The 112,272-nt window shown below is 42.7% G+C and overlaps 1 protein-coding gene across 1 annotated transcript; it reads right to left on the reverse strand.

Moving 5' to 3' along the window:
- Positions 1-12,469: 12,469 nt before the first annotated feature.
- Positions 12,470-85,587, reverse strand: REC8 (REC8 meiotic recombination protein). Its single transcript, XM_089677135.1, has 19 exons — positions 85,460-85,587; positions 85,161-85,229; positions 79,454-79,596; positions 71,783-71,858; positions 63,916-64,033; positions 63,619-63,706; positions 60,912-60,985; positions 54,717-55,431; positions 47,769-47,826; positions 46,503-46,585; positions 34,382-34,440; positions 28,988-29,128; positions 28,804-28,870; positions 24,335-24,441; positions 24,139-24,187; positions 21,479-21,545; positions 14,691-14,798; positions 14,392-14,498; positions 12,470-12,681 (listed from the first exon to the last, which is right to left on the reverse strand). The coding sequence occupies exons 1-19, from the start codon at positions 85,585-85,587 to the stop codon at positions 12,590-12,592; spliced, it is 2,349 nt and encodes a 782-aa protein (XP_089533261.1). The 3' UTR covers positions 12,470-12,589.
- Between the last annotated feature and the right edge of the window lie 26,685 nt (positions 85,588-112,272).

Genomic DNA, 112,272 nt, shown 5'->3' on the forward strand with positions numbered 1-112,272 from the left:
CTGTCTGTCCCTGAGTAACAATTCTCTGGCACTCAGTAACAATTCTGTCTGTCCCTGAGTAAAAATTCTGTGGCCCTAAGTAAAGTTTCTGTGGCCCTGAGTAACAATTCTCTGGCACTCAGTAACAATTCTGTCTGTCCCTGAGTAAAAATTCTGTGGCCCTAAGTAAAGTTTCTGTGGCCCTGAGTAACAATTCTCTGGCACTCCGTAACAATTCTGTCTGTCCCTGAGTAACAATTCTCTGGCACTCAGTAACAATTCTGTCTGTCCCTGAGTAACAATTCTCTGGCACTCAGTAACAATTCTGTCTGTCCCTGAGTAAAAATTCTGTGGCCCTAAGTAAAGTTTCTGTGGCCCTGAGTAACAATTCTCTGGCACTCAGTAACAATTCTGTCTGTCCCTGAGTAACAATTCTCTGGCACTCAGTAACAATTCTGTCTGTCCCTGAGTAAAAATTCTGTGGCCCTAAGTAAAGTTTCTGTGGCCCTGAGTAACAATTCTCTGGCACTCAGTAACAATTCTGTCTGTCCCTGAGTAAAAATTCTGTGGCCCTAAGTAAAGTTTCTGTGGCCCTGAGTAACAATTCTGTCTGTCCCTGAGTAACAATTCTGTCTGTCCCTGAGTAACAATTCTCTGGCACTCAGTAACAATTCTGTCTGTCCCTGAGTAACAATTCTCTGGCACTCAGTAACAATTCTGTCTGTCCCTGAGTAAAAATTCTGTGGCCCTAAGTAAAGTTTCTGTGGCCCTGAGTAACAATTCTCTGGCACTCAGTAACAATTCTGTCTGTCCCTGAGTAACAATTCTCTGGCACTCAGTAACAATTCTGTCTGTCCCTGAGTAAAAATTCTGTGGCCCTAATTAAAGTTTCTGTGGCCCTGAGTAACAATTCTCTGGCACTCCGTAACAATTCTGTCTGTCCCTGAGTAAAAATTCTGTGGCCCTAAGTAAAGTTTCTGTGGCCCTGAGTAACAATTCTCTGGCACTCAGTAACAATTCTGTCTGTCCCTGAGTAACAATTCTCTGGCACTCAGTAACAATTCTGTCTGTCCCTGAGTAAAAATTCTGTGGCCCTAAGTAAAGTTTCTGGGGCCCTGAGTAACAATTCTCTGGCACTCCGTAACAATTCTGTCTGTCCCTGAGTAACAATTCTCTGGCACTCAGTAACAATTCTGTCTGTTCCTGAGTAAAAATTCTGTGGCCCTAAGTAAAGTTTCTGTGGCCCTGAGTAACAATTCTCTGGCACTCCGTAACAATTCTGTCTGTCCCTGAGTATGAATTCTGTGGCCCTAACTAGCGTTTCTTTGTCCCTAAGTAACAGTTCTGTGGCCCTGAGTAACAATTCTGTGTCTGTGCGAGTAACAATTCTGTGGCCCTAAGTAACAGTTCTGTGGCCCTCAGTAACAGTTCTGTGTCTGTGCGAGTAACAATTCTGTGTCTGTGCGAGTAACAATTCTGTGGCCCTAAGTAACAGTTCTGTGGCCTTCAGTAACAATTCTGTGTCTGTGCGAGTAACAATTCTGTGTCTGTGCGAGTAACAATTCTGTGGCCCTAAGTAAAGTTTCTGTGGCCCTAAGTAACAATTCTCTGGCACTCAGTAACAATTCTGTCTGTCCCTGAGTAACAATTCTCTGGCACTCAGTAACAATTCTGTCTGTCCCTGAGTAAAAATTCTGTGGCCCTAAGTAAAGTTTCTGTGGCCCTGAGTAACAATTCTCTGGCACTCCGTAACAATTCTGTCTGTCCCTGAGTAACAATTCTCTGGCACTCAGTAACAATTCTGTCTGTCCCTGAGTAAAAATTCTGTGGCCCTAATTAAAGTTTCTGTGGCCCTAATTAAAGTTTCTGTGGCACTCAGTAACAATTCTGTCTGTCCCTGAGTAACAATTCTCTGGCACTCCGTAACAATTCTGTCTGTCCCTGAGTAACAATTCTCTGGCACTCAGTAACAATTCTGTCTGTCCCTGAGTAACAATTCTCTGGCACTCAGTAACAATTCTGTCTGTCCCTGAGTAAAAATTCTGTGGCCCTAAGTAAAGTTTCTGTGGCCCTGAGTAACAATTCTCTGGCACTCAGTAACAATTCTGTCTGTCCCTGAGTAACAATTCTCTGGCACTCAGTAACAATTCTGTCTGTCCCTGAGTAAAAATTCTGTGGCCCTAAGTAAAGTTTCTGTGGCCCTGAGTAACAATTCTCTGGCACTCCGTAACAATTCTGTCTGTCCCTGAGTATGAATTCTGTGGCCCTAACTAGCGTTTCTTTGTCCCTAAGTAACAGTTCTGTGGCCCTGAGTAACAATTCTGTGTCTGTGCGAGTAACAATTCTGTGGCCCTAAGTAACAGTTCTGTGGCCCTCAGTAACAGTTCTGTGTCTGTGCGAGTAACAATTCTGTGTCTGTGCGAGTAACAATTCTGTGGCCCTAAGTAACAGTTCTGTGGCCTTCAGTAACAATTCTGTGTCTGTGCGAGTAACAATTCTGTGTCTGTGCGAGTAACAATTCTGTGGCCCTAAGTAAAGTTTCTGTGGCCCTAAGTAACAATTCTCTGGCACTCAGTAACAATTCTGTCTGTCCCTGAGTAACAATTCTCTGGCACTCAGTAACAATTCTGTCTGTCCCTGAGTAAAAATTCTGGGGCCCTGAGTAACAATTCTCTGGCACTCAGTAACAATTCTGTCTGTCCCTGAGTAACAATTCTCTGGCACTCAGTAACAATTCTGTCTGTCCCTGAGTAAAAATTCTGTGGCCCTAAGTAAAGTTTCTGTGGCCCTAAGTAACAATTCTCTGGCACTCAGTAACAATTCTGTCTGTCCCTGAGTAAAAATTCTGTGGCCCTAATTAAAGTTTCTGTGGCCCTAAGTAACAATTCTCTGGCACTCAGTAACAATTCTGTCTGTCCCTGAGTAACAATTCTCTGGCACTCAGTAACAATTCTGTCTGTCCCTGAGTAACAATTCTCTGGCACTCAGTAACAATTCTGTCTGTCCCTGAGTAAAAATTCTGTGGCCCTAATAACGTTTCTGTGGCCCTAAGTAACAATTCTCTGGCACTGAGTAACAATTCTGTCTGTCCCTGAGTATGAATTCTGTGGCCCTAACTAGCGTTTCTTTGTCCCTAAATAACGATTCTGTGGCCCTCATTAACAAGTCTGTGTCCCTGAGTAATGGTTCTCTGTCCCTAAGTAACTTTTCTCTGTCCCCAATTATCGTTTCTGTGGCCCTAACTCTGTCCCTGTCCCTAGTACAGAGCGGTCTGCCTCTGTTCAATGACTGCAGGCAAATGAAGAATTCCAAAATGGCCGCTATTTATAGCTCGACCATTACACAGTGCTGGCTGGCTGGCTGCTGATTGGCTGATGCGATCACATGTAGTTGAGGAATGCATTATGGGTCAGCGCGCCTTGTCTGCGCGCCTTCCCAGACATCCCCGCTCCGTCGCCGCACATGTCAGCCGCCATTTTCTGAAAAATTTCGATTCGCGCGTCCGAATTAGGCTATTTTTCGGATTCGGCACGAATCGAAATTTTTCCGATATTCGACTCGAATTCCACTTCGGATACTTCGATTCGCTCATCTCTAATTATCATCCTGAAAAATGATGTCATGATGTCAGGGACCACGGCTCCAGGGTCCGCGATCGCGGCTCCGTCCCTCGCGCATGCGCAGTGGCGGCGGCTCGCGCCGGGACACGGGCACTTGGTCCCGGCGAGCCGCGGATGACAGGACGCCGCGCATGCCCAGTAGGAGCCGCGGGCGCGCCTCAGGCGTCCAATGACAGCCGGGGGCGCGTCCTAGCCGGCCAATGACAGTGCAGGGCGCACTATTTAAAGATGCCCTGCACTGTCACAGATTGCCGCAAGGTCTTCTGTGATCCTGAGTTCCTGCACCTATCCTGTGACCCTGATTGACCCTGACTATTCTGCCTGCTCCTGCGTTTGACCCGGATTGTCCTGACTACTCTGCCTGCTCCTGCGTTTTGACCCGGATTGTCCTGACTATTCTGCCTGCTCCTGCGTTTGACCCGGATTGCCCTGACCATTCTACGGATTGACTTCCCTGCTGACCCTGCGTGTGACCCGACTACTCTCGCCTACCGATTCTATACCCCGCTTACCCCCACGGGCCCACAATCCGTTACTACCCTGCTGGGGCCGCCATCCTCTTCATATCTGGCTCTCCCGGTACCTGTCCCCAAGGGTCTCCTCAGCCACTGGCGGGCCTGCTCGGAGGTCGTGACCTGGCCCGGGACTGTTTCAAGTCCATCCCCACCATCAGGGGCTCTGGTGAAAGCACAGCCCGGGCTTAGACCCCACGCTCTGAGTAGGTCTGTCAGTTGGCAGCCTGAGGCACCACCTGGCGGATCATAACAGTACCTTGCGGCCATGACAGAGCCAGGAAGTGGACCGGCGTCCCTAGAGGATATTTGTCAGCACCTGGCCACCTTGACCCAGGCTTTTCAGAACTTCCACAGTCGCTGCGCCCGACTGGAGGACCGCATGGAGTCAATAGCCCCCCTGACTCCCCCTGCTCAGAGTCCTCCACCTGCAGGACCTCCCGCTAACCCGGTATCCGGAGCGGTTGCCACATCCCCAGCTCCTGAACCCCGCGTTCCTCTGCCGGAACGGTTCCGTGGTGATCGGAGCCGCTTCCGGGCCTTCCGGAACGCCTGCACCCTATACTTTGACTTACAACCCCGCACGTTCACCACTGAGACCGTCAAGGTGGGGTTTATAGTCTCCCTCCTTCAGGATGAGCCCCAGGATTGGGCTCACCGTCTGATGGAGAAGCACGACCCCCATCTTGAATCCGTGACCGAGTTCTTTCGGGCCATGGCCGTCTTGTATGACGACCCTCAGCGAGCTGCTTCCGCTGAAGCGACTCTATACTCCCTGCGGCAGGGCCGCAGGACAGCCGCAGAATACGCGTCCGATTTTAGGCGCTGCATGGGCGACACCAGATGGAACGATGCGGCCTTATGCCACCAGTTCCGCATCGGGCTGTCTGAGCCTCTCAAGGACGAACTAGCGCGAGTAGGCCTACCTGACTCCCTGGAAAAACTGATTGAGTTGGCCATTCAAATCGACCGTAGACTAAGGGAACGTCGGCTGGAAAGGAGCGGTCAGGGTCAAAGGGTGGCATGGATTCCTTCCAGGGATACAGCTCCAACCCCAGGGAACCATCCGCGAAGCACGGAAACAGGGGACAACCCGGAACCCATGCAGCTGGGATTGGCCCGTTCTCACTTATCGGTCGAGGAACGTCAAAGGAGACTATCACAGAACCTATGTCTGTACTGCGGGGAAGCTGGTCATCAGGTGCGCTCCTGTCCTGCTAAAATGAGTAAGTCCACGCCCGTTTCTTTTTCTCTACCCGCAGGAAGGGATGATCTGTCGAGTTACCTGGCCATTCCTGTGTCTTTACAGCTCCCCGGAGGAACATTGTCGGTGACCGCAATCGTTGACTCAGGAGCCTGTAGTTGCTTCATCGATCTGACTTTTGCCCACCGGCAAAAAATCCCTCTCCAGACCAAAGAAAGGGGGTTCAATATCTTCTTGGCAGATGGGTCTCGTATAAAATCAGGGGTGGTGGACCAGGAGACACCACCCATTCTCACCACGATGGCAGACCATCACCAGGAGTTCCTCCGTTTGGATGCCATCGCATCCCCCCTTTTTCCAGTCATTCTGGGCCTCCCTTGGCTGAGGGCCCATAACCCCCAGATTGACTGGGAAAAGGGAACAGTTCAATTTTGCTCACCCTACTGTTTAAGTCACTGCCACGTCACAGGATCCGTAGTCCCCCGGTTCCTCCTGTGCTTGGATGGTGACACCGATCTTTCCCAGGTTATTCCCCCGGCCTACCATGACTTCTTAGACGTCTTTAGTAAGCGAGGAGCTGACGTTCTCCCTCCGCACCGTTCCTACGACTGCCCCATAGACCTCCTACCCGGATCTGAAATCTCTTTCGGCCGTATCTTTCCCTTGTCCGAAGCAGAATCAGGAGTACTGAGGGAATACATTGATGAGAACCTTCGGAAGGGATTTATTCGTCCATCCACATCCCCAGCCGGGGCCGGGTTATTCTTCGTAGAGAAGAAGGACAAGTCATTACGGCCCTGCATAGACTACCGTGACCTGAACAAAATAACGGTAAAGAATCGTTATCCTTTCCCCTAGTCCCCGAGCTCCTCCAGAGATTGAGATCGGCAACGATTTTCACTAAGTTAGACCTGCGGGGGGCCTATAACCTTGTCCGTATCAGGGAGGGGGATGAGTGGAAGACGGCGTTCCGTACGAGATTCGGTCACTACGAGTACTTGGTGATGCCGTTCGGGCTCTGTAATGCACCGGCGACCTTTCAGCACTTTATCAATGATGTTTTTCGTGACCTTCTTGATATTTTTGTGGTGGTTTATTTGGATGACATCTTAATTTTTTCCCCTTCACTGGAGGTTCATCGGGGTCATGTGATACGGGTATTAGAACGGTTGCGTCAACACGGGCTATACGCAAAGGCAGAAAAGTGCTGTTTCGAACAGCACGAAACCACATTCTTGGGCCTGGTTCTCTCTTCCGCGGGGGTCGCGATGGATCCCCAGAAAGTCACGGCGATCTTAGATTGGCCAATACCCGCCGACAAAAAGGGGGTACAGCGTTTCATCGGTTTTTCCAATTTTTACAGGAAGTTTATTAGGAACTTCTCCGGTCTGGTCTCCCCGATCACGCAACTGACGAAACAAGGGGTCCGCTTTAAGTGGACTCCCGAAGCGCAGACAGCCTTCGAAAAGCTCAAAGAATTGTTCACCTCTGCTCCCATTCTCTGCCATCCAGATGCTTCTCTCCCATATGTGTTGGAAGTGGACGCCTCCGAAAATGCTGTAGGGGCGGTTTTGTCCCAAAGGAATGGTACCAAGGAACTTCTGCACCCTGTGGCGTTCTTCTCCAGGAAGTTGACTCCAGCGGAACGCAACTACGACATTGGAGATCGGGAGCTCCTGGCCATTAAAACTGCTCTAGAAGAATGGAGGTATTTACTGGAAGGAGCCACACACCCAATCCTAATATTCACAGATCACAAAAACCTCGAATATTTGAGAACGGCAAAACGACTGAGACCTCGCCAAGCGAGATGGGCGCTTTTCTTCTCTCGATTCTCATTCCATATAACGTACCGACCCGGTACTAAGAACACTAAGCCAGACGCTCTGTCCCGCATGTTTGAGGACCCCGACGACGCTGTGCTACCTGACACCATCTTACCTTCTGGGAGTTTCCTCGCTCTACAAACGGAACTTCGCTCTCGACTTCTTGATGCTTCTGTAGGACTACCAGTTCCGTCAGAATCACCCCTCCAGAGCCACGGTGGGCTAATTTGGAAGGAAGACCGGATCATGGTCCCAGAAGAAGTGCGAACCCTGGTCCTAGGGCACTGCCACGACCATCCTATGGCGGGCCACTTCGGGGTAACGAAGACGCTGGATCTGCTACGGCGCTCGTTCTGGTGGCCAGACATGATCAAGGACTGTGAGCAGTACGTCCGAACGTGTTCCACCTGTCAAAGGAACAAGCCCTCCAGGAGCAGGGCATGGGGATTGTTACGTCCTTTACCCATACCCAAGCGGGCTTGGCAAATGATAGCCATGGATTTCGTGGTCGAACTTCCACCATCCCAGGGCTACACTGCAATAATGGTGATCGTTGACCGCTTCTCAAAGATGGCACATTTCGTGCCCCTGGAGAAGACCCCATCAGCACCGGAAACGGCACGGATCTTCATCAAGGAAGTGGTTAGGCTTCATGGTGTTCCCGAAGATATAGTATCAGATCGGGGGGTCCAATTCACCTCCAGGTTCTGGAACGCCTTGTGTAAATCGCTGGGAATCAAGCTGTCGCTTTCATCCGCCTACCATCCACAGACCAACGGCCAAACTGAAAGAACAAACCAGACGCTGGAACAGTACTTACGGTGCTACACATCCTACCTTCAGGACGACTGGCTGTCATTGCTGCCTTCCGCGGAATTCGCGTACAACAACTCGAGTCACTCAGCCACGGGTCAATCCCCGTTCTTTTCCAATTATGGGTATCATCCCACATTCCTCCCTGATCTGATGCCTGAGAATCCGGTACCAGCTTCTCAAGACATCTTGAACTTCTTTTCTGTCAATAACAAGACAATTCAGGAAGCCATCGCTAAAGCCCAAGAGGACAGTAAGAGGGCATTCGACAGAAAGAGAAGAGGAGAATTACTGCTCCAACCAGGGGATCAGGTTTGGCTGGCAACGACCAACTTGAAGATGCTATGTCCTTCAAGGAAGCTGGGACCCAAGTTCATCGGCCCCTTTCCGGTAAAACGAGTGGTTAACGAGGTGGCCTACGAGCTCGAGCTTCCGCAGACCTTCAAAATACATCCTGTCTTCCATGTATCTCTCCTGAAGCCATCCAGACCGGATCCCTTCCCGGACCGTGAATCCAGACCTCCCGAGGCAGTCACTATAGGTGACCAGGAGGAATTTGAAGTGGAGACTATCCTCAGTTGCCGAAGGAGGGGGGGCCAGACACAGTTCCTGATAAAATGGAAGGGGTATGGCCCTGAGGAGAACTCATGGGAACCCGCCCAGAACGTCCACGCGCCCAGGCTCATCCGGGAGTTTTTTCGTGCTCACCCGCGGTGGAGAGATCAGTGGGGCTCCCGGAGGGTGCCCATTGGGGGGGGGCAATGTCAGGGACCACGGCTCCAGGGTCCGCGATCGCGGCTCCGTCCCTCGCGCATGCGCAGTGGCGGCGGCTCGCGCCGGGACACGGGCACTTGGTCCCGGCGAGCCGCGGATGACAGGACGCCGCGCATGCGCAGTAGGAGCCGCGGGCGCGCCTCAGGCGTCCAATGACAGCCGGGGGCGCGTCCTAGCCGGCCAATGACAGTGCAGGGCGCACTATTTAAAGATGCCCTGCACTGTCACAGATTGCCGCAAGGTCTTCTGTGATCCTGAGTTCCTGCACCTATCCTGTGACCCTGATTGACCCTGACTATTCTGCCTGCTCCTGCGTTTGACCCGGATTGTCCTGACTACTCTGCCTGCTCCTGCGTTTTGACCCGGATTGTCCTGACTATTCTGCCTGCTCCTGCGTTTGACCCGGATTGCCCTGACCATTCTACGGATTGACTTCCCTGCTGACCCTGCGTGTGACCCGACTACTCTCGCCTACCGATTCTGTACCCCGCTTACCCCCACGGGCCCACAATCCGTTACTACCCTGCTGGGGCCGCCATCCTCTTCATATCTGGCTCTCCCGGTACCTGTCCCCAAGGGTCTCCTCAGCCACTGGCGGGCCTGCTCGGAGGTCGTGACCTGGCCCGGGACTGTTTCAAGTCCATCCCCACCATCAGGGGCTCTGGTGAAAGCACAGCCCGGGCTTAGACCCCACGCTCTGAGTAGGTCTGTCAGTTGGCAGCCTGAGGCACCACCTGGCGGATCATAACACATGATCACCAAACATCCTTTCAATTGATGGAATAAGAAAAGTGTCTAAAATCGCAATATACACTTGTACATTTATTGAAGATTTAGTGACTGTCATCTCACCTTTACCTGACATGCAACCCCATATCATCAATGATTGTGGAAATGTGCATTTTCTTCAGGCAGGCAGTCGTCTTTATACATGTCATTGGAACGGCACCAAAGAAAAGTTCCAGCATCATCATCCTACCCAATGCAGATTCCTGATTCATCACTGAATATCACTTTCATCCAGTCATCCACAGTCAATGATTGCTTTTCTTTAGCCCATTGTAACCTTGTTTTTTTCTGTTTAGGTGTTAATGATGGTTTTTGTTTGGCTTTTCTGTATGTAAATCCCTTTTGCTTTAGGCGATGTCTTACAGTTCGGTCACAGACATTGACTCCAGTTTCTGCCCATTTGTTCCTCATTTGGTTTGTTGTGCATTTTCTGTTTTCAAGGCATATTGCTTTAAGTTTTCTATCTTGACACTTTGATGTCTTCCTTGGTCTACCAGCTACCTTCCCATTTGATTTTTACTTGGTCCAGATTTTAGGCACAGCTTACTGGGAACAACCAACATCTTTTGCAACATTCTGTGATGTCTTACCTTCTTGAAGAAGTTTTATAATACTCTCCTTTGTTTCAACTGATCTCTTGTGTTGGAGCCATGATCCATGTCAATCAGCTTGGTGCAACAGCTCAACAAGGTGTTCAAGCACTCTCTCTTTACTGCAGACTAATTAGCAGATGGAATCTGATGCAGATGTTTGTTTTAGAACTGCAAAGTACATGGTGATGTCAGAATTGAGTGATTCCATATTTTTTTCCTCTGATCTGCAAACACCATTACAACTGACTACAGTTTTCTTTCTTTTTTAATTTTTTAAGTGTTTCTTAAAGTGTTACTAAATCCAGGACCCTGCATTCACTATATCTGGTCTCCCACAGTACAGAGAACATGGAAATGCAATTATTTTAGTAAATATAAACTGCTAAAAATCTTTTCTCATCAGAAGTCACAAGTTTGCTCTAAATTCTATCAGTGTCCAGCCCAGCTCTAGCTAAAGCTCCTAGAAGGAGTTTTTTCTGCTCTAGGAGGATGGAAATCCCCTGCCTTCTGTCTGGGCTCCGCTGATTGGCCCTGTGCTGATCACATGCACTCTCCCAAGAGAAATATACACCAAACTGAGCATGTGCATGCCTACAGTTCAGTCTGGAGATAAGTGGTGGTCGCTTGAAAAAGGGGAGGAACAGAGATGAAAGGATCAAACAGCCTCTTTACACAATGCAGAGGATTAACCCCTTAGGTTCCACAGTGAGTATAACAAGCATGCTTTACTTCATATACAGACTGATTTTACAGTTGTGGGTTTAGTAACACTTTAAAGCCAGAAGGTTGGAATATTACATGAAAATAGTTTTGAGGCATGTCTGTGATTTTTTTTTTTTTACACAATTAAATGAACATTTTCTAAGAGTGGTGTTTCCATACTTTTTGCCAGGGGTTGTATATTCTCCCAGTTGCACAGCAAACTTTAAACGAGCATCAACATGCATACAGGCCATGGCAGTTGAGTGCATTACTTATTGTTTTCTTTGAAACAATTGTACCTGCCAATTCCAGGTCTTTCTGAAGTTCTCCACAAGTGGTCCTTGGCTCTTAGATAACTCTTCTGATAATTCTTTTCACTCCTCTCAGAAATCTTGCGAGGAGCACCTGGTCGTGGCCAGTTTATGGTGAAATGATGTTCCTTCCACTTCCGGATTACGGAAGTGCTCACTGGAACATTCAGAGGTTTAGAAATGTTTCTGTAACCATTGCCATCAGTATGATTTGCAACAATAAGGTTGTAAAGGTTTTGAGATAGCTCTTTGCTTTTACCCCTTATGCGATGTTTCTAGTGTGACATCTTGGGAATGAGACACCTTTTTCTAGGCCATCAGTGGAGACTGAACCAGCTGATATTAATTTGCACTGACAAGGGGCAGGATTGCTTTCTAATTACTGATAGATTTCAGCTGGTGTCCTAGCTTTCCATGCCTTTTTGCACCTCCCTTTTTTCATGTGTTAGATACTTTATCCCTGTATCATTCCATTTTATTACACATAACTTAATTTCTGAACTTATTTGTTACTGACGTGATGAAAATTTCATGTCGATATCACCTTTAGAAATATATTTACTGAGAAAAATTGTGACGTGTTCAATACTTATTTTACCCGCTGTAATTCATAAAGCAGAAGAAAGTGGTATTTCCTGAGGAACTCTGATTGTATTACAACATATCTCTATACAGTTGCCTTTTTTGGTCTCTGCTCCATTTTCTTAAAATCATTCTTGTCGGGAAGAAATGTTTTCAGGTTGCCTAAAAAGAAATGTGTGTGGTTTGAAGGTTCAGAACATCTTTATTTTTGCACCATTTTGAATAGAGACCATAAGTGAACAGATTTGTACTGAGTTATACAATAACAAGGGCCTGCGTATGTTTGTTTCAAATACGGTATATTCTAATACAGGTCTATAGCAAAGCAAATCTCACCTGAAGAAGGTAAAATGCACCTGTTAAAGATTTCTGAATGATCTCAGAGGTGTCTCAAGCTGATGACCAAAGTGACTAACACAGGCCCTAATACTGTCATGGTTCCTGATAAGGTACCTCTGCTGCTTTACTCATACGTACAACATAATCCCTTTTTACTGCATTACGCATGGTAGTACAAAATCCAGAAGAGATCAGAGGATCTAGAGATTATGAGTCTCTCAAGAAATCCCTACAAAGCTGGACGCTTTAGACTTCTTGTGACCAGGAAATACTGGGAACCCAATTTTCATACTTTTTTTCCAAAATTCTTTGTTGCATTTTAGGCTATGTTGTAAGGCCACCCCAAAGAATAAGCAGTGTTTACTTTAGTTTTTTTGGTCGATTTTAAGTTTGAATTTTAACTTCTTATTTTATAAGAGACAGCATTTTATTGACAAGAAGCAAAAACAATTTATTCTGTAGAAACAATAAGAACAGATACAGTTACAAAAGTAGTAACATGTTCTAACTAAACTGAATAGAACAGTGTATATAGGGAAGAGTCCTCAATCTTGCTCATACTGTCTTCCACGAGTGATGCGTATATCTCCGTACGGCTCTTTCTGCTCCATACGGATAACCTTCTGTGTGCAGAGCACTGTGAAATCCAATAAAATGTGATAGCAGAGTCTCAAGAAAGCAAAACACTTAAGAAAAAAGTAATTTTATTTCTCCAGATTTAAATATGATTTTCAATGTTAAAATAACATTTCAGTATGCAGGAAATCCCTGATAGCTCCTGCCCATCCTCCATCAAAAAAAATGGGGAATTGCTATGATTTTTTCCAGCTACATCATCTGCAGCTGAAACATATTTTTACATAAAAATTTGAACTTATTGGGCGTGTAAACAGTACACCTTTGCTGTAGTTCTGTAGCATTAAAGCTGAGCTCCACCCAAAAGGGGAAGTTCTGCTTTGAAGTCGGGGGGGGGGGGGGGGGGAGTACCCAAAATTGACAGGTATCCACTTCTGCTGTGATCACCTAGACGATCGGAAGTGAAAGTTGTCCTCCCCGCCCTCCCTCCCCGTAGTCTTCTGGGACACGTGACAGGTCCCAGAAGACTACGGGAATATTCTGGAAGTGCAGCCCTTCTCGCACATGTGCATTGGGCACCCGGCTGTGAAGCTGCAAGCTGTCACAGCTGGATGCCCACAATGAATATGCCGGCTCCAGGGACACAGAACGGCCGGTGAAACGGGTTTGGGGAGGGCACCACGGGATTGAGGAACAGGTGAGTGTCTGTTTTTTAAAAGTCAGCAGCTACAGTTTTTGTAGCTGCTGACTTTTATTTTTTTTGCAGTGTGACTGGAACTCCACTTTAGGGCCTCTTGCACATGGGAGTAAAAAAAGAGTTTTTTACTGATCTGAAATGAGATGTATTGTTGTCTATGGGATATCGCACACAGCTGAGTAACAATCAGTAATCCAGCGTTGAGTAAAGAGCAGTAAGACAAAAATAAAAAAAAATTCATGTGCGGGCAGGAATTTACTTGTATAAGTGAGTATATTACAATACTGGCAATGAAGAATTTTACTCGCCTAAACTCAACATTACTCAGGCCCTGGGTAAACATCAGTAAACTATGATGCCTGTGTGCAAGGAGTCTAACATAAATTTTGTTTTCTGAGTTACCTTTTGATTCTGCCAGTAAATCTGTTGGTTTTCCATTTTGTGTAAAATGCAAAGCTGTGCAGCAAAAATGACAGTTGGAGGGGCTGGGAAAAGCCTTATAAGACTGGTGTGGGTGCTTACAATAGGTAGCTTTTTTCCGTGAGAGATAAAATGATTCTAAAGGTATTGTTTTTAAATAACAAACATGTTATACTTACCTGCTCTCTGGAATGGTTGTACACAGAGCAGCCCCAATCCACTTTTTTTTAGTATGCAAGGTGGAGTATTAGGACAAAAGCAGCTGTTGTGTACAAGATGTAGTATGGATCAAGTAGCAGCTGTTATGTACAAGGTGTTACACAGTAAGGTCATCGGCATGGGTTCATTTTACTACTTAAATATTCCTTCTATCGTGTACATAGAAATGACATAATTTATCTTCAGTGATTAGTGATGTATTAGTATAATGCAGGGGTGGACTGACAACTCATGGGGCCCCCGGGCAATAGGGGATCATGTGGCCCCTGTGTCCTCACCCACACTCAAACCACACCCAAAAAAGCCTATGAAAGGTACTAGGGGCATCTCATGGGGCCTCCTACTGACCCTGGGCCCTCGGGCAATGCCCGAATGCACGAATGGTTAGTCCGCCCCTGGTATAATGGCATTAAAAGTGGATTTTTAGATACTCACCAAGACAGTTGTAAAAGAACCTGGAGACCAGCATGCGAGAAAAAGCATGGGGTGTAAGGCCAAGAAACTCAGAATGCCCATCGCTGTCAATCTGAGAGTATAACTTCCTGTAGGATTAGAGAGCCAAACCGGCACAAGACAAAAGAAAAGAATCATAGGGTTTAGCTACATTTGACATATTTAATGGCCTGAAAGAATAATGTATAATTCCCTTAATTGATGTTGATCTCAAGGTGTCTAACAAGGTGATCTCACGTGACTTGAGCAGTAATAAAAAGAACTTGGTGCACACTATATACCTTTGTACATCTTCCAGTAAAACTCCCTCAGTTTCAGGCATCTCCACAATAAGTTCTGGCATCTCTGAGACTATTGGTAGTAATTTATCTTCCTGAATAGATGGTGTCCTATAATAATAATAATCATATGAATAAAGTCTATGTAGTAGATGGTATTAAAATAAATTGAATTACGTTTTTGACAAGTACAGGATCAGAAATGGGAGAGCTGCACACTGAAGGTTTTTTTACCTTCATGCATATGAAGATAAAAAAAAAACCTTCAGCCTATACAACCACTTTAAGCCACATACAAGGATCAATAATCACAATACAGACTTATGAAAAAGTAAAAAAAAACAAAAAACAATCATCAGGCCTGAAGCTGTTATACTGAATGGTAATATTTCCAGAAAAGAAAAGTTGCTGCACATAATGACAACTAACATTCTCTAAGTCTAAATGATTAACCACAACAGTTTTATATTGCTCAAGATTGATGGGCTGAACACCCCCGTGTTCAGTTCACAACTGAACATTTGAACCTAACGAATGTTTGACCGTGAATGTCGAACTTAATGCAAGTCTATGGGACTCGAATTTGTAAATTCAAAAGTACTTATTTTGAAGGCTTATATGCAAGTTATTGGCCAGAAAAGGGGTGTGGGGACTCAGGTACCGCCCTGAGGGACATGAATCAGTGAAAAAAAAAAAAAAAAAAATCAAAGTACTGTTTTTAACCACTTGCCGTCCGGCCGTTTATATACAGCGGCCAGACGGCAAATGGTTAAAAACAGTACTTTCTGATTTTTTCACTGGTAGCAGTTCAGGGGCGGGTTGCTGTTCATAAACGGCGCCCGCCATTTTGGACTGTGCGTGCTCCCTGGGGGCACACAGCACCGCGATCCGGTGCCTGCTGTGTCCTCTGGACACAGTGGAACACCGATCGTTGTATGGGACCTCTGTGTGAGGTCCCGATCATGTGATCACTGATTGGCCAATCAGTGATCGCATGCAGAGTAGCAAGCAAGATGTCACTTCTGACATCATTGCTTACTACGTGTGAAATCTGTGAATGATCAGAGGTCACATGGTACAAGGCTATTCACAACAGCCTTGTACCATGTGACAAGCTGTGACCAATCACAGCTCACACAGTAGTTCTCAATGGCTGCAAGAATGCAGCTAGAGAGAAAGACAAATGATTGCTTTTACAGCCTTTTTGGGTGTAAAAGCAATCAGTGTAAAAAAAAAAAATCATTACCCCCCCCCACAAGTAGTACAGTGTCACCATGGTGACACTGTACTGCTAGGGTAACAGTATGTAAAAAAAAAAAACAATATAAAAATGTAAATGTTTTTAAAAAAATATAACTTTTGGTTATAAACTAATTTTGGTTATTTTTTTTTTTTACTAAAAAGATAACTGAATAAATTTTGGCCAAGATTTATGATGAAATATTATTTATTTGCAAAATTTTATAAGAAAAACTTTTTTTCAAAACGTTTGGAATTTTTTTATTTATATAGCAAAAAAATAAAAATCCCAGTGGTGAATAAATACCACCAAAATAAAGCTTTATCTGTCTCAAAAAAATGCTAAAAAATTCATATGGGTACAGTGTTGCATGACTGCGCAATTGTCATTCAAAGTGTGATAGCACTAAAAGCTGAAACTTGGCCTGGCAGGAAGGGGGTGAAAGTGTCCGGACTGGAAGTGGTTAAAGGGGCAGTCATTTTTCATTGCCTAAAGTAAAGAAAAAAAAAAAAAGAAATTCCTTTAAACATCATGCCTGGTTGGTCCTCTTAAACTACCTGAAAACTTGCACATTTGTATAATGTATAGAACCTGCTGCAGCAGGATTGACTTTTTGTTTTGTTTATTTTAAATGACATTTTTATTTAGAAAAAAACAAAAAAAAACACATAGGTCTGGTAGGAAGGTTAGGAGGGACCCCACAGTAGATTTTTTTTTTTTTTTGTTTCCCCCTAAAAGCCATACCAGGCCCTTTAGGCCTGGTTGGACTTTTAAAGGGAACCCCACCCCCAAAACATTGGGGGAAGCGTGGGGTCCCACCTAAATTCTTACCAGATCCTTGATCCAAGCACAGGCCTGGCAGTGCAGGAAAGGGGGGGATGACCGAGTGTCCCCTTCCCCAAACCGTACCAGGCCACATGCCCTCCACATAGGGGGAGCGCTTTGTTGATGGGGGCAAGGGCCTCTTACCCACAACCCTGGGCTGTGGTTGTGGGGGTCTGCAAAGGGGCCCCCAGATCCTGGCCTTCCCCGTTGTGAATGAGTATGTGGTACATGGTACCCCTACCCATTCACCAAAAAAGGTGTAAAATGTGAATAAAAACACAACAGTTTTTGACAAGTTCTCTTTATTAAAATGAGCCAAAAAAAATGGTTCCATTGTAATCCATCGACAATTATGATGACACCAACTCGCCCAAAAAAAAACAACAAAAACCACTGACCCATCTGCACCATCCGAGCATTTGCTGCTATCTGACATTTGCCTGTAAAATGTACACAACTGGGTGGAGCTAGCGATGTTGTCACTGCTAGCTCCTCCCATTGTGTCGTGACTGGCCAAAACATTGCATCTGATCTGTGGTCAGGTGCATTGCTTTGGCCGATCACAATCCACTGTCAGAGCGCAGTGCATGGTGGGGCGCGGTGGGCAAACAGCCCACAGAATGCCCTTATCTTCAGATCGAATATCAAGGCCATCACTATTGCTCAAGAGTTAACCCATAAACTACTGTCCTGCCCAAATGTATCCTATTACAGATATAGCCATAGGTCTTCAGGTTGTGCAGCTATAAAAAAATCAATATTATTTGCTCAGGGCTTTATGAAATAGATTTTCCTTTATAGATGCATACTATATGGTTGTGTACAGTCCTGTATGTTATTAAAAATCGAGTTGTCACTCCCAATATACACTGCTCAAAAAAATTAACGGAACACTTTTTAATCAGAGTATAACATCAAGTCAATGAAACTCCTGGGATATCGATCTGGTCAGTTAAGCAGCAGAGGGGGTTGTTAATCAGTTTCAGCTGCTTTGGTGTTAATGAAATTAACTAGATGGGCAACAATGAGACAACCCTCAAAACAGGAATGGTTTTACAGGTGGAGGCCACTAACATTGTTTTCCCTACTCATCCTTTCTGACTGTTTTTCACTAGTTTTGCATTTGGCTAGGATCAGTGTCGCTATTGGTAGCATGAGGTGATACCTGGACCCTACAGAGGTTGCACAGGCAGTCCAACTCCTCCAGGATGGCACATCAATATGTGCCATTGCCAGAAGGTTTGCTGTGTCTCCCAGCACAGTCTCAAGAGCATGGAGGAGATTCCAGGAGATAGGCAGTTACTCTAGGAGAGCTGGACAGGGCCGTAGAAGATCCTTAACCCATCAGCAGGACCGGTATCTGCTCCTTTGTGCAAGGAGGAACAGGATGAGCACTGCCAGAGCCCTACAAAATGACCTCCAGCAGGCCACTGGTGTGAATGTCTCTGACCAAACAATCAGAAACAGACTTCATGAAGGTGGCCTGAGGGCCCGATGTCCTCTAGTGGGCCCTGTGCTCACTGCCCAGCACCATAGAGCTCGATTGACATTTGCCATTGAACACCAGAATTGGCAGGTCCACCACTGGCAGCCCTGTGCTTTTCACAGATGAGAGCAGGTTCACCCTGAGCACATGTGACAGACGTGAAAGGGTCTGGAGAAGCCGTGGAGAATGTTCTGCTGCCTGTAACATTGTTCAGCATGACTGTTTTGGTGGTGAGTCAGTGATGGTCTGGAGCAGGGGCGGACTGACCATTTGGAAACTTGAGCACTGCCCGAGGGCCCGGGGTCAGTAGGGGGCCCCATGAGATGCCCCTGGTACCCTTCTCATAGGCTTTTTTGAGTTTGGGCAAGGACACAGGGACCCCATGATCCCCTATTGCCTGGGGGCCCCATGAGTTGTCAGTCTGCCCCTGGTCTGGAGAGGCATATCCATGGAGGGACACACAGACCTCTACAGGCTAGACAATGGCACCCTGACTGCCATTAGGTATCGGGATGAAATCCTTGGACCCATTGTCAGACCCTACACTGGTACAGTGAGTCCTAGGTTACTCCTGGTGCAAGACAATGCCTGTCCTCATATGGTGAGAGTATGCAGGCATTTCCTGGAGGATGAAGGAATTGATACCTTTGAATGGCCCCCATGCTCATGTGAATCCAATAGAACACCTCTGGGATATCATGTTTCGGTCCATCCGACACCGCCAGGTTGCACCTCAGACTGTCCAGGAGCTCAGCGATGCCCTGGTCCAGTTCTGGGAGGTAATACCCCAGGACACCATCCGTAGTCTCATTAGGAGCATGCCCCGATGTTGTCAGACATGCATACAAGCACATGGGGGCATAGAAACTACTGAGGACCAGTCTTAGTTGCTGCAATGAAATTTCAGCACAACGGACTAGCCTGCTGCATCATTTTTTCACTTTGATTTTTGGGGTGTCTTTGAATTCAGTCCTCTGTATGTTGACAGGTTTCATTTCCATCAAGCGATGGGCCATCCTTACGTTCCTAACACATTACCCTGTCCATATCAGTATAGATATCTAGCATGATATTTTTCCCATTGAGATCTGATGTGTTTTCAAAGTGTTCCTATAATTTTTTTGAGCAGTGTATAAAAAAACTCTACAGTGTATACAGAACAAGCTTAAAGTGTTTCTATAAGCTGAAGGTTTTTTACCTTAATGCATTCTTTGATAAAAAAAAAACTTTTATGCACAGCTCCCCCCCAGGCCCCCTAAATATTTACCTGAGCCTAATCTTGATCCAGCAGTGTGCCCAAGAGCAGAGGTGCTGCTCTCTCTCTCTGCACTCAGTAGACATGGAGGATATGCAGCATCAGGACGCAATGTCTGTCAATCAAATCCTGTGAGCAGAGAGTTGGGGGCAGGGCCAAGCCACGGTGTGTCAATAGATGCTCAGGATTAAGCCTGTACATCTGCCCCTTTAGCAAGCGGATAGCTGTGGGGGCAGACAAAGATGAGGAGGAGCCAAGAATGTTGGTGAGGGACCCCAGAAGAGGAGCATCGGAGCATTGGGGGCCACTCTGTACAATGCCATTCCACACAGCAGGTAAGTATAACATGTTTATTATTTTAATTTAAAAAAGTAACCTTTAATGATATTTAAATTAGCTGTTCTCTTTAGTTTAATGGTTCTTTCCCTCATATGGTAGGACTACCCAATGCAGTGACATTTTTTACTAATATGTCCAGTGCAGCAACAATAGTTAGACAAGTTGTGCCATGGTTTAAGACGTCAAAGAGCCATGGCAACAGAGAATGCATTGAAAAAATGGACTGCAAGAAGATTTAATATATTTACTAAAGTATATTGTATTTATTATCCATTTTGAATACTTTCAAAAAAAGGTCAAGCTTTCATTTGAGATCCCGGCATTGCCTTATTCCACAATCACCGCTCAGTGATGCCCTGGTCCAGTTCTGGGGGGTAATACCCCACGACACCATCCGTCGTCTCATTAAGAGCATGTGTTGACATATGTTAGTAAAACCGTACATATCATCACAACTACTTTGTACATCCAGGTGAATTATACCGCGTTTTTTTCAAATTGGGCTTTGATTTGGTGATAAATGGTAATGGATATCTCCTGATTTGTTTTTATTATCAAAGGAAAAGTGGTCCAAAATAGTAAAAAAAAAATTTTTTTTTTTATTTAGCTGTGTGTTTCTGGTTACTACCATAACCTACCACCAAAAAACAACCCAAAATAAATTCTCCAGCTCTTGACAATCGCAGCGATATCATATATGTGTACCTTATTTGTTGTTTGTACTCATAGTACAGCCCAGAAACAATAGTGTACATGGTGTTTTTGTTTTTTTTTACCTGAAACACAGATATTGACACTAAATGACACCAATTTTTTTTTTTTATCCTGACCTTTGACCCTGACTTTGACCCAAACACTAACCCTGGCACTGAACTAGATCAAACCTTGATCTATGTATTTTTTCTTTTCTTTTCTTTTTAATATTTATTTTTATTTTTTTTACAAACATTTTTTTCCTCTCTATGCCAAGAGTTGGAGAGATACAATGTATCTCTCTCCTCCATTCATAGAGAAAGAAAAAAACAAGGGGGCCGGGCTGTACAGTGACTGATCACTGTGATGGCCAATCAGAGGCTATCACAGCGATCATGTGACCCTGAATCGGGAGTCCCGGGACCCGATCGTTAGAACGGGACCCAGTGCTCTCAGTGACACCGCGGTCGTTGGGCTGGGAGCGTACCATCCTGCGCGCTCCTAGCACAACAATAGGTTAGCAAATATGCAGCCCCACGGAAAAAAGCCCAGTTCTGTGAGGCCACATATTTGTGTTACGTTGGCATCAAGAGGTTAAAACAAAGCCCTACGGCAGCGCTGTCACCACTAACAGGGCTTCCATCTTCACCCGGTCTTCCTTACGGGTTTGCGAGCTCCGGACGTCTGACTGGCTGAGCCATGATGACATCACTCCCGCGCATACGCGCAGGAATCCTGCACCACGGCACAGTGCTCTGAAGGAACAAAAAGAGCTAATATCTCCTAAATGGTGCACATTTAGGAGATAATCATTTTACCTACAGCTAAGCTTTATTGTAATAGTTTACTACCGCCTTTAGAACCTGTCTGTCTGCCCCTGGGCCCTGTGGTCCTGAAACCTTTGTGAGCCTTTATTGACATTTATCAGCTAAATCTTGTTGTATGCCTCTTACCTTCCTTCTTCAGGAGTAAGTATTATTGGTCTGGAGCGGTCCTCTTCAGACACCTCAAGGGACACTTCTGTGGGATAAAATAGAGATCGAACAATTTGAAATTCCAGCCATGATCATCATTAAACATACCAAATTTAGGTTAAGTTCTTATTCAGCATTAAATTGCCCTGCCTCCTCATACTGAAGGGCTGCACCCCATTCATTTGTATTCTTAAAAGGTTTTCCCAAAAAATAGTAGAATTATGATTACATTTTGTTTTGTCTGCAGATCTCAGTAGGAAGAGTATTGGGTGGGTAGGATGGAACCAGAGCATACAGTGTTGTTCAAAATAATAGCAGTCAGACATCACTAACCGGATCAATCACTGTTTTTGGTAAAAATGATATTTCTACATGGCAAATAATTTACTAGCAGGTGTAGTAGAGTAATAGAAATCCAACAGACCCAACAGTCATGACATGCATGCTGCTGATTCTGTGTAATTGAATCACTAATTGAAAGGGGCATGTTCAAAATAATAGCAGTGTGGAGTTCTATTAGTGAGGTCATTCATTCTTTGAAAAACAGGTGGCAATTATTGCCCTTATTTAAGGAAGGAAGGCAGCAAATGTTGTACATGCTGGTTACAGTGCATTTCTCTCTGAAATTCTGAGGAAAATGGGTCGTTCCAGACATTGTTCAGAAGAACAGCGTACTTTGATTAAAAAGTTGATTGGAGAGGGGAAAATATATAAAGAAGTGCAGACAATGATAGGCTGCTCAGCTAAAATGATCGCAAATGCTTTAAAATGGCAACCAAAACCTGAAAGACGTGGAAGAAAGCGAAAAACTACCATTCGAATGGATAGAAGAATAGCCAAAATGGCAAGGACTCAGCCAACAATCAGCTTCAGGAAGATCAAAGAAGGTCTAAAGTTGCCTGTGAGTCCTGTTACAATTAGAAGACGCCTATGTGAAGCCAAGCTATCTGCAAGAAGCCCCCGCAAAGTCCCACTGTTGAAAAAAAGACGGGCTGAAGAGGTTACAATTTGCCAAAGAGCACAGTGACTGGCCTAAAGAGAAATGGCACAACATTTTGTGGACTGATGAAAGTAAGATTGTTCTTTTTGGGTCTAGTGGCCGGAGACAGTTCGTCAGACGACCCCAAACACTGAATTCAAGCCACAGTACACTGTGAAGACAGTGAAGCATGGTTGCGCAAGCATCATGATATGGGGATGTTTCTCATACTACGGTGTTGGGCCTATTTATCACATACCAGGGATCATGGATCAGTTTGAATACATCAGAATACTTGAAGAGGTCATGCTGCCTTATGCTGTAGAGGAAATGCCCTTGAAATGGGTGTTCCAACAAGACAACGACCCCAAACACACCAGTAAACGTGCAACATCTTGGTTCCAGACCAACAAGATTGACGTTATGGAGTGGCCAGCCCAATCCCCGGATCTTAATCCAATAGAAAACTTGTGGGGTAACATCAAAAATGCAGTTTCTGAGGCAAAACCAAGTAATAAAGTAGAACTGTGGAATGTAGTCCAATCATCCTGGGCTGGAATACCTGTTCACAGGTGCCAGAAGTTGGTTGACTCCATGCAACACAGATGTACAGCAGTTCTCAGAAACAGTGCTTATACAACTAAATATTAATTAAGTGATTCAAAGGAAAGCAAAATCTTCAAACATTTTTCAGTTTATATAGTGAATGTTTAAGTTTGTGAAGCAGAATACAAACACTGCTATTTTTTTGAACAGTCTAATATTCACTTTTCTTCAATTTTTTTAGAGGAACAACACAGATTTAATATATTTTTCTTCAGGTTTTGATTTGGAATAGAATGTGTAGTGTTCCCAATGCATTTGTGTGTATGGAAATAAAAGCTATTAGAAGGATTTTGAGCTTTATTCACTTTTTTCAACACACTGCTATTATTTTGAACACAACTGTATGTCATCATCGTGCACCGACACATGGCGTCCATCTTATTGGTTTGTAACCATCTTTGATGGTTATGGAGACATGCTGTTTTTTATGAGTTGGTGATGTATGTGTATTACTATTTATCCATTAAATGACCGCTATGAGAATTATTTCTTTGTTTTAGAATATCCTATATGAAGTCATGAGGAATTTAGTTGCTGTTCGGTAGAAGTACCATTCTTAAGGACGGAAGTTCAAGACATACTATTAATCCAGTTATTCTTTCTGTGAAACATACAGAGCCTATTGACCTTCCTTTGGGGTTCAAAAGTATCCGATAAGGGGCAGTGTGTTTAGTGTTGGTGGAGGACCCTTTCCTATTTCCCCTTTTGATGTTTCCTTTGGACATACATTGCATTTATGTTGTTGCTCCAACACTGATCTTTTTACATTTTAAATGCTGAACTTTTTGTACTTCAGTTATTCTTGTTATGCTTAGCGCTGCATTTTCCAATTTTGTTTTTTAGTAGATAGAGTATTGCCTCAATCATGGACCTATGTATTCCTAAATACATTCTGCAAGCATTTCAACACCTGCTTACAGTTCTCAGTTGTGGAATGCATGTGACATAAACAATTCCACAAAATACTTTCCAATGTAGTTGGTACAGCTTACAGCACATGTTAAAACAGCTTGGCTTCCATACTCATAAAGATGGATTTAGAGGAATGACTCACCTGAGGACTGCATGATGCTGACTCCAGAGTCGGTGACTGCACGTACCACCTGAGGAAAGAGACGTACAATCTTACATGACCTTGTTCCTTTCCACTTGTAGGAGTGATTGACATCAGAGATATTAGTAAAGATCATTTTTCGCCCTTTTTATTGAAGTGTCATCTGTCAGAGTATTGTTAGGTGTCGAGAACCTACCTCCAGCTCACTAAAGGTTTCTTCCTCCCTCTCCCGGATATACAGCAGTGGCTCTAACACAGCACATCTACTCCACAGTGCGGTCAGCTCTGGTGCCATGAATTGATCTAGTGCAAAGGTAACATAAGCAGCAGTGAGTAAAATAAGGACTTTATACTGAACCTGTCAGTCATTCTAAACATTTCAAAGTAAAATGAATGACAGTTCTGTAGTGCTTCCTCCTCTTTAATCCTCCACCAAGAGAGTAGTGCTGCAGAACTGTGATTAGACTTTGGGGTTGATTTACAGGAGAGTGCAAAATCTGATGCAGCTGTGCATGGTAGGTTATCATGGGGGCACCCGCCAAAGAGGAGGAGCCTGGAGCGCCGACAAGGGACGCCAGAAGAGGAGGATCTGCTGCTCTGTGCAAGTATGACATGCAGGGCTGTGGATAAGGGGGTACCACCAGTCCTCCTGTAGGGGGCCCAAGCCAGCAGGGGGGGCCCAGGCAGCTGGGTGAATCAGATGTGGGCAGGGAGGGTGATTGGCAAGGGGAGGTGGCAAATACTGGAACCGATTCCCTGTATGGCTTTCTCTGCAGCAGCTGACAGCCAGCTTCTTCTCTTCTCCCTCCATTGGCTTTCAACTGATGCAGAGAGAGCCATATGGGAGATTGATCCCGATAATTGCCTCCCGCTGCATCCCTGTGCACCATATGTTTCCCCCTGCTGCCCAGGCCCCCCCTGTGTGCCCCCCCAGTGCTGGCAGAGTCCCTCCACTCCTTTCAAGCGGCAGCTGCAAGCCCGCAATAGCATCCTTCCAAGATGGAGAGGTGGCAGAAGGGTCCAGTAGATATGTCCCATTTACCAGGTACTTCCTTTCCTGAATGAACACAATGAATGATCGATCACTCATTGTGTTCATTCATTAACTGTGTGGTGTTGTTTTTTGGGGGGGGGCCCTGTTAGGTTGGCTGTATGGGTCCCCGTGGTTTCAAACAGCAGCTCTGATGACATGTTTGTTATTTTAGTAAAAAAAAAATGAACGTTTAGTCTGGGTTCACACTAATGCGGTGCAGGACACTACATGTAATTCACACAGGAATCACACCGCATTCCTGTGCGAATTACATGCAATGTCTGCGTGGTGAGATATGAGCCATACATTTTGTATGGCTGAAATAGCCTCACATCCACACTTGATTCGCATCGCATAGGTGTTCTCACCCATGTAATGTGATTTCTGGCAATCGCATCGAGTTTTGTGATCTGTTTCAGGGTGTCATTAATTTAACATTGACGCACGCACCAGATTTCATGAATGTTTCAAAAGGGGTCAAATATGCATACATCATACATACTGGGGGGGGTACAACTGGAGGAATCAATGGTGAAGGATCTGGGAGTTCTGGTAGATCACAAGCTTAATAATGGCATGCAATGCCAAGCTGCGGTTTCTAAAGCGAGCAAAATCCTCTCTTGTAATGAGCAAAATCCTCTCTTGTATTAAAAGAGGTATAGACTCCAGAGAGAGAGATATCATTCTACCCCTGTACAAATCATTAGTAATATGCTGTTCAGTTTTGGGCACCAATTCACAAAAAGAACATTGGGGAACTGGAGAAAGTACAGAGAAGGGCAACCAAACTGATAAGAGGCATGGAGGAGCTCAGCTATGAGGAAAGATTAGAGGAACTGAATTTATTCTCTCTTGAGAAGAGGAGATTAAGGGGGGGATATGATCAACATGTATAAATACTTCAGTGGTTCATATAGTGAACTCGGTGTAGAGATGTATTCACCCTGAGGTCATCACAGAGGACAAGGGGGCACTCTTTATATCTGGAGGAAGAAAGAAATTTAATCACCAAACACAGAAAGGTTTCTTCACGGTGAGAGCTGTGAAAATGTGGAATAGACTTCCTCAAGAGTTGGTTCTCGCCAGCTCAGTGGATTGCTTTAAAAAAGGCCTGGATTCTTTCCTAGATACACAGAATATAACTGGATACTAACATTTATAGGTAAAGTTGATCCAGGGAATATCCGATTGCCTCTCGGGGGATCAGGAAGGAATTTTTTTCCCTGCAGGAGCAAATTGGATCATGCTTTATTGCGGTTGTTTTTGCCTTCCTCTGGATCATCTGTGGGTATAGGATTATAACTTTTTTTTTTTTGTTTTTTAGTGGTTGAACTGGATGGACTTTTGTTTTTTTTTTAGCCAGACTAACTATGTAACTATGATGCGATTGTAATGCGGTGTGGGAAATGCACAGGATTTGCAACGTTGCACGCACTGCATTAGTGTGAACCCAGGCTCCATGTCGTGTCAAGGTTTGACAAAAAGAAAAACTTGACAGCTGATTGGTTTCTAGGCAGAGCGGCATTGAGGAAGCACATGACTTCATCTGTGTGAAGATTATTATACACTATACATTGTGACTGCACTATCTGCTTTAGATCTACCATCATCTATATCAGGGGTCCTCAAACTGTGGCCCGCCGAGGACATTTATCCAGCCCGCCGGGCAGGGGCGTATCTGCCGCGAGGCAAGGGACTAGGGTTTATTTTAGCAGGTCGGGAGAGCTCGGCAGGGCTCGGGCGGGAGGCAGGAGGGCGGGATCAGCAATTCTAGAACAGGGGAAGGTGGGCTCGGCTTATGAACCCGCACCACTCACCTGGCCTCTCTGCAGCCAGCCGGCCATCTATTCTGATCAGTGCATGCAACCGTCACAGCCGGAGGGCGGAGCCTAGAGCTGACCATGAAGAGGGGGAGTAAGAGAGTAGACTCTATCGCTGCATGTCGGGTATCACGGCCACGGACCCTAGATAAGTGCAATAGATGATCAATCTCCTCCCTCTCTCTTTCCCCCCTCTCTCCTCTCTCCTTCTCCCTCCCCCCTCCTCTCTCTCACCCTCCTCTTTCTCTTTCCCCGTTCCCCCCTTCCCTCTCCTCTCCCCCCCCCTCTCTCTCCCCTCCTTATCTCCCCCCCCCTCTCTCTCTTTACATTGTACACAGATCTGACCCAACAAGGTGTCCTGCATTTACTGTATATTTCGCTCCATAAGACACACTTGGGGGGAAATGTCTGTGTGTCTTATGGAGTGACCGGCCCAGTATTCCCGCCGCCGTTGTATGTTCGCAGTCTCTGGTCATCTCCTGTACTGTGTCCGCAGTCTCTGGTCATCTCCTGTACTGTGTCTGCAGTCTCTGGTCATCTCCTGTACTATGTTCGCAGTCTCTGGTCATCTCCTGTACTATGTTCGCAGTCTCTGGTCATCTCCTGTACTGTGTCCGCAGTCTATGGTCATCTCCTGTACTGTGTCTGCAGTCTCTGGTCATCTCCTGTACTGTGTCTGCAGTCTCTGGTCATCTCCTGTACTGTGTCTGCAGTCTCTGGTCATCTCCTGTACTATGTCCGCAGTCTCTGGTCATCTCCTGTACTATGTCCGCAGTCTCTGGTCATCTCCTGTACTATGTCCGCAGTCTCTGGTCATCTCCTGTACTATGTCCGCAGTCTCTGGTCATCTCCTGTACTGTCCGCATTTGTTCATAGTTTTTTTTTTTTTAAACTATAGTCCGGCCCTCCAACGGTCTGAGGGACAGTGAACTGGCCCCGTTTAAAAAGTTTGAGGACCCCTGATCTATATAGTGCACGGTCTGCCCAATTTGATACAAACTAAAGGTGTTGTTTAGATGTGTCCTCTATAGTTTTAATAAATCTAAAGAAGAATGTACAATCAGATTGCTTAATGTATAGCCAGCTTTAGGATCACCATGTTACAATATGATCATAGAATTTTTGTAAAATCAACTTTAGATTTACAAAAAAATATGCATTATAAGCACCTACCCAATCTACTTAATTGATTTGTATCCAATTAGGCAGGCAATTTCACTAGATAGTTGGTAGATCTAAAGGAGATTATTATGTACAGTATGTAGTGAGATTTGCTATGATTTCAGAGTAAAACTTCTGCCTAGAATTAAATGCCACAAGACACCTGCTGGTACATGTATTATCCATTAAACCAGCTTCTCTGTTTCTTTCTAAAACTAGTTTCACTGGGGTTTATTTACTAAAGCTTAATGCACGGTATTTACTAAAGCTGGTTCACTCAGAATCTTGTGCACTTCTCCATAGAAACCAATCAGATTCCGAGTTTTATTGCTACAGCTTAATTGAACAAGCTGAGGTTAGAAGCTGATTGGCTACCATGCACAGGTGTACAAGATTCTGAGTGAACCAGTTTTAGTAAATAAACCCCACCGTGTAGCTAGGGGCCTGACTTCGGGACTAAGCCTTTTCAGCTTTTGTTCCACTATCCAATGAGAGTGCCCTTATTGGCCACTGAGGCCACTAAGACCCTATAAACAAATCTGACAAGTTCCTTTTAATGCAGTGTTGTGTTAATCTGGTGTATGACAGTTTACTGAGAAGGGCCAATAGAGATCAGAGAATAATAATGTGGAGATCAGTGCCTGCACTCACCATAGGTTGGGGATTCGATAAGAGAAGCTGCTGTTCTAGGCTTCATATGAGGAAGTATTACAGGGCCCTGAAATAACAATACAATTTACTAGTCATCCTTTTTATTACTGAAAGAAAAAAATCTAAATGGCTATACTGACAGCTGAGGATTGTTCTTTTGTCCTTGGCATTTGTTGTAACATACCACTGGCTGTGTGAATACATGCGGATCACTTGTTTGCTTTTGCATGATCTTGCTTTCAATCTGCGTATTTTTGTCAATTATTAGTCTGCTTCTTTTCTGAGTTCGCCAGATAGGTCGGGCAGCCAGCTCAGGCACTACCAGCTATATCAATGAAAGAAAAAGATGTAATGACAAACAGCAACACAATAAGTACAATATAAATTAGCTTGTTTATATGCAAGTCATAGCTCATATAGTTTACTTAGTATTGAAAATAGTTATTGACAAATCATACATTAATTGCCAGTTTACACCACAAAAACGCACTTTGGATGTGTTCCGGATGTGTTTTTGCTTACAGTTCACACTGCACTCCATTCTGGTGCGTTTTTTATAAATTTTGCTGTGTACAGTTCTATGAAGATAAAATGCAGAATATTATACTTTTTTTTCTGCACTGAAGCTTACTGGAACTGACTGCACCGGTGTGAACTAGTGCCATTGGAATACATGGAAAACTTTAAGGAATTTTTTGACCAGCAGGAGCGAATTGGATCATGCTTTACTGGGTTTTTTGCCTTCCTCTGGATCAACTGTGGGTATAGGATTATAACTTTTTTTTTTTTCTGTGGTTGAACTAGATGGACTTTTGTCTTTTTCAACCAGACTATGTAACTATGTGCATTCTTTTTTTTTTTTTTAATGCAGAAAAAAATGCACTGGACTGCATCTGGTGTGAACCAACCCTTAAAACAGACCAAGGGTGAAAAAAGATTCTGTACTCTTTGCAAACTAACAGCAGCCATTTTTTTTGTATAAAATGCAGGAAAAAGTTCACGTCAAAAGAATCATGTCAACAGAAACAGCAAGAAGATGTAACTAGAGAGAAGTAGAGAATTCAGGTGACTAGATCAGAGAAGCAAAGGCTAATGTGATGCAAACAAAAATTGTTCATATTCTAGTACTGGTAAAATGACCAATGTAAAGCCTAGTACACGCTGAGACTGATCATCTGATTTTCCACTTCAGTGCATATCATGATGTAGTCGGAATGGTATTGACTTGTAAGGTATTTCTCAGCCAACAAAGGCAAATGTAGGCAAAAATAGCTATGTACTAGCGTAGTAGAAGTGTAGGATCGTTTTATGCTTCTGATCATGCAGGTTTTTTTATATTTTATTATTTCCATATGATAACCTTACACTTTAAACAAAAATTGGATGTTGTGTTGTCATATGATAAAAATTTTCTAGTTTGCACCATCTATTTTTGTTATCCAAAAAGTGGGAACTGGCTGTCAAAAACACTATACTAACTATCAGATAATCGACCGATCGTTCCTTGTATGGAGATTTTCCTATGTGTACAGGCCAAAAGTTTATATATATGCAAGTCATACACAAAGAGCTATGTACATTTGCTTCCGTGTGGGGGATTTCACAAGTTCACTCTAGTCTTAGATACCCTCCGTTCAACTAACAAATTATTATTATTATTATACAGGATTTATATAGTGCCAACAGTTTGCGCAGCGCGTAACAAATGAGATAGCGAGTCATACTGGAAAATTATATTTTTCATTTAACTTTGCATCCAATCAATTTCAGGCACTATTCAGGTATTCTAACAGCCGTGACTGTCAGCTGTCAAATTACAGTAGCTGGCATTGGCGATTCATCCATTCATGCTATTTAGCATAGATGGGGAATCAAGTGATTTCTCTTGTTCAACCCCAAAATTTTCAAGTGCAGGACTAGTTTAAGATGAATTATTATCATCTTAAAGACTGTTATAATATCCTTTTTTTTCTTTTGCTAAAAGATAAATATATGTTATAACAAACTGCAATTTCTCCTGGTAGGGCTGTGGTTTGTAATTTTACATGGTATGCAGCTGGAGCCTGCTAGAGCTACCTTCCAATTTTTCTATGTACTTTATATGCAGCTTAAAGGGTTGTTCACCTTTACCAAAAAAACTGCCTATGCTGATAAGGGACATCTCTAGAAATAAACAAACTGTGCAGCTTTGACCAAAGTTCAATAATACCCTTGCTATAGCCATAGGCCAGCTATGGTACACTATATTGCCAAATGTAATGAGACACCCCTCCAAATCATTGCATTCAGGTGATCCAATCACCTCCATGGCCACAGGTGTATAAAATCAAGCACCTAGGCATGCAGACTGCTTCTACTAACATTTGCAAAAAAATGGGTCGCTCTCAGGAGCTCAGTGAATTCAAGCGTGGCACCATGATAGATTGTTACCTGTGCAATAAGTCCATCCGTGAAATTTCCTTTGTTTACTTTGCACTCCTGTGACCCAGAATCACAGAAGAAAGATGTCACAGAGTCGCTCCAGTCTCTGGATGTATCCCAACAATAATGTTGAAGTCCACCCAGATGCCCGGACCAGTAGCTGTCTCAGCCTCTCAGCACTCCACTGAGAGTCTCAGCCAGCCGCTCCTGCCTTTTCCACAGCCCTGCGCTCATGTCAGCACTGATGGGGCATAGCACAGAGCATTGACTGACAGTCATCGCTTTATGCTGAGTGGAGACTGAGAACTGAGCGATCAGCAGTCATGTGATCGCTCAGTTTTCAGACTTCAATCTAGTCAAAGACAGCTGCAGGGGGAGTGTGTGTGTGCTTTTCTTTTATTCCTGCTCTTCTCCTTTAACCCCTTCGCACCGAGTGTACGCAAATTTACAGCCCCACTGGACTGGGCTTTTTTCTGTGGGCCCACTAATTTGCGTACCTAAGTGCTGGGAGCATGCCACACAGCGCACTACCAGCACAGAGATCGGGGTCTCACTGCAAGCCCTGGGTCCCGTTCTAACGATCAGGACCCGGAACTCCTGATTCCGGGTCACCTGATCGTTGTGATAGCCTCTGATTGGCTATCACAGTGATCAGTCACTGTGAAGCCCGCCCCAATGTTTTTTCTCTCTCTGAATGGAGGAGAGAGATACATTGTATCCTTCTCTGTTCTTTCAGAGAGAAAAAAAAAAAGTGTGTGTAAAATAAAAATAAATAAATATATTGATGATAAAGAAATAAATTGTTTTTAAAAATACCTAGATCAAGGTTTGATCTAGGTCAGTGCCAGGGTTAGTGTTTGGGTCAAGGTAAGGGTCAGGGACAGTATCTTTTTTTTTTTTTGGTCGGGATTTTTTTTTTAACTTTTTAAATTATTATCAGTGTCTGTTAGTGGCAGGATAAAAAAAAAAAAAAAAAAAGCAAAATGCACAGTGTTGTTTCTGGGCCGTACTATAGGTACAAACAACTAAAATACACATACGTGGTATCGCTGCGATTCACGGGAGCAGAAAAATTATTTAGGGTTGTTCTTTGGTGTTAGGTTATGGTAGTAGCAAGAAATATACAGGTACATGTAAAAACTTTTTTTTTGTAATACTATTTTGGGACAGTTTTCCTTTGATAATAATAATAATAATAATAAAAAAAAAAGAATCAGGAGATATCCATTACCATTTACCACCAAATGAAAGCCCAATTTGTCCTGAAAACAAACGTGATATAATCCACCTGGATGCACAAAGTAGTTGTGATGATATATACAGTTTTGCTAACACATGTCAAAGTTGCAAAATATATATATAGGTGGAAAGTAATTTAATTCTTACTATGATGCAAGTGGAATGCCACTCTTAAGTACACTAAGGACTACAAGCTAAACAAATGTTACTGGGCCATAACTTACACCCATGCTTTTTATGGGACATGTCACCTGCACACCTCGTACATGTACTTAAAGTGGTTGAAAATCACATTTCAGCACATTTATCTGTAGTGTTTACTTGTCTCTCCAAAGACACAGCAGGGCCGGATCTGGCCTCTCTGATCTGCAGTAAAAAAAAAGTTAGAGGGCATGATGCCAACACTGTGTGTGAGTCACTGACAGTCTGTCACACAATATCACCACCTGGGAAACACTATTATGTATCAGGCTGTCATTGGTTTAGGGTGATTAAACAGCTGTACCCCCTTATATCAGATGTACCTATCAGAGTCCCCATTTACATCAGCTGTCCTCATCAGAGTGCCCCCATCAGAGTACCCCCTTATATCAAGGTCCCCATCAGTGTGCTCCCATATATCAGGTGCCCATTAGAGTATCCCCTTACATCAGATGTCTCGATCAGAGTGCCCCCTTACATCAGGTCTCAAAATCAGAGTGCTTTCTCACATCGGTGACCCCATCAGAACACCCCCTTACATCAGTGTCCCCATCAGAACACCCCCTTACATCAGTGTCCCCATCAGAGTGCCCCCTTACATTTGATAAGTTATTCCCATCAGTGTGCCCCTTACATCAGTGTCCCCATCACAGTCCCCCCTTACATGGATTGTCCCTATCAGAGTGCCCCCTTTAACAACTGTCTGCATCAGACTGACTCATGGATCTGTGAATGCACTCTGAGACCTGGGGGGGCATGACTAAAATTTGGGGGGCACGGCCCACCCTAGCATCCCCCTAGATCCAGCCCTTGCTCTGAGTGTCATTTCTCTCTGGTGTTTAGTTCCTCTGTCATCAGCATGTGTCACTTTTGACAACTTGTTGCAACACCAGAGATAAAATGGTGATGGGGAGGAGAGCTCAGGACACAGCTTGTCTATTCACAATACCGATCTGCATCACTCCTTAGTTCCTTTGCTGTGTGTGAAGGGGGTGTGTTCCTTTCCTCCAATCAGCTCACAAACTGTACAAAGGCTCTAACTGCAGCTCCCCACCCCCTCCTCTGTACTACTGACAGATGCAGATGCATTTGATCTAAATCCAGCACTTTTGAAGGGATGTAGAAAAGAGAAGACTGTAGATAAACAAGTAAAACTTATGTAGGAAGATATGTTTCATTTCTCTGTATCACTTGATGCTATTCACTTCACTGGGTATATGAGAGGGTTTACAACCACTTTAAACTGTACAGCGGAAACACATAAGAACAAACCTATCTTTACTACAGTCTGATATAATACAGTCTTTTTATACAACACCTCCAAATAATGGATTCTGAAATATGAGCAGAGAAAGAACACCAGAGTGTGCTGACATGGCATAGCATGTGGCTTGAGAAGATTACACATCCTGCAAAAGAATGTGTTGTGATGTCATGGTCTATTTACTGTGTACATTAGAGAGAAGTCCAGGAGGCCATTAATAAACGTTTATTGATTTTGACAGGACACACCTGAAAGCTATACTAACCATAAAAATAACAGCAGAAGTGTACCTTAGATTGTACGCCCCTATAGGGTTAAGGACTGATGTGAATGTATAATATATATGTAAAGTGCTGCGGAAGTTGACGGCGCTATATAAGTACTTAAAATAAATAAATAAATAGGTGTAGAGAAAAGAACAGAGCAGGCAGATGTGAGATTATGACGTAATACCTGTGGAGAACGCAGCAGTGGAGATACTTGTTGGGGTGATGGCATTTCTGGTGCCCCTTCTAAAAAGACAGAAAGTCAGCTTGATTTCAGTACTTCTAACTATAAACAGGAGAATTTAGTGGCTTCTTTACAATATGGGAAATCTTCTTGTCCCCCTCTCACTACAAAGTCAGCAATCAATATCCATAGCTTTTCCTTGATTGGCTGGTGTCCTTAATACTTATTACAAATTTACCTTACTATAGGAATTAAATAATTGTACAACATTACATTGCTGGTAGTAGAAAGTAACACATTGTTAAGGAGATGTGAAAGAGGTTCTTCTCATTGGCGACAAAGCGGAGAATTGTATCATTACCAAACATAGGGCAGGATAAAAGATTGGGTCTTGCTTAGTATGACCAATTGGTGTAGGGATTATAATTAAAATGTTTGTCACAGTTGTACACTGTAATGTGCACACAATGACCTAATCAGCCTTCCTTGTCATTATAATTCTCACCAGTCAATGCAAGACCTTGTCAAGCTTCCAAGAGCATTGTGCTGTTATCATCTATGTTACATAAACATACATTTGATGGCAAGCGCCTCCATGTTTGGTTAGATTGTACAAAAATAAGATGTAATTAAATGTGTCAATTCAATCAATCAACATATATGATTTGGGGGGCAAGCATCTGAAAGGATTAATGGGGGGTTCTGTTAACTTAAAACCAGAGGGATGCATTTGCTCCCAATTCAAATTTTTCAAATTTGTTTTCATGGCTGCTAAGCAAAGTTTAGCAAAAGCATCAAATCTGGCTATTCCAACAGAACAGTTAAATGAAAATGTCTTGGAACCTCGGTTCTGGACAAAAGTCCTTAAACTTCTACAATCATTATTAACCTGTCCCATCCCATGTCCTGTTGGCATATCCCGTGGAATGTCCTGCTACATCTGAAATCACTGGTCCTCATTAAAAAACAATTTAAACTGGCTACGTATGTACTACTGGCGGCAAAACAAACCATAGCAAAAGCTTGGAAACAACAGTTCATACCCTTTACAGAAGTCATCCGCATCTTGGATTTCTTTTTCATTAATGAAAAGCTCTCCAGCATCCTTTTAGATACACATGAGAAATGTCTTAAAATATGGATCAAAGATGCCTATCCTACTATGGCAACAGCCAGTTACACAATGCTATTAACATCGAGGGCCCAGGGCCCAGGCTCACGTACGTTTGATGTCCCCTCCAACTTCTCTCTCTCTCTCCCATCTTTTCTTTTTATTTTCTAGACTCTTCCGTAGGGATCATTTGTGATTTGTTCTTATGCATTTTTCATTCTGTTTCTTGAATAGTGCATTTTATGCATTGATGTCTACTTTACCAACGCCTGATTCCTCAATCAGAGCATATGGCTCCTTTGTTGTTACTTATGCTGTTCTTCCTTTGATGTAACATGATCAACGAACTGTTTTGATACACCATAAGCCTTGTTTTTGTTACAGTTTATATATATGTACAATCGCCTTGGTTTGTATGCTATTGATCTCATGTATCTGTTTGTAAACATGACAGCGGTTATCATGTATACCTAAAACATTGTTTCACTAAAAATTTATTGAAAGAAAAATGTATGATACCTGATCAATGAGGAACTTTCTGTGATATTATATGACTCTGTGCCTGCATTTCAAAAGGCCTGTACACCATGGATAACTCACTATGGGGTGGATTTTCTATAGGAAAATAGATTGCACTCTGCAAGTGCTGTTGCTCCAGAGCTTAGTAAATGAGGGGAAGCTCTGTTGACTTCCATCATCCAATCGTGTACAAGCAAAAATGCATTTTTTTTTAAATTCTCTTTGCATGTGATTGGATATTTTTTGTCAAGTGAAGTTTTCCCTCATTTACTATGCTCTGGACCAACTACATTTGCAAAGTACAGTCTATTTGCCTTTAGTAAATGAACCACTATATGTCTCCAAATTTTGACAATACATTACTCACTATCTGATACGCTAAGGAGCTTGTAATTAGCAAGTCTGCACCACCCCCGGTCTCCTACTTTGTTTCCCACTCCTTTCTTTTTCTTGTTACTCCATCTATCTTTCATTTCTTCACACTTCTGTACTCTGATTCTTTCCTACCCTCTCCCCACCATTGTTCTCTTGTTCTACCTAGGCACTTTTGTTGCTTTTAAGTAGACCAATGAATGCAGGTTCATAAGCCCAGGTACACCGGCTGTTACCAAATTTCAGTGTGCATTATTTCTTGGTTTAGTATGATATTTTCAAATGCAATATGTTTGTATACTATATATTCTTTTGTAAAAGGCTGTTATGCTGATTTTGGAAGGACCTGTAACCTTTGGACAGAAGTGCTTCTTTTAATTTTGAAAAACTCAGTAAAAAGTCTATTGTTACAAAAAGTATGTCTGTCTGCCTGAAGTTAGAAAACCACACCTTGTATTATGCCATAGCAGTTATGCCCTTGTGTAACATGTTTTATTTCCCCTTTTTTATCAGTAAACTGCAGCAACCATTTCAGTCTTGTGGTTTATGTGTCTTAAGACTCTTTAGAAAATTATACAATAGAGTAATAGAGTTCATAGAAATAATGCATTAGTATATATGAAAAAGTAGTAAGGTTACCATATTGATTGTGACTATATAAACCCATGGACTGTCACAAATTCACAAAATCATCAAGCTGCAACAGCACTTTAAAGCTTGCCATATACAGTGAAGGAAATATATATTTGATCCCCTGCTGATTTTGAATGTTTAAAGATTTTGAACTTACAAAGAAATTATCAGTCTAAAAATCGAATTGTAACACTGAGAGACAGAATAGCAACAAATGCATGTCTAACAAATTATGCACTGATTTGCATGTTTATGAGGGAAATAAGTATTTGATTCCCTATCATTCAGCAGGATTTCTGGCTACCAGGTGTTTTTCATACAGGTAACAAGCTGAGATTAGAATCAGTCTCTTAAAGGGAGTGCTGCTAATCTCATTTTGTTACCTGTATAAAAGACACCTGTCCACAGGAGCAATCAAACAATCAGATTCCAAACTCTCCACCATGGCAAAGACCAAAGAGCTGTCCAAGGATGTCAGGGACAAGATTGTAGACCTACACAAGGCTGGACTGGACTACCAAACTATCACCAAGCAGCTTGGTAAGAAGGTGACAACAGTTGGTGCAATCATTCACAAATGGAAGAAACACAAAACAACTGCCAGTCTCCCTAGGTGTGGTGCACCATTCAAGATCTCATCTCGTGGAGTGTCAATGATCATGAGAACAGTGAGGAATCATCCCAGAACTACACGTGAGGATCTTGTCAATGATCTCCAGGCAGCTGGGACCACAGTCACCAAGAAAACAATTGGTAACACACTACGCTGACAAGGATTGAAATCCTGCAGTGCCCGCAAGGTCCCTCTGCTTAAGAAAGCACATGTCCAGGCTCATCTGAAGTTTGCCTCTGAACATCTGAATGATGCAGAGGAGGACTGGTTGAAAGTGTTGTGGTCAAATGAGACCAAAATCGAGCTCTTTGGCATCAACTCAACTCGCCGTGTTTGGAGGGGAGGAGGAATGCTGCCTATGACCCCAAGAACACCATCCCAACTGTCAAACATGGTGGTGGAAACATACTGCTTTGGGGGTGTTTTTCTGCTAAGGGGACAGGACAACTGCACCGCATCAAAGGGACGATGGACGGGGCAATGTACTGTCAAATCTTGGGTGAGACCCTTCTTCCCTCAGCCAGGGAATTGAAAATGGGTCATGGATGGGTGTTCCAGCATGACACTGACCCAAAACACACGGCCAAGGCAACAAAGGAGTGGATCAAGAAGAAGCACATTAAGGTCCTGGAATGACCTAGCCAGTCTCCAGACCTTAATCCGATTGAAAATCTGTGGAGGAAGCTGAAAGTTAGAGTTGCCAAATGTCAGCCACCAAACCTTAAAGACTTGGAGAGGATCTGCCAAGAGGAGTGGGCCAAAATCCCTCCTGAGGGGTAAAAACATGCCAATCGCACGTTCCTATTATTTTCTATGGGAGCTCCAAAACATTTTTGAGCTTCTGGCGTTCTGCTTTAAGCAACTTGGCATAGAGATGTGAACCATCTCCATAGAGTAATATTGATTTCCCCCCCCGAGCTTTTTGGAGCTTTGTGCTTCACGCTACAAAATGCTTAGATACAGATTGGTTTATTATAAAGCCTAAGTTTACCTAAAAAAAAAAATACAAAATAGGACCCCCACTTTGTCTCAGCAGTTGACAGCAGAAAGGAGGACAGAACTCCTCCTGCACAAGGGGAGGGACCTGAACGTGGCGCTGTGAGTGGTTTATGCTCCAGGCACCCACCACCTATGTAACATGCCAACAAAGACAGCCAGCACCCATTTTCCTAGAGCTTACCTGGGGGGGGGGAGAGTCCTGTGGCCATGGAACTGGGGCGGCCTCAGTGTCTCGGCGGTCGGATGGTCCCGGTGATGGCAGGCTGAGTCGGAGGCCCCCGATGGAGTTGGGCAGTGGACGGCCAGTGGTTGTTGGCGGCCGTAAAGTGCCCAGGAGTTCCGAGTCTCCAGCGGGCCGGCAGCAGGAGGCGGCGGCTGGGAGTACCCAGGTGACTGAACACTCCTCCCCCTTGTGTCATGTGACAGGTGTCAAGCCTTAAAGGTCTAGGAGTGATGGGAGAGGCTCCACGGATGAAGAGGAGACAGGGCACTGGAGGGATCCCCCCAGGTGCTGAGCTATAAAATCCAGGAGACCTGGAGACCCCCCCATATCACAGTGAATAAACAGAGTCCCCTCACAGGTGTTCAAACAAGTTTGGCTGAGCGACCACAGCTGGAACTGAAGAGCTAACAGGGTCTGAATGACCTGGAATGGTCAGTTCGGAGGGAGATGGTGAGTTGCTGTGAGCAATGACAGGACATTTAAATCCTTGTTGTATCTGATGCTTGTGTATTAAATCTAATACATACCTGAGTTTTGTGGGTGACTGACTGGGTATTCTGGCCCCAAAAGTAATTGAATAGGGGTGGTAAAAATTACTAGAGAAAAGGAAAAAGGGACTTTTCTTTCTGAGGACGATATTATTGCATTCTAATAGATAACCTGTTGAAGGGATGTACAGGTGACCATCTATGTGACAGCCCTTGGAAGTCTGTGATAATAGTAACAAGAGAGCCGAGCAGAGATGAAAAGTAAACCAGCTAAAGGAGGGGAAGTAAAAAACCCCCAACTGAATGCAAATGCCAGTATAATAAAAAAATACATGCCTCCTCAGGAGAAAAGTCCGGCAAATCGAATCCAGGAAAAATATCAAGAAGGTACTAGAAAATTGGATGGAGATCAATCGAGACTGTCAATCGAGTCCCAGAAAGGGAACCAGACCAGCGAATCAATAAGCATGGACAGTGTCATGGAGCAAAGTGTCACGGAACAACAAGGAGCCATGTCATAAATTCCTACAAAAACCGAAATGGCGGTAATGTTTGTAAAACTAGAGATGTCCATGAAAAATGAGATGGGGACATTACGCAATGATTTGGGTAGGATACTAACGAAAGTAGAAGAAGTAGACGGGAGAATGGAGGCACATGCTCCAATTATTAAGAAATTAGAAGTGCAGGTTGAGGAGATGCGTAGAGAACAGAGAAAGTTCTCCTTTAAATTAGAAGACCAGGAGAACCGGGATAGAAGAAATAATCAAAGGATCCGGGATCTACCAGAAGAACACAGAGAGGATCTAAGGGAGAAAATAAGGAGAGTGTGTAATCCAATAATGGGAAGACCAGTGACTGAAAATCGAGAGGGTACATAGGATTAGACGGCCACAAGGAGTTCTGCGAAAAGCCCCAGAGATGTGATAGTTCGATTTCATCTCCTAGATTGTAAGTTCCAAGGATCAGGCCCTCCTAACCCTCTTGTATTGAACTGTATTGTTGCTGTATTGTCTCCCTTTATATTGTAAAGCGCTGAGCAAACTGTTGGCGCTATATAAATTCTGTATAATAATAAAAATAATCACTATGAAGACAGAGAAAGAATATGGCAAAGTTTGTGGGACACTACCGATATAAAGTACAAGGAAACAAAGTTGCTTATTTTTGCTGACATTGCTCCAGAGACACTGGCTAGAAGAAGATCCTTGAAACCGCTGCTGGAGCATATGAGAGAGAAAAAAGTTCAATAGAACTGGGGATTTCCAGCTTGCCTGATCAGATGGAAAGACGGAAAATTGGCAAGGCTGAAGTTCCCAGAAGATCTCAGTGATTTTTGTGAGAAGTTAGACTTACAGAAGATAGACCTTGAAGGGTGGTCAGAGAGGTTTAAGGAGGGCAGGGGTTGAGAAATTGGCAGCGGGCAGCTAGGAAGAAGAGGTAGGGGGGAGTGGTGAGGAAAGGGTGGGTTGGAGAGAGAGGGAGTAAGGGGATGGGAGAGGAGGAGTATCCTTAGGTGTACTCTGGTATGTTACCCCCCTCTTCTTCTTTTTTTTTTCTCTCTCTCTCTCTCTTTGGCCCATCCCCCACTGCTCTCCCCCCGGCTGCATCACGGGTCGCTTTGCCCTTGGTCCCTTTCTTCCCAGCTGAGATTGCCGGGTGGGAGGGACGGAGCGATAGGGGGGGTTATGGGTTGGCGGATAGCCTGGAGGTCAGACATGCTGTCAAACTCCAATCAGATCAATGATACAAGCTAGGGATTGGAGTGGGCGTGCATGTTTTGAGTCTCACTCCAAATTAGGAATCACTAGTGGATATAACTCACGAAAGATTCCAGGGCAATATGTGGGCCATGAAGGTTTTGGGGGTAGGATGGGTCGGAAGTAGGGTGGTGGGGGGAGAGGAATGGTGGGAGGGAGGGGGGGGGAATGTCCACACCTTAAGTTGTCTGTGTTTGGAAAAGTGGATAGGGTGGTGTAATAACATCAATAATGAGCTTGATTAAGTATATGACTTACAATGTGAAAGGATTAAACTCACCAACAAAAAGGCATAAGATACTTAGGGAAATACACCAACACTCCATCGATGTAGTGTTTCTACAGGAGACACGTATAACCCATCATATATATATATATATATATATATATATACAAAGTACTATCCTATGTGGTTCTATGCTGATTCCTCAGTTAAAAGGGCTAAAGGAGTAGCAATCGGGTTTTCAAAAAATGTTAGTTTTTACCCCAGAGGGGAGACTGGAGGACCCTTCTCTCAAGGGAAAATTACAAGGATTTAAATATACTCTACCTAACATCTATTGTCCGAATAAAAATCCAGTAACATTCTTGGAGGGCATGTTAAGAAAACCGTCTGAATTTAAAAAGGGTAGTCTGGTTGTGGCAGATTTTAATTTGTGTCTGGATCCACAGTTGGATATGTCATCGGGTACACAGAGAGAGGGTGGCAGGAAATTAAAATTTCTGAAGAGGCAATTATATCAATATCAATTGATGGATACTTGGAGAGTGAAACATCCAAGAGAAACAGATTACACCTTCTTCTCTTTAGTACATGGAATGTATTCAAGACTGGATTATATTATGATTGAGCACAGACAATTGGAGTCATTGGTGAGCTCCAACATAGAGGTTATGTCCATTGCTTATCATCCTCCTCTCACAGTGAGGCTGCGGGTAGGAGGGGATCAGGATAGGACAAATACCTGGGGTTAAATGAGACGCTTATACAAGATCCTAAAATAGAGAAACGGTTAAGGAAGGATATTGAGCAATTCTTTGAGCTCAATGAGACTGAGGACGTTTCTGCGGCTATAATTTGGGAGAAACATAAAGCATGTATTAGGGGAATATTGACTGTGATATGAGCTAAAAAAAAAAGAAAGAACGGGGGGAAAAAATAAAGAGGGTGATGGATGAGCTTTATAAGTTAGAACAGTCACATAAAAAGAAATTAGGTTCAGATTTATACCAAAAAATAATTATTAAAAGAGAAGAATTAAAAGACTTTATGGAACAGGAGTCGAGAAGGATACTCAATAGGGTATCAAAAGAAAGATATCAGTGGGGGAATAAACCTGCAAAATATTTAATGAGGAGGTTAAAGGAAAAAAAAATCTAAAAATTTTATAAATAAAATTCAAGATGGTAAAGGAGAACTAGTGTACGCCACTACTGATATCGCTAGCAGGTTCCATAGTTATTATAGTAAGTTATATGATGTGAGCTTCAGAAACCAAAAAGAATTGGAGGATGAAAAAAAGAGAAGTAGACAGAATTATCTAAAGGAGGTCGAGTTGCCAAGAATAGAAGATCAAAAATAGAGGCCATAGAGAGATCTACTACCTATGAGGAAATTATTTTTGCAATTTATCAAACTTGAACATAAACCCCGCAAAGTCAGAAATCTTAAACATCAATATCCCAAATTCAGAGAAGCTGAGTCTACAAAAAGAATTCACAGGTTATCTGGGAATAAAATTGACCCCTTCAATAAAGGGCCTATATTGGGCAAATTATATCCCTTTAATAAATTAAATAAAAGATGAGTTGGGGAGACTTTCCAAGGGAGTAGCTTCCTGAATAGGTCCTATAAACCTGATAAAGATGGTGATTGTACCAAAAATGTTATATAACTTTCACATGCTTCCAGCAAATCTACCAAGGCCTTATAATAAAGGATAATAAAGAAGATGATGCTCAGATTTATATGGGCAAATAAGAGACCGAGAATTCGGTATGAGGTATAGTGTAGGGCTAAAGGGAATGGGGGATTGGGTTGCCTAACTTTAGGAAGATTAGTAGATTGGACAATAAATTCACAAGGGAAAGTTTGGGTAAATATGGAAGGGATTTTGAGTAAGGCACAGTTAGGGAAGATTTTTTAGATACCACATACATTTCGTATATTAAAAACACTAGTTCACTGACAAAGAAAGTTTTAAGTGTTTGGGATATAACATATAAGCAAGGGATGGAAATATAATTGAGTATTGACTCCCCTGGTGGGTACGGAGTATTTCCCCTCAGGGATGGAAAATATTTCCGATAAATGGATTAATGATAAAAATGCACGTTTGAAGGATATTTTGAATAAAGGGAAATTGCACACTTTTCAGGACTTAAAGGAAAAAAAGTTATTTCTAACATTAGATGAGTGGCGGTACTGCCAATTAGGACATTTTGTTGCAATGCTCCCAAAACCATTGAGAACACCGGAGGATATGTATCCATTTGAAAAAATTATTGAATGTAAATGTGGCGCCAAAAAAAATGCACCTTGAGGATATATAAGATCCTTATGGATCTGGAAGGAACTGATCCACCCCCGTTCTTGGGAAAATGGGAAAAGGAGCTTGGAACAGAAGTGAATGAGCAAAAAAGAATAAAACATTCACATTTAAATGAAGGGATAAATATGAGCACAGTGGAAATAAATTACAAATATTTGGTGAGATGGTATGTTACACCAAGTGTGGCACATAAGCAACAAGGGGATGTTTCACCTTTATGTTGGAGAAGTTGTGGGAAAAAGAGAACAATGGCACATACAGTTGTGTTCAAAATAATAGCAGTCAGACATCACTACCCTGATTAATCACTGTTTTTGGTAGAAATGATATTTCTACATGGCAAATAATTTACTTGCAGGTGTAGTAGAGTAATAAAAATCCAACAGACCCAACAGTCATGACATGCATGCTGCTGATTCTGTGTAATTGAATCACTGATTGAAGAGGCATGTTCAAAATAATAGCAGTGTGGAGTTCTATTAGTGAGGTCATTCATTCTTTGAAAAACAGGTGGCAATTATTGCCCTTATTTAAGGAAGGAAGGCAGCAAATGTTGTACATGCTGGTTACAGTGCATTTCTCTCTGAAATTCTGAGGAAAATGGGTCGTTCCAGACATTGTTCAGAAGAACAGCGTAATTTGATTAAAAAGTTGACTGGAGAGGGGAAAACATATAAAGAAGTGCAGAAAACGATAGGCTGCTCAGCTAAAATAATCGCAAATGCTTTAAAATGGCAACCAAAACCTGAAAGACGTGGAAGAAAGCAAAAAACTACCATTCGAATGGATAGAAGATTAGCCAAAATGGCAAGGACTTAGCCAACAATCAGCTCCAGGAAGATCAAAGAAGGTCTAAAGTTACCTGTGAGTACTGTTACAATTAGAAGACGCCTATGTGAAGCCAAGCTATCTGCAAGAAGCCCCCGCAAAGTCCCATTGTTGAAAAAAAGACGTGCTGAAGAGGTTACAATTTGCCAAAGAGCACATTGACTGGCCTAAAGAGAAATGGCGCAACATTTTGTGGACTGATAAAAGTAAGATTGTTTTTTTTGGGTCTAGTGGCCGGAGACAGTTTGTCAGACAACCCCCAAACACTGAATTCAAGCCACAGTACACTGTGAAGACAGTGAAGCATGATTGCACAAGCATCATGATATGGGGATGTTTCTCATACTACGGTGTTGGGCCTATTTATCGCATACCAGGGATCATGGATCAGTTTGAATACATCAGAATACTTGAAAAGGTCATGCTGCCTTATGCTGAAGAGGAAATGCCCTTGAAATGGGTGTTCCAACAAGACAACAACCCCAAACACACCAGTAACCGTGCAACATCTTGGTTCCAGACCAACAAGATTGATGTTATGGAGTGGCCAGCCCAGTCCCCGGATCTTAATCCAATAGAAAACTTGTGGGGTGACATCACAAATGCAGTTTCTGAGGCAAAACCAAGAACTGTGGAATGTAGTCCAATCATCCTGGGCTGGAATACCTGTTCACAGGTGCCAGAAGTTGGTTGACTCCATGCAACACAGATGTACAGCAGTTCTCAGAAACAGTGCTTATACAAATAAATATTAATTACGTGATTCAAAGGAAAGCAAAATCTTCAAACATTTTTCAGTTTATATAGTGAATGTTTGAGTTTGTAAAGAAGAATACAAACACTGCTATTTTCTTGAACAGTTTAATATTCACTTTTCTTCAATTTTTTTAGAGGAACAACACAGATTTGATATATTTTTCTTCAGGTTTTGATTTGGAATAGAATGTGTAGTGTTCCCAATACATTTGTGTATATGGAAATAAAAGCTATTAGAAGGATTTTCAGCTTTATTCACTTTTTGCAACACACTGCTATTATTTTGAACACAACTGTATATGGTGGGATTGCCCAAAAATACAGGTCTATTGGAAGGAAATAATCCATTACATCCAGGAATTATGTGGGATTACCTTACATGAAGACCCATGGACATGTTTATTGTGTAACTTTGAGCATTCAGTGAAACCGTACCAAAACAGGATATTATATCATTTACTCAGTGCGGCTAAGGGCCTGATCCCCAAGTTTTTGCTTGCCCCAGAGCCACCAAGAATAAATTATTTGAATAAACAGAGCTGAAAATATTTATAGGTTGAAGGAGCTATATCATTTGGAGGAGGATAAAATGGAAACATTTAGGAAAAAGTGGAGTGGTTGGTCACATTTTAAAACATCTAAAAGATACCTGGACCTAGTCTGCAGTTCAGGGGGATTTAGGAAAACGTGGAGTGGTTGGTCACATTTTAAAACAACTAAAAGATACCTGGACCTAGTCTGCGGTTCAGGGGGATAGTCTAGAGAGATGACGATAGAGTCTCAGACAGGGAGAGTGGGCTAGAAGTGAAAAGCTCACCGATATAGACAGATAAGTGTAATGAGGAACTGAAATCCGTTAACAGGTGTGGACAGAGGTAATTGGATGGGGGAGCCAGATAGGATGGGCGGGTTTTGGGAAAGGTGCTTTAAAACGGAATTTATGTATTTATAAAATGTGCGTGTATTAGGTTGTTTTATATCTGTATTGAAAAATGTAATAAAAGATATAATACAAAAAATACAAAATAGGCACGAGAGACAATACTTTCCTTCAATGTGATGTGTCCCATTTGATTGTCTTCTAGTTCATTAGAAATCCTCCTCTTCCGATGCCTCCCCCCCCAACCCTGTAATCTTCCGGTGTGGCGTGTCTTAATAGAACGGAGGAGCTGTCACAGCCACTCATCAAGAGAGCCCAACTTTGTCCACCCCTTCTGCCCAGCTCCTCCATAGAAGAATAATTGCATGCAAACGTGCTGAGATATCTTACCAGAAGGTATAGCGATTGGTTCTGCTGGTACTTCCTCCAAATACATTGGAACATCAAGCTCTGAAACCATTTCTGAAGGGACACTGAAGAGAAAAAGAAGGAAAGTCTGTAGGAAAGTACTGAGCAAATGATAACAGAATGTTCCATGAAAATAGAGTGAAGTGGCCTTATATATCATTTCAGTAACATGAAATATAAAACATAATCTCTCTGAGCAAGCAATACGATTAAAGGCAACCTATCAAGATAGACCATGGCTAATACTATTACGGAATATTTTGTAAAAGTGCAAACTCTGGGACTGTAAACCTATTGCAGTTCACATGTTACAAACTTGATCCAGGTCAGTGGTTCATTAATATGCCCATTTAATAAGGCTTGATCCAGCCTTACTTTTTATTGTTTTTTTTACACTTTTTGTAGCAGCCCTGTTGGGGAGTTTTGGTGAAATATCAGGGTTTTCTAAACAGACTCCTGATGTTTCATTTTTGAGAGAGAAAAAGAAGATAAAGGACACAGTCCTCAGTTTTCAACTCTGCAGCCTCAACTACACAGAATGAATGGACAGGAAGAGCTCTGCACTCTGTTAATTTACAAACCAAAGCATTGTAAACACAGTGATCAGTACTGATCATTCACTGTGTTTGTTTAGAAAAGGAAGGGCCCGTATACTGACATATTTACTGGCCCCTTCCCTGCTCTTGATCCTGAAACATCCCCTGCAGCAGCCAGGGGAAGGGGACCGGGGGAGCACACAGAGGGCCCAGACAGAAGAAACAAGAGTAACCTGGACAGGAGGGGTGGCAGGGGCAGCATATACAGTAAAAAAAAATACCCTCCATTTTCCTCCTGCAGCCGCTGAATGCCAATGGGAGGGAGAGGAGGAGAAGCAGGCTTTCAGCGGCTGCAGGAGGAAAACGGAGGGGATCTGTTCCTGTATATACCACCCCTCCTGTCCAGGTGTAAAACCGAATGTGACAGGGAGGTCGAACGGGCCCCATGGAGCACAGGTAGGGTCACTATTGTGACCCCTGAAACTGCACCACTGTATTTTGGGAATACAGATTAGATATATTTGAAGCCATTAGCAATCAGTTACGATCTAAGATATTTCTTATTTAGCCATCCACCAGTTAGTAATTTGCTGTTAAGGCATTTGTTCACAAAACACTGGCAAGAAAAACGTGTTACACTGTTTAACGTTCTCCTTATTTTAATAATATGCTGTAAGTGAATAATCATAACACATGTCTACTGTTACTTTACCCTGGAGTAGGGGAACCTTTAACTTCTGTTACACTTCTACGGGTTTTGTCCACTTGCTCTGAAAAAAAAAAAATAAAAACATAACCCAGAGGATTAAACCATCTTGTTTATGCTTGATCAGGTACGACTCTCTCGGATATACAGTACATTGTGCTATGAGATCATGTCAATGCTCTATTCTAAGTACTGATTTCTTGTACTCTACACCTCTTATGTTTTCTGTGGTTTTCCATCTGATCTTCCTGAAAGACTCCAGAGATTGGCTAATAGGTTTGATGGTACTACTTCCTCTGTAAAACAATTCTTTGAGTGTTTTCTGTACTACAGAGTGCTGTAAAAGCTATTTTAAGTAAAAAAAAAAACAATTAAAAATGTTACTTAAAAAAAAACATGAAAACGTATTTTAATTAGTAGAGATGGGTAACATAGTCCAGTAATTTCAGCAACCAGTCCAGATTCTTGTTTTACTTAAAGGACTTAAAAATATCATTGGTTACTATATAGCTTTCTACAATTTGCATAGCTTTGTTCACTATCTAAACAAAATCTAAATAACTAAATGGCAAGTCACACTGTAGCTTTGTAACGTTTTTTCAAACCCAACTGAACCTTTAGTTTAAATTCGCTGAATACATTTCAGGTTCATCAAAACAAAAGATGTTCATTGCCCTACACATTTGATGTCTTTAGAAAGCTGCCACAGACTGAATAGAAAAGCCAGTCCACTGCCAGCATGGTGCAAAGAAGGATATTTGCTCTCTGCAGGGAAGCAGTGGTCTCTCTGCAGAGATCTAATACTCTCCTGCTAAATCGAACTTTATGGGTCTGCAGTCAGTACAGCTCATGTTCTCTGCTGATTGGAAGAAACCTTGCTCTCTCTGGAGATGCAGTGGTCTCTCTACAGAGGTCTAACATGACCCCTACCAAACTGGACCTTATGGTTCTGCAATCAGCAAAGCTCATGCTCTCTGCTGAATGGAGAGTTATTCAGAGAGACTACTGCTTGCCCACAGAGAGCAAAGATCCTGCTCAGCATGCTGACAGGGAACATGCTTTCTACTCAGGCTGTGGCTGCTTTCTAAAGAAAACCAGCAGTTCTTGTAACATATTTTGTTCTGATTCACCTACTGTGTTTTTAGCTGATTAAAACTGAAGTTTCAAATGGGCTTTAAAGGAGAAGTACAGCCAAAGCTTGTTTGGCTGTACTTCTCCTATGGATCACAGGAGTGCAAGTCTTCAGCCTACATCAGGTTGAAGTCCGCTGTCGGCTGACATAGCTGAGGTGGTCCAGGCTGGGCAAAGATTGCGACAATATGGTCGGGATCCACCCAGATGCCTGAACTGGCACCTGGCTAGCCTGAGCCTACCATGCCTGCCCCTTCCACAGCCAAGGGTTCCAGTCAGTTAGCACCACTGTGCTCTGTTCAGAGCAGTGGGGAGAACGGAGAGGACAGATGCAGCATTGGATTGATACTGCATCCACCTAGGTTAGTGTACTGTAGTTTTAACAAAAACCTTCTCTTGTGAAATGCAGAAAAACACATAAAACATGCTAAAATGCAATGAAGCAAACTAAAAGTACATCACAATCTATGCAAAACCACAATGTTATTTAACCAGTTGTGGACACAGAGCATGCTGGTTCCCCATACCACTTGCCAGCAATTTCTATATGTCAAGGTAGGACTTGCTGTGGAATACAGCAGATATTATGATCACTGCTGTCAAAATTGGTCTTGAACAGTGGTGTTACTTTATATTTACTCTGTTTTATTGATCTGCAGATCAAAGGGGTGAACTTTGATCTACATAAAAGGTCAGTTACAGCAGCCTCATCAGCAAAAAAACGAAATAAAAAAAAACTAATAACGTTCATGTCATTAATACCAGGGCAAATTATAGAATAAAGTGTATTTTCTACAGTAAAAGAGTAAAATATTTTTAACTGATCAATGTAAAAAAAAGCGTGTTTTTTTACGTTTTATCACATTTTTTTCTATGGATTTTAGAGAAAATAAAACTGCTTTTGCAAGGCAATATCACCAAAAGAAATTATTGTTTGTATGTATGTATATATATATATATATATATATATGCTTTACTTTGTTGTTTTAAGTACTTGCACAGTTGTTGAATAAGCGGGCACATAACAGAAATAAATTAATTTCTCCGGTCCATACGGTGTGTACAGGTTTGAGAGCAGAAGTGGTTAAACGCTACAATGTGAATTGGGTAGAAATGTTCTGGCTAATTAAATATTTTAAAGGATGAGTTCACCTTTGGAACATGTACATGTAATATGTTCCAGTATCAGCACCCCAAACCCCCATTCCTGTGACAGTGGACAGGGGATTTTCTCCTTGCATCCACTGTCACAATTTAAAAACAAAAGCATCCGTGCGGAGCTCTGCCTGCACAGTCCCGTCATTCATTCACAGTTTCCTGTGAATAAAGAGAGGATTCCTAGTGTGCATCTGCCTTAGGGACCTTTAAATGCTTGAGAGTGACAGCTGCCATGCAGGGAAAACTGGAACAAGCACTGGAGCAGCACTTCTGTGAGTTGAAGCAGACTACGAGTAGACAGAAGAGTAGGCAAGAGTGCGCTTTTAAGTGCAGTATTGCCAGAGTTTATTAGTAATAATGATTAAAAGCACTTACAGCATAAAAATGGATCACAGGCCAAACAGATAGAATGGACGTCTTGCTGGACTCCTATCACTATCTACTGCACCCGATGTGCCGACCAGCAGCTGCAGGGAGAGCTCAGGATGTAGTAGCAAAATCACCGCAGCTTTTCCTGCATTGCTGTAGAACACAAGGACAGGAAGTAAAGTCAAAGGGGGCGGTGACGCATTTCGGAGCATTCGTAAATCGCTCCTGCTTCAAGACCATGCACCAGGGGAGGTAAAGCCACATAAATAGGGATAGAAGGCAGAGACAAGGCAGTACAAAAGCAGCTAGTAATGCCCAGCTGTATAGGAAGTGGGGAAAGAGGGTGGAAGGGTGGACAGTAATAGACAAAAAAAATAATAACACCCAGCTCTGTAAACAGACCGGAAAATACAGAAAAAAAAATGATCTGTTGTACTTATTAAGCATTTTAAGAATCGATTTAAAGAGGGGGAAAGTGAGAAAAAAAAATAAGGATTACTAGTGATGACTCTATGCCCAATGATGGTAAATGGAAATGACTAAATGAAAAATGGATAATGCAAAATAAAAATAAACCATAAAAAATAAAATACAGAAAACAAATAAATGAAAAATGAAGAACAAAAAATTGAATATTGACAGTGGCACTGTACCTGAAGGAGGAAAAAAGCAATATTGGGGCATATAAATAAATGTTGTTGACAGGGACCATGCAAGAAAAGGCTTGCATAAAAAACTTACGTAATACGGCAATTTTGCAGCAACAGTAAATATAAAATTGGCGCCCATGGCTGTGCCTTGCACTTGGCGATACCCTTCCATATATAAACAGTCACAAGTAGTAAAAATAAATAAATAAATGCCCAGCTGAGCACTGCACTCCCAAGTAATAAGTAATGGATTGCAAAGTGATGTGAAAAATGCACAGATGCAATTAAATTATAAGTGAAAAAACATAAAACATATTTATGATATTAATATTAAAAACCTGGCTGAGTGCTTCACAAATAGCCCATAATGATCAATTACAATAGGGCAAAACTAACGATTAAATAAATATATCATTAGAATAAATACAACATAGTCTCTTGGTGAAAAAACTTCACACTGAAATCAATCCACCAGTGATCTTCATAGTTAGGCAATAAATGTGCTCCTCCACCAGCTGGTCGACGTGCGTTCCACAGCGATCCAGGAAGACTGGCAGCCATCTTGCCACTACATGCTGAGTTCAGGGGCCTCCCTAGGGTTGGTGTCACCTGGTGCGATAACACTTGGTGACACCCCCTTCAATAAACCCCACAGAATGGATCGGAATCGTCGGCATGCAACCTATACGGGGTGACATTGGACCCGCTCCACGAAAAGGTAAGTTGTAAAGCAAGCTGACAATCCCTGCAGAATGGGTCAGATCTGTGGATCTGTGGACTCAAATCCATTATGCTCAATCCGCAGATCCGATCCATCCTGCGGGGATTGTCAGCTTGCTTTACAACTTACCTTTTTGTGGAGCGGGTCCGATGTCACCCCGTATAGGTTGCATGCCGACGATCCCCGCAGGATGGATCGGATCTGCGGATTGGGGAGGATAATGGATCAGACTCCGATCCATTATGCTCAATCTGCAGGTCCGATCTATCCTGCGGGGATCGTCGGCTTACTTTACAACTTACCTTTTTGCAGAATGGGTCCGGTGTCACCCCATGTGGTAGGTGTCACCCAGTGCGGCGCGTTCCCCCCGCACCTGCCTAGGGACACCACTGGCTGAGCTCCCCCTGCAGCTGCTGGTCAGCACAGCGGGTTCGGTAGGAGCCCTGCAAGACGTCCATTCTATCAGACGAGCCTGTGATTAATTTTTATGCTGCAAGTGATTTTAACCATTATCACTAATAAACTCTGGCAATACTGCACTTAGAAGCGACTTCTTGCCTCCTCTCCTGTGAATGAATAGCCTACATGTCACACCAGCCATTGCAGCTGATGGCTTGTAGTTCTCAATGAACTACGAGGGCACAGGTGAGCGCTATGGTAAATCATTGATTCTTCCTGCTCTCAAGTAACTGCCTGCCTGTACAAGAGTGTAATGCTCTGCAGGCTCCTTAGAAAAAAAATTATAAATGCACATTTTTTTACCTGCAAAAATGTACATTTATTATTTTTTTCAAAAGATGAACTTAGACATTAATATGTTTTATATTATTAATGTATCTGCTTTTTGTGAGGGAAATAAAGGTTGTGATACATTTAAATCGAAAAAATGTTCAGCCCAATCCAGATAAAGGATCTAACTCCAAAGAAACCCATCCACAGGGGTGGCTTGAAAACTTGCACCCAGTTTGAGAACTAAGAAGCAAAATTATTCTGGGAACTAGGTAGCAAAATTATCCTATCAACTAGGAAACATTAGGCAAAAAACTATTTTTTACAGTTAGGTAGTACAGTTAGGTATTTACTAAAAACCAGTGTACTGGGGGGACGCACAACCCAACAAGCAGGTCACACAGGAAGTTGCAAATTTGCAACAGCCAACAGTGGTGTCACCCTCCTGGTTTTGCAATGTGGTGTGGGTATGCACAAACTCTCCTTTCTTTTGCTCCGTCCAGTGCTCTTATCAGCCACTTGGAGTAAAGAAGATTTGTTAGCGTATGGAGGAACATGTGATTCAGTCCACATGACAGCACGGATGCTTGGTAATTGGCCCAGCACTGTCACATGGTAGTAGGGAAAGTCCTTAACCTTTTCTAAGCTCTAAGCTTACACATTACTTATTTGCCTTGCTTCCCGAGGCTGAACTGAGCAGTTGGAGAGTGAAGGACAAGTGATTATGTGCTGCTATGGAGAAAGCATTAAGGCCTTGATCACACCAGTGTGCAGAGACATGAGTTTTTCTGCAGGTTTTCTGCAAGGGTACAAAGAAAACAAATGTTCTCTGAGTGCCCTGTTCACATCACAACACTAATATCACATGCAGATTTTTCTGCAACATGTATAAAACTCACTGAAAAGTGCATGAAAACTGCTGTAAACTCGTGTCTCTGCAAGTGGAATCCGTGCTTTTTTTCATCGGTTTTTCTGCACGTATGATGTGAACAAGGCCGAAAGTTAAGATTTTGCTTAGCCTTGCATCGATCAAGCACAAGTTCATCTTAATTAAAGCAGAGCTCCACCCAAAAGGGGGAAGTTCCGCTTTAAGGCTTTGTCCCCTCTCCCCATTAAGGATTGGCACCACTGAGGACCGGGGTACCCGCTCCCACTTCTGCTGCGATCGCCTATTCGATCGGAAGCGAAAGTTATCCCCCCTCCCTCCCCAGAGTCCTCTGGGACATGTGACAGGTCCCAGAAGGCTACGGGACTATTCTCAAAGCTCAGCACTACTCGCACATGCACAGTGGACAACCAGCTGTGAAGCCAGATGCCCATACTGAAGATGCCGGCGCTGGGGAGCGAGAATGGCCAGTGAACTCAGCTGCAGTGACGACACCGCTGGGCCGAGGGTCAGGCGAGTGTCTGTTTTTTAAAAGTCAGCAGCTACAGTTTTTGTAGGTGCTGACTTTTATTTTTTTTTTTTTAATTTGACTGGAGCTCCACTTTAAGAACACAAGTCTTTCATAATTCTGCTTTACACTGGCCACTCATGTATTGGTCTGATCGATTGATAATTGCATGATTTGATCAAAATAACATCATATTTCGATAACAATTCAATCAATTTTGATTGGCCTTTTTGGCTATTTTGAAGCTGCTCCTCTGGTGTATGGAGAGGTTTGGTTTACTTTCTTTTAATATTCTTTTGAAATTAAAGTTGATGAATTTTAATGCAGAATTAAGTTTGTGCTGTGTAAGTGCCGGTTCACATATATGTGGATTGGATGAGGTTTGAACCGCATCCAATCGCATGACATGTGAAAAAACATTGCTTCCTATGGTACCTGTTCACATATGTCCGGTGCACTGGCAGTGTGGATTCAGTGTGGGTTGAAAAAGAGTGATGTCTGATTTCTGAGCAGTGCCCTCAGGTTCAGGTGAGGATTACAGGCTATTGACATCTATGAGAACCAATTCTTAACCACATATGGGTGAACAGGATAAAATCCTGAGCTAATTCTGTCCTGAACCTGATGTAAACCTGACCTGAACCGCTGAACAACTACTGTATCAATTAGTTGTGAAGCCTGAGCTTCAATCCGCACAGCACATGTGTGAATCAGCACTAATAATCATTTTAGCCATGCAATCACATAGAATGGTCAATGCATGTATGGCCAGCACTATCCTGTATATTTGAGAGCCTTCTACCTCCCTCTGTTCTTCTCCTCTCTTCTTCCATCTCCACAAGGGACTTCTTCAGTGCTTCAATTTCCTGTTCAACCTCTTTTAATTGTTCCCTCTCTCTCTCACGTTCCTTCAAACGCTCACTCTCCTTTTCTTTTTCTAGTTGAAGCTGCAGTAACTTTTCTGCTTCCCACTGGCTTGCTCTCTCTTTCTGTAGCTCCTTCAGATGCTCTATTTCTTTTAGCTGCTCCAGCAGGAGCTCTTCTGCCGCACCAGTGATTTGAAGATAATCCAGCTCCTCTCTAGCTTCTCTCAGATGCTCCATTTCCTTTTCCAGCTCCTGTAGGACTTCCCTTTCCAGTTCCTTTCTCATTTCTTTCTCTTGTTCTCTTTCAGATTCTCTTTGGCGCTCCATTTGTCTTTGCTCTTCCCTTAGAAGTTCTATGTTTCTTTCCATTTCCTGAAGCTCTTTTCTTCTTTTCTCCATTTCAGCCTCGCTTTCAAGTTGGAGTTGCCTTTGCTTCTCCATTTCCAGGCTCTTATCTCCATCATCCTTCTGGACTTCCTGTTCCTTCCGGGGCTTTTTGGGTTTTTCTGTATCTGGCAAGCCATTGTCCTTTGGTTCTCGTTTGCCTCTTTTACGAGGCTCTGGTATGGTTTCAGCTTCAGGAAATGCAGGAAGGTCGGATGCAAGTAACTCCAAATCAAGGGCACTCAGCTCTGGGAGGTCTTGACCAATCTACAAGGCAAGGGGACTCCAGTAAGGAAATGACAAACAGACATGAGTATGAGAGCTAATGAAAACCATATTCCATTTCGTATCTATGATTTATTGTAATACAGGTTTGCTACGGTGCAGTTAAGGAACAAAAGCACTCAATTAATACAGCAATATGAATATACTATACATACTTATCTATATAAAATATACCCCTCTATTAAATGCTTCAGCATTCTCCCTCCGCCATTTAGGATGTTATTTACATCTGATCTACAGCCCTGTGTCTTTTTTTTTCCAATCACCCAATGAGATCATGAATACGAATCAAATGAAATGTGCTGGACAAACATGAATAGTTTTCATACCTGCTTATCTGTGTTCCCTCTGCAGTTTACAATTGTTTGTGAACACACATCTGTTCATAGGGAAGCAAAACAACCCTTGGAATAATCGACGTATTCCTCTGCTCAAGCCTGGAAGGCTTCTGCCCATTGGCATTTGTTGAAACTTTGAGAGAACCAAGTCCTTACTTCACAGGGCTATACACCTTCAGCCAACTGAAGACCAAAATGAGGTTATTTAAAGGAAACTTGTCATGGGAGAAATACGGAGGCAGCCACTGATGGATTCAGCTCCTGAACTTGCTAACTGTCTGACTCTCAACGCAGTGGTGTCAATGCTGATCTGAAACCAGAACAAGTAGGCAGCTTCCTGAAATGAATATTTGCCTCTGGTTAGTGACTCAAAATGTATTTAGGCTAGCAGGTCAGTATAACAGCTAGGCAACTAGCATTTTCAGAAGAAGGTCAGCTATGCCAGCCATTGTATCTCATTCACTATAGTTGTTTTTAAATTGGTTAGACCACCATATGGAGATTAATGTTCCACAGCATGATGCCTCAGGAGTAGCTATAGGAATTCTCTCATGCAATAGGAAGAAGGGTCAGTCGCACACCGGAGGATTGATGAATATAGTGTGTATTTATTGATCCATAGGACACACAAAACACCAGGACATGAATACAGGACCTGTTACCGCGTTTCACATGATCTCGTGTTTAATCATGACATGTTATGATTAAGGACGAGATCGTGTGAAACGCGTTAACAAGTCCTGTATTCATGTCCTGGTGTTTTGTGTGTCCTATGGATCAATAAATACAAACTATATTCATCTATCCTCCTGTGTGTGGCTGACCCTTCTTCCTATTGCATCGTGTGTGGTGGTGAGCCAGAGCCTGCACCTGTTGTGGATTGATCTGGATTGTTTGCCTGAGCAGTATACCTTTTTGTTCTTAGGAATTCTCTCATGACAGGTTTATTTTAGGTATACAGACTCAGTGTTAGCCAACACATGACACCTGCTACAACTAATGGGAAAGAGCTAAAAGAGGCCTATTTGACAGGTCTGAATAGTGACTGAGAAGTTACTGAGCTGTCAAAAAGCTGGAAAGATTGTGGTGTTTAAAGAGTTATGAGAAAGTTTGGTACGGATGGCCTGAAGGGCAATTATAGACACATTTCAAGTGGCTAAACAGTTGCTTGTGTGAAGGATTTGTGGTCAAAGGGCTAAAACTGACAAGCCTCTGGAGGTAAAGAAAATTGAGTTGAAGAATTTCTGACTGATTTAGGGTTTGTTTACATGTGCTTCAAAATGTGGCTTCAGACAAGCCGTTTTAAAGATTTCTGAATGCCAATCTGTCACATACCTGACCGGAGGCTGGAATACAGAGGGCTCCCCTTACGGCTAAGTGCAGTGCACCCCTGGAGGTGGTAACAGGAGGTGCAGTGCCCATAGAAGCACAGGTTGCCAAGGGTGTTGCTGCTTGGTCATGCTTGATGAGACGGAACTCGTGGGTGGTCCAGATGCAGGAGGAGTTTCTCCAGAGGACACGTGGATCCCGGAGGATGAGTAGCCAGTAGCCAGGGTCAATACGGAACAGCAGACAAGAGCAAGGTCAGGATCAAGCTGGGGTCATACACAGAGCAGCAGACAGGAGCAAGGTCAGGATCAAGCCGGGGTCATACACAGAGCAGCAGACAGGAGCAAGGTCAGGATCAAGCCGGGGTCATACACAGAGCAGCAGACAGGAGCAAGGTCAGAATCAAGCCAGGGTCATACACAGAGCAGCAGACAGGAGCAAGGTCAGGATCAAGCCGAGGTCATATACAGAGCAGCAGACAGGATCAAGGTCAGGATCAAGCCGGGGTCATACACAGAGCAGCAGACAGTAGCAAGGTCAGGATCAAGCCGGGTAGAGAGCCAGGAAGAGAGCCAAAGCATGGTCAGGGTCAAGCCGGGTCGGTAACAGATAATCAGCAGTAAACACAGGAACACGGGGCTGACGATAATCCAGCAATTTTTGAGCAGAGTTGCAGTCCTTATAAAGGCCACTGAGCATCAGTAATTATCATGCCCTGGGTGTGCCGGTGTGCTTTGGTGCACAGGAATGCACGATTACGAGCTGCCCGCATATGCGCATGCACACATTTTTTGCGTGAGTTGGCATGGCCATATTGAGCATTGGCACATTTGCCGGGGGTTCCTCGTCTTTTCTCCTGACACAGTCAAAGCCCCTGTCACTAAATAAAATGGTTAGCTTACAGTACTGTTTACACATTTTGTTTGCTTTGCTTCGCTTCAAAAACTATACCCCATGTTGCTTTATGGGTGTTTCAAAGCGTCTTCAGAGCCTCCATAGAAGTCTATGAGAAAGCTCGCTTACAGCACCTGCAGCTTATGAGAGGCTTTTATTCAGTTTCGGCTTCACTTTGTTTCGGAGGTATTGCAGGTATCAGATATCAACACACACACAGGGCATCTGGCAAGCTTCATTAAAGCTTCAAAAAAGCATCATCCAAACACCACTGAAGCTTTAAAAACACATAAAAAAACATTATTAAGTGGTAGGCGCTTTAATGTGTGTTGAAGTCGAAGTAAGTGTAAACAAGCTCTAAAGAAGCCTGGCAGATGCTGTGTGTGTGTGTGTTGATATCTCATACCTGCAATACCTTCGAAACAAATTCACGCTAAAGCTGAATAAAAGCCTTTCAAAAGCTGCAGGTGCTGTAAGTGAGCTTTGTCATAGACTTCTATGGCAGTTATGAAGATGCTTTGAAGCACCACTAAAGCGACATGGGGTATAATTTACGAAGCAAGGCAAAGAAAACACAACCTGTAAACAGGACTGTAAGCAAACCATTTTATTTAGTAACAGGGGCTTTGATTGGCATTCAGAGTGCTTTAACCACTTCCCGTCCGGCCCATGTATATAGAAGGCTGGACGGGAGCAGTGCAGCAGAGAGTTGCCATTCATAAACGGCGCCCGCCATTTTGGACTGTGCGAGCTCCCCGATCGCTGTATGGGACCTCTGTGTGAGGTCCTGATCGTGTGATCACTGATTGGCCAATCAGTGATCACATGAATAGTAGTACGCAAGATGTCACTTCTGACATCATTGCTCACTATGTGTGAAATCTGTGAATGATCACAGAGGTCACATGGTACAAGGCTATTCACAACAGCCTTGTACCATGTGACAAGCTGTGACCAATCACAGCTCACACAGTATTTCTCAATGGCTGCAAGAATGCAGCCAGAGAGAAGGATAAATTATTGCTTTTACAGCCTTTATGGGTGTAAAGCAATCAGTGTAAAAAAACAAAAAATCTTCATCACCCCCCACAAGTAGTACAGTGTCACTATGGTGACACTGTATTGCTAGGTTGACAGTATGTTAAAAAAAACATTAATAATAATATAAAAAAAAATTAAAATGTAAAAATTTTTTTTAAAAAATTATAATTTTTGGTTATAAACTAATTTGGGTTTTTTTTTACTAAAAAAGATAACTGAATACATTTTGGCCAAGATTTATGAAGAAAGATTATTTATTTGCAAAATTTTATAAGAAAAACTATTTTTTTTTCAAATTTGTGAACTTTTTCATTTATATAGAAAAAAAAATAAAAATTCCAGTGGTGAATAAATACCACCAAAATAAAGTTTTATCTGTCTCAAAAACATGCTAAAAAATTCATATGGGTACAGTATTGTATGACCGCGCAATTATCATTCAAAGTGTGATAGCGCTGAAAGCTGAAAATTGGCCTGGTCAGGAAGGGGGTAAAAGTGTCCAGACATGAAGTGGTTAAAGAAGCATGTCCAATGCCTAGTTTTGAAGCTAGTGTAAACGAGCCCACAGGGCATTTGCCAAGCATCATTAAAGCTTCAAAAAAACCATCATTGAAGCATTGTTGAAGCATCACCGAAGCATCATCGAAGCATCAAAAACACATAAAAAAAGCATGTTGAAGCGGTATGCGGTTTAATGTGTGTTGAAGTTGAAGCAAGTGTAAGCCCTTGTTATTTCACAGATCTAGAGATTCATGAGATTGGAGTTTTAGGTTGTGGACCGAATATGTTGAATCGGATGGTAAGGTCCAAACAATAAGTATAAGTAATAACAGCTAGTTTATAACAGTAGTCATGGAAGCAAACAACAGAGGAGGTCTGACCTGAGTCAGGAGTCAAAAAATTTGGATCTTCTGTTTTGACACGCATACATACTATATTTCTATCACAGGCAGGTTTATTGCCTTTAATTTACCATTTTCTTAAACATACAAAGAAAAAGATTACACTCAGATTCTGAAATGTCATCACAGAAAGTTGATCATTATCAGTCTAACTTTGTTTCTTTGATTAATCCTTTGCACCTTCCTGCCATGCTAGGTAAATCCCTGTGGTTGCTGGTTTCCTAATCTCCTGAAAGTTCCTTTATTTGAGCCTGTAAAAATCCGAGCCAGCTTGTTCAGTGGTTGCAGCCCACTTTGGACTGTGAGAAGGATGATACACCACACAGCATACTGTAACAAGTGCTTGAAATACCAACCAGAAGAGCAGGAAAAAGCCCCATAAATCTGGTTGCAAAGGGGTATATAAACATTAAATGTAAACTGAATATACTTTCGACTATACAATGAACCATTACAGCATTAACAGGTCACATGAGTTATACTTGATGCCTTGCAACAAGTCTTGGAATAGCACAAGCCAGGGGCGGACTGACCATTCGAACACTCGGACACTGCCCGAGGGCCCGGGGTCAGTAAGGGGCCCCATGAAATGCCCCTGGTACCTTTTATAGGCTTTTTTGTGTGTGCTTTGAGTGTGGTCCCCATGATCCCCTATTGCCCGGGGGCCACATGAGTTGTCAGTCCACCCCTGGCACAAGCTCTGACTGAGTGAAACAATCTCTGTATATTGGATGATAGTTTGTCACCAAAAATGACAATTCTGGCAAATGGTGCCGCATGAGACAGATGTAGCAACTTGTACTAGGAACACGAAAGAAAGAATGTAACTCTTTTTCCTAATAGGTTGCCTAGAATTCAAGGATATTTATTGCGTATTTAGACTTTACTGACATAAAGAGAGTGGAGGGCAGCACAGTGCAGGCACTCCTTTCCTTTTGGTCTATTTTACGCCATTTACCTCTGATGGTGGCAATAGAATAGGCTCCACTTCTCGCATAGTTATAGCCTCTGGAGATGCCAGGTGATCACTCTCTAATAAGGAAAGAACAAAAACAAAACACTAGTTAAGACATCTGCAGAGTTTCTTCCCATGGGAACCTCATGTGAGCTCTGACAAGGGTACCTGCTCCTCTGGAAGTTCCAAAAGGAATCTCTGAGTAGACAGAATCTACCTACTATAAACACTATGTTAGACCAAAAAAGCCTAAAAGATCAAAAGATTGCACTCAAACTTTGAAAACCCATAGCAGTATGTTGCTCATTATCAGTCTAATTTTGTTTCTTGCACCTTCTTGCCCTGCTAAGTAAATCTCTTTGGTTGCTGGTCTCCTATTCACCTGACTGTTCACATAGTTATTGCTCCTGGAGGTGCCAGGTGATTACTCTCTAATAAGGAAAGGACAAAAACAAATTACTAGTTAAGACGTCTACAGAGTTTCTTCCCATGGGAACCTCATCTGAACTCTGACAAGGGAACCTGCTCCATTTTGAGTTGCAAATGGAATGTCCTGCAACCATCAGATTAGACCAGGGAGGCAGTGTGTTATGTAGAGGTATGATACTTATAGTTAGAGCTGCCTCTATTGCTTGGTCACCACAATCCTAAAATGAAGGGCTTATACCACCTGACACCTTTGTCACGCAAAAATAACAGAAAACCCCTTTAAGATATATGTAAATCACGTTGCTCTGTTCTGTATGCATGATTTTATGACAACCCTGCTGTAAAGATACACACTGGCAAATAATATAATTCTTTTGGTGTGAGAATAATTGAACCAATTGAATTAGGAATCATCGTTAAAGGGTATGCAAAGCCTAACAATGGTCTTCCTCTATTTTGTCCCTTTTGGTCTGATAAATATATGCTTTGCTCTATCTGTTTTATAAGTGCAAAGAATTGCCTGCTGATCTTGCCAGAAATGTTGCCAGATGATAATATTCTGAGTTCTATGTCTGTGGTGCAGTTACTTTCTTTTTAGTTACTGTATCTCTAAGGAAGACACATGTCTGCCCATCTATGTTATGGAGAAAAGGAGAGGAGGAGGTTTCTGCAGTCCTGATGTTGTTGTCCTGCCACAGTAGAATGAGTGAATGTTGTCACCCTACAACAGGAAGTGTGCTACTGGCAGAAACCACCAGGTGAAAATAAAGGAAAGTAGTTTGAAAAAAAAGATAACAAATGTAGCCACCAATCTTAAGGATTGAAAATCTGCAATGTTTAAAATGTTTTAGATGCACTTTAAAATGTGGATGTACAATATCTTTCAAGATGAATTGTAGATATGGAGATTTTAAACATAGCTGTATAATAATAATAATAAACATAGTTATATTGGTCCAGCTTAGACCAATGTAACTATGTACTGTATATACCATATCTGGCCAATGCCCCAAGAAGCTGGAAATCACTTACGTAGACACCAGTCCACTGATCTCCATTTGATCTGGGTTTCATGCAGACCTGCTGCTTTCTGAACACAGGAAGTTGGCCGCTCAGTTTGGGCACCATGCAGAGAATGCTTTGTGTTTTCTGAATGAATGCAAAACATTCTTTGATTGGATGAGGTGGAGAATGTGGCATCACTGCCTCGCCTCTCCACCTCCTGTGCTGAGCTGTGCATCTCTTGTGTTCAGTAGTAGTGGAAGTGCAAGTGTGTACTGACTGAAAACAGATTGCTTTGTGCATGTATACTAATTATATAAGTCTTCTAAACAGACTGCTTTGTGCATATATACCAGGGGCGGACTGACCATTTGGAAACTCGGGCACTGCCCGAGGGCCCGGGGTCAGTAGGGGGCCCCATGAGATGCCCCTGGTACCTTTTTCATAGGCTTTTTTGAGTTTGGGCAAGGACACAAGGGCCCCGTGATCCCCTATTGCCAGGGGGCCCCATGAGTTGACAGTCCACCCCTGATGTATACTAATTATATAAGTCTTCAAAACAGATTGCTTTGTGCATGGCTATTTAATGACCAATAAATCATTTCCTGGTCCTATCCTATATCCTTGATTCTGAATGCATGCTCTGCGGTTGAGTACAGTAGTCTATAGCATTCCTATTTTTCACTTACTCTTGTATTCAGTAAAATAAATTGTAAAGTATAAACCTTTTTTGCCAAGGTCCCACAGGAAAAACACATTGGGTTTGAATGTGTATCTAAAGCTAAAACGTTTTATTATTTTTTGTTTAATTTGAGTAAAGGAACTTTTAGAGCTCATGGGTTTTTTTTTTTTTTACTGCATTTGGCTTGCTGGAAAGATTTCTGTCAATTCTTGTCCCAGAAACAAACAAAGTAATATGAAAATCTCCATTTCGATATCTGTCAATGAAACATACTTCCACATTGGACGTTTTCCCTTCTATTTCTGTTGTGGCAACTTCAGTGTGGTTTTTGAATTTAAATATACATACTTTAATTTGTGAAGAGATTTCTTCTAATTATCTTTTATTTTTTTAATTAATTCTCTCAGATTTCAAAAGGGACACAATAAAGTCTATTCTAATTAGTTTAATGCACAGCAATAAAATGCAGAGGTGTCAGCATGCAAGTCATGGAACCCTGTATTTGACATACAAATCACACTTGTGAAATATCAGATGCCTGGTATTTAGTGAAGGCCTTATATGCTTCCTGCATGCCATCCTAGCATCCTCTCTCACCTTCTTTGCGGCTTGTTCTGCGGTGTCTTGGTGGGGTTCTTTCATATCTGACAAGTTCAGGACCAGACGTTTCCAAAAGCGTGCAGATCTATTTTAAACAAATTAGCGTTATGTAGCTATGTATGGAATCATTTTTGACAGTTTTGGTTTCTTCACTACACAGAACAATTTCCTTTGTATGTACATTTCAGAGAAGTGCGCTGAATGTATTTGTGTAGATTACATAAAGCTTTCATGTCAAGCTGACATTTCCATGGAATAATTGAAAGTGGCGTTGTGAGACAGGCACCATTTTACCTGTGGGATCATATATGGATCTGGTAGTTCTGGGGGAATGTCCATCATCCCAAAAAAAGGATCAGGAGCATCTTCCAGCATCTGCATGAGCACCAGACTGTCAGGGAGTAGCAACTGCCTGAAAAAAATATTTGGATATTTCAGCTGACAAATGCAAATATACAAAAGTTATGAAAATCTGTGGAGCCAGTTGATTGTACAGTGTGACTGCTGATGCTTACTAAAACAGGCAGCATTACTATTATGATCGGGGCAGACTGACAACTCATGGGGCCCCCTGGCAATAGGGGATCATGGGGCCCCTGTGTCCTTGCCCAAACTCAAAAAAGCCTATGCAAAAGGTACCAGGGGCATCTCATGGGGCCCACTACTGACCCTGGGCCCCCAGGCAGTGCCCGAGTTTCCAAATGGTCAGTCCACCCCTGATTACGATCAGCCTTTAATATCCCACAACTTGTGCTAACAAGTGCTCAAGAGAGCTGCTTGTATCTTACTCGGAAGCTTTGCAAATGCCTTGTGAACACTGCTGTACACACTGCTTTTCCACAAACTGAAGCTTGTATGTACAACACTTAAAGTTTTTTAAAGGAAACTTGTCATGAGAGAAATATGTTTGTTTTGATTGCTGACTTTTGCTGAAAATGTAGGCTGCCTGGCTGCCATGGTAATACTTTGGCTTCAATAATTTCAATTATGAAAATATAATTCTAACTTCTCTTCAACTTTCATTTGCTGCATGCTTCCTCCAGGTCTGTGACTCAGAAGCATTGAAGGCAGTTAGCATTTTCAGAAAGAGGTCAGCGCTAGCAGCCCCTATTTACTAACATACTTAAAAAGTTTAAAGCGATATGTAAACGTTTTTAATGCTCAGCAAACAATCTGAAAATGAATTTTGTACTCACTACAAAATACTTTTCTTGGTGTCCGTTGAGGGACTCAACTAGACTGTAACCTTCTGGTTATACTGTCGCCTACAGAATTGGACACTGGCAAACAAAATAATTGTAGGCCAGTACAGGATAACCCTTCCTTCCTCAGTTTGTATCAAGCAGTACCAAAAGCATGATCATAAATACAAAGAGTGGGATCTGTGTTCCTCAATGGACTACAAAAAGGGATTTTACAGTTTTCTGATTGTCCGCTCTGCGTTAATACAACAACAACAAAAAAAGCTATTTTCTCAATTGTCCATTAAGGGACAGGAAGACTAACTTTCAGGACTTCAAAAGACAGCTCAAAGAGCTACCTGCAGGCCCCTATGCCTGAAGCTGTTATCTAATAAAACCAGAACATCCACCTTGTGGAACTTAGAAAATGTTTGAGCCAGGTAGCAATCTAGGAAACAGTAGGCTAATAAAGAAAAACCCAAGAGGCACTCACAGATCTAGTGGGGTATGCCTGGACAGGAAAGGATGGAACCTGATCTTTGAGACCATAAGCTTGAATATTGGTTTGTCTGAGCCACCAAGAAATGGTGGGATGAAAAGCTGGTGCACTTCTACTGGGAACATTGGGAATGACAAAGAAAGTGTCAGTCTTTCTGAAGAAAGCTGTGGCTGAGAGACAGAGAGACTCTCACAGCCTTATCTATATTCAGGCAATGGGGGGGAAATCTCCATATGATGAACTGAAGCAGGACAGAAGGATGGAAGATGTCCCAGTTTTTGTGAAAGGCCACAAATAAGTTAGCTAGGAAGGAGGTTCTGAGCCTTGACACCACCTTGTTCATGTCTAAGACCAGAAAGGGTTCTTTACAGGATAAGGTCTCCAGCCCAAGGGGATGGCTACAAGAAACACCTCCTTATGGGTAAGAAGGAAAAGAGAATAGTTATGGATTCAAAGGTTGGTTTCTGAAGTGCTAAATGAATCATAGTCACAGGGAAACAAATTGGTAAAGCCTGATGGGAGACACCCTGAACAAATCTTAATCAAGAAATGAAAAGCCAGTGGTGTCTGGAACAAGAGAGCAAGTACAGACCTGACCCTTACAATTGCTAAGGGACAAATTCTGGTCCAGACACTGTAGAAATTAGAGGATTTTTCCCACTGAGAATCTCCTAGGCAGAGGTCTCCAAACTTTCTAAACAAAGGGCCAGTTTACTGTCCTTCAGGGGGGCTGGATTGTGGCCAATGGGGATAATAAATATTCTGGATTCAGTGGGAATAAACAATGCCTCAGACTTTGTGGTAAGTGGGAGCAAAGAAATTACATAGTGGCTTTGGTCAGTTGAAGGAATAGTGCCCCATCATTGATATCATGTTGGAGGAATAGTACACAATCGTTAGTGTCAGTGGCAGGAATTATGCCCCAATCTTGGTGTCAGTGAGAATAATAGTTCCCAAAGAGCCATATAAAGGCTAGCAAAGGGCAACACGCGGCCTGCGGACCGCAGTTTGGAGACCACTGTCCTAGGGTAAAAGCTTCACATTTCACACCGAGTAAAGTATGCCTTCTATATACGGTGATAGACCTTGCAAGAGGTAGACTTCCTAGCTTCTAGCATTATGGGAATGACCAATTGAGAGGTACTCCTGTCTCTCAGATCCTGGGTTTCAACAGCCAGGAACCGTGAAGCAGGGTGGTAAATCAGTGATTGAGACAGAATATCTTGACGATCTAGAAGAAACCATGGAGTGCCTGCCAGGATTCATATCAGCTCAAAGTACCACATCTGCTCTCCTTCTTGATCATGCAAAGCAGACAAGTAAGGAGTTTTAGGGGGGGAAAGGCGTATATCAGGGTGCATGGATCCCACAGAGCCACAACAGCATCCACTGATAGGATCCCTGTACCTGGAAACAAACTTGTCTAATTTGTTTATTGACCTGGAGGCCAGAAGGTCTACATCCAGGATCCCACATCTGCACAGGTGGAGTGCTGCTGATGGCTGAGGAAGTCTGTGTGCAAACCGTCCATGCCTGGGATGTAAACAGCAAAAAATCCTGGAACGTAAAGTTCTGCTTAGGACATGATACTCTCTACCTTTCTTACCATGGTGAGACTTCTTCCCTGATAGTTGATGTATGCACTGTGGTGTTGTTTGACTGAATATAGGTTGGACAACCCTCCAGCTGGATGGTCCAGCAGGGACAGACAAATCATTTTTCAAAGCTCCAGGATCTTGATCAGGAGATGAGATTCATTTGATATCCAAGTCCCCTGCACTGACAGAGTGCCCAGGACTCCTCCTCAGCACAACAGACTGGCATTTATAGTGAGGATGTTCCAAAATTTGTGCAGGACTTCCCCGAATCCAGAGCTAGATTCCTGAGCCACCAAGCTAGAGACAACCTAGTCTCTTGTGCCAGAACAATTGGTCCCTCCAGGTACTGGACCAACTTGCCTCATGACAACAGAGTACAAACTGGGCAAATAGGACCTCCTCAAATTAGGCTTTCACCAGCTCCAGGACTCTCATAGAAAGCTAAGTGTTGGACAGTGCCGGAACTAAAAAGTATAAGTCTGAGAGCAGAAGTTTGGAGTTTTCGCTGCGAAAGAAAAACTTTGGCTTGGGCTGTGATTAGGACTCTCTAAATAACCCCACACTGCGAACAGCAAAAGTGTGTTGCAACAGGCTGATGCTCTATCTTCAAAGTGAGGTGTACTGCATTAATAAGAGCCAAAATGGTCTCTTTCAGTTTGGGAATGATGTCAGAAGACTGCGACTCTTCAGTAGTAGCTGTGACAAGGACTAGGGAGACCTAAAAACAAAAGTTCAAAAGTTGGTGGCATGGAGGCCACTAAGGCATAGGCAGACCAGGTATAGAATCTGTGGGCAAAAGTGTTGGTGTCTGCTTATGGCCTTTGCATTTAGAGTTATCAAAGTGTTTGATTTCAGCCATAAAGTCATGCAAGACTTGTGAAAACATCCAGCAGAGGAAGTGGCCTAGTCCAATGAAGCTTGAAGAGATACTGAAGATGACACAGACCTAGCAGCAGAGAGCACACAAATTGAAGACTGGAGATATTGGCTGCATAAGTAGGCATGCTGTAAGCAGCACCAGAGCTGCTAGTGGAGTGTTAGCTAGGGGTACCTGGAACAGCAGGACTGTCCCGTTTCTAGAGTTAGAAATATTGCAAGGGGTATAGAGCAATGATATGAGACAAGACAGCAGGTTCTCACAACACCCAACTACTGGTAGCAAATGAAGGGTGGGATGGCTAGATGTGACCAAGTCACTGTACATGGGCAACAAGATTGGACTGCAGAGTTGTATGTGGCTCTTGGAAATGTGGGAGCAATATTGGGGAAGTGCTTCCTCAATGTTGAATGGCAGAAAAGAGAACACAGAGCACATGAACACAGTGACATTCCACCCAGTGGTAGTCCACCCAAATGTCCTCCTTAAGGCTAGGTTCACACTCGAGTAGGTTGCGGTTGAGCTGTTTCTGCATTGCATTTTGTGTTTTTGCCCCATTTTTGATGTGTTTGCGGGGGGGGGGGGTGTTCCATTATTTTTAACTTTTCTTGTTGTTAGGCAGATTTAAAACTCATCAAAAATGTAGCAAAAATGCAATACATGCTTTTCTGCAGCGTTTCCAAAAATGCAACTTCTTGCGTTCAAAAAAGTCCCTGACCCTTTCCAAAAAACGCACCGGGTGAAAATTCAGAGGTGTAAACATGTCCCATAGGAAAGCATGTTAAATGGACTGTACTGTGTTTCTGCAAAATGCAAAACGCTGCAAAAAACACTTAGGTGTGAACCATAGGGTTAGGTGTCATCATATCTGAAAGTTATAGTCTGATCGTGTCTTTCAATGAATGAAAAATAAATATTTTTTTGCCAACCTATTATATGTGATGACTGTAAACTGAGTAAATCTCAATAGTGGGAACGTATGGGGTAAATGCTTTGGATTACTCCCCTTTGCTTATCATAATTGGTCTATATTAATAAATCATCCTAACTGTACTAAGTTGGGGGACGTACTGATGGCTGAGATAGTACAAGTAATTAATAACCCCTATATTAAAGTGAAACTGCAGTCTACTTCGGGTTTAATCAAGTATGTATATAAGGGGGTGGGGGGATCAGGGGGGTCTGAAACCCCTCCGTGAGCAGTTACTATCTGGTATAGGGAGAGACTGTAAAAAACCAGCGCGCTTTGTTCCCATCCGTAATTGTACAGGAAAAAGCTCCTAAGAGCACTGGCAGTCTGTTAATCTGCTGCTGTTTCTTCCTCCTCCTCCCTTCAAGCTGCTCAGTGGAACACCTCTCATCCACCTGCAGTAAATCCTGACATACTAATGTGTGGGATGGCTGGAGCTAGGGGGATCTGGGTTGGGCTGCACCCACCCAGGCAACTCCCCCCCCCCACCAATGATATTGTGCCCCAGCAGGGTTGCCAATCATCCATCAAGAGGAAGCTGTTTATAAACTTTGGGGTGGGCTGGTTGCAGCTGTGATGTCTGAGTGTCTATGACTCTTATGTAAGAGGGCACTCTGCTGCTTTCTAATGTAAGGGGGAACTCCATGGTTTCTGATGTAAGGGGCACTCTGTTGGTTTCTGGTGTAAGGGGCACTCTGTTGGTTTCTGGTGTAAGGGGCACTCCTTGGATTCTGATGTAAGGGAGCACTCCGCTGGTTTCTGATGTAAGGGGTACTCTGTTGGTTTCTGATGTAAGGGGCACTCTATTGGTTTCTGGTGTAAGGGGGCACTCTGTTGGTTTCTGGTGTAACGGGCACTCTGTTGGTTTCTGGTGTAAGGGGGCACTCTGTTGGTTTCTGGTGTAAGGGGGCACTTTGTTGGTTTCTGATGTAAGGGGCACTCTGTTGGTTTCTGATGTAAGGGAGCACTCCGCTGGTTTCTGGTGTAAGGGGGCACTCTGTTGGTTTCTGATGTAAGGGAGCACTCCGCTGGTTTCTGGTGTAAGGGGGCACTCTGTTGGTTTCTGATGTAAGGGGCACTCTGTTGGTTTCTGGTGTTAGGGGGGCACTCTGTTGGTTTCTGGTGTAAGGGGGCACTCTGTTAGTTTCTGATGTAAGGGAGCACTCCGCTGGTTTCTGGTGTAAGGGGGCACTCTGTTGGTTTCTGATGTAAGGGAGCACTCCGCTGGTTTCTGGTGTAAGGGGGCACTCTGTTGGTTTCTGATGTAAGGGGCACTCTGTTGGTTTCTGGTGTAAGGGGGCACTCTGTTGGTTTCTGGTGTAAGGGGGCACTCTGTTGGTTTCTAGTGTAAAGGGGCACTCTGTTGGTTTCTGATGTAAGGGAGCACTCCGCTGGTTTCTGGTGTAAGGGGGCACTCTGTTGGTTTCTGATGTAAGGGAGCACTCCGCTGGTTTCTGATGTAAGGGGCACTCTGTTGGTTTCTGGTGTTAGGGGGGCACTCTGTTGGTTTCTGGTGTAAGGGGGCACTCTGTTGGTTTCTGGTGTAAAGGGGCACTCTGTTGGTTTCTGGTGTAAAGGGGCACTCTGTTGGTTTCTGATGTAAGGGAGCACTCCGCTGGTTTCTGATGTCAGGGGCACTCTGCCGCGAGCTGAACTCCAGAAAAAAATATTATCTACGGCCCTGGTTATAGTGGATAAGGCATAGAAGCTTCACTGGATTTTTACTGCTGCTGTATCCCCAGTGGGGATTTCTCCCTATGTCCAGTGTCAGAGACACAGTGAGAAGAATCTCACCTTTGACAGATGTCAACATGTGTCCTTTTAGATCTCCCTTAACTTCTTGCCCAGGTGATAGTAACAATGGAAGAGCCAGCATGTTAAAATAAACAAAATGCATAACAAAAAGACTTAAAACCACCCTGTGAGGAAAAAAAAAATATGGATCAAAGGTATAGCACATTGACTAAACGGTTAGCACTTCCACCTGGCAGCACTAGGGTCGTCGGTTTGAATCGCAACCGTGGCACCCCCTGCCTGGAGTTTGCATGTTCTCCCTGTGGCTGCGTGGGTTTCCTCCCACACTCCAAAGACATGCTGGTAGGTTAATTGACCCTAGTATATGAATGTGAGTTAGGGCCCTTAGATTGTACACTGCTTGAGGATTAGGGACTGATGCAAATGTACTATATATATATATATATATATATATATAGCGCTGCATAAATTGACAGTGCTAGAAAAATACCAGCAATAAATACATATTGAATAGAAGAGCTTTTATATTCACCATTTTGATGGTCCATGTTTCCATTTCTTCGCTGCAGCCTCTGTAAGACTTGTTGCCTTTCAATACATTTAGATGTGTCAGATACCTGTGTCCCTTGTGAAGTTCTGTGGATCCATCCCCTATCCCTTCATCACTCGGCAGAGATATAGGGATCAGATTATGGAATCACAGCACATTGCAGGGGTCGTGTTTTACAGAGAGCGCAGTGTTAGAATAGAGGGATGGTGGTCGACAAGGGCTACTGAACAGGTGAGTATAAAAGCTTGTCTATTGCAGGACACTTTGATCCAATTTTCCTTTTCTTTTATACATTTGACAGGGTAGCTTTGTTTAATTGTTTTCCTTTAAGTAACCTGAAGTATAATTAGTTGTTTTGAGTTACTGCACTTAGGGCACCAATTTGCTTTCTGCCTTGTTAAGTCTAAAAGTGTATTGGGCTAGGTTTCTTGTGGGAACCTTCTTGGTCTATGAATTATACCTCCGCTATATCTACAAATAAGTGAACAAATATATTTGTCTTTCTGTGTTATTATTCACAATAAACATTTGCCTAGTCTCCAGACTGCACAGGTCAATATATAAAGCAAATAAGGAAAAGTCCACCTTCTTGCAATGATGGATTGAAACCTGTTTGTCCAGCTAGACTGACAAGGCTGTATATTCTTGTTTTATTATCGTAAATAGATGTGACAAGATGGAACTTCAAAACCAGTGCAGACAGGAAAATATGCACAGTGAGAGATACGTACTGATCCGATTGCAGCAAATCAATTTTCAGCTGTTTCTCAGTTTTGTACAGGCGTTCCAGTGTAACCTTCATTTCCTCTGAAAGATTGGGAGATGTTAGAGCAGGGATAAAAGCAGAGAGAGAACTGGAATATTTGTATACTATAATACTTCAGGGTACTGAGGGAGTTCTGATCACTCAGGAAAAGTCAAATATTAAGCCAACCGCTTGCACCTTTTAGAGAGTAAAGAACAGTGGGCTCCATTCACAGAAGCAGATCACGTGTGATATTTAGATGTCTGGACACATTTTGCTTACATATGTCATGCGATCCTGAAACTGTTAATTCACTATACCGTTTTGCAGTATTTGCCACAAAACATTCAGTAAATACTGCATGAAAATATATTAACCTCAATTCACAGAAGAAAATAAATAATTAAATGCATGCGATAATTAAGTAGTGGTCCAGGCATGCGGTATTTAGGAAATGTAAAAATATAATAGGCAATTTTGAGTAGTTTCTGCTTTTTTGGATCGGTTCGCTCAACAGTTTACTTGAAGAATAACTAAAAAAATGTTTTGTTAAACTTTTGGATAGAGTGGAGGTGGATTAGAACACCTGTCAGGTTTTTATTGTTAGGGAGATTCACCCTCTCTATTTGTCTTATTTACCATTATCGTTGAAAATTAAAGTAAAAGAAAATCCCCAATTTAGTTTTTTTTCCCCAGAAAGGTAATAGAGGGCACATTTTTCAATAGGGACACAGATGGCAAAAAAAAACTGACAGGGGTTATAAACCTCCCTTACTCTATCCAAAATGGAAAAAAAATGTTTTGCTTTAACCACTTCCAGTCCAGACACTTTCACCCCCTTCCTGTCCAGGCCAATTTTCAGCTTTCAGTGCTATTACACTTTGAATGACAATTGCGCAGTCATGCAACACTGTACCCATATGAATTTTTTAGCATTTTTTGAGACAGATAAAGCTTTATTTTGGTGGTATTTATTCACCACTGGGATTTTTAATTTTTTTGCTATATAAATGAAAAAGTCCAAAAATTTTGAAAAAAGTTTTTCTTATAAAATTTTGCAAATAAATCATATTTCATCATAAATATTGGCCAAATGTATTCAGTTATCTTTTTAGTAAAAGAAAAAAAATAACCCAAATTAGTTTATAACCAAAAATTATAATTTAAAAAAAAAAATGTTTACATTTTTATTTTATTTTTGTACATTATTATTTGTTTGTTTTTTTACATACTGTCACCCTAGCAGTACAGTGTCACCATGGTGACACTGTCCTACTTGTGGGGAGTGATGACGTTTTTTTTTTTTACACTGATTGCTTTTACACCCATAAAGGATGTAAAAGCAATCAGTTCTCCTTCTCTTTGGCTGCATTCTTGCAGCCATTGAGAAATGCTGTGTGAGCTGTGATTGGTCACAGCTTGTCACATGGTACAAGGTTGTTGTGAATAGCCTTGTACCATGTGACCTCTGTGATCATTCACAGATTTCACACGTAGTAAGCAATGATGTCAGAAGTGCTTACTACTCTGCATGTGATCAGTGATTGGCCAATCAGTGATCACATGATCGGGACCTCGCATAGAGGTCCCATCTGACGATCGGTGTTCCACTGTGTCCGGAGGACACAGCGGGCACCGGATCGCAGTGCTGCGCGCTCCCAGGGAGTGCGCACAGCTTGAAAATGCGGGTGCCATTTAGGAACGGCAACCCACCCCTGGAGTGCCACCGTCCTGCCGTTTATAAACAGCGGCCAGACGGGAAGTGGTTAACCACTACCATACCGGGCAATTTTACACCTTCCTGCCCAGGCCAATTTTCAGGTTTCAGCGCTCTCACACTTTGAATGACAATTGCGCAGTCATACAACATTGTACCCAAACTAAAATTTTAGCATTTTGTTCACACAACTAGAGCTTTCTTTTGGTGGTATTTAATCACCACTGGGGTTTTTATTTTTTGCTAAATTAACAAAAAAAAACAGAAAATGTTTTAAAAAAATTTCTTTGTTTCTGTTATAAAAGTTTGCAAATAAATAATTGTTCTTCATAAATTTAGGCCAAGATGTATTCTAATACATGTCTTTGGTGAAAATAACCCAAATCAGTGTTTATTATTTAGTCTGTAGGAAAGTTATAGAGTTCACAAACTATGGGATATATCTGACAATTGATCAATCCTGAAGTACTGATGGACAATCTAATTTCTTGAGGCCCAAAAATGTCAGAACAGTACAGATATCCCCCAAATGACCCCTTTTTGCAAAGTAGACAGTCCGACATATATCAAGAGACATGGCAAGTTTTTTGAAGTTGTAATTTTTTTGTCATAATTTTTCGGAAAATGAAATATTTTCACAATTGTTTTTACGCACTGTCACCAGTACAGTATAGTGTCAGCATATAACTGGTGTAGTGGTGATCAGGGACACTGACTGGTGACAGTACTGAAAAAAAAAAATTATAATTTTTTTTTTTTTTTTTTTTTATTAAACGTTTTTCTCTTTTTTAAGATTTATTTTCATTATACACTATTACCAAAGTAGTATAATATTAACATAGTAACATTGTACTATGGAGAAGTGATCAGTGTTTTTTTTTTTTTTACACAATTTGATTGCTTATAGCAAAGAATTTCTTTGCTATAAGCAATCATTTAACTGAATGATCATTGATTCATTCAGCTTTTTTTGTTGTGATTAGCTGTGATTGGCCACGGCTAATCATATGACACAGATGGGCTGTGACTGGCCCATCCTGTGCATGTGATCACTGTGACCATTCACAGCTATACACACTTGTATACAATGAATGGCATGATAGGAAGCCATCCATTGTATACAACTGTCATGTGACCTGCTGTGATTGGTCACAGCAGGTCACATGGTACTGGCAATGGGGCTGGTACACAGATCTGTCATCGACCGTGTCCAAGGTACACAGCCGGTGACAGATCTCGCCACAGCGCAGCCCTGCGGGCATGTGCAATGCGTGGTCCAGGAAGGACGTCATATGATGCCCTCCCAGAGGGACGAGAGGTTTGCTCGGCCGTCATATTACTATAGGCGGTAGTTAAGGCAAATAGACTGTTCAATTTGCAAGTTGCTCCAGAGCTTAGTACATAAGGTTTATAGCTTTTTTTGTGAAGCATGTACATCATTTGCTGCAACAAACCACCCAATCACTCCAGACATAATACAATGTGCATGCATATCACAATGCTCTAATCCCTTGTTAGAACATATATGTCATATACAGTATGTAGTGGGGATACATAACCTTTTCACAATTATTTTTAGAAATATCTTCCCACTGACAAGTTGCCAACAGACACTATTGATCTTTTTAGCTATCTATAAGGGAGGAATTCTTCCCAATGACCACAAATGCGAGGAGCATTCTTCCCACTGATCATCACATTAATGTATCATGAGTTGTAGATATAGTCATTTTTAGCAGGGGTTTCCTGAGATTGGAAAAATATTTCAAGGGTTCCTCTGTGCTGAAAAGGTTGAGAGAGGCTGCTTGAAAGTGTAACTAAAAACAAAACTTTCTTTTTTTGTTTTGGATAGCGTAAGTGATGGTTCACATTACATACAGTCCAGTGCGTTTTTTTGCATCCAAAACACACAGAAAGTAGGTTAGGTGGTTGTCAATGGCATGGTTCACAGCAGTGCTTGCAGTTCCGATGCGTTCTGATACCAGAAAAAAAAGTAGAACATGCTGCATTTTTACTGCACAGAACTGTTCTGGAACTCAGTAAAATGCATCAAAAACACACCAGGACATGATACAATACACACTAGACCCCAAAAAAAGGGGGAAGCATCTGGAACACTTATAAAATGCACCAGAACCCGTCAAAACCACGCCTGCAGAAATGTATCCAGACTGCGTTTCTATAGTGTGAACCAGCCTTAATGGAGGGTTGGAACCCCTGTCAGTTTTTTTGTTGTCCCACTGGGGAGATTTACCTTCATGATAATGGTAAACAGGACAAATAGAGAGGGTGAATCTCTCTAATGGGGGCACAGACTGCAATAAAAACCTAATAGCTGTTCTAATGCTTCTCCACCTTACCCAAAACCTTTAGTTTTACAAAATATCTTTATAAATGGCAAATATTGAAAGAAAATAGTATTAAAAAAAAATCACACACACACATATATATATATATATATATATATATATATATATATATATATATATATACACACACCTTTCTTCCACCAATAAAAAACACAAGGTTGTAAAAGAAGGGTGGTTATGTTTTGATACTATTTTCAGTCAATTTTTGACATTTATAGATATTTTGTATTTACTTAATGTAATTTAGTTGTTTTTGATACACCACGTGTGTCCTGTGAAAGCAGCTTCCTTTTGACTAGTACTGTAGTCACCTCTTTTCTTTTGTATTAATACATATGCTGCAGGGATTGCACTGATTTAGTGAGTTGGAATATTTCTTTGGTTTAAACCATTTTACCTCTTTATTAGCAATAAAAACTGACAGGGGTTCTAATTCTTCTCCAATGTATCCATCCCACTGGATATCGCATGAGATAAAATACTGCATGGTTTCATGAGATAAATACCACATATTTCCATGAAATACCGTATACCTTATTTTAGTAGCTTTTTTTATGATTTGCAAAAAACTTTTTGAAAATGCTATGAGGTATTTTACTGGACGTTTTTAATAGGAAAATACCGCTTTGTGAATGGAGCCCATTGTCCGTGGCAAAGCCTGTGGGGCAGTGCTGCAGCAGCTTGCTTAACTGCTGTGTCCGGAATTAGCAACAAGATCTTCGTGAACATCTTACTAAGTGTAACATGCAGAGGCGCAGCTTGTGAAGTTTGTGGGCCCCGATGCAAAAGTTGACCTGGGGCCCCCCCAGTGGGGCCCCCCACTACCTTCCACCATGCACCAAGATATGATAGCTGTATGGTGGCTGTCTCTCTCTTCTCTCTTTCCTGCTGCCATCTGTATGTGCACACAAGCTGGGGGCAGGCAGGCCACACTCAGCTGTCAGGTGAAAGCTGTAGGTTTGTATGTAAAAGAGGAAACTCAGCAGGCCCTCTAACTTCCAGATCCACATACAAGCCCACCACTTTCACCCAGCAGCTCAGTGTAGTCTGCCAGCCCCCACCTTGTGTGCACATTAAGGGCTGAGTAGGGGCGGGAGGGGGGTACTGTACTGGGCTGGGTGGGGGGCTGATCAGAGAGTATGCCACTGCAGATATTACACCTTTTTTTTTTTCCTTAAAAATACCCTTCTTTTATGTGTTATTAACCTCTTCGTGCTGGCCTCATGCAAATGTGCGGCCTCCGGGTGTCTGGGACTTGACGCCGAGGGGCCGCACATTTGCGTGCAATTAAGAAAAACATATGTGCTGAGAATGCATGCCCTGTGCACTCCCAGCACACATGTCCAGTACTCACGGAAAGGTCCCGATCTCCTCTTTCGATCGGGACCTTTCCCGATCATGTGACTGCTGTGACAGCGAATCACGGCGGTCACATGACCCTAAAACCCTGCCCCACCTTCCAGCTTCTGAAACCAGGAGGCGCCAGCACCAAGGGGTTAAACAGCACCCAGTTACCTCTCTCGTGGCCAGGCTGCTGTGATATGGAGGTGCAGGGTATTAAGGAAAAGTAACACCCCCTTCCTGATAATGACACATACCCTCCTGCATCCTCTTGGTATTGACAGATGACCCCTTCTTCAAGAGCCCCCCACTTCAGCTAAACATAGATTACTCCCTCCTCCTGTAAAGACAGATGACTTCCCCTCCTACTAATGACACATGTCTCCCCACCAGGTAATGACATATGACCCCCACCAGGTAATGACAGATGATCCTTCCCCCCCAACCATCAAGTAATGACAGATAACCCTTCCCCCCTCCCCCCCACCAGGTAATGACAGATACCCCCTCCCACATCAGGTAATGATGGATATGAATATTCTTTAAATAAACGACTTTAACAATTTGATTATTTAAGCAATATATAGAATCTGTATGTACAGAAAACCATATAAAGCTAAAGGGATAAAAAGTGAACCAGGCGATTTGGAATATTCCTGATGACTCCTTATTATTCTCCGCTATATGTCTACCAGCTACAATCTACCATATAGACATCAAAATATTTGTGCGGTGTAGTTTGCCTTTGAATTCATCTTTTTCTGACTGTCTTCATGGTTTAAGGCTGGGTTTGATCCGTGACTTTACATTATGTTAACTCCTAATTGCTCTTACTGGAAATGCTTGTACACGCGAGGCTCCATGTTTATTAAAATTTGTTCTAGGAGGAACTCCAGCCTGTAGCTGTTGACTTGTAATAAACAGGAACTCATGAGCCTAGGGATCCAGTGCTGTCATCTCGCGTGCCAGTTCTTTGCTAGTGTTCGGGTCCCCAGCACCACCATCTTGAGTGTGACAAGCCAGCTGTGACTTCCTACTGGCTCGCAGTTGGCTCCCCACTGTGCATGTGTGAGTCTCGCTGCGCTCTGTGAATGGACCCACAGCCTCCTGAGACCTGTGATGTGTTCCAGGAGGTTGTAAGTGGGGGCAAACTTCTGGTCAGATCACCTAGGCCACAGGTGTCCAACTTGCGGCCCTCCAGCTGTTTCCAAACTACAAGTCCCATGAGGCATTGCAAGATTCACAGTTACAAGCATGACTCCCAAAGGTAGAGGCATGATGGGACTTGTAGTTTTGGAACAGCTGGAGGACCACCAGTTTGACACCCCTGACCTAAGCAATCCGAGAGGAAGTTGGACTGGTTACCTGTCAAAACTACCCGCTCCCTGAAAAAAAACCTTCCAAATATTGTAGAGGGAGGGTGGGGGTGGAAAAGTGGAATTTCCCTTTTAAGTTGTGCTTTAGCCCGGGTTCACACTTCTGTGGTACGGCATATGACATGCGATTCGCACAGGAACCACACTGCATTCCTGTGCAAATCACATGTGCATTCTGTGCAGTGCGATTTGAGCCATACATTTTGTTTGGCTCAAATCGCACCGTATCTGCACCAAAAAAGGTGCAGGACCTTTTATTTTGTCTGCATTAGAGTCCGATCGCATGGGTATTCACACCCATGCAATCTGATTCTGCACATCGCATCGTGTTTTGCGAACCGATTTCAGGGTGCTGTCAACTTAACATACACACCCACAGCGATTCACATGAACAGGGTGCAATTCTGACGCTGTGCAGAATTCGCACTGAAACTGGTGCGAATTCTGCACCACATCAGTGTGAACCAGGGCTTAAGCAGTTTTCATGTACACATTTATAAAAATCAAGGTGAGTTAACCTTGTTATATGTAACAACCGACAGTACCTTATACAGACTTTGAAATAAAAACAAAGGAAAGAGCTGTGATGATATGCAAAGTGTAGCACCCATAGCAACAAGTCAGAAATCAGCTAAATGATGTAACAGATAAATCATTTTTTTTTTGCTATGGATTACTGCATTCTTCACATCACTGAAGGTCTTTTGTGCACCAATAAAAAATAAAACTTCCACGTTTTCACCTTAGTGGCTGAAAAGAAAAACATGAATCATGACTTACGTGAATAATACCTCCTTCTACAAACAGCTAATTCTTCCAATATTTGTTATGTACACATTGCAATGCACATTTACCTATAAGCAGGTCACATTGGCGGTGGTAGACACAGACTACTCCATAGCTGAGTTGTGCCGACAGATACAGTGACAGCCGAGGGATGGGACAGCCATGGTATGGTGGAGGGACCTGCTGCAGAATGTACTGCATAATCTTCCGGCTGAAAGTACAGAGAGCATAACATTACATGAAGCCAAAAAAAACACACACAAATATGTCCTTGTGTAAGATATTTTACCCAAGATTGTTTATGTATAAAAAAAATATATATTTTATTATCACAAAAAAAAGTCACCCACAACAGCATTTCTAATATATGATGTCATGCTACTACACCATTGTGTGATTAAGGATTTTCTTGAACCATAGTTAATCATGGTGGCCCCCCTTCTGACTTCTTTTGTAACTATTGGGTTTGGATTTCTAATGGTCCTGTTTATATACGCAGCTTCCACACTTCCGGATAAAGGAGGTCAGAAGAACTGAAAATGTCCTAAATTCACCCTGGTCCCATCACCATAATCAGTTTGTGATATCTGAATGACTCATCTCCTAAATATATAAAGCGCTGATCTTTGTGGCACTAAGTACATAACGTTGAAACCTGAATTGTTGAACATTCAATATTTACTGTGATTGGCACGTCAAGCTTTATTTATCTATCATAACTTTCCTTTTTTTAGAACAAAGTTTCTGAATATGTGCAATTGCTTGCAATAGTATTTATATTAAAACTGACAGGGATGCATACAGTAGTCGGCTTTTATTTATTTATGTCAAAACTTTATTTGAAAAGGGCAAAAACTGTTGCTGCATATGTCTAAAAAGTGTTACCTCGCGTTTTCTGTTAAAAAAAAATGTGTTAGCTGAAGTAGAGTTTTATTTAGTTAGTCAAATACATCTAATTTTTCTAGTCCATCTAAGACTACCCCCACCCCACATTAATCATGCTGCTATCCAAAGGTGTCTTTGCTGCTCCTTCATGCAGAGTGTAGACACCCTGAAATAGAAAGTGCGTTTCACCAGGTGATAAAAAACAGAAAAAAAAAGAAAAGAAATGCAGTCAACACAGATTGGTAAGTTGCAATATATTACATTGTTTTGGGGTTTAATACCACTTCAATATTCTTTTTGTCAGCATTAATAGGGATGTGATGGGTTGACTCAATGTGCCAGCTCAAACTTATATACAGCGGGTAAAAGAAGTATTGAACACATCACCATTTTTCTCAGTAAATATATTTATAAAGATGCTATTGACATGATATTTCACCACGTCGGTAACAACGCATGCAATCCATACATATAAAGAAACCAAAACAAACAAGTTCAGAAATTAAGTTATGTGTAATAAAGTGGAATAACACAGGGAAAAAGTATTGAACACATGAAGAAAGGGAGGTGCAAAAAGGCATGGAAAGCCAAGACACCAGCTGAAATCTATCAGTAATTAGAAAGCAATCCTGCCCCTTGTCAGTGCAAATTAATATCAGCTGGTTCAGTCTCAACTGATGGCCTATAAAGAGGCCAAGGTGTCACATAAGAAAAATCTCATGATGGGTAAATGCAAAGAGCTCACTCAATTATTATTATTATACAGGATTTATATAGCGCCAACAGTTTGCTCAGCGCTTTACAATATAACGGGAGACAATACAGCAACAATACAGTTCAATACAAGAGAGATAGGAGGGCCCTGCTCCTTGGAGCTTACAATCTAGAATACCTTCGCAACCTTATTGTTGCAAAACATACTGATGGCATTGGTTAGAGAAGGATTTCTAAACTTCTGAATGTTCCAGTATGCACTGTTGGGGCCATAACCCAGACATAGAAAGAACATCATTTCACCATAAACCAGCCACGGCCAGGTGCTGCTCACAAAATTTCTGACCAAGGAGTGAAAAGAATTATCAGAAGAGTTGTCCAAGAGCCAAGGACCACTTGTGGAGAACTTCAAAAAGACCTGGAATTAGCAGGTACTATTTTTTCAAAGAAAACAATATGTAATGTATTCAACCGTGGTGTGTTCCTCAACACAGTGGAGCAGTAATTCTTGCATATGCTGTCTGTTTATGTAGAGTACATAGGTCATGTTATTTACCTGTAGAGGAAGTGGCAGCATAAATTATTAGTTACATAGGAATCATAAATATAGAGTTTCTATTGCTAAAAAAGGGTTTCCATAAGGAGGAGTGTGTGAGTAGCTGCATATAATTTCCTTTCCCCACTTTAAATGTCGTGGGCCCTGGGTAGAGTGACAACATGGGCCTATTGAAAAATCCTACCCTGCTTTCCTTTAATACATGGAGAAGAAATGGGGACAGACACAATACAGGGCATTCATAAAGGACACTACCTCTTTGTGCAGCAGGGCTTCTCTTGTTCCCACTACCCCTAGGTTGAAGGGACAGAGAACAGAAGATGATGACTGACAATTTAAAGTCGAGATCTTTCCCCAGCCTGGAGAAGCTGAGTGATAGCCCACTGTCACCTGAAAACAGTCACAGGAGTGCAGAACGAACTGCACTCCTGTGATCCACAGAAATACAGCCAAAAGGGCTTTGGCTGTACTTCTCCTTTATATCCAATTGAGATGCTGTAGCATGACCTTAATGCTCAAAAACCCTCCAATGTGGCTGAATTAAACAATTCTGCAATGAAGAGTAGGCCACAATTCCTCCACAGCACTGTGAAAGACTCGTTGCCAGTTATCGCAAACGCTTGATTGCAGTTGTTTTCAACAAAGGTAGTACATCCAGTTATTAGTTTTAGGGGGCAATTACTTGTTCACATAGGGTCAGGCAGGTTTTTTCCTTTAATAAATAAATCATCATTTAAACACTGCATTTTGTAAAGTTTATTGTTGTGTCATATTAAATTAATTTGATGATCTGAATCATTTAAGTGTGACAAATATGAAAAAAAATAAAAAATTAGGAAGAGACCAAATAGTTTTTCACAGACAGCACTGTATATTAGGATTGCTTACCAGCAACTGAATAAGACTGATATTTTAGTTTGGGGCGGTGTTGCCCCATCTGCTGCTTAAGTCAGAATAAAGTTAGAGACACTATGACTATAGGACACAAGTACGGTGAAGATACGGACACTTGGGGTATTGGCAAAGGTTAACATTTGAGGGCTGAGACATCTTTATTGACTGATGCCATGCTGGCAATAACAGGTACTTGGGGCGATCGCAGAACAATCAGCAGTAGGAACCAGAACACTACACACATTCCAGATCAGTCACACTCAGGGGCAGACTGACCATTTGGAAACTCGGGCAGTGCCTTGGGGCCAGGGGTCAGTAGGGGGCCCCTTGAGATGCCCCTGGTACCTTTTTCATAGGCTTTTTTGAGTTTGGGCAAGGACACAGGGGCCCCATGATCTCCTATTGCCCGGGGGCCCCATGAGTTCTCAGTCCTCCCCTGGTCACACTCAAAGTGTTACTAAACCCAGGAACTTGCATTCACTATATCTGGTCTCCCACTGTACACACAACATGGAAATGCAACTATTTTAGTAAATATAAACTGCTAGAAACCTTTTCTCATTAGCATTTAGAGCAGTCTTGTGACTTCTATCAGTGTCCAGTAGAGCACTGGTTAATCTTGTAGGAGGAGATTTCATTCTCCCCTGATTATCCTATGAGGCTGCAGGATTCCTGCCCCTCTGTCTGGACAGTGCTGATTGGCACAGTGCTGATCACATGCACTCTCCCAAGAAAAAAAAAACTATCTAGCAATACACACCAATATGAGCATGTGCAGCTTACCCCCAAGGCTCTGTTCTATCAGCAGATGGATTGGGGACAGTAGAAGAAAGGGAGAATTAGAGAAGACAGGATCAAACATCCTTTTTACACAATGTGGAGGATTAGCCCCTTGGGAGCCACAGTGAGCACAACAAGCATGCTTTACTGCATATACAGACTGATTTTACTGTTGTGGGTTTAGTAATACTAAGCTGGCCATACACCAGTAGAATTTAGTTTAAACATTTCAATAATGGACACTTTCAACCACTTCCTGCCCAGGCCAATTTTCAGATTTCAGCGCTGTCACACCTAGAATGACAATTACTCAGTCATGCAACACTGTACCTACATTAAAATGTTATCATTTTTTGAGCTTTCTTTCAGTGATATTTGGTCACCACTGGGTTTTATTGTTTTTGCTATATAAACAAAAAATACTGAAAATTGAAGGATAAAAAAAAACATTTTTTAGTTTCTGTCATTTTGCAAATAAATCATCTTTCTTCATAAATTTAGACAAGATTGTATTCTGCTACATTTCTTTGGTAAAAAATAATTCAAATCAGCGTATAGTATTTAGTCTGTGTGAAAGTTATAGATGATCAGTACTGATGGCTTATCTCATTCTTGAGGCCTTAAAATGCCCCCAAATTACTCCTTTTTGGAAAGTAGACAGCCCAAGTTATTTAGTAAGAGGCATGGTGAGTTTTTTGAAGTTGTCGTTTTTTTGTCAAAATACTTTGGAACATGAAGAAATTAAATAGTTTTTTTTGCTGTCACCAGAGCAGTACAGTGTCACCATATGACTGTTGTGGCAGTGATGATAAACACTGACTGGTGACAGTATGTCAAAATTGAAAAAAAAAAAAGTTATATTTTTTTTCAAATTTTTTTAAAACATTTTTTTCTGTTTTTTTCCTTTTACCAGAACAGTACAGTTCACCATAGTGACACTTTACTGCTCTGGAGAGTTCATCAGGTTTTTTTTTTTTTACACTATGATTGCCTTTTAAAGTGATGATCACTATACAAGCAATCATCTTTATGAATGGCATCTGTTCATGTGCTAATATGTACAGTTGTGATAGGTGTGATTAACCCTGTACCATGGGATCACTGTGACTAATCACAGAGATCATAACAGTTCACAATGAATGGCTAAGAATGAAAGCCATTGTGTACAACTGACATGTGATTTCTGTGACTGATCACAGAAATCACATGGTACCAGGGCCGGCACAATACAACGATCTGTGTTCCTCTGTGTCCAGTGGACACAGCAGGCCACATATCACGCTGCTATGTGGCCGTGAGTGACAGGATGAGATATGACATTCATCCAAGATAATGGTGCTCCCATTCAGCTGTATTGTTATACTGGGCCAGGCCAGAAGTGGTTAAACGTTCCTATAGAGATTCTGAAAAATCATGTGTCAGAGCATGTGTCAGAGCATTCAATCTTACCATCATAGAGTCAACTAATTTTGTTCTTAAGTTCCTAAAACCTGACTCAGGGAAAATGAAAAGTACCTTGCAGGAGTGCAGGGGAAGAAGGCTATTACCTAATGGACGCAAAGGATTAGGTAATTAAAACTTCTTTACCCAGTCCACTAGACATAGTTCCCCTGCGAAGGAGGATTTTTACTTTTCCCAAGGTTCAGTTTCAACATTTTGTCCAGACCTGCTTCTTGAATGGAATATCAGATTAAAAAAGGCGTATTTTGTGTCTAAAATAAGCACATTACGAAATGTATGATCTTTATTCCTTAACAAAAACCACATTGACAGTTAGAATTTTATTTTCCATCCTGCTCCTTTGAAATTTCTCGTCACAACAGTTAAAAATGATAGACTATTTAACCCCGCTAACCAATGGCAAATTGAACAAATGAACTTCTACTAGTGAATGGCCTGCTTTACATGTGATGTATTAACTACTCATGGATTATAATTATACATACCAAGTGTTCATGACATTTACTTTCAGGTATTCCCGCTTTACAATCCTTGTGCCTTTAGTAGCAGCCAACCTAGGTGACATATCATTAGTTTCAGTTATATGGCAATTACAATAAAAGTGTAAAGTGTCATGAATTACAGAACAACAGCGTAAATGTAGTCAGAATATTCAGACATACAGTATGTGGTAGAAAGATGACTTAGAAATATTAGCCCACTGATTTGTGTTATAGTCAGTGTAGAAGAGTGGAATCTGATATATGAATAAACACACTGCATCATATTACTGCTGTAGCTATACCAGTGATGAGATCTGTTAACTAAGACATCCCGTCTGTCAATGACATCATACTCAGTTTCTGAATCAAGCTGAGCACAGCAGCCATCAGGGCTTGCATCATATATAGACAAAGGTGTAATGATAGTCATAGCAGACCTTGTGATTGTCATGGGGCGTAGAAACACGAGGGGCCCTGTACTCTCTAGTTACATAGTGGCACCATATGGAAGAGAAATGTCACAAGGCCTGAGAAACAAAATAAGAAAGGTGAAGGCTACAAGATCAACAAAGCTTTACTTATCAGTCAGAATACTGTAGCAAAAGTGATACAAAAATGTAACAAAGATGAAACTACAATCATCTCACAGAGATGTCCGGGCCATCCATGGAAGTTAACACTTCGACAGGAGCGTTTTTTGATAAGAGGGGTTGAAGAAAATTGCCATGCAAGTTCACTGCAGTTAGTTAACCGTTTCAATACCGTGCAATTTTACACCTTCCTGCCCAGGCCATTTTTCAGGTTTCAGCGCTCTCACACTTTGAATGACAATTGCGCGGTCATACAACACTGTACCCAAACTAAAATTTTATCATTTTCTTCACACAACTAGAGCTTTCTTTTGGTGGTATTTAATCACCGCTGGGGTTTTTATTTTTTGCTAAATTAACAAAAAAAGACCAAACATTTTGAAAAAAAAACATTTTTCTTTGTTTCTGTTATAAAAGTTTACAAATAAATAATTGTTCTTCATAAATTTAGGCCGAGATGTATTCTGCTACATGTCTTTGGTGAAAATAACCCAAATTAGGATGTATTATTTAGTCTGTAGGAAAGTTATAGAGTTCACAAACTATGGTATAGATCTGAAAATTGATCAATCCTGAAGTACTGACAGCTAATCTAATTTCTTGAGGTCCAAGAATGTCAGAATAGTACAGATATCCCCAAATGACCCCTTTTTGCAGAGTAGACAGTCCGACGTACTTCATAAGTTTGAAGTTTTTTGAAGTTGTATTTTTTTGTCATAATTTTGTGGAAAATGAAAGAATTAAAAAAATTATTTTCACTATTTTTTTTTTTTACATACTGTCCCCAGTGCAGTACAGCGTCATCATATAACTGGCATGGCAGTGAACAGGGACACTGACTGGTGACAGTATGAAAAAAATATATATATATTTTTTTTTTTATTTTTTTTTTATATTTAATTTTTTATTACATTTTTTTTATTTTTTTTAAGATTTTTTTTTTTCATATTTTACTATGACCAAAGTAGTACAATGTTACCATAGTAACATTGTACTACTTTGGGGAAGTGATCAGTATTTTTTATTTTTTTTTTACACAATTTGCTTATAGCAAAGAATTACTTTGCTATAAGCAAGCATTTACCTGAATGAAATCGATTCATTCAGCTTTTTTTTTTTTTTTGTGCTTAGCTGTGATTTGGTCACAGCTAATCACATGACATGTGCATGTGATTAGCTGTGACCATTCACAGCTAGGCACTAGTATACAATGGATGGCATCATGAATGAAGCCATCCATTGTATACAACTGTCATGTGACCTGCTGTGATTGGTCACAGCAGGTCACATGGTACCAGCAACGGGAGCTGGTACTCGGATCTGTCATCGGCCGTGTCCGAGGTGCACGATCGGTGACAGATCGCACTGCTGCGCCGCTCTGCATTAGCGCAAACTGCGCATGTGCGGGAGCACGCCAAATGGCGTGCACCCGGAGTGCAGAGACACATTTGAAGCCGCCAAACGGCCATTGGCCGGGCGGCTAATGGTTAAAGAAGTAGAAAGCCAAAATGGAGTGATTGATTCCTGTGACACAATACGGCGTACACTGCAGAGGAATGGCATGCATGGGTGTCGTCCATGAAGGAAGCCTCTCCTAAAGCCCATGTACAAAAATCCCGCCTAGCATTTGCCAAGGCCCATGCTAAAAAAGAAGAAGACTACTGGGACTCTGTACTCTGGAGTGATGAAACCAAGATAAATGTTTAATGCATAAACTGATGGCTTCAAAGCTGTATGGCGTTGCAATGGTGAGGACAACAAATACAAATGCATGGTGCTTGCAGTGAAACATGGTGGTGGCAGTGTCTTTCTGTGGGGCTGCATGAGTGCTGCTGGTGTTGGGAAGCTGCAATTCATTGATGATATCATGAATTCACAGAAGTACTGCTCTATATTGAAAGAGAAGATGCTACCATCACTCCATTCCTCCTGGTCGTCATGCACTTTTCCAACATGACACTGATCAAAAAAACACATCTAAGACCACTGTTGCATTTCTGAAGAAGAACAGGGTGAAAGTGATTCAGTGGCCAAGTATATCTCCTGAACTGAACCCAATCGAACATCTATGGGGAATTCTGAAGAGACAAGTTGAGCATCCCTCTCCATCCAGCATCCAGGCTCTAAAAGAGGTCGTTCTTGAAGAATAGAAAAAGATAGATGTTGCAATATGTTGTCAACTTGTTCATTCCATACCTAGAAGACTTGGTGCTGTCCTTACAAATCATGAAGGTCATACAAAATACTAGATGTAGTAGTTTTTGTTGTGGGGTGTATTCATTTTTGCATCAACTAATTTGAGAAAAACTGAAGGTATTGTAATCTAAGTTATATTATTAACGTCACGTTCTTGTGTTCATTGAGATATTGATTAAAATCTTACTTTTCAAAAGGGGTTTACTCATTTATGCTGAGCACTGTATATCAACAATTAAATTCAAAGTTGATGTCTGCTCTTAAACAATTCTATATAAGAATAAGCAGGTAATTATACAGTATATCCTTAACATATAATGGAAGAGAAAACTTTTTTTTTTCATTTCATTATGTTTATTGGGTTTAGCAATAGACCTAGCATAATAAAGATGAGCATGTGAGTCACCCATGTCACCCATAATAAACAACCAGTACAGACTGATTAATAACAAGTCAAAACTAACCAAATAGAAGGATTCTGAAACATTGGGATGATAAAAATAGGCTGAAAGTGTGATAAAGCCATGTCCCAAAATGTACTCGCAGACACCAAAGGGAAAGCTCTCCTGGAGCGGTAACTGCAAGAGCATAAACCAGAAAATACTAGAAGGAGAAAGGAAAGGAAGGAAAAGGGAGTGTAGTCAAGAAGGGAAAGAAGGAGTGGGGAACTCGGACTCAGGGGCTCCAAAGGGGGTAATCAGATGGGCCTAGGCATGTAGGTTGGAGTGAAGGAAACTCATATGAGATCCAAGGTTCCCAGACCTTAAGAAATTTAGCATGGGAGTCATTCAAAATACTGTACATTTGCTCATGAAGTATCATTGGGGTTAATTGTGTCTTCACCCCATGAAAAGCCACACGTTAGGTCTTCCAGGCAAGCACTATGGTCCGTTTAGCTGAAAAAAATTTTTTAGCCAATTCTTGCTGTGATGCATTTAAGCCAGGTATGGGCCAATGTAGGAGGGCCAACTTTGCATCCCCGCGAACTGTGAGATGGAAGAGGGTCTGAAGCAGGCCAGAAACCCTGGACCAAAACCCTACTAGTCCACCAGACATAAAAAAAATGTCCTCCCGCTGTCCACAGTTACGGAAGCACCTGTCACTACTTCCAGGGTAAGCATGTGCAATTTGGGCAGGAACCCAGTACCACCTGAGAAGGACTTTGTATGCTGCTTTCAGAGTATTTGTGTTAAAGGAGCATTTAGCAATTATCTTTAAAACCTTACTCCAGTCCCCCAGATCCAAGGGGGACTGGAGGTCTCATTCCCATTGAGACATATAAGAGCGAGATGTTGATGATGATTGACCATTTAGGGACGCATATATGTTAGAGATGAGACCCGGGGCCCCAGGGGCTTGCTGACAAGCATGTTCAAAGAAGGTCTTCTGATATGGGTAGGTGGACATGCGGCATAGGGCACCAATCCAGTGTTTTAGTTGCTGAAAGGGAAAGTGTTCTCTAGTAGGGGCTTCATGCGTCTCCCTGGTGGTCTCCCAAGATGGAAAGGAGCGAGTGGAAAGGAAATTTTGGACCCGCATGAAGCCATGGGAGAGACACCAAGAGAATGCCTGAGGCTTCTCCTGGTCCAGGAGAAATATAAGGTTGTGAGCAGGGGCGGACTGACAACTCATGGGGCCCCCGGGCAATAGGGGATCATGGGGCGCCTGTGTCCTTGCCCAAACTAAAAAAAGCCTATGAAAAAGGTACCAAGGGCATCTCATGGGGCCCTCTACTGCCAGAGTAAAGCTTGCAGTGAAGATGGGTTACAGTTGGGCAGTTGGCGCAAATCTTAAAGGGGGACATCCGAGACATAGCTAACTGAGAAATCTGTGCCACTGCTGCTGCTACCGCATTATACCTAGATACGTTAGGGACCCCCCAGACCCCCTTGCAGTCTATGAACATAAAGAGTCAACTGAGGGGCACTATGACTGACCGGCAGCATTCAAAAATAATAAAGGGCCTTAGGTAAAATTGTCAGAAACCCTCCCTATCCAAAAAAGAGATGGATATTGTCAGGAATGCATAAGTGAGGTCAGAGTATGTAACAGGGGATAGTAGTTAGCAGAGAGGAGTAGGATGGTGTCAATTTAATGCCTAGGTTGTCAATCAAATCAAACGCCCAACAGTAGGGAAAGTGCTCCTGAAGGCGGGCCACAACATCGGCGAAGAGGGAGACGTTTAAAGCCATGGTTTTGGAAGTGATGATCCAAAGTCCAGAAAAGGCTGAAAAATGATCAAGCATGACCTGCAGTTTGGGAAAAGGTATACGTGGGTTGGACAGGAGGGCATCATCTGCAAAAAGATTCACTTTATCTTGAGTCCCAGCATATACTACCCCTGATATGTCCACATTAGCCATAATTGCCACCTCCAGGGGTTCCAGTGCCAAAATAAAAAGCACTGGGGACAGAGGGCAACCTTGCTTGGTGCCCCGGAAAATGGAAAACGGATTATAAAGAAAACTAGCATATTTCACCGAGGCCTATGGCGAGGAGTACAAGGCTTGGATCCAGGATAGAAAATAAGCCCCAAAGCCCCAGCGCGTTAAAGCAAATTGGAGGTAGTCCTAAGAGAGCGATTCAAATGCTTTATAAATATCTAGGGAAAGCAAGCAACCAGGAATTTTACATTGGTTAAGCATAAAGTAAATCACCTTACAGACGTTATCCCCTGCTTGACACCTTGGTACGAAGCCCACCTGATCCCTGTAAATGAGGGCCTGAAGGAATTTATTGATACAAGAGCTCAAGATTTTCCTCAAAACCTTCAGGTCCACATTCAACAGGGAAATGGAATGAAAGGATTGTGGGTCAAAAGCCTTCTCAGACGATTTAGGGATCATAGTAATGTGAGTGAGCCCAGGGAAGACTTCGCCCCATCTTGCAAAGAATTAAAGTAGGTAGTCAGATGTGGAGTAAGGAGAGATTCAAACTTCTTATAATGTAATCCAGAGAAACAATCTGGGCCTGGAGCTTTAGAGGGCTTGAGGGATTTTATAGCCTGTGTGACTTCTAACTCAGAGATAGGAGCATTTAAAGAATACCAGGCCCTCAATGACGAGGGCAGGCATAATGACTGGAAAAAGCTCTCAGCCTTATCTGAGTTAAAAGGAGAGGGTTAGTTATATAAAGAGGAAAGAAAGTCAGCAAAAGTGGAAGCAATCTTAGAAGGGTCTGAAGTGAGCCCACCTCCAGGGCCAGTGCTAGACTATTTTGCACCCTAGGGGAGACCAACTATTTGCACCCCCCCCCCCCAAAAAAAAAGAAATTCAAATTCAAATAAAAATAAAGTAAAACTCCACACCAAGCTAATCCTTGCCAACGTTCGCTCCATGTGGAGAGTGACTTGGAAGCTAGGAGGAAGCGATGTTGAATGCAGCATGGCTTCCGCGGCACCTCGTTGGCTGGATACCTCTTCCTCACGGATTAGCTGAAGTTTGCAGGAGATGGCTTCGTCTGCAGCTAACATCATCCATTGACACCATGACCCAGAAGTAATGTTTTACATATTGCTAGCAGGTCATTAATAGGAAGGGGCACTCAATGAACAGCTGTATGGCAGTGGGTGTTTTACACAGCACCCCGCCACAATTGCCATACCACAGTGGCAGTGCCTTTGCAGCATAATGTGGAGTGGTTGGGGAACAATAAAAGTGTGGCTCAGCCACACATTTTTAATGTCCCTCAAATAAAAGTGTACTTAAGAACTAACAGGAAGCATCTTATTGTGCTTATATGATCATCATCATTATCATGACAACGATCACACAGTTCAGAAGGTGCTATATGCCTGTGTGTACACAGCATATAGCAAGCACAAGGAGGAAAGTGAGCGCTAAAATGGCTAAGCTGCTGAAACACCAAAAAAGGTACCAAAAAGCCTTCCAGAGCATCAATATAAAATGGGTGCGGCGCTAAATATATATTACACACAATAAAGAGTGTCAAATAGAATAATCACATGAAATCTTAAATAAATAAATGAAAAAATATCACAATATTCAACCAAATATAAAGTGACTAGTGATGTGCAACAAGGTGATATTATATCAACCATAAAGCGATTAAGTGATGACGTAAATCTTTGTCACTGTAAAGTGACCACTGGTGCTAAATAAAGTGCTAATATAAATGGTTAAATGCCCATAAAGGTGATTTCTGGAAGATCCAGTGATGATCTTCAATTGCTGGTGATCAATAACATCTATCCAATGGTATGGTGATGTGCCCGGTAATATAAGAATTGCGCAGTCACCAGATGCGCAATCAAATTACGCATTTAGAGATATACGCTCTCAGTAGATCAGCTGGAGGTCCCTTTAAAGGTATGTATGGTCTGGTCTGGAGTTCCCTCACTACTTCCTCTGCTCTCAGCAATATCTCTGCTGTCCTCCTAATGCTCTTCTGTTAGCTGGAGCAGGCAAGAGATTGATGTTAATGGCGTATTAACAAATATCAGCAATATTATTATACAGGATTTATATAGCGCCAACAGTTTGCTCAGCACTTTACAATATAACGGGAGACAATACAGCAACAATACAGTTCAATACAAAAGGGATTTGAGGGCCCTGCTCCTTGGAGCTTACAATCTAGGAGGGAGGGGCTAGTGGTACAAAAGGTAGTAACTGTGGGGGATGGACTGGTTGGAAGAGTAGAAGATTCCAGTATTAGCTGAGGGCAGGATAGGCTCCCCTGAAGAGATAGGTTTACAGAGATCGCCTAAAAGCAGAGTAGGCGATAGTCTGATAAATTGGGGTAGAGAGTTCCAGAGGATGGGGGAAGCTCTGGAGAAGTCCTGGAGATGAGCATGGGAGAAGGAGACAAGGGAGCTAGAGAGTAGGAGGTCTTGCGAGGAGCGGAGAGTACAGTTTGGGTGATATTTAGAGACAAGATCGGTGATGTAATTTGGGGCAGAGTTATAAATGGCTTTATACGTTATTGTTAATGTTTTGAATTTTATCCATTGGGCAATGGGAAGCCAGTGGAGGGATTGGCAGACAGGGATGGCAAATACAGAACGGTTAGTAAGGTGGATGAGCCTGGCAGCAGTATTCATGATAGACTTAGACTGAAGAGGGGATAGCCTGCGATTTGGTAGGTTAATGAGGAGGGAGTTACAATAGTTAAGGCAAGATATAACAAGGGAGTGAATAAGTTGCTTAGTGGTTTCCGAGGTTAGGAACGGGCGTATCTTGGAGATGTTGCGGAGGTGAAGTCTACAAGATTTGGACAGTGATTGGATTTGGGGCTGAAAGGACAGATGGGAGTCTAGGATTACACCTAGTACCCTGGCATGAGGGGAGGGACTGATGGTGTATTTTTGATCTTGATGGAGAAGTCAGGGGAGGGGGCACGGGCTGGAGGGAATACTAAGAGCTCAGTTTTGGAAAGATTGAGTTTGAGGAAGTGGAGTGATATCCATGCCGATATGTCACTTAGTAGGTTAGTAATGCGAGTGGAGACTGAAGGGGTGAGGTGAGGGGTAGAAAGATAGATTTGTGTCTCATCAGCATAGAGATGGTACTTAAAACCATTGGAGTTTATCAAGTGACCAAGGGAGGAGGTGTAGATGGAGAATAGAAGGGGTCCAAGGACAGAACCTTGAGGGACCTCTACAGAAAGAGGAAGTGAAGAGGAGGAGGCAGCATTATAGGTAACACTGAAGGAGTGCTGCGATAGGTAGGAGGAGAACCAGGAGAGAGCAGAGTCTCTGAGGCCAAGAGAGTGGAGTTTTTTAAGGAGGAGGGGATGGTCAACCGTATCAAAAGCCACAGAGAGGTCAAGTAGTAAGAGTACGGAGTAGTGGCCATTGGTTTTAGCAGTTAGTAGATCATTAGTGAGTTTTAGTGGAGTGTAGCGAGCGAAAGCCAGATTGTAAAGGGTCAAGAAGGTTGTTGTCGGTGAGGTGGGAGCTCAGGCGATTGTAGTCTAAGCTTTCTAGGAGTTTAGAGGTAAATGGCAGCAGGGAGATGGGTCTTAAGTTGTTCAGGTTGGTGGGGTCCAGGGAAGGCTTTTTAAGTATGGGAGTGATGTGTGCATGCTTTATAGGGGAGGGGAAGGCACCAGTAGAGAGGGAAAGATTGAAGATGTGAGTGAGGGAGCATAGGATGGAAGAAGAGGGTGACCGTAGTAGTTGTGAGGGGACAGGATCCAGGGGGCAGGTAATGAGACGGGCTTCTGAGAAAACCTTAGTGACCTCTTCGGTAGTAGCAAGGTCAAAAGAGGAAAGTGTTGAGGGAGGTTTAGTATAAGGTATGCTAAGTGGGATGGATGTCTGTGCAGTGGCGATGCCCCTATGAATTGTGTCAATCTTGAGTGAGGTACTGGATGGAGGTGGAGGTGGAGTTAAAAGTAAAGAAGAGACAATGAGGACTGGATGACAAGGTAATAATAAGAGTGACAAAGTAGGCTTGTTTGGCAGCATGAAGGAAGGAATTGTATGTTAAGAGAGCAGATTTATATAGGGTGAATGCTTATTGAGATTTGGTTTTATGCCACAATCGCTCCAGCGCACGGCTATGTCGTTTAAGATTTCTGGTGTCGCCAGTCTGCCAAGGTTGTAACGGTCGGGGCCTGATGCTTCGTCTTGTTAGAGGAGCAAGCGAGTCTAATGCGGATGAAAGCGAACTGTTATAGACAGCAGTGGCCAGGTCAGGGAAGGACAGGGGAGAGATTCTGTCATAGAGTTTTTCAGTTGCAGAGCAGAAAGGAGCAGGGTTCAAGTTGTGAAGGTTTCTGCGGGAAATTGTTTGCCGCTTGGAGGGATAGGTGTTTGAAGACGAGGAGACTGTGAAGGTGATGAGATTATGATCAGAGAGAGGAAAGGGGTCGTTTGTGAGGTTGTAGGGAGTGCAAAGACGGGAGAAAACAAGGTCTAATGTATTCCCATCAGAGTGAGTGGAGGACTGTATACATTGTGCTAATGCAAAAGATTTTATTTATTTATTTCAGGTACTTATATAGCACCATCAATTTACATATATATTGTACATTCACATCAGTCCCTAACCCTCAAGGGGCGTACAATCTAAGGTCCCTAACTTACACTCATACATACACACACTAGGGCCAATTTAGACAGGATCCAATTCACCTACCAGCAAGTCTTTGGAGTGTGGGAGGAAACCGGAGTACCTGGAGGAAACCCACGCAGGCACAGGGAGAACATGCAAACTCCAGGCAGGGGGTGCCGTGGCTGGGATTTGAACTGAGGACCCTAGTACTGCCAGGTGGAAGTGCTAACCATTTAGCCACTGTGCTGAGGTTAGGTTGAAGAGTTGGGATGTAGCTGGGTTGTTGACATTAATGGGGATGTTAAAATCACCGAGAATGATAGTGGGTAGTTCAGAGGAGAGAAAGCAATATCAGCAATATGTCCTCGCACACAGAATGCAGTGTCCTTGCAATTGCTGATGTTTGTTAATGGACGCCATCAACATCAATCTCCAAAGCGGAGGAAGAGATAATCACAGTGAAAGGCTGTGAGCAGCTGCAGCCAGCTGTCAATGATCAGCATTGCTTTAGCCGCATGCTCCTGAAATTAGAAAAAAGGAGTCCCTCTCTTCTCCCCACCTGGGCCCCTTTGGTGAACTGATGTTTCCCAGGGAAAATATAATTATTGTTAAAGCAGAGCCAGCTGTACTGTCCTATCGGTGGCCTTGGCCATGGTTGCACCCTAGGTGGCAGTGCACCCTAGGCGGCTGCTTTGTTTGCCTAGTGGTATCTCCGGCCCCTCCCACCTCCTCTCACCCTCAGCCGAATTGGCCCATGGGCTCGACCCACAAAATTTAGTTTGCTGGCTAACATTGGAGCAGGTTTCTCCTCACTAGTATAAAACCTGTGTTATGTCCAACGCAGGGACTTTTCAGCATGAGTAGTGCCAAGAAGGTCCAGCTCAGTTGCTAGGGTGTCATGGCCTTTTCTGTTTACCACTGATGAGCCTTCTGAGTTGCATCTGCAGCATCCAGGAGAGAAGACAGTTCCCGAATCTGCTTCTTCCTAGCATGTTTCCTGGAGGACATGATCTGGATCAGGTGGCCCCTAATCGTGGCCTTGTGCGCTTCCCATAAAGAAATAGGGGACTCAACCAAGCCCACATTATCAGAGAAGTAAGTTTGGATATGTGGCTGTGTCTGGGCATAGAAGTCCTGGGTGGTCAGGAGGGACTGGTAAGCTGGACAGGTCAATCCAACAAGGAAGACCCTAAAGATCAAAGTGTCATGGTCCAACCACACCGAAGTAGAAACAACAATCCTATCCAAGGATGGTGAGCAAAGAAATGCATGAACACATGCTCTGTCCTGCAAAAGCTCTGGTGAGGATTTGAGGAAAAAGTGAATTCCTGGTGGAAAGAGTCTCTCTCACTCCACACGTCCACCAAACCATGTGACTGGAAGAGAGTGCACAATATTTACTCCTGAGAGGAATCACGGGACGGGGGTACATCCTTGGAGTAACGCCTGTCTAGAGAAGAATCAAAAACAGTTAGAATCTCCTATCATATAGAGTAGGCCCTTCTGGTGCTTAGCAACTACCTGTAGTAAATGGGAAAACAATCCCTGCTGAAATCTGTTTGGGGCATAGTAACCCTCCAAGGTGACCTCCTGGTCACACAGAGTGCCTACCTGTGGGGTGCGCGACTTCCAGAGGCATGCAAATGGGAGATTTCGTCGGAGCGCCATCGACACCCCTCTATGTTTTTCCGGGGCAGAAGCTGTATAATATATAGGGTAATATGAAGACGGGGAGGAAGACTGCGAAAATCTACAGACAGACTACATCCACAGACCAGGATTTCAGGTCATATAAAACTTTGGATATTTTGGTGGAGTAAAACTCATGAATGTTTTGGGAGAAAAATTTCAGCACAATGCAAGCCATCATAAGGGGGAAAACAGGAGCTGTTTAAACATAAAATATTGTGCCGGCTAAAATTCCAGCAACACCACCCAGGAGAGCACCTCGAGTCCGAGAGGTGATGGAAAGGGAAAGAGGAAGAAAGAGGAAAGATAAAGAAAGGAAAACAAGTCAGAATGTACCATATACAAAGTCACCATTTGAAGTGGGAATCTCATCCCAGCTAAACAGGATACACTAAGGGGTGGCTCTATCACTGACCACACAGCTTAAAATTAGCAAGCAGTACCAGCTGCTGGAGGGAAGGTATATAAAGCAAACCAGCCACAATGCTAACAAGAGCGTGGTGGAACAAGAGATATTAAGCACAACCAACCAACATTTCCCATCTGGCTTCCCCCACTAGGAACTGCCAGAGGTCTCCACAGAGTTCCTAGTTTTAAGTGTTGCCCCCCCATCCGGAGGCTAAAATTGACCCCAAATAAGGCAAGGCCAGATTGGGGGACAAGGCCAGACTCCAAGGGAGAGAAGCCAGTCAAATAATTCAAACATACAAAATAAAACAGCAAAAGAAAAAAAAAAAAAAAACAAAACATATCAATTAGCAACACCATATTATGAGGAAGCTGGAAGAGACGGGTGGGAGGAAAGCGGGAAATCCGGGTGGTAGGAAGGTGGGAAAGGGAGGCGGGAGAGGGGAAAGGGGTAAGGAAGGGAAAGTAGGGAGAGCAATGGGTCTCCCAGTTAGTCAAGGGAACATCAGATCAAGGTTGTGCACATAGAGACACAAGGTTCAAGCCACAGTAGGGCAGCAGAAGTTCAAAACAAATAACGAAGATCAGTCTCAGAAGAATCCAAGGGCTGCATCTCCTACAAGACAACTTCTATGCCTGGGGCCGGATCTCAGAGGTAGCTATATAACCCATGCTGGGATCACTGTCTCAAGTCAGAAAGGTTCCGGGCATGGATCCATCCAAATGCAGGCCGGTAAAGGACAAGTTATTCAATAAGGCCTCCGTGGCCACCAATCAGGAAGATTGGGCACAGATAGCTGCCAATATACATAAAAAAACAAAAAACAGGAACAAACAACCAAAGGACAGTCATAAAGTAGAAAATGGTAATAAACTTAGTAACCATGTACCCCATCAAGGGTAGCAAGCGGTTGAAAGGAGAACGAGTCTCAATTGCACTGGGAAATATTAACTAGCGAGCTCACCTATCTTGTTGCTTATCCTCTGTTGAAGCAAGGGGATCTGGAAAGCAGTGGGGTGCTAGGGAGGGTTTACGGCTGACAAATTGCTCCCATAAGTGACCCAATGGCTTGGAAGAAGGCAGGGATCTCGAAGCTCACACCTGTCTGCTGGAGGCCTCCTGGGGGGTCATCAGGTGTAGTGCCTCAAAGGTTGCCTGAGCCTCCTCGACTTTACACCCAATATGGCTCCGACCTTGCTAGGTAAAAGTAAGAGGGAATGGGAAGCCCCAGGTGTATTTGATTTTGAGGAACATCAGAGCTGAGGTGAATGGCTTCATCTGTCAGTGTTTCTGCACTGTGGAGGGTGCGAGATCTGTAAAAAGCTGGTACTTGTGCCCCTGAAAGCACAGATCAGGTTAATCATGTGCTGCCTTAAAAATGGTTTCTTTAGTGCGGTAATAGGTGAATTGATGATGATATCCTGTGGGGGACCTTCCTCTCTCCTTGGTCCCAGGGCTCTATGGATGCGATCAAATTCCATGCATTCAATGGGAATGGCCGGTACCAGCTCCTGGAACAGAGCTGTAGCAATGGAGGTAAGGTCACTAACTGATTCCAGAAGGCCTGCGCAGGCACAAGTTCCCCTGGTGGGACTTGTTCTCATAGTCCTCCAATTTTAGTAATGCCGCCTCCAGTTCTTTCCACAGGTCTTGTAAATCTTGCTCATGGTACTCTATTACTGTCACTGCGGCATCCATTTTGACCTCCAAAGCATTAATGCGGTTACCTAGTTCACAGATCTCCTTTTGTGAGATGGGTGGCCAGCTTAGAAGTAGCCACTGACAATTCGCTTTGCAGCATGGTCTGGAAACGGGCTAATAGATCTGCATCTCCTAAGGACTGTGGTTGATGTGACAGCTGGGCCTCCTGCAGGTTCTGTGTCGGAACAAAAATCCAGCTCCCCGGATAGGAGCGGGGGCAAGGGCTCCATACCGGGGGCTGAGGCTTCCGTGTTGGAGGCCCGTCACTGTCATTCGTTGACCCATCTGCACCCCAAGGGGTGTAAGAGATGGCGTGCCCACAAAAGGAAGGTTAGAGGGCTCTCCAGATGATATTTCTGTGGCTTGTGTAATCGATGGTGGAGGAGTGAGATCACCGTGTGGCCATCTTGGTTCACTGCTCGCGAGCGCCCCCAGAAAACTTTTTTTTGTTATGGACAGAGTGGAGAGGCATTAGAACACCTGTCATGTTTATTGCTGTGTACCTTTTAGGGCGATTCACCCTCTCTGGTGGCCTGCTGACTGAGTGGTCACCAGAGCAGGAAGAGAGGAGAAATATTCTAATCTGGACACTAGTCCTGGTGATTCTAGTGAAAACACATTTGGTTAATTTCTTCTCACTGCTTTTTGCGGCTAAGGTACAGGAAGTGAAGGAAAATCTGCCTTATGGGACACAAATAGCAAAATAAAACTGACAGTGGTTATAGCCCAATCCAAAATGAAGAAGCTGGGCCTTCAATTTTAATTTCAAGTGATATTAACTGCTTCCATACAGGGAACTTTTACCCCCTTCCTGCCCAGGCCATTTTTCAGGTTTTAGCGCTCTCACACTTTGACAATTGCGCGGTCATACAACATTGTACCCAAACTAAAATTTTATCATTTTCTTCACACAACTAGAGCTTTCTTTTCGTGGTATTTAATCACCGCTGGGGTTTTTATTTTTTGCTAAATTAACAAAAAAAGACCGAAAATGTTGAAAAAAAACCCACGTTTTTCTTTGTTTCTGTTATAAAAGTTTGCAAATAAATAATTGTTCTTCATAAATTTAGGCCAAGATGTGTTCTACTACATGTCTTTGGTGAAAATAACCCAAATTAGGATGTATTATTTAGTTTGTAGGAAAGTTATAGAGTTCACAAACTATGGTATAGATCTGAATATTGATCAATCCTGAAGTACTGACGGCCAATCTAATTTCTTGAGGTCCAAGAATGTCAGAACAGTACAGATATCCCCCAAATGACCACATTTTGCAAAGTAGACAGTCCGACGTATTTCATAAGAGGCATGGCGAGTTTTTTGAAGTTGTAATTTTTTTGTCATAATTTTTCAGAAAATTAAACAATTAAAAAAATTATTTTCGCTATTTTTTTTTACATACTGTCACCAGTGCAGTACAGCGTCATCATATAACTGGCATGGTGGTGATCAGGGACACTGACTGGTGACAGTACGAAAAAAAAAAAATTTTCATTTTTTTTTTATTAGTTTTAATTTTTTATTACTTTTTTCTCTTTTTTTAAGATTCTTTTTTCCATATTTCACTATGACCAAAGTAGTATAATGTTACCATTGGGGAAGTAATCAGTATTTTTTTTTTACACAATTTTCTTATAGCAAAGAATTTCTTTGCTATAAGCAAGCATTTACCTGAATGACATTGTTTCATTCAGGGTTTTATTTTTGTGCTTAGCTGTGATTTGGCCATGGCTAATCATGTGACACAGCTGGGCTGTGATTGGCCCAGCTTGTGCATGTGATCGCTGTGACCATTCACAGCTAGACACACTAGTATACATCGGATGGCATGAAAGGAAGCCATCCATTGTATACAACTGTCATGTGACCTGCTGTGATTGGTCACAACAGGTCACATGGTACTGGAAACGGGTCCGGTACACAGATCTGTCATCAGCTGTGTCTGATGTACACGGCCGGTGACAGATTGTGCTGCAGAGCGGCACTGCGGGATGGCGCACTGCGCATGCCTGAAAGGACGACATATGGTGTCCACCCGGAGGGACGAGGTGTTTTGCTGGCCGCCTTTGTGCTATTGGCCAGGCGGGAACCGGTTAAAGACAGATTTCTTTTAATAACAAACATATCATACTTACTTGCTCTGTGCAGTGGTTTTGCACAGAGCAGCCCCGATCCTCCTCTTCTTGGGCCCCCTACTGGCGTTCCTGGCCCCTCCCTCCTTCTGAGTGACCCCATAACAAGCAGCCTGCTATAAGGGCACTTGAGCAGGCTCGCACCCGAGCCGTTGCTCTTTGTGTCCATTCACACACTAGTACGGCTCAACCCTGCCCCTTTCTCTTCTCATTGATTCACTGACGGTGATTGACAGTAGCAGGAGCCAATGGCTCCTGCTGCTGTCTCAGCCAATATGAAGGAAGCCAATAAGACAGCTGCTGCTCTTGTGCACATCACTGGATCGAGAGGGGGCTCAAGTAAGTATTAGGGGGAGCTGCTGCACAAAGAATGTTTTTGACCTGCGTGCATAGAATGCACGCAGGTAAAAAAACTTGAGCCTTTAAACCACTTTAAGACTCTGCAGCAAAGAACTAAAACAATTTTTATTCTAATCAGTAAGTCTAGAGTCTCCATATAAACTATATACAGTATACTGCAACTTACTTTTTTCTGTGCTGATAGAGTCAGTCAGTATTTACCATTGACCCCCTAATCTAACCCCTACAATTAAATTCCCCCTACCAGCCCACACTTATTTTGTTGGGCAGGATGTCAAACTATCATCACTAAAAGATACCCTCTCCTGAACTAGAATTTTGACAATGAAACCAAATGTTGCGATCCTTGGAGATTCACTGCATTACTATGTACGATGCAGTATTGGCATGCCACTGCTTCACTTTCTGGAAAGTGGAGATCCACATACAATTGTGTTGGCTCTCTGACATGTGTTGTGATCACACACAGGGTGCCTGCACATAATTATGTCAGGTTGATAGCTTTCATTACTGACAGATTTGCTTTAATGCCCCTTTATGAAGTCCTAGATGGCCTAAAAGTCACAAGCCATGCTTGAACTGAGTGCACTGCTTTCAGTTGCTAGTCCATGTGAGGATTTTAGTAATCCATTGCTACTGCTTAAAGTGTATTGTGAACAATTGTGTGTCATGGAAATGTGTGTCAGCATTGATTCCAGTATTCACAATGGCAGCACTATGGAAGAAAGACATTGGCTACATCCACATGTCCATTGGTGGTTTCCTGCTACACTTCAGACATACTTGTCCTGTGGTATGAATGTATGAAGGTATGCAGTGTTTTTGAAAAGGACAGAGAAGTAATAAAAAATCCATATAAATTCTATGAAACCTAGGGTTCAGTCATAGAAGTGTAAGAATTTACTGTGAAGTTTGCAACTACCAGATTTACACTTTGAGATACAAATTGTCAATTAGTATGTGATAGTTGGGAGTCCAATTGTTTGCAAAGGCAAAAATAGTATGTCGTACTAAAAGTAATGTTTTCATGTGAAAAATGAGTGGTTGACATTGCTGACCTTTTGTGGAAATGCTAGATGCCTGGCTATAATGGAAAAGGTATGCAAGAATCGGGAAAGTCATAGAGAACTCATTATCTGCATACTTATTCCAGGTTAGTGACACCAAGGGGTTTATTTACTAAAGCTGGAGAGTCCAAAATCAGACTCCCTTCTGCATAGAAACCAATCAGCTTCTAACCTCAGCTTGTTCAATGAAGCTTTGGCAATGAAACCTGGAAGCTGATTGGTTTCTATGCAGAAGGGAGTCTGATTTTGGACTCTCCAGCTTTAGTAAATAAACCCCCAAGTATCCAAGCTAGAGAGTCAGCATGACAGCAAGGAAATTAGCATTTTCAAAAGAAAATTCAGCAATAGCAGCTTTCATTATTCTCCCATGATTTCCTTTTAAAGAGGATTTCTCAAAAACACATGTACGTGTCATCTATGGCTGGTGCTTTTCGGGGGTCACCCACACAAAACCTGCACCCAGCTGTTTGAGCAGCACTGCACTCTGTTGTTACCTACTCTGAGCTTTTTTTGTGCAATGAATGCTACTTTAAAAGCTTTCTGACCCTGGCTTCACATCTTGATTGCTTCCATGATCCTGACTTCACATCCCAGTTTTTCCTGATCCTAAATTCATGTTTTAATCCCTTTCATGATCTTGAATTCACATGCTGATCCTGAATTCACATGCTGATCCCTTCTTGATCCTGACTTCACATCTTGATCCCTTTCTGATTCTGAATTCACATTCGGATCCATTTCATGATCCTGAATTCACATCCTGATCTCGACTTTACACCCTGATCCCTTCTCAATACCGACTTCACATTTTAATCCCTTTCTGATCCTGAATTCACATTCTGATCCCTTTCATGATCCTGACTTTACATCCTGATCCCTTTCTGATTCTGACTTTGCATCCCAACCCTATCCTGATCCTGACTTGGCATCCTGGTCCCTTTCTGATCCTCGATTCACATTCCAATCCCTCCCGAATCCTGACATTACTTCCCAACCCCTACCCGATCCTCACTTCACATCCATACTTTCCTGATCCTGACTTACCATCCTGATCCTTTCCTGATCTTGACTTCACATCCTGATCCCTTCCTTTTCCTGACTTCACATTCCAACCCTCTCCTGATCCTGACTTCACATCCTGATCCCTTCCTTTTCCTGACTTCACATTCCAACCCTCTCCTGATCCTGACTTCACATCCTGATCCCTTAATTTTGATGACTTCACAATCCAATCCTCTCCTGATCCTGACTTCACAACCCGATCTTTTCCTGATCCTGACATCACATCCCAGCTCTTTCCTGATCCTGACTCCACATCCTGATTCCTTCCTTATCCTGACATCACATCCCAGCCCTTTCCTGATCCTGACTTCACATCCTGATCCCTTCCTTTTCCTGACTTCATATCCTGATCACTTCCTCTTTCTTGACTTCACATCCTGATCCCTTGCTGAATCTGACTTCACATCCCAACCCTTTCCTGATCTTGGCTTCACATCCTGATCCCTTCCTTTTCCTGACTTCATATCCTGATCACTTCCTCTTTCTTGACTTCACATCCTGATCCCTTGCTGAATCTGACTTCACATCCCAACCCTTTCCTGATCTTGGCTTCACATCCTGATCCTGACTTCACATCCTGATCCCTTACTTTTCCTGACTTTACATCCCGATCCTCTCTTGATCCTATCTTCACATCCTGATCTCTTCCTTTTCCTGACTTCACATCCTGATCCTCTCCTGATCCTGACTTCACAGACTGATCCCTTCCTTTCCTTGACTTCACATCCCGATCCTCTCCTGTTCCTGACTTCACATCCTGATCCTGACTTCACATTATTATTATTATTATACAGTATTTATAAAACGCCAATAGTTCACTCAGCGCTGTACATTACAAAAGGGGACAGAACATATCCTGATCCCTTGCTGATCCTGACTTCACATCCCAACCCTTTCCAGGTCCTGGCTTTACATCCTGATCCTTTCCTTTTCCTGACTTCACATCCCAATCCTCTCCTGATCCCTTTCTTTTCCTGACTTCACAACCTGATCTCTTGCTGATCATGACTTCACATCCCAGCCCTTTCCTGAACCCTTTACATCCTGATCCCTTTCTTTTCCTGACTTCACATTCTGATCCCCTTGTGATCCTGACTTCACATTCCAATCCCCTCCTGATCTTGACTTCACATTCTGATCCCTTCTTGATCTTGACTTCACATCCCGATTGCCTCCTGATCCTGAATTGGTATATCTATACCTTCCTGATCCTGCTTTAACATTACTTTGAATCTATTTACCTTCCTGATCCTGACTTCATTTCCCAATCCCTTGATCCTGTAATGACCCTTACTTTACATCCTAATCCTTTCCTGAATGCAGAATGGGATGGAAGGCTTTTCAGACCTCAAACAAGGCAGATATACTAGGATAAGGATGACAACCCAGGACGTGATACCTTTAAAATGAAATCAGTAATGGCATCTCCTTTATTTCTCTCCTCAGAGGTAAAGATATAAGGAGTCCATGTAGGTTTATGTTATGCTGTAAACATCTGAAAACTGCCAAGGTGGAAAAAGCATCTTTGTACCCTAGTCTGCATACCTCTGGACTGATGCAGTGCATATACCATCATCTGATACGTGTACAACAACTAGGGGCTGGTGGTGTACACAGGCAGGGTATAGGAGATGCATTTGTAATGTGTTCCCCATTCCTAGTGATGTATATAAATGAATGAGCATTAGGCACAGACAGACATGGAACATCCTCATAATAGATGACCGGTACATACCATACAGTGGAGAAGCAGCCTGTGTGTCGCTGGAGCACATTTGGGAAATAAAACATGGCCCAAAAATTCCACTTTCTTCTAAGAAAACTGTCCTTCCTCTGTATCTATAGATGTACGTGGTAAGGTATATATTATTGATATACAATGATAAACTATGGAGTGTGGTAAAACAATAAATAGCAGGATAAAACCAGTCAATAAATAAGATTCTAAAATACTTCCATCATGTCACTACAATGAATGAAACGCAGTGTAATCGTGGTGAAATCCTACGTGTGCTCCACAGTGGATCTAACAACGAAGTAAATGAGTGCAGTAGAATGATCTGAGGTGCTCCCGAACTGTCACAGCAACAGCAGCTCCCTGTCATCCGATCGCCGGCTTCAGTGTGGAGAAAGTTTACTTCTCGCATCTTCTCCTGTTCAGGCTTACCCTCATCGTTCATTCGTCAGCTTTCAGCCAATCAGGGCAACAGAAAGGTTGACTCTTCTCCGGACAGCATCATTTCTATGGCATCTGTCAACCAATGATGGAGGAGGCGTTGTTGGGTACCGTGGCTCCACAGCAGACAGCAGTACCTCTGATCAGCCAACAGGAGGGCAGTTACCAAGTGCTCCTGTCAATCTTCCCTGTTTTCCCGCGTACAGTCTTGGTGCTTAGCCCTATTGTTTGTGGATTTTTATCCTGATTGAAGAGTCCTTGATTTTTACAAACCCGTGTGGTACATGTACATGACATCTGTCTCTCCAGAAGTGCACACGACCAGAGCTTGCTTGGTTGTATAGATCCAACCCACCAACCCCATCATCAATCAGTTGACATCTAATGACTGATAAGTGATCAATTTCTTTTCTGATCAATCTCCTCCGATATAAATAATTAATCTATAGTCAACAACTTGACTATCGCTCCATAAGCAGGGTCCTCCTATTCCTTCTGTATTGTAACTGTACAGTCCCCTTTTATATTGTAAAGTGCTATATAAATCCTGTATTATAATAATAATAATACAAAGGGAAATTGATTTTGATTGATAGTTGGCAGATCTGATCATAAGTTATCGATAGCGTCTCTGTTTCTGCTATGCATTCTCATAATCAGATCGATCCAAATACGATCAAATTCAGGACAGGAATATCTTAGTAATATTGATTGATGCAAAACAATCGATCACTTTCTGCCCTGGCTGATCGATTTGATCAAGGATAAATCATTTGGAAGGAAAGTTATGGCTAATATTTGCCAATTTGATCGAATCACACATCAAATGGATAATAAAATCAAAGTGTGATGGCCAGTGCCAATTAAGGCCCCTTTCACACAAGGCAGACTCCGCTTGCTCAGCAGGAGACCTGTCCGCTAATTCTTCGCTGAGCAGAGCGGGTGGATAACAGGTACGTGACTACTTCACCATAATGCAGTCCATACATGATTATAGTGAATACTTGTGAGCTATTATGAATTGAGGTATATGATAAATAATTAAATCTAAAAGTGTATGGGGTGCGCTGGCACTTACACTGACTCACTTAACTAGTGTGTATAGATGATAGAAAAACAAATGCGCCGCGCTCCTATATATTAGTATATACAGCTTATACTACTAAAGTGTATCAATATGGTGAATAGTGACTATACCACTAATTACATATATTACATATAAATCACATGCACAGTGAATACTCCTAAAGTGATAGTGCCTTAGTGGGTGCTATGGTGTAAACCCATATTGCACCTCTATATAGCTGTGTACATACTATATGATTAATGCAAACACATATGTGCACGTGCTGGTAATACACAAATAATGAATAAAGTCTTTGAAATAAATGTGCAAGTGAATATTCTGTTCCTTTTCTCCAAGTGCTAGATGGTCTCCTTATATGCTCACCTCTATATTTGCCTGAACAAATCCAGGCAAATACGCTTTTTATCCTTCCAGGATAGATGAAATGGGATGATGCCTTTACTCCAGCCGTCCTATAAGGTGGACATACCTATGGATGGATCCTCCTGTTCTTTCCTTTATCTCCCTGTGTATCAATGAGTACACTGAATAGCTCTCTTGGGATCTCCCAGTTCCCCTCCTGGGGTTGTTTCCTCGTTCACTCCTCCTTATAGCAGCTCATGGGATGTTTGGTCAAAGAAGAAAAAGCAGACCATAGTGTCTTATCCTTGTACAAAAAATGGATTTATTTCTGCCACTAACAGGTATAACTTGGTGGCATACAGCTCATATGTGATCCAGACAGGTATAGATGGCAGTCAGCAGGTGAAAAAGCCGGTAGCAAGAACCTCTCTGTAGCTGCCCCTGCAGTGCTATCTGCCTGTGCTTGTATTCGGATCTACTCGCTTCTCCAGTGCAATGTCGTGACGTCAGAGCCGCTCCCCTACGCGTTGCGTCACAGGGTCACGTGACTTTATCAGGGGGAATATGATTGGATCCAATCATATTCACATATATCACATATATCACATAACATGTAAACATTCACAGTGCAGGGAGGAAAAAGTATGTGAGGCCCTAGCTTAATGACTTCTCCCAGAGCTAATTGGAGCCAGGAGTGAGCCAACCTTGACTCCAATCAGTGTGGTGATATTGGATGTGTTGCTGACAGCTGTCCTGCCCTTAAAAAACACACACCTGTTTTGGGTTTACTGGTTTCAAGAAGCACTGTCTGATGTGAACCATGCCTCGCAGAAAAGAGCTCACAGAAGACCTACGATCAAGAATTGTTGACTTGCATGAAGCTAGAAAGGGTTACAAAAGTATCTCCAAAAGCCTTGATGTTCATGTGTCCACGGTAAGACAGACTGTCTACAAATGGAGAAAGTTTAGCACTGTTGCTACTCTCCCTAGGCGTGGTCGTCCTTTAAAAATGACTGCAAGAGTACAGCACAGAATGCTGCATGAGGTAAAGAAGAATCCCAGAGTGTCAGCTAAAGACCTACAGAAATCTCTGGCACATGCTAACATTTTTGTTGACACATCTACAATAAGGAAAACATTAAACAAGAATGGAGTACATGGGAGGACACCACAGAGGAAGCCATTGCTGTCCAAAAAGAATATTGCAGCACGTTTGAAGTTTGCAAAAGGGCACCTGGATGGTTCCACAGCACTACTGGCAAAATATACTGTGGACAGATGAAACCAAGATTGAGTTGTTTGGGAAGAACACACAACACTATGTGTGGAGAAAAAAAGGCACAGCACACCAACATCAAAACCTCATCGCCACTGTAAAACATGGCGGAGGGAGCATCATGGTTTGGGGCTGCTTTGCTGCCTCAGGGCCTGGACGGATTGTTGTCATTGATGGGAAAAAGAATTCCACAGTTTATCAAGACATTTTGCAGGAAAACGTACGACCATCTGTCCGCCAACTGAAGCTCCGCAGAGGATGGGTGATGCAACAGGACAATGACCCAAAGCATACAAGTAATTCAACAAAACAATGGCTGCAACAGCACAGAATACGCCTTCTGGAGTGGCCCAGTCAGAGTCCTGACCTCAACCCGATTGAAATGCTGTGGCATGACCTTAAGAGAGCGATTCACACCAGACATCCCAAGAATATTGCTACACTGAAACAGTTTAATGTTTTCCTTATTGTAGATGTGTCAACAAAAATGTTAGCATGTGCCAGAGATTTCTGTAGGTCTTTAGCTGACACTCTGGGATTCTTCTTTACCTCATGCAGCATTCTGTGCTGTACTCTTGCAGTCATTTTTAAAGGACGACCACGCCTAGGGAGAGTAGCAACAGTGCTAAACTTTCTCCATTTGTAGACAGTCTGTCTTACCGTGGACACATGAACATCAAGGCTTTTGGAGATACTTTTGTAACCCTTTCTAGCTTCATGCAAGTCAACAATTCTTGATCGTAGGTCTTCTGTGAGCTCTTTTCTGCGAGGCATGGTTCACATCAGACAGTGCTTCTTGAAACCAGTAAACCCAAAACAGGTGTGTGTTTTTTAAGGGCAGGACAGCTGTCAGCAACACATCCAATATCACCACACTGATTGGAGTCAAGGTTGGCTCACTCCTGGCTCCAATTAGCTCTGGGAGAAGTCATTAAGCTAGGGCCTCACATACTTTTTCCTCCCTGCACTGTGAATGTTTACATGTTATGTGCAATTAAACCATGGCAACATCTAATGTTTGTGTAGTATTATGTTCAGCAGACTGTGTTCTTCTATTGTTGTGACTTAGATGACGTTCAGAGCACATTTTATGCCCAATTCATGCAAAACTCCACGTAATCCCAAGGGGTTCACATACTTTTTCTTGCAACTGTATACTTTACCAATAGTATAACTAAAGGCAAAACCTTTTTTTCAGTTTTGGATAGACTGGAGAAGGATTAGTACACTTGCCAGGTATTTATTGATCTCTGCCCTCTTGTTGGGGATATTCACCCTCTCTATTTGGCATATTTACCGAAAGTGAAAGAAAAAGAAAAGCCCAAATTTTGGGTTGTCACCAGAGCAGTATTATGCGGAAATCTACCAATGGGGACACTAGTTCTAGAGACAACCTGGGATTTCCTCTCACTTCCTGTTGTGGCTATGGTTTAGGAAGTGAAGAGAAATCTCCCCAATGGGATGGCAAAAAAAAACTTGAGACAAGTTAAAACCAACACTTATGCTATTCAAAATGAAAAAAAAAAGTTTAGCTTTTTGTTCTTAGCTTTTCAAGTGTTCAATACCAGGGCGAGTGGATGCAGACGAGGCAACCCACTTGGGGAGCTGTGCTGAGAGGCAAAGCTGGGACAGGAGCATCTCTGCCAACAAGCAGTCTCCTGATTTTAGTGAAAAGGACAAATCACAAATAAATGTGGTTACTGTAAGCTTTATTAGTTTTTTTAACCCTAAAATATATAGTTGATTAACCCTATGTATTTTTAATAATTCCTTCCTTTATAAATGTAACTCCTTTATGAAAGTATTGTTGCATGCATTTGTATTAAAAAAATAAAAAGAAATACTGTGTGTGTGTATATATATGTATATATATTATATATACATATACACAGTGTGTATATTCATAGTTTTTTGGCAGCTGGAACAGCTATTGTTTGAAGATGGTGGAAGCCTGCAATTCCTTTGGATTTGGTAAAACAAATTTAATTGGATTACAGATCAAAGATCAAATGTCACATATGTTAATAGACAGTTAATCCAATACAATGCTACCATGTAAGCTTGCTGTATGGTACCTTACCTTATTTCGGTCCTTTCTTCCTTTTTAGGGGACCAGCCCATTTTCTTGGCTGGCCCAATTGTTCTTCATATCTGTCTGTCCAGGAGATACTTGAACCCCTTGGCAGATACACTGGGGTCCCAACTGTGATATAAAGGCATTTGTGTGAAGTAGACAGGTGTGGGTCCTGTCTTTATTACATACAAAGGTCGATTGGGATGTTATACTGCACTGTATTTTATCTTTAATTTCTTTTGCTGACATGGGTTAGTCTGTGACATCAATTCTATATCTAAACAACCTCCAGATCTCCAATAATGTTCCTTAAAGTGGTTCTAAAGGCAGGTGTTTTTTTTTACCTTAATGCATTCTATGCATTAAGGTAAAAAAAAAACCTTCTGCATGCAGTTCCAGTTACCCAGACTCAATATCAATCCAGCGATGTGCGTGGGAGTAGAAGCTCTCTTACTCCTCATTGGCTCAGACACAGCAGAGGAAGCCATTGGCTCCTGGTCAGGGGCGGACTGACAACTCATGGAGCCCCCGGGCAATAGGGGATCATGGGGCCCCTGTGTCCTTGCCGAAACTCAAAAAAGCCTATGAAAAAGGTACCAAGGGCCTCTCATGGGGCACCCTACTGACCCCGGGCCCTCGGGCAGTGCCCAAGTTTCCAAATGGTCAGTCCCCCCCTGCTCCTGGTGCAGTCAATCACAGCCAGTGAGGAGGGAGCAGGTCGCTCTGTGACTTATGGACACACAGAGCTGGCTCATGAGCAAGCACCCATGAGTGCTATGGGGGCACTCGGCAGGGGGGAGGGGCCAGGAGCGCCAGAAGGGGACCTAAGGAGAGGAGGATCGGGGCTTCTCTGTGCAAAACCTTTAGCACAAAGCAGGTAAGTATGACATGCTTATTATTTAAACTGGCCAGGGCTGACACCACTCAGTCCACAAAAAGAAAATGCTGTGTTTTTAGCTTGCAACTGAACGTAGGAACTGAGTACATTTTTGGCAGATCAACAGCTGTTTTTCTGTACTTGCAGGATATTCAACCGCGTGAGTATCAGGCTGTAGTACCACTTCATTACCAGGCCATTTTTCAGTGCTCTGATATGTTGACTGACAATTGCTCCGTCATGCAATGCTGTACCCAAATTAGATTTATACCATTTTTTTTTTTTAGACAGATAGAGCTTTCTTTTGTTATTTTTTCACTATAAAAAGGAAAAAAGACCACAACTTTGAAAAAACAGTTTCCTTTACTTTCTGTTAAAATAAAAAAGCCAGCATAGCACTAAAACTCCTGAAATTCCCATTTTAGAAAGCAGACACTCCAAGGTGATCTCAATGTTTGCCACAATTGTTTGGAAATGAAGAAACATGCAGTTACTGAGGGGGTTATACACAGGTCATGAGAATGGTGCACTAGATACATTAAAGGATTTGGAAAGCCTGAAGGTATTTTATCTTCATGCATGAAGGTAAAATACCTTCAGTATGCAACTCCCCTCGCAGCACCCCCAACACTTACCTGAGCCCGAACTCAATCCAGCGATGTGCATGAGAGCAGCTGATGTCCCAGCTCTCTGCTTCCTCATTTGCTCAGAGACAGCAGCGGGAGCCATTGGCTCCCACTGCTGTCAATCACAGCCAGTGAAGAGGGAACGGGGGGCGGAGCTGAGTCCCATTCTATATGTCTTATGCATACACAAAGCGGGGCCTGGGAGCAAGCAAGCATAAGTTCCACATAGCAAGGGGGGAACTCGGGGGAGGGGCCCACAGTGCCAGCAGGGGACCCAACAAGAGAATCAGGGATGCACAAAACAGGTAAGTATAACATCATTGCCTCTTTAACAGGGTATTGCGCTTTGGATTATTTAATGCACTGACAGTCTTTTTAAGAACTCTTTAGCAATGTAAATGTGATGTTTTTTATTTCAAAAATTCCAGTAGA

This window comes from Staurois parvus, unplaced genomic scaffold (genome assembly GCF_062004578.1).
Source record: "Staurois parvus isolate SC_StPar_1 unplaced genomic scaffold, SC_StPar_1.0 ptg000178l, whole genome shotgun sequence".
NCBI lineage: Eukaryota > Metazoa > Chordata > Amphibia > Anura > Ranidae > Staurois > Staurois parvus.

Excerpts from the sequence above, each read along its gene's own strand:
- REC8 (XM_089677135.1), bottom strand. The coding sequence starts at position 85,587 with ATGACTATCATTACACCTTTGTCTATATATGATGCAAGCCCTGATGGC. Across the intron at positions 55,432-60,911 it reads TTCTATTGCCACCATCAGAG|ATTGGTCAAGACCTCCCAGA; the intron begins GTAAATGGCGTA and ends CTTGCCTTGTAG. Across the intron at positions 24,188-24,334 it reads AAACCTTTAGTGAGCTGGAG|GTGGTACGTGCAGTCACCGA; the intron begins GTAGGTTCTCGA and ends CTCTTTCCTCAG.